We start from the raw sequence: 144,179 nt of genomic DNA on the forward strand, positions 1-144,179 counted from the left end.
ACTTGTTATATTTGATTAGGTATAATTATCTAATCCCAGAAACCTTAACACACTTTGATACCAATGTTGCCTGGAATTTTGGTAATAGAAAATAATCATATAACTTGGATTTAACCACACTGCAACAATACTATGTATTTTTCAGAACATAGCCAAAGGACTTTTATTTGTAAATAATTAGTTGAAACATATTGTACTTGAACTTTGATGAAAAAATAATGACAAATGAATGGGTCTCAGTAATATTAAAATGCAAATTGCCATTTATTTGTGATGAAACATTACTCCATGAATCACAATTTGTCATTAATTCTTACAACAATGACATTTCACCATTACTTTCTCATTATTTTTGTATTTCCACATGAATTATCCATTAAATATTGCATAATTTAGATTCTACAATTAATAGCATAAATATATATTAACAAAAGCCATTCTGATTCTCTACACAACACACAAATAAACCAAAATGTACAGTTTTATTCCTTCAGGCTTAGAATTACTTCCTTCCTTTTGCAATCTCTTACTTATGTTGAAGATTTTTTTTTCTTACTTTCTTTTAAATTTGCCCTGACATTTTTTTTTCTTACAGATCTTTAAAAATATTTTGTTATTTTTCATTAATCAAAATGAACTATCTCTTCCTCATTCTTCCTTCCAAAGTATATCACCTTTATTTTAAGCATTAAATTTCACCTGCTGGGTCTCCAGCCTTATCACACTACACATGCTGAAAAGTTTTGCTACCTTCTCCTCGTTTATTAATTTCCATATTTTTACCATCTCTATGTCTTGAAGTTGGACCTAATGCTGATCAAAATGACAGTGGTCTAAATGTATACCTGTGGATCTGGTACCATTTCGTAGCATATACTGCAGCACTTGAGCACTTGGGTCCAGATTGGGCAATAGCTTTCCCCCCTTCCCCACCAAGCCATCAGACTCTTGAATTCCCAGCACATTTGTGGATAAGGTATCATGGACTGTTACTGTATATGATTTAATATTTTAATGTGTTTAATTTCGTATCTCCACCAATCTTTTCATCTTGTTTTTGACCATTTCTAATTCCCTTATACCAGCACCAAAAATGATTTTATCTTAATTTTCTTGTCTCCTCTCCACTCAATCACAAATTCCCCTTCTGTATTTTATTTCCTTCCCTCCATTTCCCTACTTAAAACTTGTCCATTGTTAACACTTTCATGTTCTGATGAAAGATTTTCAACCTTCTTTTGTATGACAGATGTTGTCCGCATGCTAAATATTTTTCTTTTTAAAATATTTTTATTAATATTTTACAATAGTAAAGTTGAACAATAAAATTATTAAATGTGATACAAGATTAAGAAGATTAAAAAAAACAAAAACAATATTAAGTTTCAAAGCACAATCATGATAAATAAATAGAACAAAGGAAATAAATTTCAAAACTATTTCCCCTCAACAAGGTTGAAGATTAACATTCATAAATCAAAGTGTCACAAACCCTCAACACAATCCAAATTTTATCACTGGCACTAAATCTTAAGGTTATGGTAGTAGTCCATGAACGGGCCCCATATCATTTGGAATTTAATATTTGAATCATTGATTGCATATCTAATTTTTTTCAAATTTAATGTCCCTTAGCCATTGTGCATATGTAGATGGAGTATTATTTTTCCATTTAATCAAAGTTGCACATCTGGCCATGAACAAAGTAAAAGATAAAATGCAGCATTGAATTGAAGTTAGTAACACATCATCTTCTCGGAATGTTCCAAAAAGTTCAATTAAAGGGCTAGGTTCCTTTACATTTCTAAAATTTTGTGGTTTGGTTTCAGGTTTCCAATGTTGTCAGTATGTGAGTTTGGCTGGTTATGATGGTGGAGGTTGAATGATGGAACAGGTTCTATGATCTAAAGGTGTTTATCCTATTCCAGTGCTTTCATGTATCGATACATAGTGGTTATTTAGAATCATAGCCAGGCCTCTACCTGCACATGAAGATTCCTAGAATTGATGGTGTTAAGAGATTTGATTTGATTTTTTTTGATGCTCTAAGCACATTATTTTCACCCTGAAATTCTGTGTTTAGTATGAGGGTGTGGGAAACCATTACAATTGGCATTGTTTAAGACCTCATACAAATCAACCTCATGAAGAGCCAGATGGACAAATTAACTTACATTCACCAGCCAAGATGCTGACACTTCACAGCATTGATGGTAGTTTGGGAACTGGATCCATGTTTTGAAAGTCAGTAAGAATGAGTGAGCTTCAACCTGATCAGGTTAATTGATAGCCCCTGTCCTGGATCTCCCATGAATGACAACATCCCCCAATTCTCCTCTCAAGGAGTCAGAGTTGTAATAATGGTGTATACAATCCAGTGATCATTGGGGATCAGAAGTGGAGAGGGTGAGCAAATTTAAGTTATTTCGAGTCACTATCTCAGAGGATATTTCCTGGATCCAACACATTAATGGTATCACAAAGAAAGCATGTCCTCAGTGTCATGATAATGAATATGTATGAGATGTACCGGAAGTCACGTGGTATGAGAGAGAGATAAGAACACAAGCAAGAGAACAAAGGAAACGGGAGAATAAAGCCACTGGGAGAAGTTTACCTGATAAAACTTGTGTTTAATGTTTTATTAACTTCACATTTCGGGCCACAAATGTGACATTGGCGACGAGGATGGGATAAGCTTGAAGAAAATTAAAGACTAAACAGGATTACAGACAACTTCAAGGTGATAAGAATTTTCTCTGTCTCAGTACTTTTGGGGCTGGAATATTTCCTCATGGCTGGTGCAGACGGTGACTTTCTAACACATAGTGGAATTGCTCATTTTGACCCAATGGGTGATGCAAGTACTGTAAGTGTGAAGTGGAAGGCATGGCTGGAAGAATTTGAATCCTACGCCAACAGTCGTGGCCTATTTCTAGATACCGGTACAGTTGAACAAAAAGCACAGAGAAGGGCGTTACTTCTTTTCACTGCAGGACCCTCAGTTCGGGAAACATTTAAGACACTTTTGAATACTGGAAGAAAAGATGAGTACCGGAAAGTGGTAGATGCATTAAATGCACACTATGTAGTGACACCGAATGCTACATTTCAACGCCATTTGTTTCGGAGAACGAGACAAGAAGATGGCCAGACAATTGCTCAGTACGTGACGAGACTACGCCAGCTAGCTGTTGGATGCAATTACATGCCAGCTGATTTGGACAACCAATTATTGGATCAAGTCGTACAGCACTGCAGATCAGATAAACTCAGAAGACGTCTACTGGAAAGAGGGAGTGAGTTGGAACTCATCGATGCTTTAACCATTGCTGCTGCATTAGAGGCTGTTGAAGGACAATTTCATACCATGATCCTGAAAGACAACTTCAAGTCAGCAAATTAAGAGGCTCTCACATCGCCATAATCAGCCAAGATATACGTCGACACAGGATGTAGAGTGTTATCGATGTGGATACCGAAGTCACTTTGGAAAAGACCCATATTTCCCGGCCAAAGGCAAAGTTTGCAGAAAGTGTGGAGGTAAGGACCACTTGGCAAAGAAGTGCAAAAGCAAGTCCAATGCAGACCAGAAGAGGAAGAGTACAACTTCCAAAGGCAAAGACTGAGGGAAAGGAAAGTATCCTGGAAAGAAAGATACCATTCGCCAGATAGACGGTGACGATGATGATACCCAGGAGGAACAGAGTTGTTACCAATTTACGTTGAATGAAGTACATCTTGAGAAGGTCCCAGTAATCATTGGTGGAGTGACAGTGCAGGTCATTGTAGACTCAGGCAGTGACAGTAATGTGATTGATCGACATTTATGGGAGAAGTTGAAAAGGAAAAAGATCATCTGTACCTCAAAGAAGTGTTCCAAGAAACTGTATCCATACACAGCAACCAAGCAATTGCAGACCATTGGATGTTTTACTGCAATTGTTGAAGCTGGAGATAAGTACACGGAAGCAGAGTTTATGGTCATAGAAGAGAGGGGAGAACCATTGCTGAGTAGAAGCACAGCGCAAGACCTGGCAATACTTCATATTGGAGCTTGTGTCAATTCAATTCAGTCATACGAGGATATGAAGCAAGAATTCCCCGCAGTCTTCCAAGGAGTAGGAAAGCTGAAAGGTCGACAATTGAAGCTAGCGGTAGATGAAACGGTCAAACCCAAGGCACAACCAATGCGCCGAACTCCGTTTGGACTTCGTGGGAAAGTCGAAGCCAAAATTAAAGAATTCATCGAAGAAGACATTATTGAACCGGTGGAACATTCGACACAATGGGTCAGTCCCGTAGTAATTGTGCCCAAACCAAAGAGTGACATAAGACTATGTGTTGACATGAGAATGGCCAATGAAGCTATAATTAGAGAACGACACCCTATACCAACAGTGGAGGAAATACTTCAAGAACTAACTACCAGCAAGGTATTCTCAAAAATTGATCTGAAATGGGGCTATCATCAATTAGAGCTGGATCCAGGTTCCCGAGATGTGACAACATTTGTGATTCACTGTGGATTGTATCGTTACAAAAGACTATCATTTGGAATTAATGCATCTTCGGAGATCTACCAGTATGAAATCCATCGAGTGATTCAAGGTATTCCTGGAGTTGCCAACATTTCTGACGACATTATAGTCCATGCACCAACGAAGGAAGAGCATGACAAACGGTTGAGGCGTGTACTATCTAGACTACAGGAGGCAGGCCTTACCGTGAATGGAAACAAGTGCCAGTTCGGTGTGTCAGAAATGGACTTCATGGGACACAGACTTACACAGGAAGGACTAAACCCTGCAGAGGCCAAGGTGAAAGCTATTGAAGAGGCACGTGCACCTCAGAACGCAACAGAGGTGAGGAGTTTCCTGGGATTGGTCAATTTTTGCGCAAAGTTCATTCCTAATTTCGCTACAGTGGCAGAACCACTAAGGAAACTAACCAGGAAAGGTGTACCATTTCATCTTGGATCTGAGCAGAAGAAAGCATTCACAGCACTGAAGCAAAGCCTGACTCTTGGATATTACGATCCGGCGGCATCAACCAAAGTCATAGCGGATGCCAGCCCGGTTGGTTTAGGAGCCGTGTTGGTCCAGATGCATGATGGAGGACCAAGAATCATTGCCTATGCCAGCAGATCGTTATCAGATGTGGAAAGAAGATACTCTCAGACAGAGAAAGAAGCACTCAGACTTGTATGGGCCTGTGAGAGGTTCCATGCATATTTATACGGCATTGAATTTGAACTCATCACAGATCATAAGCCATTAGAGGTGATCTATGCACCTAGATCCAAACCATGTGCCAGAATAGAGAGATGACTACAACCATACAAATATAAAGTAATCCACATTGCAAGGAAAGCAAACATTGCAGATCCGCTGTCCAGATTGGTGAAGGATGGAGGTCCACATTCCAAGTCAGAATTGGGAGCCGAAACAGAGAGCTTTGTACGCTTCGTAGCTATTCAGTCGACACCGAAAGCTGTGACTATGAAGGAGGTCGAGAGAGAATCCAAACGTGATCCAGAACTCATGGAAGTAAGGGAATGCATACAGAGTGGACAATGGGACAAGTGTACTCACAAGGCTTACATTCCCATTAGAGACGAACTTTGTTGCATCGGACAGTGTATATTAAGAGGTTGCAGATTGGTGATTCCGCAAAGATTGAGACCGAAGATCGTATCCTTAGCGCATGAAGGACACCTAGGCATTGTTGGTACCAAGCAAAACCTCAGGACCATGGTATGGTTGCCAAGTTGTGATAAAGACGCAGAGAATTTTGTTAAAACTTGTCACGGATGTCAAATCACAAGTAGGAGTAATCCGCTAGAACCGATCCGGAGTACGCAACTTCCGACAGGACCATGGATCGACGTAGCTGTTGATTTTCTTGGACCTTTACCGACAGATGAATCAATTATGGTAGTGATAGATTACTACAGTAGATACTATGAGTACGTGGTGTTGAAGTCCACAACCACTGAAAAAACAATACAAGCATTAGCAGAGATATTCGCAAGATATAGATTACCTGTTACATTATACTCTGACAATGGTCCACAATTCATTTCAGAGACATTTACGGAATACATGAGGACCACAGGTATCCACCATCATAAAGTAACTCCGAAATGGCCGCAAGCCAACGAAGAAGTAGAGAGACAAAATCAGTCCATTGAAAAACGATTGAGGATTGCATACGCAGAAGGACAAAATTGGCGAGAAGCATTGCTATCTTATGTGGCTGTCTATCGAGCAACGCCTCATGCAACCACTGGAAAAAGTCCTGCAGAAGCATTTTTTGGGAGAAAAATCTGCACAAAAATGCCAGAAATAAAGGAAATCCGAGACGATCAGGAGATGAGGGACCACGATGCTGAAAAGAAAGGTGCAGCAAAGCTGTACACAGATTCGAAACGTGGAGCCAAGTACTCAAACATCATGCCAGGAGATAATGTTCTAGTGAGGCATGACACACCTTATTACCATCAACCCTATACTGTCGTATCCAGAAGTGGCAGTATGGTGACAGTCAAGTCTCCGACTGGAGTCCTGTATAAGAGAAATGTCTCAGGTGTAAAAAGGTACCAGTCCAGAGATGCATCGAGTGAAGAAGTTGAAAGGCCAATACGAGATGCTGAAACTGAGTGACCTGATGATGTTCCAGAGGCAGTTACCAGCACTCCTGATGAAGTGACTAGAGCGCCAGAAACACTCGAAGCCGTGGCGAGCAGTATTTCCGACTCTGAGAGTGAACAACCGAGAAGCGACGACAATATCGCAGGCAGGCCAAAACGAAACCGGAAAGCGCCCAAACGATATGAAGACTTTGTGCCATAGTTTTAATAAGAACTTTGGGACAGTATTTAATCTTATATCATAAAGTGCATGTATGAGTGCTGTAGGAAGTAAATTTTATGTAGTTGAGTTATAGTATTACCACTAGTTACGATGTTTGTATGTTTCCGAGGGATATTGATAAGTGAAGGTAAAGTTTATTTCTGATTAAAGGAGGGATGTCATGATAATGAATATGTATGAGATGTACCGGAAGTCACGTGGTATGAGAGAGAGAGATAAGAACACAAGCAAGAGAACAAAGGAAACGGGAGAATAAAGCCACTGGGAGAAGTTTACCTGATAAAACTTGTGTTTTTTGTTTTATTAACTTCACATTTCAGGCCACAAATGTGACACTCAAGAGTTTGTGGAGGTGTGGTATGACATTGGAAACCTCAGCAAATTTCTGTGGTGGTGTGATGATAAGTTTGTTAACTGGCTGCATCATGGTCTGGTGTGGGAACACCAATACCCCTGATTATAAAGCCCTTCAAAAGGGAGTGGACACAGTCCAGGATATCACAGGCAAAACCCTCCTCACTATTGAGATCATCTACAGGGTACGCTGACATCAGAGAGCTGCAGCAATCATCAAGGATCCATGCCACCCAGCACACGCTCGGATCTCGCTGTTGTCATCAGGAAAGGGGTACAGGTGTCACAAAACTCACACCACCAGGTTCAGGAATAGCTGCTGCCCCTCCACTATCAGACTCCTTTGACAACAAACTCAATCAGGGACTTATTTAAGGACTCTTACTTGTGCACTTTATTGATTTTTTTTGTTCTCTCTCTATTGCACATTCAGTTTGTTAATATTTATTATCAGTTGATAGTTCTTTATTTGTTTACATAAATATGGTGTGTAGTTTTTTTTTACATGACCAATAAGTGGCAAGTCTGCCTCACTTGCAGGAAAATTAATCTCAGAGCTGTATGTAATGTCATGTATGTACTCTGACAATAAATCTGAAATCTGAAGCTATTTCAGAGAGTTAAAGATGCTGTGAAACATCAGGAAGCATAGGTTTAAGAAGAACTCATCATTAATCCTGCCCACTGTGAATTAGTGCCCATCTCCAGGCCTATACTTGCAAACCCATCCATGGAACAAATTAACAAGGCACAATGAGCACCCAGCAGAAACTGTGGCCTTTGTCATCCATGCTATAAAGGCACAAGGATGGAGTTGAAGATTGTCACAAATATTTGGGATATAATGACTTTTCAGTAACCTCTCCTACATTGGATGACTAAGATTTGCTATTTGATTCTCAGTTATGGGGCTGTTTGCTTTACTCCTAAATTATTACATCTTATTGGCTGAGTTTTCATTTTCACTTAATTTTAGTATTGATTAGCTCATATTATCGGAGTTGCCTTTTCAAAATGCAAATTCAAATTACTGGATAATTTTGTTTCAAATAACTATCAGGATGTAGCTAAACTTTACTACATTTACATAACTATGGTGGAGAGGAGGGGTAGGGGGTTTCAAATCTGAGATTGGACGTAGGTTAGATTTAAGAATAACAAAGATTGCCAGGTACAAAAAGACTGAGATACAAAACAATTGTGGTAAAGGACTGAGACAGTAGCAGCCTCAACTATTTCAACTGAAATGTTTGTCCATCCAGAATGAAGGGAGCTAGGGAATAAAATAATGCAGTGATTTTCAAACACTAACAATGACTATAGTTTTCAAAGAAGTATCTGGTAGCTAAGGAGATTGGTAGATGCCAGATTAGTATTTCTACTGATTGCATGAGATTACATGTTGCATGATTGGCGAACCAACAGTATGGCATGCCAATTTTAAACTTTGTTATTTTTTTACCAATTTATGTTCATGCTTTTCTTTTGCTGGTTGCTTGAATTCTGGAAAACAGGGATTTTACCGTGGTATAATTTATCTCAAGTGATTCACCATTGAAACACATAATGGAAGAAACTTGGAAAGTGTAAAGTGAAAAGTAAAGGGAAAAACGGCATAAAATGTAGTAATAAAATGAAAATGTAAAGAGTGAAACAGAAACATAAAAACAGAACAATAGATATCAGAAATAAAATGAAGATTACATGTAATGCAAAACAGAATTGTAAAGAGAACAAATAAATCTTTTTATTTGTGCCTTCAATCATTACTATCTTTGGGGAAGAAGCTGAAATAGATGTGTGGAAATTTATTCTACAGTTTAGACAGATTGTGCCTTTTTTAAAAATTTCAGGTATTATTGATATCTGCCAGAGTATGTGAAAGGACTTTATTGTACTCTAAAATGTCACTAACAGAAGTAGGGGGCACTCATGGAAGTAGTCAAAATGCGAGCAGTGAATTGATGCAGCTATGTTTCAGGCAGTTATACTGAAACACGGAAGTCTGCTGACACCGTGAAAGAAGTAAAAACACACAGTAAATGCTGGAGGAACTCAGCTGGTCTCGCAGCATCAATAGGAAGTAAAGATAGATTACCAACATTTCAGGCCTGAGCCCTTCTTCAGGGTGCAAGGTAAAATTGGTCTTCACCTTTCCTCTTACCATATCCAATTAAACCCTTTTGTTTGTTGTTCTGGACTCCTCCTCCTCCTCCTCCTCCTCCTCCTCCTCCTCCTCCTCCTCCTCCTCCTCCTCCTCCTCCTCCTCCTCCTCACATTCTTCCACCTTTCTCTCTGACTTTATTGAGATACCTGCCTGCTGGTTGCTTATATTTTGAAGAAGGGGTCAGGCCCGAAACACCTGTAATTTATCTTTACCTCCTATGATTGCTGTGTTTCTCTAATTTTTATCGGGGTTTTTTTTTCAGGCAGTTGTAGCAGATTATAGCAGACATAAGAAATGTGCCCCTCATGTCCACAACAAATGTTTTATAAATAATATAATTTTGTGGTGTCCCACTTACCAGCAAGCAAACCAGCTCCCAAAATGACATGTGCTGTGGAAAACATGGGAAATTAACCTGCATCCAACAAAGGTTTTTTTTAAATCTGGGTTGATGGCATCACTGATGACATCACTTCCTGTCCATGTGACCAGAATCAGTGATGTATTTAAGAGCAGCATGCAAACCTGGAGGTGTCAGTCTTGCTCTATATCATTTTGACAATTTGTACACTGATATCTAAAGTAGTTCAGTATAGAATATTTTGCTACATTTTAGTCTAACATTGATTAATTTGGCCTGATTGCAATGGCATGGGCCAGTTACATGTCTGCAGTTATCTGAGCCAGGTCAAAAGGGATCATATCATAGATGCTCTCTGCCCTGAAACTTGATAGAAAGATGCCGATGGTAATTGTGCCTCCTGAGTATAGAGGCCCTGCCCCTTACTTAGAAGTCAATATTAGATCAGAGTTCTATTAGCTGTCCTACCTATCATTGATTTTAATGTTCAGAGAAATTTAAAGGTTAGTGTAATAGTGTAACACTGTGGTATTACAGCGCTAGTGACCTAGGTTCAAATCAGAGGTGTCTGTAAGGAGTTTGTGCGTTCTCCCTATGTCTGCATTGGTTTTTATTATGCTCTGAATGTTCAGTGCTTCAGAATATCCAGACCATATTCTGTAGCACTGAATATGCTCCAATTTCCTCCATACTTTCAAAATGTACGGGGATTGGAAGTGAATTGGTGTATTTGGGTGGCATAGGCTTGTGGGCCATAAGGACCTGTGACCATGCTGTATCTCTAAGCTACTTAAATTTAAATCATGTTATAACATTATTTTCAGAATAATAATTAAGTTATAAACAGACAAGAGATGTAATTTAGCAATGCTAAAATAAGATTTTAGCAATGCTAAAATAATTAAAATCCCTTCCCCTTTGCTCCAAATCCATGTCCTGAATTCATATTCAGGTCAATAGGATTTCAGACACTGTAGCAGATCTGGACTGGCCTCAAAACCAAATTATATTTTCCCCAGCAAGGAATTCTAGTAAAACAGATCCTTGGGGACCAGTGATGGGGTTGTTACCGGAAACTTGTTTATAAGTTCTCAACTTGCATTCACTAAGCTTCACTCAGGCAACTAAAAAAACAGATGAATAGCTAATAAGGAAACAAAATCTTCATACGAGACACAAGAGATAGCAGATATGAAGTATGGACCAAACGAAAATATGTTGGAGGTACTTAGTGGGTTGAGCAGCATGTTGGTTGGGGGTGGGGGGGAAGGAATTAGGAAAGGTTGATGAAAAGTCTCAACCTATTTCACCATCCCTTCACCACACTGATGCTGTTTGACCCATTGATTTCCTCCAGTGCATTTTTTTTCCTCTAAATAATCATGGTTATGCTTTCTTAGTCATATACATGAGTGCATAATATGGTTGTTAAAATATATATCATCTTTATTTCCATGTCCATCTGGCCATGCACTGGCATTGATGTGAATTAATCCAATTCATTTAAAATGGTAAATACAGATGTATTTTAAGTCATACAAGAGGACTAATTATGCATTTAAATAGCTTACTTACTGATATTTAAATGTTTAATATTAGCCTTAAACGCTAATTGTAGCCAGACATGCAATCAGCTGTATTAATTAATGATCCTAAATGTATGATTTTGGCTGAAATAATGAGAGAAATTCCTCTCTTTGAGAACCTTTGGTCACTTCTGCTGGATGTTACTGCAAACATAAAGAGTCGGGTCAATGGAACCAAAACTTTGCTCTTAAAGAGTTGCCTATTGAAACTGTTGGAAATTATAGCAAATAAGTTCATAGTTTTCAAATACCATGAAGGAATGTGTTCAATTGCAAACTTTGCTTTCAAATGTCATTCCCGTGCAATGAGGAGAATGATTATGAATTTTCCAGTCGGCAATCAGGGATACTGACCTGCTCATGGAAATTAAATCAGTATTGTGCCATGTTGTCACTTTTGCCCATAATCTGCAGCTTCGTGTAATTTGCAGCAAACCCACAGCAACAGTGATGTCATGAAGCTGATTGAATAGCGAATCAGATTAAAATATTCTCATAAGTACCCAATCAGGCAGTCAAAACCATTTGTTTTTGGTCATGCAGAAAAACTAATTGTGCATTTAAGTAGTTAACTCGTTGATACTTACAACCTCTTCTTCATCGACTACAGCTCAGCCTTTCACACCATCATGCCCTCAGTGCTGGTCAACAAGCTCCAAACTCTGGGTTTCTGCACCCCCTCTTCAAATAGATCTTTGACTTCCTCATCGGAAGACCACAGTCAGTAGGAATTGGAAACAGCATCTCCTCCTCACTGACAATCAACACTGGCACACCTCAAGGATGCATGCTTAGCCCACTGCTCTGGTCACTCTACAATCATGACTGTGTGGCTAGGCCCAATGCAAATACCATCTACAAATTTGCCAGTGACACCATGGTCATCAGCAAAATCATAGGCGACAATGAAGAAGCAAAGAGTAGGGAAATAGATCAGCTATTAAGTGGTGTCACAACAGAAAACATGCACTCGATGTTAGCAACACCAAGGAGCTGACTGTGGACTTCAGGAGCAAATCAAATCATGAACCAATCCTCGTAGAGGAGACAGCAGTGGAAAGGGTCACAAATTTCAAATTCCTGGGTGTCAGTATCTCTGAATCCTGGGGCCTCCATGTCGATGCAATCATGAAGATACACTTCATGAGGAGTTCGAGGAGATTTGGTAGGTCACCAATGACTCTCAAATTTCTACAGATGTACCGTGGAGAGGATTCTGCTATGGATGTGCCAATGCACAGGACAGAGAAAAAAAAACTCCAGAGAGTTGTTAACTCGGCCAGCATCATCACAGGCTATCTTCACTCCATTGAGGAAATATACAAGAGGTGGTGTCTTAAGAAAGCAGCCCCTATCCTCTGCTTCCATCAGGGAAAAGGTACAGGAGCCTGAGGACAAATACCCAAATGGCACAAAGACCATTTCTTCCATTCTGCCATCAAGATTTCTGAATGGACAATGAACCACAGACACTACTTCACTTTTTCCTATTTTTTGCACTATTTATTAATTATGAAATGTAATTTATAGCAATAATTGTATGTGATGCTGTTGCAAAACAACAAATTTTGAGACATGATCATGATAATAAATTCTGAGACTGATTCCAATTCTGATTCTTTTTAATTATTTTCTAAACATTTTATTGAAAGCAAAATAAAAAAAAAAGAAAGATATCAAGGTTGCTAGGGAGTCCTAATCAGGGTGACCCACAGTCACCAGGAGTGGGAGTGTTGCCATGGGAGCCATCCATTAACGAAAGGATTCACGAGATTGCCTTGTGACTTCAAGTCACAAGCTTGTGTAAATACTATAAATAGATATGCCATTTTGTGTAAATAGTCTATGTCTTGAAAATCGAAGTAAAGAGCACGGTGTTTTGGGAAAACTCTGTATCTGTTGTTTCATTACTCTGGGTAATCAAGAGTGGGAGTTTGGTTCCTCATTTAACATTTCTGGCCATGGTTACAATAAAGCTGGAAGCTGCCATTAGAAAATTGTAAAATAAAAATAAAATTAATTTTAAATTATAGACATGTCAATCCATATGCATATAATTAATTTCATGTTGAATTTATTGGTGGGAACACAAATAAATCTAATTGGAATTGAACCCAGGTGATTGTGAGTAAAAACACAATGCTGGAGAATCTCAGCAGGTCAAACGGTGTATGTTATATAGCAAAGATAAAGATATGTAACCAACATTTCATGCTTGAACCCTTCATCAGGTATGGAAAAATGATGGCAGGTGTCCAGACAAAAAGGTAAGGGAGGGAGGGATGGAGGAGGAGCATAGTCCCAAAGGCGGGAGGCAATAGGTGGAGAAGGGGGGAGGGCACAGTAGCAAGCACAGGAGGAGGGGTGGCCAGGTGAATAGAGAGAGAAGTGGGTGGAGAGATAAGGAAAAGAAGATGGGAGGAAAAGGAGGAAGAATGGAGAGTAGATTAACAGAAAATGGAGATGTTGATGTAAATGATATCCGGCTGGAGAGTGGCCAGATGGAAAATCAGGTGGTGTACCTCCAATTTATGAGTGGTGTTGATGGGATATTATGTGAGGCCATGTAGAGAAATGTGAGCATGGGAGTAGGACACAGAATTGAAATGGTTGGCCACTGGTGTGGTCAGAGCAAAGTTGCTCAGCAAAATGATTTCCCAGACTGCACCCAGTCTCTATGATGTACAGAGGGCCACGAAGGGAGCTCCAGTTGCAGTGGATCACTCCTGTGGATACACAAGTGAAGTGCTGCTTCACTTGAAAGGCCTGTTTGGGGGCCCCAAACTGTGGTGAGGGAGGAGGAGTGCGCACAATTGAGGCACTTCCTGCAGCCAGGGGGGAAGGTGCCTGGGGTCGATTGGTGGGAAGTGATGGGTGCATGAGGGAGTCATGGACTGAGTAGTCCCAATGGAAGGCAGAGAGAGGAGAAGAGGGGAAGATATATCTTGTTGTGGGATCACATTTTAAATATCGGAAATTCTGAAGGATAATATGTTGGATGCCGAGGATGGTGGGGTGATAGGTAGGGGCAAGAGGAATCTTGCACTTGTTGCATCTAGGGGCAGGGGCCAGGGCAGATGAGTGGGAAATAGGGGAGATGCAGGTGAGGGGAAGCCACATTTATGGAAGAAGACAAACAGTTTGGATGAAATGGACTGGAAGACCTCATCTCTGGAACAGATACAGTGAAGGCAGAGAAATCGTAAGAAGGGAACAGAATCCTTGCAGGTGACTGGGTGTGAGGAAGTGAAGTCATGGTAGTTATGGGAGTTGATGGGTTTGTAAAATATGTTGGTAGAAAGCTTGTCTCCTGAGATGAAGGCAGAAAGATCCAGAAAGGCGAGAGTGTTGTCGGAGATGGACCAAGTGAGCTTGAGATCAGGGTGGAAGTTGGCAGCAAAGTGAATGAAGGCAGCCTCAATTTAGTCATCAATATAGCAGAGGGAGAGTTGAGGGGCCTTTCCTGTGTAGGCGTGTTGCATGGTTGCTCCACAAAGTCACAAACAGGCAGGTGTAGCTGGAACCCATGTGGGTACCCATGGCCACTCCTTTGATTTGAAGGAAGTGAGATGAGTCAAAGGAGAAGTTGCTTGGAGTGAGGACAAGTTCTACCAAAGAAGAGGGTGGTTGTTGGGGGGGTGGGTGGGGATGACTGGGTGGATCTCTAGTACTTTGATACCTTCTATATGGGGGATGAAGGTGTAATGGGATTGGACATCTATAGTAAAAATTAGGCAATTAGTGCAGGGAATCTGAAGTCATTGAAGAGATGGAGGGCATGTGAGGTATCACGGGTATAGATGGGAGGGATTGGACCAGGGGAGAAAAGATAGAGTCAAGGTAAGACGAAACTAGCAGAAACAATGGGTCTACCCAGATGATTATTTTTAAGTGTCTTGAGTAAAATGCAGAACTGTGCAGTCCGGTTGCAGGCCATGGAAGGTGATGAGGATGGAGATACTGTGGGAGATGGTGGCCTAATGTGCTGTGGTGGTATCTTGTGAAAGAGGTAAGTAGGAGGAGGTGCCTGAGTGCTGTCATCTGGCAGGTAGAGATCCATGCGCCAGACCACAGCAGCAGGTGATTTTTAACTTTGTTAAACAAACTGTAAAAGACTAGATCTCTAACATTTAGATCAAAATATTTAGACACCAGCTACAACCTTGGGAAGGCCAATCCCAAAGCAAAGAGACAATTTTGACTAAGCTGGAGTCTCAAAAGAATGCTCAACAGGGCTTGCATGCCATTAAATCCTATAAGAAAAACAAGGTACCATTGACTGTGATACACCTCTTCCAGATGAGCTCAATATCTCTATGTTTACTTCAAAAGGAAAAAAAAAATGAAGAATCCTTAAAAGCCCCCACAGCCCCTGGTGAATCACTGCTCCCAGTTTCTGAGGTGGAAATGAACTTAACTTTCAGGAGGGTGATTCCTTAAAAAGCATCCAGCCAGTATAACTGGCCGTGTACTTAACATCTCCCCAAACAAATTGGCTGGATATTTTGCTGGCATTGTCAACCTATAACCATAGAATCAGAGAACAATTACAGCATAGAAGCAGGCCATTTGACCCCTCTAGACTGCTGAGCCATTTTTGAATTAGTCCCACTGACCTGCACCCAACCCATAGCCCTCCATACCTCTCTAATCCATGTACCTATCTAAATTCTTCTTAAATGTTAAAATAGAGCCCACATTTACCACTTCAGCTGGAGGCCTGTTCCTCCTAAACCTTTCCCCTTTAACTCATGTCCTCTGGTTTGTATCTCATCTACCCTCAGTGGAAAAAGCCTACGTACATTTACTCTGTCTTGCCCCCTTATTCTTCTGTGCTCCAGAGAATAAAGTCCTAAACTGTTTAACCTGTCCCTATAACTCAGTTCCTGAAGTCCAGGCAACATACTAGTAAATCTTCTCTGCACTCTTTCTATCTTATTGATATCTTTCCTGCAGTTAGGTGACCAGAACTGTACACAATACTCCAAATTTGCCCTCACCAACATCTTATACAACCTCACCATAACACCACAACTCCTTTACTCAATATTTTGATTTATGAAGGCCAATATACCAAAAGATCTCTTTACAACCTTCTCAAATGTGACACCACTTTCAGGGAATTATGTGTCTGTATTCCCTGATCCTTCTGTTCTGCCACACTCTTCAGTGCTTGACCATTTACCATGCATGTCCTTCTTGGTTTGTTCTTTCAAAATGCAACACCTCATACTTGTCTGCATTAAATTCCATCTGCCATTTTTCAGCCCATTTTACCAGTTGATCCAGATGCCTCTGCAAACTTTGAAAACCTTCTTCGCTGTCCACAACATTACCAATCTTAGTGTAATCTGCAAATTTGTTGATCCAATTTACCACATCATCCAGATCACTTATGTAGATGACCAACAGCATTGATACCAGTAATGGTCTCTGATGCACACCATTAGTCACAGGCCTCCAATCTGAGAACCAGTCATCCACCATTACTCTCTGTCTTCTCCCATCCAGCCATTGTTCAATCTAGTTCACTACTTCACTATGAATACCTAGCGTCTTAACCTTCCTGACAGACCCTTGTCAAAGGCTTTACTAAAGTTGAGGAAGACAACACCCACAACTTTTCTGATAACTTCCTCAAAATGTCCTTAAGATTAGTTAAACACAACCTACCATGCACAAAGCCATGTTAATTATCCCTAATCAGTTCATGGATATGCAAATAATTATATGTCTGATTTCTTAGAACACCTTCCAATAGTTTACCTGTGACTGATGTCAGGCTCACTGACCTATAATTTCCAGGGTTATTTTTAGAGCCTTTTTTAAACAATGTGATCTACCTTCCAATCCACTGGCACCACACCTGTGGCTAATGACATTTTAAATATTTCTGCCAGAGCCCCTGCAATTTCTGCATTAGCCTCCTTCAAAGTCCAAGGGAATATTTTATCATGCCCTGGGGATTTATCCACCCTTATTTGCTTTAAGACAGCAAGAACTTCCTCCTCTTTAATCTGTTTAGGTTTTATGACATAACTGCTTGTTATTGTTACTTCCCATGACTCTGTCCACTTCCCTCAGTGCATATTGATGAAAAAAAAACATTTAAGATCTCCCCCATCTCATTTGGTTCCATGCAAATCCAACAACCCTAATCTCCAACTTTGTCCTTTACTCTCCTTTTGCTTTATTTTACTTGTAGAAACTCTTAGGATTTTCCTTGACATTGTCTTCCAGCAATGGTCAAAAGTTCTCACCTGTTTCAAAAACACTTCTCTTATTCCAGTGCCCAAGAAGAACAGGTTTACGTACCTCAATGGCATTGACATCTATCATGATAAAAAGTGCTTTGAGAGCTTTGTTATGGACAGAGCTATCTTGTGAAGGACCTGGACCCTCTTCAATTCATCTATTGTCACAACAGATCAATGGCAGATGCCATCTTGCTGGTGCTCCACTCTGTATTAGATCACCAAGATCACAGGAACACCTAGGTCAGGCTCTTGTTCATTGACTATAGCTCAGTGTTCAAAATCATACCTGCAAAATCTAGGATTCAGTCCATCCCTCTGTAAATGGATTCTCAACTTCTTCATTGGCAGACCCCAATCAGTGCGAATTGACAACATAATCTCCTCCAAGCTGACCATCAACCAGGGCACCCAAGGTAGCTTCATCCTGTACATGAATGACAGCTTATCCAAGTTTGCTTCCAACTTTATCTACAAATTTGCTGATGCCACCATCCCGGAAGTTATGAATCAGAATATAGGATGGAAATAGAGAATCTGGTCGGGTGAAACCAGAACAACAATTTGTTCTCAATGTCACCAAGACCAAGCAGCATATTGATGATTTAAAGAAGGAGAGGACAAGGCATCATACATTTGTATGCATATATTGTATAGGTTGAAGGTGGTTAGAACCTTAAGGTTTCTGGGAGCCATAATCAGGAGACCTCTCCTGAACCCAACATATGAGACAAACATGAAGAAGGCACAGCAATGATTCTAAGGATTCTGAGGAGATTTCGCATGTCATCGAATATTCTGTGATGCAACCAAACCAGGTTGTGATGCAGCCTGTCAGTATACTTCACAGAAGTATACTGGCGGGCTGCCACACAATCTGGTTTTTGAATTTGAATGCTCGGGAAAGCAGTAGGCTGGAGAAGGTAACAAACATAGCCAGGTCCATCACAATCTCCAACCTTCCAACCATTGAAGACTTCTATGTGAGACGCTGGCTCAAGGAGGCACCCAAAATCATAAAGGACCTTCATTGTCAAGGTCACAACTTTTTCTCACTGCTCTCTTTGGATAGGAGATGCAGATGCCTGAAGACCAGCACCTCTAGGTACAAGAAGAGTTTCTTTCCACAGTTATCAGGATCTTGAATCTCCCTTGTTACACTGATCATGGACTATCTACGTTTTTACATCTTTTTTTTGCACCAGAACAACTCTGCAGCTGTAGATTTCAAGTATTTAATTTTTTTTAAAATTCAGTTCAGTACACAATTGTCATTTTGTGGTTGTTTTCTTTTATTAAGAACCTGCTCAGCTGCAGCATATGTACATTGAAAATCAATATACAAACTCACTGTCATCAGGAAACATAAAGAAGTTGCTGGTTAATTGAATGGATGAGGAGCCAGATCTGTAAGTGAAAATAAGTATATACAGATTTAGGGTGTCATGCACTTACCCTGAAAATCCAGAGCTCTGGGACATCAGAAAAGAAAAAGAGAAGAGATGGACGGTCGAATGGGTGGCAGTGACTGTTACCAGAGAGAAGGGATAACAGTCCCTTATGTTTTTACAAGCTGCTGTTTCAGAAAATGTTTGCCATTTTCCTGGAACACGTGCTGTGTAAAAAGGTCAGAATGGCGATTCCTGTTCCAATATTTTACCTCCTAGACCTCTAGTAAATTTCCCGAACACCTGCAGCTAAAGTTAACTGCAGACATTGCGTGAACAGGGGGCTAATGAATAGCACACATCGATGTCACGCGTTGCAAATCTTGCCTCTTTAATTGCCGCACTTCCGGTGTGCTGTCTAAACTCACGTTAGGAAACAGAGATCTCAAGTTTTGGTCCTTCATTTGCTGAGATGTTGGACATTCTTCAGACCAGTAAAATCCTCCTCTGGAAGAGGACTTGTTATTCTAGGAGGATCATGTGGTTTTGCAAATTCTATCTAAAACACATAATTGACCATCTAGGAAGTCAGTGTTGAAAAGTATGGGACTGAGTGGGGTGTTATGGCCTTTGAATTAATTATGCAAATGCTGGGTGGTAGAAGTGTTGTGTTTTGAATCTGAATATGAGATGCCCACACTTACAATTCATTCAGCTTGGTGTATTTTAATCACATACATTGTTGGTCATGTCCCCGTAAGGATTATTGTCTCAGCTGTTGGTGTTTAATTTTCCACAAAAATAAAGTCAGGCAGCACAGAATTTCTACAGGGAAGGAAGGAAAAAGTTTTCAGATTCTCCAGTTTAAATTCAAAACTGAATGCAAGAATGCCTTTGAAGATTCATATTCAACTGTTCAATAATTAAGGCTTGTTATTGGAAACAATTTTCTCAGTAACAAATCATGCCCTGAATATGTAATAAAGGCAGAGGTTAAAGTTGCTCCACAAAATGCCCCTCTAATCTATGGAAAATATCAAGTTCTGATTTGTAATGCATTAAGCATGTTATTTAAAAACAATCAAAACTGCCTAATAGCCCATAAATCACACCAATGCCAGTCACCAGTTCAATTGTTTTTCAATGACAGTAGATTGAAAATTTATTTAAATTGGGATTGTTAGTGAGTTCCATGGGATAAGTCTTATTCTTGCTGAAATAGTTTAAAACTAAGATCAAATTTGGAAGCAAAGTGTGGCGACAAGGTTAGTGCAGCAATTAGTGCAACGCTATTACAGTGCTGGCGACTGGGTTCAAATCCGGCGCTGTCTGTAAAGAGTTTGTTCATTCTCCTTGTGTCTGCATGTTCCTCCCATCTTTCAAAATGTATGGGGGTTGTAAGTTAATTGGGGAATTTGGGTAGCACATACTCATAGACTGGAAGGGCCTGTTGTCGTGCTGTATGTGTAAATTTAAAATAAAAACACTTTTCACATCATTCATGGGTTTGCTAACAGTACAAATCTAAACTGCAATGTAATAAGCTCCAGGAATACCTAGATGGATGTGCTCATTAATTCTTACTGAAACTACATTAGGACATTTGAACATCAGCATGTTCTACTGTGGAATAATAAAGTGGGAATCTGTATTTGGAATTGTCCAACTTGAAACAGGCTTGAATTGCGACAGAGTATAAAGAATATATAGATATGTTTTTGGAAGATAAATTGGGAAAGGTTTGTTAGAGTAGATTACATACAAACACTTTAAAACAGATCTTATTTGAAATCCTGGAGCTCTGCCCAATGTTAGACATATCGGGGCCTCACAGCTTTTACAAGAGCTTTGGAGAGTTCTCAAGAGACCACTAATGGATTGTTGTTTACAAAAGGCAAACGATGAAAGATCTTGCTGGAGCCGCCAATTGTCTGGAAGAGGACTTGTTATTCTAGGAGGATCATGTGGTTTTGCAAGCAGAGAGAGTCAAACAGGTTTTCCAGAGAGAGAAAGAGAGAGAGAGAGAGAGAGAGAGAGAGAGAGAGACTGAAAGAGAGAGAGACAGAGAGAGAGAGAGAGACAGACAGAGAGAGAGACAGACAGAGATCACTTGTACAGTGTTGCAGCCAGCAGACGCAGCTGGGACTGGAACAGGACAAGCTGGCAAGCTTATGGAAAGCCATATGTAAGATGGCCTTGTGGTTTATGCAAGAGGAGAGGATTGGCTGTCTAATGTTTCAGTTGGAATAAGCAAACAAAAAGGAACTCTGTGGTGACCTGAAAGAAAGAGGTTATCATCTGGAGAACTCTGAAGGGGCAAGTTTCATCAGCAAGACACTGGAGTGGCTGATGGATGTACATCACTTGTGGATGTCCTGGAACAACAAATCTCTCTCTGAAAACTGACAAGAACCTTTCTGAGCAGTAACCATTTACCTTTCAAGCACCAAAGCCTGGTGAACTTTATAAATGTTAAATTCTATGCACAGTGTTACAAGCCCAAAGGACCCTAATACCCAGCAGCAATAGATATTCACCATGATAAATGGTTACTTAAACAAAAGTTGTTTTTAATTTTCTTTAAACATGAAAACAGAATCAAACTTTAACTTATCTCTATTAACTTAACTAACCTTTGCCCCCTTCTAATTCTAAGCGCACGTGTATGTGTGCATAAATTTAAGAAAAGTTATTTTGTTCACAGTTCAATCTCACCTCATTCTTCCAAGTTCTCTGGTTGCAGGCAATTCTTATACTATGCACAGTATTTAACATGTATAACGTTCACCAGGCTTTGATGCTCAAAAGGTAAATGTTTACCGCTCAGGAAGGTTCTCATAGGGTTTGCAGAGAGAGATTTGTTGTTCCAGGATTTCCACAACTGAGGTACCACCATTAGCCACCTCAATGTCTCACTGATGAAACTTGCCCCATCAGGGTTCTCCAGATGATAACCTCTTTCTTTCAGTCTATCACAGATTTCCTTTCTGTTCCACTTATTCCAAGAGAAACATCAGACAGATAGCAGTTCCAGTCATGCGCCACTCTGAAGCTTTCTTCAGGCCCAACAAGCTTCCTGGCTTGCACTGTTCAGCTGCTTTCAGTGTCACACAGACACTAGCTGAGAGAGCTTGTTTCACCTCTCTCTCTCTCTCTCTCTCTCTATCTCTCTCTCTCTCTCTCTCTCTCTCTCTCTCTCCCCCTCTCTCTCTCTCTCTTCAAATGAGACTGCTAGAAAGCCCATGTGACTCTCTCACTTACCACAAAACCCCCACCTTCTCCAGCAAACAATAGGAGTTAGTCTTCTTGGTCAAGCTATTGCCTTTAGGTAAACCAAACCCAGGAGTGACCTTTCTGTGCATTCTGTCAAAACCTTTTCAAATAGCTTTTTAACAGCCAGAGCATCTCCTCTTTGTTGCTTTAATGGCATCATTTCAATAAGCACCTACTTATGAAATGTGCACAGCATTCTCCATAGTTTCTGTAAAGTCTACTGAATACGAATTCTTCAGTATTTCAAATAAGATCTGTTTTAAAATGTGTGTAACCTACTCTAATTTTACCAATTATCTCCCAAATATATATTCCATTACAACAGTATAAGAATTGTCTGCAACCTGTAAACTTGGAGGAATGAGAAGTGAGATTGGACTGTGAACCAAAGAACTTTCCTGAACTTACACACACATTACATACACGTGCGCTTAGAATTAGAAGGAGGTTAAGTTATGTTAAGTAAGTCAATAGAGATAAGTTAAAGTTTGATTCTATTTTTATGTTTAAAGATAATTAAAAGCAACTTTTGTTTAAGTAACCATTTTTCTTTGTAAATATCTATTGCTGCTGGGTTTATGGGTCCTCTGGGCTCATAACAGAATAATTGAGTATAATAAGCAGCAAATTGTCTTTCTAATCATGCTTCTTTCATGTGAGGGTGCACATTTCTTCCCCATCAACTTGCCATGCCATCTATTCCATTTTAAATGACCTTCAGTAATTAGCCCTTATCCTGAACAATTCCACTTCTCTCCATGCTATAGTTTAAGTTATTTGCCTGTGGGAAGAAGTGAGATATTTAGCATGAATGTAGGCTGTAATGTTAACATTCACATCAATGTATTTGTTCAACATTATTTCTGCATTTTTACAAAAAGGAACAAACCAATGCTTTGTTGCCATTTGCCTTAAGGGAACTAGAAAACAAAGGCTTTGAGATTCTCTTTTAGTCACATAAGATTACAGTTGTTTAGTTCATGTAATGTCACTGAGAAACTTGTTAAATTCAGTCAGATGATTCAATTATCAGTTACCCAAGGCAATGAGCCCACAGCAATTGGTCTCCCATCCACATGCAGTCCAGTCCATGGTCACATTTTATGTGGAATCTTACAGCGAGCATGATAAGAACATTGTCTATTATCTCCATAAAATTTTACTTTGGCAGAATTGATTATTATGTTCAGATATCCATTTCTAGCAGGACATATCGACCTTGAAGATAGTGAAATGCAAATTTACCAGAGGGATACATGGACTAAAAAGGACTAGTTATAAGAAAACAAGATCCTAAATGATGAGACAGAGTTGCATGAAGAGGTCTGCTATTCCCTTGAAAATGAAACTAAAACGTACTCTAAGTGAAGTGTTCAGGTTGAAATGGCCTGTTCTGTGCTGTAAGTGGTTATATGGTTATATGGAATAAAAGATTAATGGAGAGTAAATTAATCTCTGATTTGGGAACCAAGGACAAATTTAAAATAAGTTCGCAGAGACACTAGAGCAGTGGTTCCCAATATTTTTCTTCCCACTCACATACCACCTTGAGCAATCCCTAATCACAGAGCTCTGATGGCATAGGGATTACTTAAAGTGGTATATGTGAGTGGAAAAAAAAAGGTTGAGAATCACTGCACAAGAAGAATCCTTTCATGCAAACATCTATAGGAATCTGGAATAGTGGAAGCTAGGTCAATAGGTTGTTAAAGAATTTCCAAACTAATAGAATACCTAGAGCTTCAATTCCATTTGCTACTGCTGTGTGATGAACTTCACTTCTGGTTGGATAGAAGTGAATGGAAATAATTTTTTGGCAGTGAATACAACATGCAGCCACTAAAATAGAACCATAGAACACGATGCACAGCAACAATCCCTTTGGTCCATCAAATCCATGCTGAACCCTTGTTCTGCCTAGTGCCATTGACTTGCACCTGGGCCATTGCCCTCCATACACCTCCCATCCATGTATCTATCCAAATTTTTCTTAAATGTCAAAATCGAGCCTTGTTCACCACTTCAGCTGGTAGCTCGTTCCACACTCTTATCACACTCTGAGTGGTTCCCCTTAATGTTCTCTTTAAAAAAGTTCATCTTTCATTGTTAAACTATGTTCTCTCATTCTTGTTTTACTAACCTCAGTGGAAAATGCTTGCATTTACTCAATATACAGGTATACCTTAATATTTCTGCATATTACCCATTTACCTCTGACAACCAAAGGAATATTTCTCTGTCTGAGAGAGTTCATTTTTGTTGGGCAGGTATATTAATGATTATGGAACCAAAGCTTAAGGTACAAAAAGGAATTAAGATACAAACTAACCCATAATTTAATTGGATGGCAGAATAGGATAAATGAACTTCAGTGGCTCAGTCCTGTTCTTATGTTTAAGGTACCCTGACACTTTTCTTATATTTGAACCTTTGCTGATCAAGGTAGATTTGGAACAAATTTTGCAGCTGAAATCAAGTCTTGCATAGTGGAAATATTGAGTGGTTAAAAATGAAATGCCAACTTGTTGAAACTACAGAATTTCAGAAATACAAAACCGAAGCAAGATGTCATGCACACAAATAAAGGAATAATACACATGATCATAGTTATTTAGCTCTGAATGATGGAAAGTTAAACAGAGAATGAAGGAGGAAACATCAATGAACATTCAGATCCTTGATGAGGAAGACCTATATGTCAGAGAAAAAGTGAAGGCTGGGGTCTTCATCTAAGAGAACAAAATTATGATACATCATGGCCTTGTCCTGACATCCCCACAATCGTGGAGGCTACTTTACAGCCAATTTGATCCCCTGCTTACAATTTTAAGGAATAGCAGAATGCAATGGATACAATTACAGTGATGGGGATTGACATATTTCCATCAACACCCCGGAGACTAATGGTCAAGAACTAACTGTACCTTCAGCCAAGCTGTTTTAGTTCATCTACAAAACTAGTGTCGGTCCAACAATGCAGCAAATGATCCTGGTCATCTGTGCCCAGCAACAGCGGAACACATCTGAGCTGATTCTTTTTTCTGCCAATTGTTTGTGAAGGGATGTGTTGCCAGCTGTTGGACGCATTTACTAATAACTTGTTAACTGATAGTAATGTAGATCTCTTCAGGGCCATATGACTACATATATTTCATTGTAATTCAAGTGATTTAATCTGAAAACATTCAAATCTGGAATCATATATCTACTCGCACAACCACTACAATTCTATTTACCTAATGCATAAATAAATATATAATGAGAATATCTGAAGGCAGCTCTCCATCTGTGGAGTTACTTTGGCCTATGTGAAACATCTCCATTTTACTCCAGACTTTCTTCTAAAATTATCATTTACTCTGTGCTGCCCACTGCATTATCCAGATCTTTCCACTAGTTCCTTTGATGCTTTGTTTTCAGGAACGTATGTGTCAGCATGCCTTGCAATCCTCTCGACTACAAACTCCATGGCTTCTGGCCACCTGCCTCTCCATCATCACCTCTGGGTCATCCTTCACCCTCTCTTTAGGTAGTTCATTGACAGGTATTCATCCTCTCTGGTTCATCTCCACATCGAGTGGATCACCTTGTAGGGTGTCTGGATCATACCGCATGCTCCACTGTGCTCTCTGAATCCTACCCTGCCCACCTTACGTGGCTACGTCTCATTGCACTCTCAGTCACATCACAGATAAAATGCAGAATTCCAGATTTGAGCTGAGAGACTGTCGCTGACATCAAGGCAGCATCTTACTGAATGTGACATGAACCAGCTTTAGTAATAGTGGAAATCTGTGGGGAGATTGTTCTCCACTGGCTGGACTCATATCTATCACAAAGGATGAGAGCTATAATTATCTGAGACAAATCCTTCCTTCAGGAACTCAGCTCTGTTTGCCTTGCGAATTATTCAACATTTTGCATGATGATGGAACCCCTCAAAGGTCCAGCTCGAGATTTAGATACTGGAAATGGGAAACAAAACCAGAAATTACTGAAAATGCTCAACAGCATGGTTGCAACAGTGGAAGGGAAAAAAAAACAGTTTAATTTTAGATCTGGGGCTCTTGTTCAAACAATCCGTATTTCTTTAAAAATCACATGTGATTATGAAATGCTTTGTAATTAAGATTAAATGACTCTAGCAAAGAAAAATTGGTCTGATATTTTTTTATACTCTCATTGCTCAGTTTTTACACAGCCACTTTTCATTTACCTTTTAACAGATTTTTATAATGTTCCCATTCATTTTGCAAGATCATTTGCCTTTAGCTAATAATAACAGCCTTCTTTTCTCTGTGAAAAGTATTCATATACTGATATGCTCAATTCAAATTATCTTGTCACATGATTGAATAAAACTGTTCTTAGTTCTTTTAAGTGGGCTATAGAATTAAGATATTCATAGAATTTAAGAAACATCGTTGCAGATGGAGCCAGAATTACTGAATTGCAACACAAATGCTCCCAACAACAAAAATAACAGCAAACTGGAAAAGAGCAATCTTATTGTCACTCAAGCCCGCTATTGTTGGTTGGTAAAAAGCAACAAAAAACAGGCTGCACTTCAGAGTGAAAACAACTTTTACCGTGGCTACGGAATATAGATCATAGAACAGAATAATCTAACAATGGTATTGTGCTGACCTTCTCCAGCATTTTGTATTTTACTTCAACCACGGTGTCTATAGATTTACTTTGGAAACCTACTACTCATTATTCTAACCCTTCCCTCCTCACAGACCAGAGCCCTCCATTTTTCTTCTCTCCATGAGTCCATCTAAGAGCCTTTGTTACTGTTTGTCCCTTCACCACCATCCTCATCCACAAATTCTAGGCGCCCACTACACTCTGTGTCAAAAACCTATCTCCCCTAAACTTTCCTCCACTCACCTTAAATGGATGTATAGTATTCATTGTCATTTTCTAGTAAGCTTCCTTTGAATGCCACCTCCCCCCCACCATACATCTCTCAATTGTTAATTAAAAAGGACAAACTTGCCGTACTCCTGGTGTAGCCTCCCCAACATCCTGAATAGCCGTAGCAACCTTCCCAACTTTCATTCTCCAACCCCCCTGCAATAACCACTGATATTTGTTGCTCGCTTTGCCATTTAGCTTTCTGTATTTTATATATGAGGATTCCCATGCTTTTCTGTGTAACAGGAAACTTCAGTCTCCATCTGTTCTCTTTTCTTCCTCCCAAATGCATAACCTCATATACCCGTGATGAAATTTTCGACAACTTTCGCAACCTTTTGTTAAATTGAAGAATGATTGGATAAGTGCTCTTTTTTTTCTTGGCAGACGCTGCTGTTAGGAAGTGTTTTTGCTCTCAGTGAGTAACTACAGTACATTTGCCTGCTGGTTCCACCAACAGTGGTGGTACATTAGATTTAATGAACGTGTAGCAAGGACAATAAGGTTCATCTTGTATTCATATGTGTGAGTTCTTAAGATAACACATGGATGAAGGAAAAGGTTCTTTACTTTAAATTTGTTGTAAACAGCACATGAGGCAGGCCATGAGGCTGCAAGCCTCCATTACAGATCTGCATACTGTGTGTCAGCCCCCTGCTGGCAGCCATGTCTAATCAAACAGTAAGTCATTGCAAGTTGCTTGCAACCATGAACACTATCATTACAAAGCACGGCTGTTTTGTCCGAGATATCATCAAGCTAAGTGTTGTACTCCCTTGATTTATGTTGCATTTCAGTCCTATTGTGTCCTCCAAATAACTTGTTTTGCCATATACTGTATCCTTGCTTGATCAATAAATTTGTCTGCATTGTTTTCAACCCTTTATCTAAGCCATGAATAGTTAAGCCCCTAGCACTGCCCATTGTGCAATCCCATTTGTTAAATACAGCCCCTTTAAAATGACTCATATATCCCAACTCTTTACTTCCTGTTCAGACACTGCTGTATGATCCCTACTGCCATAAACTCTAATCTTGTGCAGAAATTTTCAATGTGGTACCTCATCAAATTACTTTGGAAATTCCCATATTTGGCAAATGCAGTTTCCCTTATTTATCAATCATGACTCCCCTTTCATTGTTTTTTTTTATGCAGTGAAACCTTTCCAGATTTAATGAGATCCATGCCAACTTATCCACTATCTCCCAAAATTTATTTTAAGATTCTTGGGTATGCACCATCAAGTCCAATGGAATTTCCAGCCTTTAATCCCATTAGTTAATTTATATATATATATATGTATTTTTAATTTAATTTAGAGATACAGAACAGTAACAGGCCCTTCAGTAACGTGTTGCCCAAATGCACTCGAGCAACCAATTAACTAATAACCCTGTGAAATTTGGAGGGTGGGAGGAAACTGGAGCACCCAAAGGAAACACATATCTTCTTCTTTGGCTTGGCTTCGCGGACGAAGATTTATGGAGGGGGTAAAAATGGAAACACATATAGATACAGAGAAAATATGCAAGCTTCTTATGGACAGACCTGAACATGGCTCACTGGCGCAGTAGTAGTATTCCACTAACCATGGTGCCCGTCCAGTTCATTATGTCACTTTCCTACCTCCTACTTATCTAAAAATGTCTTAGTTTCCCATCCTATGTCTTTGCAAACAAAATGTGTTGCAGGTTTAATGGAGATTAATTTTCGGGAAAAAAAATTGAAAGATTTACTTATGCTCAGCTGCACATCAGTGTTGAGTACTTGACAGAGATCTCATTCACTGATGTCAAACTGATATATCAGCTTGACTCCTTTTTGAATTAAATTGACATTCACTGGACTCTGTGGAAAAACTCTTCAAATAATGTTCACTGACAACATGTAGAAAATAATTTGAAAAAAAAAACAATTGCATGGAACTTATCGAGTAATGCATTCAAACCATTATTCAAAAGGTTACCATGAACTTTCCAAAAATATCTGTTTATAAATGTGCGTATTTTTTCCAACATAAACCTTTCAGGGAGAAGCAGGTCTTGTCTTTTCAATCAGTTTCTTTCTCTGGTGATACTGTGTCTTTAACAATGAATTTTAGATTCTTTTCGTGTCCTTCAGTTTTGGACAAAATACTTTGACATTACATTTGACTTTGATCCTCTGTGGCAGGGAATATTCAACAAATATGCATTGCATTGTTTTCATTACAAAATCTTGCAGAGAACTTTACATTGTGAGGACAGTATGCACAATGTTGTCAACAAGCAGAGAGCCATGTACCGTATTACAAAGAAGGTGAACTGCCACATTGACCACCGCCAGTGGGCCGATATCGCCTCAAACCGTGCATCTTGGCGCCTCACAGTTCGGCGGGCAGCAACCTCCTTTGATTATCACTCAATGAAATTCATGAAGAGAACATGTATGTATGGATGGTATTGTTCAACTTTAGAAATAATAAAAACCTTCTGATTGGTTTGATTAATCTGAAGTCAAAAATATGTTTCTCTTCTTATTCCTAGTGTTGAACTACTACCTAATTTCAAAATTGAGCAGACTAGGTTTAATTCCTAATATTGCTCAAATGTTCTGGACTTGTCAACCAAAAATTGTTTATCTATGCTGTCAGTTCCTCCCTACCTCAATCTTCTAAAAATTAACATACATTTTCCTCTAACAAGAGAGGAAAATAATGATGCTTGCTCTTGTTATCATGACCATCAGTGATTGGCAAAACATGAGATAATCCAAAAATCTCCCAGCCATTGGCAATGCATCTCTGTTCTCACTCCATAGTTGATGTTGTGATAGATTTCCTTGATAACCTATTTTGCAACGTGCAGGTATCTCTTTCATTGTCACATAAGGGAAAATTATCTGTCTTCTGAGGTCAGCTCACTGCGCACAATGTGAGAAAGATTTGAGGTCAACAACATGTCTTCAAAGGATTGTCATTGTAGTGAGTGACAAACCTCTTCACATCAAGCAGCATGTCTTAAAAATATCAGCCTTTTCTTTACTTTTAGCTATTTTTGAGAATCCTTCAATATTAAAAGGGGAAAATGGCCTGACACATCAGGAATCTCCCAAAGCATAACTCCTATAAGGCAGAGGGCAACAGAAATGGCTTCTACGTGACAAAACCATGGCTTTGATATTGCAGAGAAATAAAATGTTGCAGATCCTAGATATCTAAAATAAACAAAGCCATTTCTGGAAATACTCAACAAGTTGGGAAGCACCTATGGAAAGAGAAACAGATTTTATATTAGAGTGCACGGCTGACCTGTTGAGTATTTCCAGAATTATTTTTCATCCATAAATATGACTGCCATTTTGCATTCTACCCCACCGCATTCTTTCTCTGAAATCTCTCTCACATTGATCATAATCTCTCCTTTTTATTCACATAAACACAGAAACTCACATTATAAGCTCTTCCTGAAAATGACTTCCTAGTTTATCGATCTGTGTGACAAGTCTGAAATTTGCTATTCAGATGATATGTTGAGCAAGAAAGCAAGAAGAAAGAAAATCTATATCTGTCACATGTTTGTGAAATGGTCTTTTGTCTCTTCCCTCCAAACTTCCCTTCTGAAGCTCCCTCCACACCTCTACATAAGTATTAGTACCTTGCCTTCCTTGAATTGAACAAACCATTACATTGTTGAATCTTCTCCATAGATTGTCACCTTGTCATAGTGGAGAAGCTTGTGCGGTCCTGTGGTCCTGAGAGTGATGCCGTCTGGAGCTCTGCTCCTGGTAGGGTCACTTATGGTGGTAAGGATGAGGGGGAGGTCCCTGACAAAGAACAATCCAACCAAGTCCTCATAGATGGAACAGGCGGACGAAGTTACTCTGAACTCAAAGGCGTGAAGGCGACGAAGGCTGCAACAAATCCATCAGCTCCAATCATGGTTTTCATGCCATTAGAAATTAGATGATTTGTGAAGTATCATTTGGTTCTTGGAGTGCAGCATCAAGTACACGTTACACAAATACACATACAGGCGTCTTCGCTCTATGGATCAACGGAACGAAGCCCATCATCCTCAACTACGAGGGATAGCCATGAAGACATAGTTGAAATTCACTATGATCCTTGGTGTCATAATAAGTAATTGAATTTTAAATTGCTAGTTAAAATTAATAATGTGATAAACTATGGAAGAAAAATGAATTGAGAGGGAATGTTAATAACAACCTAATTAGAATTACATGGAGAACACAAAAATCAATCTGGACAATTTGCTCCATCTTGCCTCTATTGGTATACAGACGCCACAATGTCTCCTCCATTTCACTTGCCCTTTCAACATATAGAACTGAGAACAGTACAGCACAAGGATGGGCCCTTCAGCCCATAATGTCTGCACTGAACACGATGCCAATTCAACTAATTATTTTTCTGCCTGCGCATGAAAACTAGGATAAGATTGTTTGGTCATCTGGTTTATTGTTTTAGAGTTAAAGTATATTTATCAATAGTTAACTGTAAATGCACTTCTCTGACTCCATGTGTTTATCACCACACATTTTTGTGTATTATTAATTTAATTTTCCCATTTCCAAGAATCGTCTGGATTAGGATATCATTGTTAGTTTGATATGGTGGCTTAATTAATAGTGTTCCATGAGCAAAATGAAGTAAATTGTGTGTTTAAGGTATTGCACATGTTAAATGCAAATGAAGATGCAATCAATTTGTCTTTTGCCGCACATCTAATTATGCTCCTGGTTTAGCGCATGAGCTGGATTGTTGGCCTTTTAAGCACCAATTAATATAAATGATTGAAGTAAGATTAAAATTAATACTAATTAAATGAAAATCAATAAAGTTAATTGTTGGGAAATAACTCATGTTTGCCCTCAATTTAATGTTCACATGAAGGTGCAGTTGATGAAGCAGAAGTTCAGGGCAGTGCAGTGCTATTGCAAACAGATTCGGAAAGGAATGATTCATATGTTTCACCGCAGTAAACATGCTGAAAAATGGAAAGAAATCTCACTTTGTTCATCTTACTGAAGGGGAGATAATACTGAAGAGAAGTAAATGTGTCTTAGCTTTGGAAGATTACTTGCAACCACTTGCCACATTCAGAATCAGAACCTCCAAGATTTTAGACTTCCCATTTATTTCAAAGTAATACATGACACCACGTACAACTCTGAGATTCTTTTTTCCTGTGGGCGAAGCAGAATTACCACTTATTGGTCGTGCAAAAAAAAACTGTACTCAACATACACATGTAAACAAGTGTAGAAATGTAAACAAACAGACTGCAATACAGAGAGAATAAAATTAATAATGTGCAAAACTAAGAGTTCTTAAATGGGTCCCTAATTGAGTTTGTTGTTGAGGAGTCTGAAAGTGGAGGGGTAGCAGCTGTTCCTCAACATGGTTGTCTGAGTCTCGAGACATCTATACCCCTTTCATGATGGTAGCAGATAAAACAGAGCATGTGTCGGGTGATGTGGATCCTTGATGATTGCCTCTGATCTTCGACAGCAGCGTTCCCTGTAGATGTTCTCAATAGTGGGGAGGATTTTTCCTGTGTTGTACTGGGCTGTGTTTTCTACTTTTTGCAGGCCTTTACACTCAAGGGTACTCATGTCAGACCGGGATACACCTTTTGTACTCTAAAGTGCAAATAGAAGTGATTGACCTTTTATTTAATTATGAATTTTCTCAGGATTTGGACATAGCTGACAAGGTCAACATTTCTTGCCTATCCATAATTGTTCCAGATAAGGTAATGATGAGCTGCTCACTTGAGGTGCTGAAGTCACTCTGGTGAAGATGTGCCCATAGAACTTAGATTCAATAATGATGAAAGATCAGGGATATATTTCCAACTCAGGATAGCATGTGACATGATCCTTCTACTTGTCCCATGCATTTTCTTGATCAAGGCTGGATCACTGGATATGAGAGATGCTGACAGATTTGATTCTAGACACTGGAGTGATTTCCCCCTGTTATCCATTGATTTTGGTGTTACTAGAACTCGTTGGCGCTTCACTCCATCCAAATCCATCTTGATCTTGAAGCCAGTCACTCTCATTTCACCTCTGGAATTCAGCTCTTTGATTTATGTTTGGATCGAGGCACTGACAATGTCCAGAGCTGAGTGGTCTCTGCAATATCCAAAATAACATTGGTGTAAGTACTGATAACTTCCACTTGATAGCATTGTTGATGTCACCTTTTACACTAAGAATAGATTGATTATGCACAAATTATCCAGATTGGAGTTATCCTGTTTAAGAGGAATATTCCCATTGTTGGATTGATGAAAGTGTTATGACTACACTCAAACAGTGCAGTTCGAGGTACAGCTAGTTTTGCAGTTTATGTCTTCAGCTGCATGGGTAACTGGATTTCTGTTATTAGCCTCACCAACCTTGTTGCATCAGGGGCTGTACTTGTGAAATCAAGTCTTCAGCAAGGCAAAAGCAGCATTAGTTCAGTTCCGCAGGATTACAGATTCATTAATTTATTTGCAACAGCCTCATCATGTTGTGCTTCAGATTTGCCGAGTGCCATTTTAACAGCTGATCAGAAATAAATCTTAGCTGTCACTATTTTCTCACAGAGTGGAATCATCATTAGCTCCAACAGTCCTGTAGAGGGCTACTTGACCATTGCTTCTGTGCTGGCTATTTGAAGAGAAATACCATTCCCCTATTCAAACCTATACTTTTCCAGGATACATGCAATGAGCAAAAGAATATTGATTAAACGTTAAAGGCTGGTCTTCTGTATTCTATCAACTTCAATGACAACTAATGACTATTTTTAAAAAAATTTAGACATACAACACGGGAACAGGCCAAATCGGCCCTACAAGTCTGTTCTGCTCAATTTACACCCCATTAACTTGCGCGTTTTTGAATGGTGGGAGGAAACTGGAGCCCAGGAGAAAACCCACACAGACACGGGGAGAACATGCAAACTCCTTACAGACAGCATGGGATTCGAACCCAGGTCCAGTCCCGATTGCTGGGTGTCAGAAAGCAACTCTTCAAATGTAAAGTAAACATATTCATATCCAAATTACAAATTATTGTCCATTTTCTTTCCTGAGAAGGAGGCAATAAATCTGAGTGATCTGAGTGCTGGGCTACTTTATTATTTTCTTTTACTTTCACTGTAGATCATGGACTGGAATTTTTTTTTGGAAAAGTTTATTTAAAATTTTTGCAAAATACAAGCATACACAAACAACAAAAAACCCTCTAAATCACCACCCCCCCAACCCTCTATCCCACCCCTTACTATCCCTACCCCCCCCCCCAGAGCTCATCACACAAAAAGAAAAGTATTAAAACACACAAATAAAGTGGGTTAAATTACAATACATCATTTCAACGATTCAAGCTAAAATGATATATATTAAAATAACTATTTACTTAACATCTAAATTCATGCATTTCAAATATGGAGTCCACATTTTTTCAAAAAAGGAATAACTATTTCTCAAATTATATGTAATTTTCTCTAAACATAAGCACCGCTCTACACTTCCTAGCTACTGCCAAACTCAATCGAATAAACGCTATCCAAGATTTATCCAAACGTACTGCTAATGGATTCATATATCCTAATAAACACAGCCATGGATCCACATATAAATCTATTTGAAATAAATCTTGGTAAGATATATTTTCCCAAAAAGATTTAACCTTTGGATAATACCACACAGAATGTACAAAGGTACCTATCTGATCTCCACAGCTAAAACACAGAATCTCTTAAACCATACCTCTTTAACAAGGTATGGACTGGAATTTTTTGAGCCAAGTGTAACTTGCATTCACAATTTTAAAACCACAGTGCACTATTTTGAAAAAAGTATAGATGTTGCAACATATACCAATTATCTGTGGAAAATTAATAGACATCAAAATTTCTTGTTAAATTTTGGCCCTTAAGTTGACGAAATTGCACTATCGTGTGTTTACAGTGAAGAACAGTGGGGAAGATTTTAATTGAATTATTCATGGCCTATGACCATAGGTTCTCTGTGATACATGACTCACTGGCTTAATTGAGAACTGGTACAATTCACCATAAACAATGGCTGGCACCTTGGAGACTTCAAAATTGATCAGAAAGATTGGAGCCAGGAACAAAATTGCTAACAACTACACTTTTGAAACAATGGAACACATTTCAAACATGGAGTGAAATAACAAGGATGCTTAAATTAGCAATACATTTAAATTTATCATGGAATGGTGAAACAATTTTCAACACCATTCAGTAATTCAATTTTGACTAAAATATATGGTTCCTATAAACAGCACGGTGATCATAATTCACAATTAAATTGAACTGATTCAACCTGATGCAGTCAAGTCACCAAATGTGTCCTGCTTTCTTGTTATAATGATTTTAATGCAGATTAAACATGTTATTCACTGTTGGACATGAGAGTGGAGAGGCTTGGAGATTAGGTGACAATGGTTAGAAAGGCTAACTTGGTGCAAGGTACCAAGGATCTATACATCCCTGGAAAAATCCAATAATCCCACTCTTGTAGACAAGATCAGTGACTGTACCAACAAAATGCCATACTCTACCAAGATGTCCTCTCAATTCCTCCACCTCCATTGCATCTTCAGCTAGGATGACGACTTCCATGCCAGATCATCAGCGATGTCCTCCTTCTTCAAACAATGTGGCTTTCCCTCTACCATCATCAACTTGGCGCTCACCCACATATCCTCCATTACCTCCAAGCTTGACCTGGGCCCCTCGGCCATCACGCTCAACAAGGACAAGATTCCCCTTGTCTTCTCCTACCACCCCACCAGCCATTGCATCCAACACATCCTCCTCTATCATTTCTGCCACCTACTACATGATCCCACCACTAGACGCATATTCCTCTCTCCTCCCCTCTCTGCCTTTTGCAGGGACCACTCCTTCTGTGACTCTCTTGTGCACTCCTCCACCCCACAAATCCTTCCTTTAGTATCGAACCCTGTGACTACAGGGGATGTTCCACTTGCACCCATACCTCCTTCCTCAACATCATTCAGATTCCCAAACAGTCCTTCCAAGTGAAGCAATGTTTCACTTGTGTATCTGCAGGGGTCATCTACAGTATCCAGGGCTCCCGTTGTGGTCTCCTCTACATCGGTCGACTGGATGCAGACTAGGAGATCACTTTGTTGAGCCCCTTGGCTCTGTCTGTCACAATAGTATGGATTCCCAGTGGCACCCATTTCAATTCTCCCTCCCATTTGCTTGCTGACATGTCTATCAGACTGAGACCACCTGCAGATCAGAGGAACAACACCTCATTTTCTGACAGGGCACCCTCCAATTGGATGGCATTAATATTGACTTCTCTGACTTACATTAATGCCTCTCCCACTTCTTTCTCCTTTGTCTTCCCCAGCTCTGTCTGTCCTTCCTTCTCCCTTCGCTCAGAATCAATAAATTCCCACCTCTCTCCTTATAATATTCAATTAGCACCTTTTGTTGGTCTGGATTCCTCCCCCAGCCAGCATTGTCTGAATTCTGAGATTTCCTGCTTCTGGCTAATTCTACTTATTTGTTGAAGAATGGCTCAGGCCCAAAATGTCAGCAATATATCTTTACTTTTTATGGATGCTGAAAGACTAGTTGACTTCTTCAGCATTTCAGTGTGCTTTTACCACAATCACAGCATTTGCAAACTTTTGTCTTTCACTCAACATGTCCTGTCTCATGGCTCAGTACATCACATCCAATCAATAATTTCCATTCATCTGCACAAAGATCCACCCTTTAACCAGTCACTTGGTGAAAGCTTACCTCCAGTTTAATGGGCTCAGAGGAAAGGAATTAGGCCAAAGTTGAACTGTGGACTATTCCATGGATCAGATGGAGGCATCTGACAGCACGTGCTACTTGATGAGCTCTTTCTGCAGCTCAAACAGGATTACAGTGTGCTCCCAAAGCAAGGATCTGAGGTTCTGCAAAGATTCCCAGGTGGGAGTCTGTGGTTTTGTAAGGAAGCTTTAAGCACAACTTTGGATCTTTTCCGTTATCCATCTTTTAATATCTTCCCGTGACTGAACTCAGAATAGAGCTTATTTATTAGGAGCCTGGTATTAGCCACGTAAGTGATATGACCTGGGAATTGGATGTGGCTGAGGGAATCAATGCTGAGGATGTTGGTCTGTGGAAGGTCTCCTTCCACTGAATCTGGAGAGCTCTGGGGAGATGGGACTAGGGATATATCTCTGGGGCCCTGAGTTACCTGCTGCAATCAATCCAAGATCTCGAAGTATATTGGGAGGGTAAGGATCACTGGTGCCTTGTAGACAATATCAATCTTAATATGGTGAACTACACCTGACCCTGTATACTATCATTGTAAGCATCTCAGCCACATCTCGCAGCTTACTCCCACAGCCAACCTCACCACAGAGGAATCAATGACACAATTTATTCTCTCTCATGGAAAATGACCTACAACCAACGACAGCAGGAAGTAATTGGACTGAAACAAGAACATCTCTAGATATTGTGATTGTGTAGAAAAAAATGCTGCAGAAACTGAGCAGGTCACGAAGCATCCATAGAAGGCAAACATATATAACCAGCATTTCAGGCCTGGGCTCTTCCTCAAGATATGAGCAAAAAGGACATCACACCCTTACTAATAAGGCAGGGGGAGGAATGAAGAAAGGGAAGGTGGAGGAGAAGAGGCCAGTATACAAGAGGCCATAACTGGACATGGATAGGATGGGAGAGGAAAGGTGAGAATTGGTCAAGGCAGGGGTGGCCCAAAGGGAGAGGAAGTTACTGAAAGTGGAAAGGCACCAGGGTGCTGTCACCTCAAGAAGGAGATGGGTCTTGCTATTAACAGAAGACCCAATGCTGAGACAAAAGGCAGCAATCTGGCAAAGTCCATGGAATATGATATTTTCCTCAGACCTAATATAATTTCTCAAAATTTTTCATTGGTCATTGAAGCAGGTAGCTCTGGCTTCCCCCAGCAACATCACCCCTCAGCATTCACAAAGGGCCATATTCTTTTCAGTGCAAGAACAACATGAGATGACCAAGGCAGTTTATGCACACAGCCAGCAGTTCAAATGCTGAGGCTGCATCTACTTGAGACGACCATATTTGCACCTCACGTCGGCCAGGAAGGGACAAAAGATCACACAGTTGCCAGCCCTCCAAAATGCAAGGCTATGCAAAATGTTCAACGATAATTAAAAAAAAACATTGCAGATGTTGGAAATCGAAAATAGAGATGGAAATGCTGCAGAAACTCAGTACGTTCAGGACACTTGTGATGACGTGTATCAGTACGAGGGTGTTTACATTTTCTATAGATGCTCTCTGAACTGCTGAGTTTTCCCAGTATTTTCTGCTTTAATTACGTTAAAAAAAACATCACCCCACCATACTTTCGCATGTAAGCATTCACATTCCACAACGCGCAAAGCAGCTATTAAAATGTGGTGATTATATACAGGTAGATTACAGTCAGGGAGGCTAAATCACCTCATCATTATGTAGGAGGTGGAATTCTCTTTGAGACAGGAGGAGTCTCAAATAGTGAGGAAACCATAGAAGTGACACTTCTCATCTAATTGTTCCAACATCTCACTTTGTCTTCACCCTATAATCTCACCTGATGAACAAAATGTAAATGGTGCATGCACACATCTTTACTTTTTCCCAAAATTTCCCTCCCCACAACCTTATGCATGGCACTTGTCAAACAACCCAGAGCTGTTATCAGGCCAAGCTGTGTCAAAAGGGCAAGAATGCTGTGCAGATGAAGGCACAATGACATTCAATTTACCACTGTCAGCCACCTGCTCAGTTATTGATACTGCAGACAATACAAAGCTGAACCTAGAGGCAAATCTCCACATGATGAGGCACCTGGTATGATGGGCCTGGAGCCTGTTTGTACCTGAGGGGTGTGCGAGAGAATAATACAGTTGCCAAGTCCCAAGAGTGGTCAGGAAATGAGCTGATGGATATGTGCTGCTACACAATTATTCAATTGGACTGCAAGAAAGCCTGAGAACAATCTCAATGACCCATGAAGGAATCTAACATTGTCCTGGGGTTCATCTTCTCTAGCAGAGAAGTAATGAACCCATGAAGGAATCTAACATTATCCTGGGGTTCATCTTCTCTAGTAGAGAAGTAATGAGCCCTACTTGTGAATCCAAGCACGATTTAGTGCCTGATGGTGTCTGTTTCTCCCCTGAGCTTGCCACCATACAATCATGGATTTAATTACCAAACGTTTGGATGTCAGTAGAGCTAGTCAAGCCCCTGTCTCACAGCACCAGAGGCTCAGGTTCAATTCTGATCTCCAGTGGCATCTGCATGAAGTTTGTGCATTCTCCTGTGACTACCTGGACTTCTTCCGGGAGCTCTGCTTTCCTTCCACATCCCATATGAGGGTTGGAATGTTGATTGGCTACTTAACCATCCCCTTGAGTGCAGCCAAGTGTTCGATTCTGATGGGAGATGATGAGAATGTGCAAAGAATTTTCACATATGTGGGATAAGCATGAATGCATGTTTGATGGTTGTCATGGACTCAGTGACTTAAAGGGCCTGCTTCCATTCTATATCTCTCCATGTCTGTATGATATTTAGAGTGTAGAGAGCAGTGCGGGAATTGATCCTCCAACAGGATCCAAGCATTGGCATGTCAAGCAGATACTCTGTGCAATATGAATTTACCATTCTCTCTTCCAATGAAAGCATTCATATTCCCCACTCTTCTGCCAACCAACATTGTTGGCGTCACATGCAGACAGTAGAGGTGGGGGTTTGGCCTTTTATACCCAGCCATGTTCCAGTTCATTCTCCAAGGCTACATAAAACCTTCTCTAATTAAAGTGAGGGCTCTTCCAACTTATTTTACTGTGTCACTGGTGCAGCACCACACAGAAGTGTTGGAAAAAGCAAATTCATGTTCAGAATCAGAATTTATTGTCATCAACAAGTCATAATATTTGGTGTTTTGTGGCAGCGTCCTAGAGCAAACATTCATATTATAACCACCTTACAACATTACAATAAAAACAATGAAAATAACTGCATGAAGTGTAAGGCCGTGCCTTTGGTTCATTGATTATTCAGGAATCTGATGGCAGTGGGGAAAATGTTGTCCTTGTGCATTGAGTGCTCGTCTTTAGGCTCCTGAACCATTTTCCTGAAGTCAGCTGGCATGCCTGGGTGGTGCGGGTCTTTGAGGATAGAGGCTGCTTTTTTAAAGATGCCGCCTCATGTAGATGTCCTCGATGGAGTCAAGTCTGGTGCCTGTGATTTTTTTTTCCCAGGAAGAACAGGCAGCAAGGAGTAACCAGTTAATTTTTTTTATCTGTAACTTGCCAAATTTTAGATTTATTTTATTTGTTTAATTTTGATAAGATTTTATTTTGACTTTGTAACCAAACTGATTCCATGTTCTATGGTTCAGCATTGTATAACATCCTACGTGAATGATGAATGGGTCATTGGGACTACATTTATCAGCTGATAGCCATCTGATGTACCATAATAATGATCAGTCTGAACAGAAATAAATACTCTTGCAAATCCAAAACTTGTTAAAAGTCTGAAATAAAACACAAAATGGTAAAAGCACTGAGTGCATCTCAGGTCTGAAATATTAACTATTTTTACCTTTCCACGATGGTGAGTGTTTCCATCAATCTTCAATATTATTTAAGTACCGCTTCTCTTCTTCCATTTCCATCTCCTTGTCTTTATGCTGCTGTGCAATAGTTAACAGTACAGCAGATGAAAAATTGAGCTCTCAGCAGTGTGATTATAATCTTGAGGTACCTGCTGGTGATTTCTGATGCTTTTCCAGAACAATCCAGACAGAAAAACAAAGTTCGCTCAACAGATTAGTATTTGCTCATTCACATTTTATATGCTTTTTTATATATTTGTGGTGATCCATGTTGAACAACAATGTCTTCAGTAATCAGACTCTTTTACTCAGTAAGATGCAAGCTGACTTACTTCCTGATGTGCAGGAAACTGCATCAGATCAGTCAATAACAAATGGGGTATTTCCCTGAATCAGTCGATGTCATAGGGGTTGAAACTTGAAGCCTGGAAAAATTGTGATTGCCTTCCTTTTAGAGTTATATTGGCTTCTATATTTATGTAGATGATGATAATCCTGTGCATGTTTAGCTCTATCTGTTGCCCTCTGGCAGGTAAAATGAAATGAAGTAGGCCTTCATTGAAATAAGACTCTCAGAGATACCTTCGGCAATAGCAGATGACAATCTTTTTTGGGGGAATTTTACATCACCTTAACTTAAATTGTAATCTCCCTACAGGAGATGGATAATGTACCTTTGCTAATTCCCAAATCCATTATCACTTATGACATAGACAATGTTCCCCAGCTAAAATAGGTTGGGCTTCTATTTTGGATGTTTGTAAGAATGCTTCATGATTTATCCACTAGAAGACACACTTGAGCAAAATGAAAAGAGTTCCATGTTACAGCAAATGATCTTCATGGAAAAATGTGAGCCTGACCGAGACTCAGCTGGAGTCTCACAGTTGAAAGATTACAATTCTCTTTTAACACAGATTTTTTCTTGGCTTGGCTTCGCGGACGAAGATTTATGGAGGGGGTAAATGTCCACGTCAGCTGCAGGCTCGTTTGTGGCTGACAAGTCCGATGCGGGACAGGCAGACACGGTTGCAGCGGTTGCAGGGGAAAATTGGTGGGTTGGGGTTGGGTGTTGGGTTTTTCCTCCTTTGTCTTTTGTCAGTGAGGTGGGCTCTGCAGTCTTCTTCAAAGGAGGTTGCTGCCCGCTGAACTGTGAGGCGCCAAGATGCACGGTTTGAGGCGAGATCAGCCCACTGGCAGTGGTCAATGTGGCAGGCACCAAGAGATTTCTTTAGGCAGTCCTTGTACCTTTTCTTTGGTGCACCTCTGTCATGGTGGCCAGTGGAGAGCTCGCCATATAACACGATCTTGACCATTATCTGGATGATTTTTTTTAAGACTTAACGATGAACATGCTCAAACATTTACTGGGCACAATATAGTTTGATCTCAATTTATTCTCACATTTTGCAAATCTTCTCTTATTTTCCAAGCTTGTCAAATGGTAAGGTTGCTCTGCCTGTAACTTGGTTCAGGTAGGATACTTCCATGATACTTTTGGAGAATTACTTTCATGACATATATAAGAATGAAAGAACATAAATATAAGGAGTAGGCCATCTGGTCCTTTGGGTCTGCTCCACGATTCATCAAGATCACGGCTGGTCTTGTGCCTGAACTTGATTTACCTGCACTATCAGCTGAATCCTTAATTCCCTGAATATCCAGAAATTGATTAATCCCTCTTTCGAATGAACTCAAGAAGTTCCACAACCCCTTGGTTGTCGACCCGTCAGTTAGGAAAGCAACCTCCTGCATCTACTCTGTCAAGTGCTGTGAAAAGTTTGTGCATTTCAATGAGGTCATCTGAACTCCAAAAAATACAGGCTCTTTCACTTCAGTCTTGACTCACATAGGAAACCTGCCATCCCTGGAACCAGATTGATGAATATCTGTTGTGCTCCATCAATAGCAATTATATTCTGTTGTTACTGCTAGGTATGGATCTTTGAAGGAGTAAGTGTCAGTCTCTAGTGTAAAACAGTCATGTCGACACAGAATGAAAACATTTGATTCTATTTTTGGATGATTTGTGTGTACACATTGCATCTATGTAAACCTACTAATTATATGTGATATTTTTATAAGTATTCTCTGTACAGTTACAATGCTATGAATGTAATCTAAGTGAAAGCTTGATGGACTGCTGGACCAAAGCAAGAGGTTCAGTCTTTCAATGTGGTATATGTTATTATTAATCCTTAGTTATAAAATATATTATTTTTAGTAAATTTATTTTGTGGGTTTGGAAACAGGGGAAAGCCACACAGAGACATATCACACATTTGTGCTAACAGATATGAGAGGTTTTCTAGAGACAAAGTGTATCCTCATTCAAAGTTATGAAGCAGAAGTGAATTGTGCTATTGACTGTCCAAAAACAATAGATGTTGTAGAGCTCCTCGAAAGAACCAAAGACTTGTTGATCAAAACCAAGGCTTTTATTAGCAAAAGACAGGAGCTTTCACAGGTGGCCGACCAGTCCGGAATGATCCGACCTGGCTAGGTACACAACCCTTTAAGGCCCAGACAGTAGGCATGGCTAAGCTCTCAGCCAATCGCTATAAGCACAGTCATTACACTCTAGATACTGTAACTATATACATTGGTGATAGGTGTGTACTATCACAGATGTTTGTTCGGAAGCACCTGTGCAGACACAGCCATTTTGCTGGTTGATCTGAGCAGACAGTCCAGAATCATTTTCTCGTTAACTTTTGGAACAAAACCAATATTGATCAAAGCAAGACATGTGATAAAAGACATTTAAAAAGCTGCATTTTAAATATTCAAACAAATTCATCTGGACTCAGAAAATGCAGAGACATACTCAAGGAAAGGGTCTCCTTTAGTTTTCTCCTTATCATGGGAGATGCACAAAATCAGTGGCAGTGAAAGAGCCACTTCGCTGTCTCTTTGTCCAAAGAGGGCAGTTCTCTCATATCCATTTTTAAATGGTCACTTCATGTAACCCTAGCATGGGTTTGTTGAAATCAATGTGTAAAACAAGTTCTGAAACCTCCATGCAAGAGAGGGGGATTTGTGGAAAATCATTCATATGAAAAGACTCTGAAAGCAAGACTACAAAGAATTAGTGAGTTTGAGAACTTTTGAACAGCAGTTTTAAAGACCAGAGTTTCAACACAAAAGATTCCTGAGATTGAACTTTAAAATCATCTCTTCAGAATTATGCCTGAACTGTAATAGTCACACACACACACACACACACACACACACACACACACACACACACACACACACACGCATAGTGAGGTTACATTTAGATTTAAGTAAGACATTTTATATTATTAAAAATTATTGTTTTTAAAATGCGATTGTCTTGGTGAATTTCTATTGCTGCTAGTCTAGATCGTAACAAATTAAAAGACTAGAAACCAGCATACAAATGTTCATTGTATCTGATCCTTGAGAGCTGGGAGATTAGAGTGAATGGAGAATGGATGAATGACTGCATATGAACCATGGCGTTACTGAAGAGAACAAAGATCACCTGTCCTGTACTGCCCTTCATGCAAAATGTTGAGAGCATTACGGAATTCAGGTGAGTAGTGTAAAATAGTCACTTGCCCACTGGTAATTTTTACAGTGGGTCACGGTCAGTCTCACTCAGTTGTGTAAAATAAAGTTACTCTGACTAATATGGAAGGTTTTTTATTGTCTGAGATTCTCTCTTGCTTACTGATATTGCTCAAATAAAGGGAAAAGAATAACAGGAGAGAATAAGGTCCATTAAAGAGCAAAAATGTCATTAATGAATGGAGCCATGCAGGCAAATTAGTATTAGTATCCATTTACCATGGAGAAAAACATGGAGTCTAAGGAACTCAGGGTAGTAAATAATGATGTGTTGGATATAGTGCATGTTACAGAAAGTAGAATGCCTGAAGTCATAAATTCATGGGTGGATAGACCCCTGGGCCTTCATTCAAATATATGTTTTAAGAAATGTTTGATGAGCTGGGCGGGTAGCCAAATTGGGAGGTGGTATATTGCTTCCATTGTGTCCATTGAGTATTCAAATGATGAGATTTTCAATGCCTTGTAAAAGATCCTTCTCCATTTTGAGAGATCATGAGGCAAGAACCATCCCAGTCACATTTTCTGCTCCAATTCTCCATCTCCTCCCTTTCAGGCAGAATCTGAAATATGTAGCCACCAGATTCAGGGACCATTTCATTCCTACTATTGTCAGACTGTTGAACAGATCTCTCCTTAGCAAAATGTCATCACCCTTGCAGTTTATAAGTAAACTTTTACTCTTTTACACTTTTAATTTGTACTACCAGTTGCACTCAAGAATAGGTTGACTAGACTGAATAGCGCACAAAACAAAGGTTTTCACTGCAGCTCGGCACACAAGAAAATTTGTTGGTGAATATAACACAATGTTTCAAAGAAGTTTTGAAAATATCCTTAAATTGTTGTCCAATATTGATGTTCTTTTGTTGGAGGTTATTGCACTTTAAATGCTTCAGGAGATCAGCATTAAGTATAGAGGTTGGGTTCACTGCAGAGTTTTATAATGAGTTTTATGAAGTTTTGTCTCCTGTATTTATGGATGTGCTTAGACAGGCAACAGATCATTGCCAGATTGTTTTTCAAGAGTGTTAATTACAGTAATTCCAAAGAAAGACAGAAACCCTTTGAAAGTAGCTTCATATTGACCAATTTCTTTATTGAATGTAGATTATAAAAGAGTTGTATGTTGACAAGTATTTGAGGTGCCTCTGATGTGTACAGGAGGTTTTGAATCATTGCTTCCTGTTGTTCATGAGCTTTGTGCAAGGTTTGAAGTTTTAATATTAGATAACAATTGGATGTCATAGAGGACAATGAAGCATGTCATATTTTTTACATTTTTAATGGAATATTTATCACCCACCAGAAAAAAAGGGGACTTAGCCTAAGATCTAACATCACCTTTAACAATAATGCACCTGCTTCATCTTTCAGTAGAGTGATCACAAATGTACATTCAAGCTTCTTTTCCTTTTGTCCCTTTTCATTCCTTGGGCTATTTTCTGAATTATTATTAAATCCTCCTTTTGATCATCAATGAAAACAGTGAAATCTTATTCCCCAGATTGCTAACAACAAAGGAGTTCGCATAGATTTGCGACACCGAAATATGTCTTTTGACCTATTGAGTGTCTTTGCCAACCATCAAGCTCTCATTTTCACACTACTCTGGTTCCAACCCACTTAATTCTGCCCATACTCCCATAATCTCCCTCTAGATTTTACCACTACCTATACATTAGGGGCAGGTTACAATGGTCAGTTTTGGGATGTGGAGGAAACCCACATGGTCATGGGGAGAACATACAAAATCCATCCAGACAGTGCCAGAGGTTGGGATGGAATAAAATCACAACGTTTGGGAAACTCAGCTAGTTAAACAGTGTCCTTTATATCGCAAAGGTAAAAAGATATATAACTGACATTTAGGGCTTGTGCCTTTCATTAAGGTATGGAAAAATGTCAGCAGGTGTCCGAATAAAAGGGTAAGGGTGAAAGTGTGGTCACAAAGACAGGTGAAGGGAGAGAGATCACAGCAGCAAGCAAGGGAAGGAGTGATGGCTAGGTGAATAGAGAGGGAAGGGGATGGAGAGCAGGTTAGCTGACAAGTCACTGTTAATGCTATCCGGCTGGAAATCAGGTATGGTCCTCCAATTTTCGGTGGTCTTGGTGGGATTGTAGATGAGGCCATGGACAGATATGTGAGTATAGGAGTGTTACACGAATCTGAAATGGTTGGCCACTGGAAGGTCTCTGTCACTGGTGTGGACAGAGTGAAGTGCTCAGTGAGGTGAACCTGTGCCCAGACTCTTCAATGTAGAGAAGGCTACAAAGGGAACACCAGATGCAGTAAAGCAATCCTGGAGATATACAAGTCAAGTGTGGCTTCACTTGAAAGGCTTGCTTGGGGGCCTGGACTGTGTTGAAGAATGGAGCCTGGTTTATATAGCCGCACTGCTATGTCTCCCATCAAGGTAACAAATTTCACAAAGGTACCATTTTTGGAAAGGAACATGTAAACAATGCCTTCCATGATCTTAATGTCTTCAACAATTTCAATAAAATTCATGTTCAGCTTTACAATGGAAAATATGTACTCTATTGAAAAGTGTGTTGCTAAGATTTATTGTAACATGCTATTACTTGCTGATGGCTAACACTTAACTTATAAATGTACATTCAGCACTAAAAATAATGAATAAAGAAATATGGTGAATTATAATGTTGTTAACATATAACATATCTTCAGCACAAAATTAAATGTTTTACTTTGCTACCAGCAGCAATATAAATTCACCAAGAGACTGTTTTTTTTTTAAATTTTAAAACAATATATTTATTAATAACTGCTAAAGATATAACACTTTAATTAACTTAACCCCAACTATGCATGAATTTGCTTATGTGTGTGTATGTGTGTCGGCAGGATAATCACACTATTACAGCTTGGGCACAATTCTGAAAGTCAGCCCAAAGCTCAGTCTTAGAAATCCTGTGTTGAAACATAGACTCTTAAACTGATGCACAGAAGTTATTACAAAGGAGGTGGGAAAGACTGAGTGAAAACTCGTGAATCTTTGTCGAGTTGATGAGAAATATCCTTTCTGGTGAATGGTTGTCACAGCTCCCCTTTTCCTTGCATAGGGAAAACTAAATGTGTGACTTCCACTATGCTTCCAAAAGCTCCAGCATGGGTCAGTCAAAATGACCTTCCCTTTGGTCATGGTAGGGCTCAATAATTCCCCTTCAAAATGACCTTTCATTTGGTCATGGCGGAGTTCAATAATATCTCTGAGAGGGAGAATCAGCCAGATTGTCCATTTCACCCTATCACTCCAGCACTGTGTTTATGAGATGGCTATTGATCATAAAGAGTGTTCTCCCTTTAAATGTTTCTCTCATGTCTCTCTCCCCACCTGTCCCTGGATAAAGCAACAAATGTTCTCTCTCTTCCTCCAGAGGATCAACTTTGGGCACAGTCAGTACCTGACTGTGGCCATTCACTTCTCTCCACAGTTGTGAATGGACACAGCTGGTACTAGCCTTTAATTTGAGAGTCACTGAATGAAATGGGAGCTCATAATAACTTTCTAAGAAGATGTTTTGAAGTGCATTTTTTGTGTCAATGAGAGCATGAGAAAGGAGAAATACTTCTTGTAAGTAATGTAAACAAATATTATTGATCAGTCTTATAATTTATTTTAATGCCAATTAACTACTCTGAAGATGTGTTTTCTCTGCATTGAGTTAACTGAACAGGTGGTGTCAATACTACAATTATTAGTGAACTGGGTAAGGAAAATAGATATTATTTAACCTTGATTACTATCTGATGATTTCTATTGGACATTTTTTTTAATAGATGTTGAAAGAGAACAAGTTTGCATGTTTATGAAGATCTAATGAAGGGTCTGAAGTGCAAGTTGATGAAGTAGACAAAGACGATGTGGTCAAACAATAATCATGGCTTTTATTAGCAGAAACTCAAGGTACAATAATGAAAGACAATAGATGCATATACAGTTATATCCAAGGGGAGTGTCCTTAACAGTAGAGATAATGCACAGCCAATGTTAGTACAGCAAGGCTCGCCAGAGGGGAGACAGGCAGCTCGGCAGACATTCACCACAGGGTCATTAGACCACTATTAGTGAGGATTGGTAAAAACATTTCCTCCACCATCTTTGTGAGTACTGGAGCACCACAAGATTGCATTTTTAGCCCCCTGCTCTAATCACTTTACATCTGCTCTTTGGCTCAGTACAACAACACCACCATTTACAAATTTGCTGACAAAATGGATTTTATGAAGAAGGGAAATGAGTCAGCAGGGAGATTAAAAACTTGGCTGAATGGTGTACTAACAACAATCTCACAATCAAATACACCAAGATCATGGAGTTGATTGTGGACTGTAGAAAGGGAAAACTGGGGCTGTATGATCCAGTGATCACTGCAGGATCAGAGGTAGAGAAAACATTGATTAACTTCTACAGCTGTGGAGTGGAAAGTATGCTGACTGGCTACATCATGGCCTGGCATGAGGGCACCAAGAAAGAGCAGAGAGTCCTGTTAAAGGTAGTGGACACAGCACTATACATCACAGGAAAAACTCTCCCCACCATCAAGAAAATCTACAAGGAAAACTGTAATTGGAGAACAGCAGTGATCATCATTGATTCATGGCATCCAGGACATGCTCCGTTTATACTGTTGCTATCAGGAAAGAGATATAGGTGCTACAACATTACCAGGTTCAGGAATAACTGTTGCTCCTACACAATCAGACTCCTAAACAAGAAACTCATTCAAAGACTCATTTTAGAACTCTCAATTTGCACATTATTTATTATTGAATATTTATTCTCTATATTGCACCGTCAGTTTATTTACATTTCTTTATTTGTTTACATTTCTCTCTTTTGTATCTCTCTTCTTGGGGGCAGTTTTTTGCACTACCAATAAATAGAGATCTTGCCTTGCCTGCAGGAAAAAGAAACAATAAATCTGAATTTATAATTTTGAACTTTAAAGAACAGCAACTTGGATAAGTACCTTCAGTAGTGGTATCCATAGAGTTATTGCCACAAATAAGAGCAATTCAAATTCTTAGAGAATGAATGATTGACATTATGACCATTCAAGGAATTCCTAATGATTCCATGTATTGTGCCATTATCTGACCAGGAAATGTACTTCTTGTTAAAACTCCTGCAAATTATCCTTTTGGTAATGAAATGTTCCATAAGATAGGTCCATGGTAAGTTCAGCAAAACAGAATCCACTACTTTTACAAAAAGAAAATGGGATTGAGGATGGTGGTGCTGTGTGTGATGGAGGTGAGCACTGAGTTGAGGTAGAAAATCAGGGTGAAGATGGATTGGGAGGTGGTAGTTGTGTGGAAGGTATTACATGGGGATTGGGCAAGGGAAGGTATGGAGGATAGAGTTTGTGGTCGAGACGGTTGGGCGACAGGTCTGTGATGGAGGTGGTGATCAGTGAGGTAGGGCACGAGCTGGGTTGGGATTGTATAGGGAGTGGGTGTGGGGTGAAGGGTATCAGTTGGACACACATGAGAGACTGCAAATCTGGAGCAAAAAGCACTGAGTAACTCCATGGTTCGAGCAGCATCAGTGGGAGAAAAAGGATGGTCAATATTTTAGGTCAGTACCTCTCTTGATGTGATAGTGTTGATTGGTGTTCACGTGGGTTAGGAGATGGAGAGTATTTAATTCACTGGCTTGGAATAACCAGGTGCAACAGAGTCGTAATTCATATGTCATTGAATAATTGGACAGAAGTACATGTGATCCCTTTCATTATAATCAGTAAACTTTGAATGGTGTCTTAAAAGTTTTAAATGAGTGTCTGAATTTCTTGAAGCCCCCAAAGCTTTTTCTTTTCATAACTCACATTCATCAATTTGTTAAATGATTATTAGGTCAACTCATTAACCTCTTACCTGTTAGCCTGTGCCCTTACCCCGTTCCTCTCTCCTCTCCCCTTCCCCACCATTTTATTCAGGCACCTGGCTATTTTATTCTTAATGAAGGGCCCAGGCTTATCCTTTTGTTATCCAAAGGATTATCTAACAGATCGGTCAGGAAATTGCTCTGAACAAAGGATAATCCATGTGCTTTCTCTAGAGGGTCATGTGACCAGGCAGGTCAGAAGTCATTTCCCCATATCAAAGTCAGCCCATCCACAAATGAAGGCACACCACACAAATTGCTCTCTTGCATACCCACATGGAGCAGCTCTTTCTCTTTATCCCCTGATAACGAACCCTAGCTCTACTCCAGGTTGTGACCCATGGGTGACATTGGAGTGCCAATTGTAGGCATGTGACAGTTCAGGTGGGGGGGGGGGAGTTATTGTGGTGATTACCTAGAAAGGACAGTTGTTCCTTATTTTTGTTATCAGTGTGATTAGATTCTGTAGTTAAATGGGATACCGTCCCTGTGGGTGATGGTTGTTTCAAAAACAGGAGTTGAATTATCAGTGATTAACCAGTGTCTGATGTGCATAAATTGTATGTAGTTCTTTAGCTGTGTGTGTGTGTGTGAGAGAGAGAGAGAGAGAGAGAGAGAGTGAGAGAGAGAGTGAGTGAGTGAGTGATCCCTGTTGCGATTTCACCTGCATGTATATCAAGATCTTTGTTATGAACTCTGTTCAGACTTGTCACTTCTTTGACCCTCTAAATATAGTGTTCTCCTCATCACACCATTACTTCCCATCGATGCTACATGACCAGTTGAGTTTCTCCAGTACTTTTGTAAATTTTACTATAATCCAAGCATCTGCAGACTTTCCCTGTTTAACTCATGAATGATCCATGGGAATATAGGAGTGATTACTGTCGATTGTCTCTGTAGTTCTTTGTATCACAGAATGAGGTGATGTGTTTGGTACTGGGCAGAGACTGGAGCCTGTTATCCACTGATTGGTTGCTTTGGAGGTTAAAATAATTTAAAATGTTGACTGTAAGGTGTTTCTTGCCATGAAAGATGTCTACATTGAACATGGTGTCAAATTAAATTAAACTCTTGTTGCCTGCAAAAATATACAACATTACAACCCTCCATATTTGTGTATTTCTCAGGCAGTGTCTTAAATACTGCTATCATAGGTGCCTCCTCCACGCCTGCAAACTGGGGAAAAAAAATCCTGTAAAGCAGTCGCTAAATCTGCTTACTATGTGCAGGAGGCTCTATTGTAAACACTAAATGCCATATATTAATTTGAAAGAAGTGCAAGGAAGTTGCTGCTTCACCTGGAAAGAGTGCCTGAATCTCCAGAAGGCAGGAAGGGAGAATGTAAAAGGCCAGGTGTATCATCTCCTGTCATTCTATGGGAGAGTTTTAAATTTAAATTTAGACATAGAGCACAGTAAAAGGCCATTTCAGCCCATGAGTCAGTCCCTGTTGCCCAATTTACACCAAATTAACCTACACCCCCAATACATTTCAAACAGTGCAAGGAAACCGGAAAACCCGTGCAGACATGGGGAGAACATATAAACTCCTTGCAGACATTGCGGGATTCGAACCCCGCTCCCGATTGCTGGTGCCGTAAAGGCATTGCGCTCCCGCTACGCCAACCCTGCCACCCTCATTGTGAGAAGGGGAATATGAGTTGGTGGAGATATAGAAGTGTAAAGGAGAATCACTGAAGGAACAAAAGAGCAAAAGCTGAGTAGATAAGATGGTTCAGGTGGCAGAATTATTTTTGAAATGCAATAAATAATAGAGGATAAATGATCGAATCTGGAGTCTGTTGGGGTGGAAGTTGAGGATTGCTGTCCTCTTTTGAGTGAGAAGAGAGCGGGTGAGAGTAGAACTAAGGAAAATGGAGCAGACACAGTTAAGATCCTTATCAATTGATCACTGACATACTCCCCAGCTGGACAGAGTTTGAGATGGGAAGGAGAGAGTTGGAGATGGATAAGATGAATGTATGATTGGGGTGGAAGTTGTCAGCAATGACATCTCTTGAGTTGTATATGATAGCAAGGAGTAGCACTGGCACATCCATTAACGTTACCATAGAAGATCACAGGCTTAGGCCCTGTGTAGGACTGGAGAAGGATTGTTTCGGTGGGCTGAATTCTATTATTATTTCAGGGGGAAAACAAAATAGTCTTTCTCTTCAATTAAAGCATTATGACTTTTTTTAATAAAAAGGACGATCACAAGCCACAGACCACCACAATGTAATATATATAATCACACAGCAGATGACTAATCAGGGAGATGTCCTGGTTAAGAAACATCGCTGCTGATATCCAGGGTGTATTTTGCACGAGTGGTTTCGCCATTAAAACTCGTACATTTTCTTTATTATTCTTTCACTTGCAAAGGAACAAACTGCTTCTATTAAGTTATAGCATCAAAATACTATCCTGTACTTGCACTGAACAAACTTCTCTTGCATAAATATGTAAACCTTAATGCATTTTACTTTATTTTCCGTCCCTTTAAACCATCGCTGCATCTGCAGTTCCTCCCCCTCCAAAGGGCCACTCGGAAGACTAACAATAACATTACATACAATTAACACCCCCCTCGCACAAGTTTATAGATAAAGTCTTTGCTCTTGCTAAGCAGAGATAAGGTGATACTTTACAAGAGTCACCTTAACAGCGAGCAGCATCAACCAGCTTGTCGTCCTGGATGATGCAATTGTGATGGTACAGATTCTATCACCAATGTGTATAGGTACAGATGGTAGTGTAGGATGACTGTGATTGGCTGAGAGTGTACTGGCAGGTCTTAAAGGATTGCTCCTAGCCAGACCAGGTCATTCTGACTGTTTGACCTACGTGTGATATGCTCCAGTCTTTTAGTTAATAAAAGCCTTGGTTTGGATCAACAAGTCTTTGGTTCTTTCGACGCGCTCTACAATTTCATTAACTAAAAAGTTTTGAAGGGATGGAGCGTATGCTATGGCTGGAATGCCTCTCCTTTGACCCACAGTCAGCTACAGCCTCGAATGACTTTAAGCACTGGGTGAGATGCTTCGAAACATACTTACAGCTCTCTGACCCTGCCGTGATAGAGGACAGCCATCAACTACTAATATTGATTGGCTGAGAACGTAGCCACACCTACTGGCAGGTCTTAAAGGATTGCTCCTAGCCAGACCAGGCCATTCTGGACTGGTTGACCTACATGCGATATGCTCCAATAAAAGTCTTGGTTTGGATCAACAAGTATTTGGTTCTTTCGACGCACTCTACAGCCATTGCTGTTTCACACAACTTCATTCAAACAGCTTCTATAAGCAAAGAACGACTAAGGGTCTATGTGTTACTTCAGGGAACATTTACCGTTTTAAACTTGCATATTTTTACCTATTATTTTAAGCTTATTTATTTTTAATTTATTTTTCTTTTTTTGTTGGTTGCTTGAAGCAGCTGTTTGAGTGAATTCCAGATACCAGGGATTTCACTGTAATTGGTAATCTGATTAAATAGCACAGCCTTGGTTTCTTCCTAGTCCTAAATGCTTGATCACTGTGGTGAACATATGGTATTTACTGTTGAGATTCAATTTGACAGCATTGAATCAGCTTTGCACTCAGATTGATGACACAATCTGTCTGGTCTGCATTACTTCACAGGTGAGAACCTTATGTATTACTGTGCCCATCCCACAAAAAGGCAGTCAATACGCCTCATGCTATAAATGTGTGCAGGGGCATGAATATGATGAGGTGAACATATTCAAACATGGAACCTGATCCCAAATATCAAAATTTTGCTACACGTGGCAAATATTATGTCAAATTATTTCTTCCAACTTAAATGCACCACTTAAATTTTTATCAATTAATAACACTGGACAATGAAGGTTTTGCTTTCTGGACACTTTTGGGTGTATTTTATAGATTTTGGCCAGCTATTCATTAAAATCACTTTAAAAAGTTCCTATCCAGTACTGTTTTTTTCCAATATAACCCATTTTTGTGATTTAATGTCATATTTTAAGTCTACTTCAAGTATACAAAACCATGAAGATTAACATGTCATTGAAAATTCATTTTCTGCATTCGCACTTGGACTTTTTCCCTGCTGATCTTGGGACAGGTTACACCAGGATATTGCAACCATGGAAAAGCAGTACAGGTGGACCCCTACTTACGATGGGGTTCGATTCCATGACTCGCATCATAAGGTGAAATTATCATAAGGCAGGATCTACCAGTATAGGTATCTCTCTGCTATGCTCCTGCCTGGAGGCTGACACCGGCCTCCCGCTGGGAGCGAGGACATCAGCCTTAGTGAGGCCAACATCCCTGTTCCTGCCAGGAGCCCGAGATGATGCCTGGTAACAAGGGGCAGTGGTGTCACCTGGCAACCTATGTCGTGATTTGAAACACATGCTCAGATTGCCATTGTTCTCTCTCCCTCCCCAGTGTCAGCAATCTGCGCATGTGTTTAAAATCACCTTTTTAAAAAAAGGGCAATGGGTCTGACAAAGTACATTTCCTTGACATCTCTACATGAGGAGCACCAAAACGATGACATTTAGGGGGTGGTGGCGGTGGGAAGTGATCGACATATGCTGATTAGACAGAGAAGGAAAAGCAACCATGTTGATGCAGGTCGACCCCGACTTCCCTTTATTCCAAATGGATTCTGGTCATCACAACTTTAAAATATCGTAAGTCGGAACTTCGTCAGTTGGAGTCTGTCTGTATCAATGCCGGCCGAATATTGTTGGACACTGACACAAAAGGCATCGGATGCTGCGTGCAATTGAAAATCAGTGGCCAAACATTTTTTAGGTCAGTTGAACTAACGCAATGCATCAGCATCATTATGCGATTAGACAGGCTACATGTTAATTTGATGTTTCTTCAACTTCCTACGTCAATGGTTCTCAACTTTTTTTTCCCACTCACATAGCACCTTAAGTAATTCTTTGCTAACCACAGAGCACCATTTTCCGTAGGTGCTCTGTGGTTTAGTAAGAGATCACTTAAGGTCGTATGTGAGTGGGGAAAAAAATCAGTTTGAGAAGCAATAATTTATGTAATACAACAAATTTGAAATTTTTTTTTGTTCAACTTGAAGTTGTCTATCATAATCTCCACTTTTTTTTCTCAGGATGCAAACTTTTGAAATTTTTTTTATGTCGATGGTAATGATAATGGAAATCTATTAGCCACTGCTCGATACTCACTAATGTCCCATAATTTGCCGACAATCATACATTTTGAAATTCTGGACTCCAAACCGTTTATGTAAATAGTGCACTGCAGCAAACTTTCGCCAGCTTGAATAATTATCTCTATGTGCTCGCCTCTGGTTTTTTTTGTTACGTTATCAACTTGCTCTTCTCCTGGCCTTTAGCTTTAGTCCGCTGCAATGGTGACAATTACAGTTGAATTTTGGACAATTTGGAATGTATTGACCTGTTAGAGACTTGATTGAAACTGACAGAATTCTCTTGCTGACAGAGAGAAAGGAGACTCTTTCTCATTGGTTCTGCTTGGCTTGAAGCCAAGCTCCTTGGGACGGAAGGGACAGTGTTGTTAATGATCTTGGTATTTTAATACTGTGTGCCATAGAATCCCACAAGATCTGACAGTTTCAAAAGAAGTAATTTGCTTTTAGTGCCTTGATGGATACAAACCTATATTTAGATGAACAAAATGCTTTTGTGTACAGCTGGGTTATTAAGACAAGTTGAGCTATGTTATTTGGGCTATTTTCTGTGACTGCTGCAAATGAAATAAATGGATAAAGTCAGAGAAAGACTGACGATGCCACTATCTGCAGAACAGCTTGAATCATCTAATCGCCAGCTTCTTTCTTGACTGGTTCATCCTTGATGTCCCTGCACTGTAAACTTGCAGGTTGATCTAGGTTACCAACTTTTTGGAGATTTAAAAAAAAAGATCACAAAGGGCAAGACATTCAAAGGGCTTCTTTATTTCCTCAGCATAATGCTCCTCCCAAAATTCCCCACAAATACCTACACCCTATGTTGTTAGAGTTTTGCAAATAACATAATGGTTCAAAACAAGTGAGCGTCTATTCAATGACAGTTGTTTGCTAAGTACGTAGAGCATTTGTGTATCCTGTAGCAGCAGCCAGGGGGTGGGGTGGGGCTTCACTTTCGAATCGTCTCTGTAATGCCGGCTGACCACAAGTCCCGGGGGCCCATGCTGGTCCCCCTTCCATCTCGGGGATGAAGCCTGTGGGCTGAGAAATGCGTCGGGAGCATAATGATGCCACTTCCAGTTTCAGAGTGGCCGAACTAGAAATGACTTAAAAGTGGTCTAAAAAAAGGGATTAAAGCAGTTCTTTGCTGATTACAACATGTTTTCTTTTTCCATCTGCCTTAAAAGGAGCCACATACGCCCTACATTTGAAGAATGGCCAGAATTTCCTAACAGTCTTCAGTCAATGCTGATTTCACAGCATGGCTCTCAAATTGGACCTCTGATTGTTTAGCTCAGTGGTTTTCAAACTGTCCCCCTAGGCTCATATTCCACCTTAAGCAATCCCTGTGCCATAAGTGCTCTATGATTAGTAAGAGATTGCTTAAAGAGGTATGTGAATGGAAAAAAAGTGTGAAATCAAGTTTTAATCATGCCTAATTGACTCATTATGTCCTTTATTTCATCACTCCAAAGGAAATGGGCCCATGACAATTTTTCTGAAGCAAAATATTTCAGTAACAATTGGGTCTAGAGCGGTGGTTCTCAACCTTCCCTTCCCACACACATACCACCTTAACCAATCCCTTACTGATCTCAGGGCATTTATGGCATAGGGATTGCTTAAGGTGGAATGTGAGTTTAAAGGTGGCAGTTTGAAACCATTAGTAGCAGATGTGGAATATTAAGTAAAGTTTGAGGAGATAGCACTGAGCAGTAAAAAAGAAAGCCAACATCTAGTTAAGAGATCTTTTAAATTATTTATGGAAGGGCTTTTGCAGAAAAGAGGGAGTGCCTTTCTTGTAACCTTTACCAACATGTTATTTGTCCCAGGTGTGTTTGCAGTGATGACAATTCTTTTGGAAATTCAGATTAATAGAGATAATGTTATGAAGACTCACCAAGCAGGACAATCTGACAGAAGAGAGAAAAAGAACAGTGAGGTGAAAGGGTATCAGCAAGAGGCCTCATCTTCAAAGGGAATAAGGAGCGATTCCTCAGCCTTATGCAGCTGTGGAAGTGAGGTTGTTAGGTATATTTAAGGCAGACATTGACAGGTCTTTGATTAGCCAGGCACCAAAGTTGACAGGGAGCAAGCCAGGTTTGCAAGGCTGAGTGGGTGGAGGGATCAACTCATGGTTAGAATGGTGAAGCAGACTTGATGGGCCAATGGGCCCACTTCTGTTCCTATATCTTGTGATTGTGCAGTGAGCGGGAAGCAATGTTTGACATAACTTTCATTTGGGAAGTAGGTCTTGCCAGATAAAGTCACATGCTGCATTCAGAGTTAGTGTTGTCGAGCAGGTCATGTTAGCCATCAAATTTAATGCTTTCATTTATATTGGAATCTTAGTTTGTTTGTCATCGGAAAATGCGAGAGTGGGACATGGAACAAGAAGAGGAGTGTTTAAAGAAAACTGGGAATCTTAGGAGTTTGTTTAAATTTCTGCATGGGCTAATAAACTCTAGCCAATAAAGGGAAGGGGAGCTTAAGTGTAGTGACAAGTGCAAGGGTGGTGTGCAGGGGCAGACGCAGAAGTTGAGGTAAAGACAACCCTGTCAAGGAGCAAAAGGATTTAGCAAGGAGGCACAGATAAGGACAGGTTTATCTAACATTTACTCTATTTCATAGACAGTGGGAATGACAGCCAGGGTAGGGATATGCTCCTTTTGCAGAATGTGGATAATCAGTATCCCTGATGACTTCATTTGTGAAAAGTACATCAAACTATAGCTCCTTACAAACATTGTTATGGAATTGGAGTTGGAGTTGTCTGAACTCCAGATCATTCGGGATGCTGAGGGAGTGATAGACAGGTGTTACAGGGACACAATCACACTTAGGAGGAAGGTAGCTGGGTGACAGTCAGGAGAGGGAAAGGGAATAGGCAGGCAGTGCAGGGCACCCTGTGGCCTTCCCCCTCAATAACATATATTATTCTGGATACTGTCAAGAGGATGACCAATCAGACTGCCATCAGGCCCTGTAGCTAAGAAAAGGAAGAAGGAGAAGAGGCAAGGTGCAATGATGGGGGATTCAATAGTGAGGGGGACCGATAAATAGTTTTAGGGCCCAGGATATATCAGATCAAGTTCACGGTTTTCAGATGTCAGATGGCATACACAGCAGCTTCATGTCATGATCCATGTCGGGACCAATGATGTGGGTAGGAAGGGTCGTAAGATTCTGCACAGAGAATTTCAGGAGTGAGATGTGATGTTGAAAGACAGGACTTTCAGGGCAGTGATCTCAGGATTACTACCTTTACCATGTGCCAGTGAGGTTAGATATGGGAGGATGATACAGATAACACATTGCTAAAGAGATAGCACTTCTTATATCTGAATCACTGAACCTTTCAGATAAGGTTGGATGGTTTGCATCTGAACTTGCGGGGGATGAATATCCTGACAGGAATCTTTTGCTAGTGCTGCTCTGAGAGATTTAAAATAGATTTTCAGGAGGATGGGAACCAGTGTGCCAGAGCAGATAGTGGAGCGAAGGAAGAAAAAGATGATGTGAAGACTGCAATAAAGACAGACATCAAAGGGTTGTGGATAATGGAAATAATGTTCTCCGGTGCATCTATTCAATGCAAAGAGCATTGTAAGAAAGACAGGCAAGCTTAGAATGTGCATTGGCATGTGGAATTATGACATTGTTGGCATTAATGAAACTGGATTTCGGGAGGGGCAGGACTGGCAGCTCGAGGTTAGAGTTGCGATAGAGTGGGAGGGATGAATGGGAGAGGAGTAGCATTGCTCATCAGGGAAAATATTACATTTGTGCTTAGGACAGACTAGAAGGCTTGTCAACTGAAGCTATAAGGGTGGAGCTGAGGAATGGGAAATGTATGACCACATTAATAGACTTGTATTAGAGACCACCCAATTTTCAGCGAGAATTAGAGGTGAAAATTTGCAGAGAGAGAGCAGATAGCTTCAGGAAATTTAAAGTTGTGATCATAGGTGATTTCAAATTTCCACACATTGACTGGGGCTCCCATACTGAAAAAGGGGCTGGATGGCTTGGAGTTTGCCAAATGTGTTCAGGTAGTTTTGAAAATCAGTATATAGTGATTGGTTGACCGTTTTGAGTTCTGTGTGCCCAATAGAGATGCCGAACTGTGAGGCGCCAAGATGCACGGTTGGAGGTGATATCAGCCCACTGGCAGTGGTCAATGTGGCAGGCACCAAGAGATTTCTTTAAGCAGTCCTTGTACCTCTTCTTTGGTGCACCTCTGTCTCGGAGGCCAGTGGAGAGCTTGCCATAGAACACGATCTTGGGAAGGCGATGATCCTCCATTCTGGAGACGTGACCCACCCAGCGCATTTGGGTCTTCAGCAGCATGGATTCAATGCTTGCGGACTCTGCCAGCTCGAGTACTTCGATGTTGGTGATGAAGTCATTCCAATGAATGTTGAGGATGGAGCAGAGACAGCGCTGATGGAAGCATTCTAGGAGCCGTATTTGATGCCGGTAGAGGACCCATGATTCGGAGCCGAACAGGAGCGTGGGTATGGCAACGGCTCTGTACACGCTGATCTTTGTGTGTTTCTTCAGGTGGTTGTTTTTCCGGACTCTTTTGTGTAGTCTTCCAAAGGCACTATTTGCCTTGGCTAGTCTGTTGTCTATCTCTTTGTCGATCCTTGCCAACCATGCATCTTGGTGCCTCACAGTTCGGCAGGCAGCAACCTCCTTTGAAGAAGACCGCAGAGCCCACCTCACTGACAAAAGACAAAGGAGGAAAAACCCAACACCCAACCCCAACCAACCAATTTTCCCTTGCAACCGCTGCAACCATGCCTGCCTGTCCCACATCGGACTTGTCAGTCACCAACGAGCCTGCAGCAGACGTTGACATACCCCACCATAAATCTTCATCTGCGAAGCCAAGCCAAAGAAGAAGAAGAAGAAGAAGAAAGATATAGTGATTTTAACTAGAGAAAGTGCAATTTGGGAACAAGACAGGACAAGTGTCAAAAGTGTGTGTGGAGACACTTTGGGTCCAATAATAATATTGCCGTTAGTTTCAAGATAATTATGGATAAGTAGAGGGATGGTTCTCAGGTTGAAATCTAAATCGGAGAAAGGCCAATTTTAAAGAAAACTGTTTTTGATTAAACTCAATAACAATATTTTAAAAGTCAAGAAAAGATCTAGACCGCGTGGATTGGGGTAGGTTGTTTTCTGGCAAGGATATGTTCGGTGTGGAAGGCTTTCAAAGGTGAAATTTGGAGAGTACAGAGTTTGTATGTTCACATAAGCATTGAAGGTAAAATTAACAGAGATAAGGATCCTTGGTTTTCAGGAATATTGGGGATCTGGTTAAGAAGAAGAGAGATATATATCAGGTATAGGCAAGAAGGAGTAATGGGGTACATGACAGTTATAAAGAACGGAAGGAACAAATTAAGAGGGAAATCAGGAGGGCTAAAAGGATACATGAGGCTGCTTTGACAGAAAAGTGACGGAAAATCCTGAGGATTTCTACAGGTACATTAAGAATGTACCTGTAGTAAGAGACAAAGGTTAGTAAGAGACAAAATTGGTCCCCTCGACGATCACAGTGGTCGGCTATGTACAGAGCCAGAAGAGATGGGAATCTTAGATTTTTTAACATCTAGAGACTAGTATAGAGTCTTGGGATGCGAGACAAATGATCAGTAAGATCACAGAACCTTTACAGATTAAAGTGGAGAAGATGCTTGCTGTCTTAAAGCAAATAAAGGTGGAAAAATCCCTGGGGCCTGACAAGGTATTCCCTCAGATGTTGAGGGAGGGTAGTACAAAAATTGCATGGGCCCTGGCAGATGTATTTAAAACATCCTTAGCTGCATATTAAGTGCTGTGGGATTGGAGGGTATCTTGTATTGTTCCATTTTTTTAAATAACCTAGGAAATTATAGGCTGGCGAGCTTGTCATCAGTACTGTAGTAAGTAAATTATTGGAAGGTGTTCTAAGACATTTGGATAGTTATGAAATAATTAGGAATAGTCAGGAAATTGTTAGGGGTAGTCATGGCTTTGTTCATGGAAGGTTGTGTTTAACAAACGAAATAGAGTTTTTCAAGGAGTTATCAGGAATATTGTCTGTGGACTTTAGTAAGGCCTTTGATAAAGTCCCACATGGGAGAATGGTTTGATAGGACAATATGCTCAGTATTTATGATGAGCTAGTAAACTAGATTTGATATTGACTTTATGAGAGAGGCCAGAAAGTAGTGGTACATGATTGCCTCTCTGACTGAAGGCCTGTGACAATTGGTGTGCCTCAAAGACAGTGCTGTGTCCACTGGTGTTTGTCATCTATATCAATGTTTTAGATCAGTGGTTCCCAACCTTTTACTTTTCACTCACATACCACTTTCCTATGCCATAAGTGCTCTGTGATTAGTAAGGGATTGCTTAAGGTGGTATGTGAGTAGGAAGGGAAGGTTGAGAATCACTGCTCTAGACCCAATTGTTACTGAAATATTTTGCTTGAGAAAAATTGTCATTGGCCCATTTCCTTTGGAGTTATGAGACTGTGCACATAACGAGTCAATTAGGTACGATTAAAACAGTGGTTTTCAAACTATTTCTTTCCACCCACATCCCACCTTAAGCAATCCTTTATTAATCACAGAACACTTATGGCAGAGGGAATACTTAAAGTGGGATGTGATTGGAAAGAAAAAGGTTGGTAGCCACTGTTTTAGATGATAATGTGGTGAAATAGATCAACAAATGTACAGTGACCAGTGAGGAGGGCTTTCAAACCTTGCAGATGGATCTGATCCAGCAGCAAAAATGGGCTGCAAATTGGCAGATGGGATTTAATCCAGATAAGTCTGACGAGTTGCATTTTGGAAGGACAAACCAAGGTAGGACCTACATAGGTAGGGCATCATGAAGTGTGGAAGAATAAAGGGATCTGGGGATCCAGATGCATATTTCCCTGAAAGTGGTGTCACAGGTACGTTTGGTCTCCAATCTTCAAAGATCTAACCTGGGTCCTCTATATTGGATGCAATCACGAAGAAGGTTTGCCAGCAGCTATACTTTGCGAGGTGTTTAAAGAGGACATGCCCTCTTCTCGCTGCTACCATCAGAAATCTGGTGCAGGAGCCTGAAGACAAACACTCAAGGACACAAAATAGATTCAACCCCCTCTGCCATCAAATTGCTGAACGGACAATGAACCACAAACAGTGGTTCACTTTCTTTTTTTTTCCACTAATTTATATATATTTTCAAATGTTTATAACAATTTAGACCTGTAATGCTATCGCAAAATAACAATTTTTTTTGGATATGTTTGTGAAAATAAATTCTGATTCTGGCACATTGGATTTCATAAATATGAGTTGACGAATTGAGGTGTTTTGGAAAGTTTTATAAAGCATTGGTGAAGCCACATTTGGAGTACTGTATTGTGTTCACTTTTGATTACCTAACTACAGGAAAGATGTCAATAAAAATGGAAGCGTACAGAGAAGATTTACTAAGATATTGCTGGCACTTGAGTAACTGAGCTGCACGGTAAGATTAAGCAGGTTAGGACCTTATTCCTTTGAGCATAAAAGAAGGATGGGAAACTTGACAGAGGTATACAAAATTACAAAATTATGTTGTGTAAATGCACTTTTTCCTCTCAGGTTAAATGAGATACAAACCAGAGGGCATGAGTTAAGGAGGAGGCGGGGGGGGGGGGTCGAGTTTAGGAGGAATATTAAGGAGAATTGTGTGGAAGTGCTGAATGTGGCCTTAATTTTAACATTTAAGAAAAATTTGGATAGGTACATGGAAGGGAGGTTTATGGAGGGATGAGGAATTGGTGCAGGTCGTTGGGACTAAGCCGAATAGTCCGTCACAGATTAGAAAGGCCAATGGGCCTGTTTTATTTGATGTACTGTACTGCGGTTCTATGTTCTATGGTTCTACATCTGAAATAATATGCTGAATATCACCTTATTAGGGAGTTCACACATTCTCTGCATGGCAACTGAGCAGAATCCAATGCGGCTTGTAGCAGAGTATCAAGTTTGGACTTCAATCCCAAGAAAGACAACTTGAATCCCATGCCTACAAATGGGGAGTATAGATTCAAGTTGATTTGGAATGAAAAGTTCATATTGATAATAATGATAAAGATTGTTATGGAATTATACCTCAATTATTAACATCATTCCGATCAGGAAATCTGCCTACTGGTTCAGAACTCCTGGACAAACCATAGTGACTTATCCCAATTCCCTATTTGTCAACAGTTCTCATCTTACTTTCCACTTGTGTATCCCCTATCTTGCAACAAAATTGAAAGCCAACAGCATCCACATATCAACTCGACAGTCTAGACATTTCTATCCAGTAAGATGAACAGTCTTCAACAAATTACTCTTGCCTACACTGTAGTGCCCGTCTTCTACTTGTCTTTTATCTTTCTTGCTGATTCCGTTTATTTCTATAGTTGCGCTGGGTCATCTTGGATCTGACCCATGAATGGTCATGGAATGCAAGGCTATATTTCATAGTCCCCTTGTTCACGATAAATAGCTTTAGGCTAGACTAAATGGAAAGGCAGCAAGGCTGGTGTTGTTAGCGTTGTTACGTCATTTAGTCCTGTAAGACTGGGCTAAATTGCATTACAGGAATTACATGACTCCCACCATTCCAGAGGACAGCAGATAAGTGTTCCATAGAACATTACCATCACTTCACCTGCCTTCTCCAGCTAGGTTATCTCAGCAATCCTTGTAGTTTATTGGACACCAGATGGCTAGTAATGTGGTATCCTCATGCTCTATTGACATAAGACCATGGCTAAGGGACAGAATTAGACCATTCAGCCCATCAATTCATCTGCCACTTGAATTATTGCCTACGTATTTCCCTTTCAACCCCATTTTCCTGCTTCCTTCCCATAACATTTGACTCCCTAACTAATTATGAAAGTATCAACCTCTGCTCTAAATCTACCCAATGACGAAGAAATTTCTTCTATGTTCGAAAGGGAAGTCCTTTTAAGCTGAAGCTATGCCCATGGGTCCTAGACTAGTGGTTTTCAAACTTTTTCTTTCCACTCACCTAGGCCATAGGTGCTCTATGATTAGTAAGAGATTATTTAAGGTGGTATGTGAGTGGAAAGAAAAAGTTTGAAAACCATTGCCTTAGACTTATCCACTTGTGGAAACATCTTCCATTGCATGGCAGAAACTTTAACTTTCACTGCACCATTCTGCTTATATTACAGAGGCCATCAAACACTACATGAAGATTCATTCCACGAGTGGGATGAATTTGGTGTCAGTTTCATGCTAACCTGTGAAAAGTAACCTTTGCAAAGTGGAGCTGGGCTGTTTGATATTGAATCATAGAGCCAGAGAAACATAGATCAGTGCAGCCCAGAAACAAGCCCCTTTAGCCCTTCTAGTCTGTGCCAAACCATTTTTCTGCCTAGTCCCACTGATCTCCATACCTCTCCCATCCTTGTACCTGTCCAAATTCTTCTTAGATATTAAAATTAAACCCACATTCATCACTTCAGCTGGCAGCTCAATCCACACCACTCTCTGTGTGAAGAAGTTCCCCTTTATGTTCCCCCTAAACTTTTCCCTTTCAGCTTTAACTCACATCCACTGGTTTATATCTCACCATCCTCAGTCGAAAAAGCCTTTCTATATTTTCTCTGTTAATCCCACTCATAATTTTAAATACCTTTATCAAATCTCCCCTCATTCTTCTATGCTCCAGGGAATAAAGTCCTCACCAGTTTAACCTTGCCCTTAAACTCAGTTCCTGAAGTCTGGTCAACATTGTAGTAAATCTTCACTGCACTCCTTCTATCTTATTAATATAATTCCTCTAGTTTTGTGACCAAACCTGCACAAAATACTCCAAATTTAGCCTTATACAATTTTACCATAATATCTCAGCTCCTGTACTCAGTACTTTTATAAAGGCCAATTCCAAAAGCTCTCTTTACAACCCTATATGCATGTGTCACCACTTTTAGGGAATTATGTATCTGTATTCCCAGGAAATATCATGTCAGGCACTGGGGATTTATCTACTCTCATTTACTTGAAGATAGCAAGCACCTCCTCCTCTTTAATCTGTACAGATTCCATGACTTCACTGATTGATTTCCTGACTTCCCGTGACTTCATGCCAGTTTCCTGAGTGAATACAGCTGCAAAAAGCCCATTTAAGATCTCCCCCATCTCTTTTAGCTACATACATAGCCAACCACTCTCATCTTTGAGGGGACTAATTTTGTCCCTTACTATCCTTTTGCTCTTAATATACCTGTAGGAACCCTTAGGATTTTCCTTCACATTGTCTGCCAAAGCAACCTCATTTATTCTTTTAGCCTTTGTGGTTTCTTTCTTGAGGTTTTTGCATGGATTTTTTAATATTCCTCAAGGAACTCATTTGCCTATACCTGTTATAGAACTCTCTTCTTCCAAACCAGATCCCTAATATCCTTCGATCACCAAGATTCCTTTTGCCTGCTAACTTTGCCTTTAATTCTGACAGGAACATACAAACACTGTACTCTCAAAATTTCATCTTCCACTTATGTCGCACATTCTTGCCCAAAAACAACTTATCCAAAGCCACACATTCTAGATCCTTTCTTATTTCCTCAAAATTAGCCTTTCTCCAATTTAGAATCTCAACCCTAGGCCCAGACATATTCTTTTTAAATTAAATTTAAATTTATTTATTTTTAAATTTAGACATGACATGATAACAGGCCATTTCAGCCCATGAGTCTGTGCAGCCCAATTCCACCCAGTTAACATTTCAAACAATGGGAAGAAACTGGAGCCCCCAGCAAAAATCCATGCAGACATGGGAGAATATACAAACTTCTTGCAAGTTCGAACCCCAGTTGCAATAGCTGGTGCTGTAAAGGTGTGGCGCTAATCACTCCACCAGTCATGGCACCCATAATTAACTTGAACCTTATGGCATTATGATCAATGGACCCAAAATGTTCCCGACACATACTTCTGTCACCAATTATGTCTTGTTCCCTAATAGAAGATCCAATATTGTACTCTCTCTCATTTTAGCTCTATATATTTATTGAGAAAACTTTCCTGAACACCTTTGACAGACTCCAAGTCATCCAGTCCTTTTACAGTATGGGAGTATGAGAGTCCCAGTCAATAATATGGAAAGTTAAATGTCTTTCTCTGATATTCTTTTCTGCTGACTGTACCACAGTGAATTCCAAGATTCAAGATTCCTTTATCATCATGTAATAAAACAGGTGTAATATTATATGGAATTGGTTTTACAGAAATTGCCAGTAGCCTCTGACAGGCAGAAAAAGAGAAACAAAAGACAATCTCCCCAGCACTCCCACAGCCTCTGCCACTGCCACCACACAGACTTCAGTCCAAACCATCAGCAACCTGAGCTCCAGATCCAAACCTTTAACACAATCAGGAAGTCTTCAGCACCCTCGACAGCTTCTTGCATCTTGGTTCTGATACCTGGTATCCCCTTCAGCCAGTCATGAGCCATTCTCCAGCAGTGCAAAACCTGTGCAGTGCAGCCTGTGTGGGTCCTCACCTTGACATCAAAAGCCCGCCGCCTGTGTGCTCTTCAGTTGTAAAGCACCTCCTTGGTCCTCGGTCCACTATCATGGTAACTGTCCCATAGAGTTATCTACTCTGCTTTTACCTCTCAAAGAGAGGGTGTTCTCCGTGTTTTCTGGTGCACTGCAATAACTGGTTCAATAACTGGCCTAAGGTGCAAGTTGAAAACTGTAGCTATGGTGTACTATGGGTGTGGACCATTTGATAGGTAAGTGATGAATGGAAGCTTTGTGCATGGTACATTTGATGGGAGATGGCATTCTTTGATCTTGTCCATGCGTGAGATTATTTCCATTTGTCCTACTTGTAGTCTCTTTCCATTGTCATGTCAGCAAGTGTCTGCAAGATTCTGTTGTTCCTTACAAAGGATCTTTGCATCTTCACCCTCTACACATGAAAATCTGGCCTTGCCTGTATTCTGCACTGGCTTCCACCAGTCTGTAAAGATTGCCAGTTCTTCCTTCACCTATTCTGTTCTTACTTTTCTCTCTAACCCTCCACTCCTTATAATCTCCTGCCCAATCTGTCTCTCCACCTCTCCCACATTCTATCCAATACCCTATCACCTATTAGCTCCTCCCCAACATCTCCCCACCCCCTCATCACCCTCCCTTGACCTAGTTATCATTCTTTCCTACTTTACTCTCAATAAAGCGTCTTCACCTGAAACATTGAATGATTATTTCTGTGTAAGGGTGCTCCTTGGCCCAGTGAGTTCCATTAGTTTCTCTTTGTTCACACAAGATTGCAGAATCTGTGAGGACTTCTGGAAAGACATTCCCTCTCTGTTCCAATTACAATTCACTTTCTCCTTAGAAGATGCAGGATGGTTTTAATTCACATTTTGAATTTGAACTATGTCCTCTCAAAATTGGTCTTCGAAAGATGCACAAAGGCATTCAAAAGCATGACAACTCTGTATTGATTAGCATGAGGAGACAGCTCAAATTAGGTGTGTGTTCTACTCGTGGATTTAATGGTCTAGTTTGATTGTGCAAAGCTACACATATTTTCCACCTACATGTAGCAGAGCCCTCCCACCCTCCCCCCCCCCCCCTAAATCTATTACACTAGCTCCATGAGAAGCATGTGCTAAAAGCCAAACATCTACATTTATCAAACAACAGGAGGTAGAAAATATAGAGGACATGTTATCAAAATCAGTTAGTGATTGAATTTATTGATCAGCATCAGTAGTCCTGGTGAAATATAAATTGAGATTTTGGAGAGGAGATCAATATTGTGTGTCAGACATGACAGGGGTAAGGAAGGGATGAATTTGATTCTTTCCTGATTTGTTTTAGTATAGATATTGATTTATTTTTTAAAAACCCAGATTTTACCTATATTCTCCCTTCCAGAAATTTTCCTTTGAAGATCAACATCAATCCATTTTCTCAAGCAGCATTCTGTAGTTTTGATGATTATATCAGGGAAAAAAAACACAAGACATCAAAATACTGGTGTAGATTTTTGCTTGTTGCCTCAGTATAAAATCAACCCTGTTATTCTTCCCAGGTCAATAATAACAAAATTCCACTGCCTGCTCCACCATGTTTATTTCTTCTGTTCTTTTTGGTTAGTTACATGGCTAATACTGACCATTCCATTCCTACCTTGATGAAGGGCTCAAGTCAGAAATGTTGGTCATGTATCTTTATCTTTGCAATACAGTATAAAGTACACTGACCTGCTAAATTTCTCCAGCATTGTGTTTTTACTTCAATAACGGTGTCTGCAGACTCCTATGTTTTATTACTGTTCATTCCATGCAAGGTCATCATATCCTGTGTGAGATCCAAGTCATCCTGCAGAATTAGGCAGGTTTTGTGTTCCTGAACATATGGAAAGGATTTTCAGTAGTAAGCACTCCCCAGAAAAGGGGAATAGCAGTACAGTGGATGTAGGAAGTGTTAGTTGGTGGAGTGAATTCAAAGCAAGAGGAGATTGTGGTTAGGTAGAGGATTCAGAGTGGTCAGATTTAGGGGAAGTCAATGTCAGGGATAAAGATAATGAGAGCAGAGAGAGGATCTGAGAGGGTAGGATTCAGGGGTTAATAAAATTGAGTGTGTCGAGAGAATCCAAAGAGAGGTAAAGACAATTGAGAGGATAAAACAATAGAGAGGATATGGATGGAGATAATTTGGGATGAGGTAATTGAGGATAGAATGGTAGACAGGCCTGGGAGAGAGAGTATTGGAGATAGATAGGGAATTTTAAATGGACTATGTTAAGGAAATGAATCTGATTATTGGGTAAATATGATTGGGGTGGGATGGATTATGGAAAGTGCATTGGGTATGTGGAGAGAATTGGGAGATGTAAGAAGGACCTGGTGTTAGAGGATTGTGGGCATGGAGAGAATTGGAGGTTGGAAGAGGATAGAGATGAGGGAGAAGAGCATCAAGGATGATAATTTGCTTTGTGTGGATGATATCTGTGTTTTGCGATTGGTTACAGGGAGAATATTTCCAGGATTATGGGTTGCCTTTCAAGGAGAGAATGAGACAAGAGTAAAGGTAATGCCTATCAGGAAGATTATGAATTCAGCATCAGGGATAGGAATTGACAGAGGAGAGAATAAGTTAGGGTAGGAGTTTTGCTCAAGGAGGCAATTAAAAGTGATCATCTCATAAAGAAGAATATTCTTAGGGGAAATTGAATGTATCAGCCTCCCAGCACTAAACCAATTAAAGTCAATCTCCTATTAGTCACAGGAAGTACAGTTATGTTCCGCATAAGATCTGTTCGGGAAACGTCCATCTGCTTATAGATCTGTGGTCCCATAATTATTCAGTTACCGCAAGCAATTTAGAAATATCAATCACTAGCTGTAGGAAATTGTATACTGGATACTGGAAACAAATCCCACTGCCCCACTCTCTCCCCATAATCCTGTGTTAGTCCCCACACTGATCTCACTGCCCCACTCCCTTCCCACACCCCCATGTTGGTCCCTTACCTGATCCCACTGCCACACTCTCTCCCCAAAGCTCTATGTCAGTCCTCACACTGATATCACTGCCCCGCTCCCCTCCCCACACCCCCATGTTGGTCCCTTAACTGATCCCATTGCCACACTCTCTCCCCAAAGCTCTATGTCAGTCCCCACACTGATGCTACTGCCCCGTACTCTCCCCACAGCCCTGTGTAGGTCCCCACACTGATCCCACTGTCCCACTATCTGAGGAGAAGAATATAATTTGGTACCTCAGGTCTGCACTGCCATTCAATAAGACCCTAGCCCAGTGGTTCTCAACCTTTTTCTTTCCACTCAGCTACCACTATAAGTGTTCTCTATGCCATAGGTATTCTGTGATTATTAAACAATTGCTTAAAGTGGTAGGTGGGTGGAAAGAAAAAGTTTGAAATCCAATTTTAATCATACTTAATTGACTTGTTATCTCTACAGTTTCATAACTCCAAAGGAAATGGGCCAATGAGAAATTTTCTCAAGCAAAACTTTTCAGTAACAATTGGGTCTAGAGCAGTGATTCTCAACCTTCCCTTCCCATTCACATACCACCTTAAGCAATCCCTTACTAATCACAGAGCACCGATGGCATAGGAATTATTTAAAGTGGTATGTGAGTGGAAATAAAAAGGTTGAGAACCACTGTCCTAGCTGATCCAAACATCTGCTGGAACCCATTTTCCTAACTGATTGGTTTCTTCTGGAGCCAGCATATTGAAGTAACCATGAAAAAGGAACACCAATTCCTCTGTCTTCTGAGAAGTTGAAGAAGATCTGGCATGTCATTGAATACTCTATCAAACTTCAACGGATATACAGTGGAATGTATACTGACTGCTTGCATCACAGCCTGGTTTGGTAAGCCCAGGACAGCAGGCTCTGACCTCCCATCCATTGAAGTCATCTATGTGAGGTACTGTCTCAAGAAGGCAGTCAGCATCATTGCTGCTACCTTTGGATAGAAGGTACAGATGTCTAAAGACCATTACCTTGAAGGTCAAGAACTATTTCTTTCCAATAACTATCAGACTTTTGTACCTCCTCTGCTCTGACACCACAAGAGTCCTGTCGACACAAATGTAACACATCTCTTTTCTTTCACTATGGTAACTGTGAATATTTAGTATCCATCTGTTGTATTTATTTTGTCTCTTTTGATTTAATGTTTACTGTTGTAATTTTTCATTAAATATCTGTTTGGCTACAGCAAGTAAGAATGTTGGTACATTGTATGATTAATATGACAAATGACTCATTCTTATTATCATTCTGAAGACTATGGTAAAGGTGATCTTCATTTCTTTGTTTTATGTTCTATGATTTAGAATAACCCAACCGGATTTTGCCATAACTTATTTATATAATTGTTAATTAATAGTAAAATGTTTTATACAATATTTCTACAATAATCTATATAGACATGCTCGGAAAACTCTTACAGGTTACTTCCACATCTGGAATAGTTGTGTGGGAATATGTACAATATGTCCACCAGCTAATTTCCTGCATTGTTATCAACTCCAGGACAATGGACGAGATACTGTCTTTATGTTCACTGAACCTAAATTCTCAAAATGAATTTCTTCAGAAGTATCGCTTGTAATTCCTTTTAATTTTGCAACCCTAAGATGCATTTTAGGTAATTTTGGGTTAATAGAGAGTCCTTGTACCTCTTCTTTGGAGCCCCTCTGTCATGATGGCCAGTGTGGAGTCGCCATGAAGCATCATCTTGGGCAGGCATTTGTGATGGATGTGGCTAAATGTCTTCAAATGTGTTTAAATCATCCCATCGACTAACAGTATACCCTTAAATTTCCCTCAAAATCAAACCTTTCTCTATGGGCCTTGCCATTTCAATTGTGATTGGAAAATCACCTTCTAACTCCCTCAGAGCAAAAGATTTGTACAATGTCTAATAGAGAAGAAAACCTGTTCCTTGAATAATAATTATGTGGAGATTAGGTCGCCGTATAAGACGTACAAATGAGAAGTATTTTGGCAAGAGAAGATTATTTTAATCTAAAGATATCAAAAGTAACTGGAAGCTATTTAGAATAAGAAATCAAAAATGGGGTGAAACAATAATATTATATTGAATATATAGAACATTGGAACTGGCCCTTCAGCCCATCATGCCTGTGCCATCTGTGATGCTAACTTATATATCAGCACATGGTCTATATCAATCCATTCCCTGCTTGTTAAAATGCTTCTTAAATGCTGGCATCATATTTCTTTCACTATTAATCTGGCAGTACTTTCCAGGAACCCAAACTGTGTGTGAAATGAAAACTAATCACTCCACCAGTCGTGCCACCCATAATTAACTTGAACCTTATGGCATTATGATCAATGGACCCAAAATGTTTCCCGACACGTACTTCTGTCACTTATTATGTCTTGTTCCCTAATAGAAGATCCAATATTGTACTCTCTCTCATTTTACCTCTATATTCTTTTCTTTGACTCGGCTTCACGGGCAAAGATTTATGGAGGGTTAACCCTAATGCACGTCTGCTGCAGGCTCGTTGGTGACTGACAAGTCCGATGCGGGACAGGCAGACACGGTTGCAGCGGTTGCAAGGGAAAATTGGTTGGTTGGGGTTGGGTGTTAGGTTTTTCCTCCTTTGTCTTTTGTCAGTGAGGTGGGCTCTGCGATCTTCTTCAAAGGAGATTGCTGCCCGCCGAACTGTGAGGCGCCAAGATGCACGGTTGGAGGCGATATCAGCCCACTGGCGGTGGTCAATGTGGCAGGCACCAAGAGATTTCTTTAAACAGTCCTTGTACTTCTTCTTTGGTGCACCTCTGTCTCGGTGGCCAGTGGAGAGCTCGCCATAGAATACAATCTTGGGAAGGCAATGGTCCTCCATTCTGGAGACGTGACCCACCCAGTGCAGTTGGATTCGATGCTTGCAAACTCTGCCAGCTCGAGTACTTCGATGTTGGTGATGAAGTCATTCCAATGAATGTTGAGAATGGAGTGGAGACAGCGCTGATGGAAGCGTTCTAGGAGCCGTAGGTGATGCCGGTAGAGGACCCATGATTTGGAGCCAAACAGAAGCGTGGGTATGACAATGGCTCTGTACATGCTGATCTTTGTGTGTTTCTTCAGGTGGTTGTTTTTCCAGACTCTTTTGTGTAGTCTTCCAAAGGCGCTATTTGCCTTGGCGAGTCTGTTGTCTATCTCATTGTCGATCCTTGCATCTGATGAAATGGTGCAGCCGAGATAGGTAAACTGGTTGACCGTTTTGAGTTTTGTGTGCCCGATGGAGATGTGGGGGGGCTGGTAGTCATGGTGGGGAGCTGGCTGATGGAGGACCTCAGTTTTCTTCAGGCTGACTTCCAGGCCAAACATTTTGGCAGTTTCCGCAAAACAGGATGTCATGAGCTGGAGAGCTGGCTCTGAATGGGCAACTAAAGCGGCATCATCTGCAAAGAGTAGTTCACGGACAAGTTGCTCTTGTGTCTTGGTGTGAGCTTGCAGGCACCTCAGATTGAAGAGACTGCCATCCATGCGGATCTCGTTCAGAGTTTAATACACACCTCAAAAACCAATAGTCTAAACATTAACAACTGTGAACTCCATTGCAGAGTTCTCTCCAGTCTTAAAAATAAAATTTCTACTAGAACTTTTCTTTCTCATCCTCAACCAATGCTGCATCCCTTTTACTCGGTCGCGGCAGGAGTAAACGCACGCAGGCCGATTCCAGGGCGCACCACTCCATAACTATATATTTATTGAGAAAATATCACCTATCAGTTTAAAATTGGAGCATCACGATAATTATTACATTAACTTATTTTGTTCATGACATCAAATTCTACAATTAAAATAATTAAACAATTAAATCATAACTCATATTGTGTCCAAAATCAATACTGAATACAAAACTTATACAAATAATACACGTAAAATTCCCTTATAGAAGATATTTGATTATGTTGTTCTGTGATGTGATCCATAATCTGTAGTTAAACCCCTCTTTAATTGTTAGTCTGAAAACATGCTAACTCTTATTCCAATCTACCCTTCTCATAATCTATATACTTTGCTCTGGTCACCTCTCAGTTTCCAATGTTCCAGAGAAACCAAACCAAATGTGTTCATTTTCTTCTTTTAGCTAAAACACTGCATCCTGCTGAACCTCTACTGCACCCTCCCCAAAGAATTCCACTGCAGTAATATGGCATCCAGATCCGTGCATGTACAGTAGTCCATTTATGGCCTAACCAAAATTCTAAACTCTTGTAACATGACTTTCCCAACCTTTACCATCAATTGCCTGACCTATGAATGCAAATTTAGAATATAGAATGCTACAGAATAATACAGGCCCTTTGGCCCTCAATGTTGGGCCGACCCAAATATTCCTTTAAAAAAGTACTAAACCCTCCCTACCCCCAACCCTCTTTTTTTCATCCATGTGCCTGTCTGAGAGTCCCTTAAATGCCTCTAATGTTTCAGCCTCCACCACCACACTGGCAAGGCATTCTAAACACCCACAACTCTCTGTGTGTATATAAAAAAAAAAAAAAAAAAATTACCCCTGATGTCTCCCCTAAACTTCCCTCCCTTAACTTTGTACATATGTCCTCTGGTGTTTGCTGATCCTGCCCTGGGAAACAGATGCTTGTCTCTTCACCCTATCTATGCCTCTCATAATCTTGTAGTCCTCTATCAAGTCTCCTCTCATCCTTCTATGCTCCAAAGTGAAAAGTCCTAGTTCTGCTCAGCTTGCCTCATAAGACTTGTTTTTCTATCCAGGAAATGTCCTGGTAAATCTCCTCTGCACTCTCTTCATAGCTTCCACATCCTTCCTATAATGAAGTGATCAAAACTGTACACAATACTCTAATTGTGGACTTATCAGAGATTTGTAGAGTTGCAACATGACCTCTCTATTTCTGAACTCAATCCCTCTATTAATGAACTCCAGCATCCCATCGACCTTCTAAACTATCATATTAATCTGTGCAGCAGCCTTGAGGGATGTATAGATTTGAAACCCAAATTCCCTCTGTTCATCCATACTCTTAAGTAACTGACCATTAACCCTGTACTCAGCCTTCTGGTTAGTCCATCCAAAATACATTACCTCAGAGTTATCTGGATTGAGCTCCATTTGCCACTTTTCTGCCCAACTCTGCATCCTGCCTATATCCTCTTGTAGCCTTTGACAACCTACAGCTCCATCTACAACTCCTCTAGCCATAATGGCACCCACAAACTTACTGACTCATCCTTCTGCCTCTTCATCCAGGTCATTTATAAAAATCACAAAGAGCAGATGTTCAAGAACAGATCTTTCCAGTACTCAATTAGTCATCAACCTCCTGGCAGAATCATTTCCTTCCACTACTACTCTCTGCTTTCTTCCTGAAAGCCAATCTTTTATCCATTCAGCTAAGGTTCCACTGATTCCATGCCTCATGACTTTCTAGATGAGTCTCTCGTGGGGGACCTTGTCAAATGTCTTGCTAAAATCCATGAAGACAACATCTACCATCCTACCCTCATCAATTTATTTTGTTACCTCCTCTAAATACTCAATTAAGCTTGTGAAGCATGGCCTTCCCTTCACAAAGCCATGCTGACTATCCTTGAGTAGACTGTATTCTTCCAAATGCTCATAGATTCTATCTCTAAGAATCCTTTCCAATAATTTACACACCACTGATGTAACACTCACCAGTCTATAATTCTCAGAATTCACCCAATTAACATTTTTTAAACATTCCAATCCTTCAGCACCTCCCCTGCAGCCAGAGGATTCAAAGATCAAAGCTATTTCCCCAGTTATCTCTTCACGTACTTCCCACAGCAACCTGGGGTGCATCGCTTCCGGTCCTGGGGATTTATCAATCTTGATGTTTTTTAAGAAGATCTAATACTTCCTCTTTCTTAATCTCCACATTGTCCAGCACACAGGCCTGGTCTATTTCGACCTCACCTTGATCAAGGTCCTTTTCTCTTGTGAATACTGAAGCAAAATATTCATTTAGGACCTCCCCAACCTCCTCCGCTTCCAGGCACATTTCGCTACCTTTATCCCTTTGTGGCCCACCTTCATTCTCGTCAATCTTCTGTTCTTCACATACACATAAAATACCTTGGAGTTCTCCATGCTAATCCTACAGGCCAAAGCCTTCTCATGCCCACTTCGAGCTCTCCTAAGCCCTTTCTTAAGCTCCTTCCTGGCTACCATATATTTCTCATGAGCCCTTCCTGTTTCCAGCTTCCTATATCTAATATATGCATCCTTCTTCTCTTGACTAATTGCCACACCTGTTTCATTAGCCACTGTTCCCCTTTCCTACCATTTTTTTCCTTGTCCCAATAGGACAAACTTATCCTCAACTCATCTCAAGTGGTCCCTAAACTCCCTTCATGTTACTTCGGTGCTTTCACCCTTGAATATCTGTTTCCAATTTACTTTTACAACTTCCTGTCTCATCCCTTCATAATTAGCCCTGACATTATACATCTTTTTTTTTCCTACTTATCTACTGATGTTGTCTGAAAGGAACTATTCCATGCCTTGGAATATTAATGCCTTTTTAGATTGTTGCATAGTTTATGGACTGGCAGATAAATTAATTCACTTAAGCTCTTGAGCTCACAAATCCTTACATTTGAATGTGCATGAAATATTGCTGGGCTATTGGAAATGCCATTAAAGAATGTCAGGAAAATGCTTCAAGTAGAGGTAACAACTGAATGAAAGTGACACACTGTGCTGTCCTGATTAGAAACCTCAGCGTGTTTGACTGAGTTCAAAAATTGGCTCTTTTATTGAATTGCAATTGGCAGCCAACACTCAGAGCAGAAACAAAGTCCAAGGCTTCAAACCCATGATTTAAGCCCCAGATATGACATGTTTAATCAATTGTTTTGGTTGCCATGATGTTTGGCAATTTAACTCGATTACATTTTCGTTTATCTTCATGTTATTTCATATTTACTTTTGATATAGTAGACCACTCAGCCCATCAAGTCCAGACTATCTCTCAGAACAATTCCGTCAATTCCCCTTCTCACTTTTCTGTTCTGCAGTTTAATCTCTTTCTCAAGCCCATGTGAACATTAACACAACCTCTGCCCAGTTCTCCCAACATCCATTTACATCAGAGATAATTTACAGTTTCTAAATGACCGAATAACTCGTACATCTTTGGGATGTGGAAACAAGTCTGAGCACCCAGAATAAACCCATGCAGTTAGTAGAAGCATAATCATCCCACAAAGAGCACTAGGGGTCCATTTGAACCACTTTCTCCATCTGACTTGGCACTTGTAATTAAATGTGTACCAGACTGAATGTATTATTATAGTTCATCTCATATGATATTGGGAAGTTACTTTCTGGGTGGAGAGAGATGAACAATTAGATGCAGTTGTGTGCATAAATATGTACTCTTTCTTTGTATGTGGTCTCACTGTGTTTCTATTTTATAGGAGATCATGTGGTGTGGCAAGGCAACAAGGTCCCTAACTGGATTGAATGAGCAGTCCATAGTGAGAGCTTGATTAATCCCCATAAGTTCATTTAAATTTAGACATACTGCATGGTAACCGGCCCTTTCATCCCACAAGTCCAAGCTGCCCAACTTACACCCAATTAACCTACACCCCTGGTACGTTTTGAATGGTGGGAGGAAACCGGAGGCACCGAGGAAAACTCACGCAGACACGGGGAGAATGAAAGAAACTCCTTACAGACAGTGTGAGGTTCGAACCCAGGTCCTGATTGCTGGCGCTGTAAAGGCATTGCACTAACCAGTACACCAACAGTGCCGGCCCCTTTAAATATAGGTTAAAGGATTTGCCTCAAAATAAAAAGACTGCTCTATTTGAGAACATATACTCTGCCTTAATGCATTTGTGAAGACATAGAAGTGGCATTTCAGTTAGGTCACCTTTCATTTAAGTTCCAACTCTCTCGCAAATCTCTGCTCGCAACTTTCAACAGTGAGGTGGTGTGGCCATTGTGTTGGGTGGAAGTTAAGTCTCCTCAGAGCACTGCATATAATAGATTGGGGATAGTGTGGTGCAATATGTTTGCACCATACCCAAAAGAGCAGCATAATGCAGATGAAAATCATATTAATGACAAATAATCTGCTTGTTTCTATGATGACGAAGATGGATATTTAGAGTGTGAGGAAATTTCTATATCCTAGCATTTTTCCCAGTTGTTCAGCTTTCCCAAGCATAATGATAATATAGTGTGATTTTCAGCCACATTATTCACTGGCAGAAAAACAAGGGCCTCAACATTTCTCAATATTTCAACTGAGCATTACTTGAAAGGGCATTGGCATCTCTGCTGTAGTCTTAAGCAGAGTGATGCATAACTCTTCCAGGCAATTCCCCAGTCAATTGACACATGGGGCATTTATTGAACAAGCTGGCAGAGGAAATTGTAGAGATGGTTACAATTACTACATTTAAAAGATGTTAATGCAGCTCGTTCCGTATACTTAAAAAAAATCCAGAGGGAAGTAATGGAAATGGGGACAAATCTTACATTTAAAATCCATTTAGACAAACACATGGATAGGACAGATTAAGAGGGATATAGGATGAATAAGGCAAATGGAAACTGCATGATTGGCAATGGCAAGAAGGGCCAAGGGTCTATTTCTGTGCTGTAGACCTTTAAGACTATAATGCAGAAGAATTCCTGGAATGAAGGGATTAACGTATGAGAAATATTTGTGGCTCTTGGAGTGTAAACATTGGAATTCAGAAGAATGAGGGCGGACCTCATAGAAGCATGTTGAATGATGCAAGGCCTGGACAGAGTAGATGTGGCAAAGTTGTTTCTTACAGTAGGGGATCCAGGATAAGAGGATACAACTTCAGGATTGAAGGATTTAAAGCTGCAGATGAATTTCTTTGGAGTACCTCTGGCATTTGCTACCATAGGCAGCTATGGAGGCCAGGTCGTTGCGTTTATTTATGGCTGACATTGATAGGTATCAATATAGTCATGGTAGCAAAGGTTATGGGGAAAAGGCAGAGGAGTGAGACTGACTAGGAGAATGGATCAATTCTTGATGGAATGGGAGAGCATACTTGATGGGCTGAATTGCCTACTTCTGCTGTTGTACCTTACAGTCTTATGGTTGCCTTTGATCAGTACTAACTGATCTCTCTCTCTCTCTCTCTCTGTAACTCTATACAGTATTCTTACTGCTATACTGGATTGATTGCAAACCAACCATCCTCACTCTATCTCAGTTCATGTGACTTGAACATGAAATGGCCAGGAACACAGATAGGGAAGGATTTGAAGGATATTGGACTAGAGAGGATAAGTGGGAATAGATCAGACTTGGTCACCACAGATGAGTTGGGCAGAAGAGTCTGCTGTCCAGCCGTGCAGCTCCAGATGTCTGCGACTCTGACACCAAATGGAAACCAGGGCACCACATCACCAGGTGGAATCACCCATCAAAATTATTAACTGTAAAGAATCTGGCAACAAAAGTGGTCCACAGTCCTTAGCTCAGAAAAGAAAACTGAAGAATTCATCTGAAAGTAGAGAGCGAACACATTGTAGGAAATTGCCATGGAGCTGTCAATAAGGGCATGATTGTCTTTAATGAATGCCTTCAGTTTGGTAGTCAAATACCCTTTCTAAGTATAAATGAAAATGTTGTATTTATAAAAAAAATTCTATATTTCTGACCTTTCCACTAAGGCAACCCTTTGACTTCTGCAATACATCAATAAGGAGCTAAGTATCAGGTGTGTTAAATCTCAGCTGCAACAGCCTGTAAAGGTACTAAGATTAGGTTTCTAAAGCAGGGATGACCCTGATAAATGTGAGAAAAGTCCAAGTACTTGTGACACAAGTGCTCATGCAGATCTCAGTCAAATTCAGGAACTTTGCCTCAGGGTCCTTGTAGACAACCAGTGCTGAAATATGCTACATATAGATTTTGCTGTTCACTGGGGCATTGCTGGAGTTAAATACAAACAAGCTCCACAGGCAACATAGAAAATCTTCTGGTTTTGATAAACATAGCTTCAGCATTTGTCCCTGGAAGGGGAATCTAGCTGAAGTCCAGGGCTCCCAAAAGAGCAGGCATACAGAGAGGGGGCTCATGCTTTTATAGAAAGCTTCTTTCCCTGACATCCTTTGGCACAAGGTGGTCATTTGTTATATTTATAAGCATGTGTCTGTTCTTCTACCCTCCTATGCCCTTCTGGCTTGCATTAAATTTCTCATCAACACTCCCCAGTGGTACATCTATTCACTGTGTTTTGGGGTAAGGAACATAGGAACATAGGAAGTAGGAAGAGGAGTAGGCCAAAAATGGCCCATTGAGCCTGGTCCGCCATTCATTACAATCATGGCTGATCTAATTTATGATCTAACTCCCCATATCCCCTAATTCCTCGATCATGTAAAAACTTATCTTACCAAATTTTAAATATGTTTAATGAAGCAGCCTCAACCACTTCCCTGGTTAGAGAATTCCAAACATTCACCACTCTCTGGGAAAAACTATTTTTTCCTCATCTCTGTCCCAAATCTACTCCCCCGAATCTTGAGACTGTGTCCTCTCATTTTAGTTTCCCCAGCCAGCTCAAAAAACCTTCCTACATCTATCCTATCCATACCCTTCATAATCCTATATGTTTCTATAAGATCTCCTCTCATTCTTCTGAACTCGAGCAAATACAATCCTAGACAATTGAATCTTTCATCATAAGTCAACCCCTTCATCCCAGGGATCAACCTAGTAAACCTCCTCTGGACCGTCTCCAAAGCCAGTATATCCTTCCTCAAATATGGAGACCAGAAATGGACACAGCACTCCAGGTGCGGTCTCACCAGTACCTTATACAGTTGCAACATTACCTCCCTACTCCTGAATTCAATTCCTCTAGCGACGAAGGCCAACATTCCATTTGCCTTCTTAATAACCCGCTGCACCTGCAACCTAACTTTTTGCGATTCATACGCAAGCACTCCCAAGTCCCTCTCAACAACAGCATGCTGTAGTTTTTCACCCTTTAAGGGCTACTTCCTGAAATCAGATCTTTGAGGAAAGATGTTACACAAAATAGGTAATCAAGCTCCCATTGCACTCTCTAGCCGGTGTAGGATCTGCTACTTTCCACGTTGATTGTAAATTATTTAGATGATGGAATTGATGGCCTTGTGGCCAAGATTGCGGAGGATGCGAGGATATGTTTAGGGGCAGGTAGTGTTGAGGAACCAGGGTTTCTGCAGAAGGACAGGAACAGGTTAGGAAAATGGGCAAAGAAGTGGCCGACAGAATATAGCATAGAGAAGTGCATGGTCATGCCCTTTGCCACCCATCCATTCCCTCACTAATTCCATGCTCTTCAACCAACAATTCCCATGGATCCTTCCCCCACCCCATTCCCCTCTTTGGATCCATCTGATCATGTCAGTCCTTCCCTAATGGATCTTCCTCAATAGCTCTTAACATACCACTGTTGTCACCTTCACTCCCTATCAGATTCCAGCACCGGAAGCCCACCCTACGCTGCCCTGTGTGGATCATCTTACATCTGAATACATTTTTTTTCCTCATACCTATCTCTCCCTTTGTCTGGCACCTGCCAATCAACCATCTCTGTCCATCATCTTTCACACCTCCCCCTATGGGCCCATCCATTCCCTCCTACCCTGTTCACCTCCACTCTGCACAGATAAAGAGTTCCACTGCAAAACGTTGACTATTCTTTTTTCTCCAACAGATCCTGCTGAGTTCTCCCATCAGATTGCTTGTTATGCCAGTACCTTCATGTCAAATTCTCTTCTATCATCTAAATCATCACACTGTCCTATAATTTGATTTTCCTCTACATTAAAAAAAAATCCCCCCCAACTTTGCTCTTTCTCCAACTTTTTTCTTATTTTACAGCCCAATCCACAATCAGGTCCCTTAGAGGGAAATTGATCTCACGCCAACTTTGATGAAAACTGTTTAAATACTCAGTGTATAACATTTCTTCTTCTTTACTTTGGCTTGGCTTCGCGGACGAAGATTTATGAAGGGGTAATGTCCATGTCAGCTGCAGGCTCGTTTGTGGCTGACAAGTCCGATGCGGGACAGGCAGACACGGTTGCAGCGGTTGCAAGGGAAAATTGGTTGGTTGGGGTTGGGTGTTGGGTTTTTCCTCCTTGGTCTTTTGTCAGTGAGGTGGGCTCTGCGATCTTCTTCAAAGGAGGTTGCTGCCCGCCGAACTGTGAGGCGCCAAGATGCACGGTTTGAGGCGATATCAGCCCACTGGCGGTGGTCAATGTGGCAGAAACCAAGAGATTTCTTTAGGCAGTCCTTGTACCTCTTCTTTGGTGCACCTCTGTCACGGTGGCCAGTGGAGAGCTCTCCATAGAACACGATCTTGGGAAGGCGATGGTCCTCCATTCTGGAGACGTGACCTACCCAGCGCAGTTTGATCTTCAGCAGCATGGATTCGATGCTGTCGGCCTCTGCCATCTCGAGAACTTTGATGTTAGGGATGAAGTCGCTCCAATGAATGTTGAGGAAAAAATAGACTGGTATAAATCAGCATGGCTGTTTAGTATTATTATTTTATTGATTTTTTTAAAATTCCACACTTTAATTTATTATTATTTGTAATAAATGGCATCACCTTGCTGATAATGTCACATGATCTATTTAATATGGAAAATCTCATTGGTCGGCTGAAGAAACTGATGATTAAAATAAATGAGCCTGTTTATAAACAAAATTACATTAAAAATAGAATATTTGGAAATAAATGAAATCATGAAAATATTCAATTAACCATGATCTAATATTTATGCCATCTAATGAAGGCTCTGGAAAGGGACAGAGCAACGACTATAATTAACAACACCATAATGAACAGGTTGTGCACACCAGAGCAAAATGTGATGCAAGTTAAATGAACATTAAGTGTTAGAAAGACCTTCCACGCTAGAATATGAAATTCCTGTCGCAGAATTTACTAATGATAACTTCAGTGTGTGGTTAGCTATCTTCACTTTTAAGTGCTCCCATCAATTACTCTGAAACAACACATGTCACATTCTATACTTTGAAATAATTTCTCTTTCTGAAGTCGTTACATTTCGACGTGTACTAATTGTCAATGCTGGAAAATGACACTCAAATGGTGCAAAACAAAACCTTTATAATTCCTTCAAACCATATCAATAAAAGGCACCTATTGAATTTGGAAATATATTGCCCATTATGCAGATTACGAATGTAGAATCAGATTCAGTGCTCCTGAAATAGTCCCAATGGAGCAAGAGAGAGATTTGTTGCATGATTATTTTCTGCAATAATAATAAAAACATTAGATGCCATTGAGGAAATCTGAAAAAGAAATTGATGAAACACGAAAGTCTGCAGACACTTTCCAATGTGAGCACAAAGTAATGCCTCAGAAATCTTGTCAGTAAAATTATTTCTACTCACAGAACTTAGGTTGCTCTCATGACACTATTAATATTCAGTTTAAAATAAAACTATGTAAAATATCGATCAAAATTTAAATCATTTTACCATAAATGCCAGACATATCATTTAAATCAAGCAAGCAATATTTGATTGGCCTTGGCTAAAATAATAATTCACAATTCTCATACAAAATACTTCAGTTAAAAATGGATGGATTCAGCATGCTACCCCATGTGATGTTTCTTTTATTGTAATAAAGAAATTTAGGTTCTTTTAAAATAACTATATTAGCTACAGAACTCATTCAAGATCATGTGGAAGCATCCATCTTGAATCCAATTGAGCTGCCATAAGCTAGACTCCCTCTTGTTGTCAGGAGGATCACTAGCTCTCAATCATGACTCCCAACACATTAACATTGGCATGAGATATGATATCTAACATAACTGGGTGATTTTATATTGCATTCTAATGATTTTTTTTGTTAAATCAATTTTATTGTCATGTCCATTAAGGAGATTGAGGTTGCTTTGCAGAAGACCAGTATCCATCTCATAGATAGTACAACAAATAAAATATAGCCTCTCCCCAACTTACAACCTATGCAATCTATGACCATCCATACATAAGACCAAAAAAAAATACTGTATAAATTAACATACAGAGAGAGAGAGCAGTTGATATGGAGTAGAAACAAAATAATTTTACTGTTTGGGGTTCAGCCAGGAGTCTGATATCAACAGGAAAGAAACTGTCCTTGGATCTGATGGTATGTGATCTCATACCTTTGAATCTTTTTCCTGATGTGGGGGTGGGGAAGTGGTGAAGAGAGTGTGACCAGTCTTTAAGTATGTAGGCAACTTTTCCAGAGCAGTGAGAGTTATAGATGACGTTGCTGGAAGGGAAGGGGGTGGGGAGGGGGGGTAGGTGAAAGGGTCTGAGACACATTCATAACCTCCTGCATTTTCTTTCAGAGCAGTTCCAGTGATGCACCCTGATAGGATGTTTTTACTTCTGTAAATGATGCAGATGACATACCAAATAGCCAAATTAGCTGAAGGTTTTGTTAGGTCCTGCTATATCTATGCAAATGTGATCTTGTGGAGATAATTAAAGACTAAGCAACATAAAAGGCTCAATTTATGAGATACATTTGCTCCATCAAAATGTTGGTACATGATTTATTTTCTTAATCTCATGCTAGCTAAGGAACTTCTTGCTTTAGAAATAAACAATATTTTGGATAATTACATACTTATTCTTCATAATATTCTGAGAGGTACTAATGTTGAGACAATCTCTTTAACAAAAGGACATTAATGATCTTTTACAATCTTTTCAGTGTTAAATCTATTGATCCGTGTATAAACCAGTCATCAATGTTTTATAAATAGTAGACTGAGTTTCTATGAGCAACTAATAGCTTGAACATAATTCATTTTTTTTCTTTTTTTAACACAATAATTTCAAGCCATATCCAGTGCAACTCACTAAAATGGAACAAAACTCCTGGATTCCATTATCATTTAGCATTCAGTGGATTTACTGTATGATCACAAATTAATATTTTGATTACATCACTTGAAATCACCACAGATATCTTCCTCATGTGCAACACATTTTCTGTTTCCAGCACACTGTTTTAAGCAGGCCTGGTATTTGCTTCAAACAAAATTGACCATGTTGCCAAGACTTTTCTTTTATATCCTTTTCATTTATCCCTGGCAAGGCATGGACTTTGGTCACCTTCAGTTTTTTTGATTCAGTTTGCTATATCTATTTTGACCATTTCAGAGAAAAATAAGAATCACCTGATGTAGAACCAGTCCAAACTTTGCAAAGGTGGTGAATCTCTCTCTTTGAATACAACCGAACAACTACATCAGACTCAAAACATTCTCCCATACACACATTGGGAGATTGTTTCCCTGAGCACCTTCACTCTGTCCGCACCAGTGACAGAGACCTCCCAGTAGCCAACCATTTCAGTTCTGTGTCACACTCACATACTCACGTCTGTCCATGGCTTTATGTACCATCCCATTAAGACCGCCCGCAAATTGGAGGAACAGCATCTGATTTTCCAATGGGCACTCTCCAGACAGATGGCATTAACGTAAACTTTTCCAGTTTATGCTAACCTGCTCTCCTCTTCTCCCCCCCCTCCACTTCTCTTACCCTTTCCAGCTCTCATCTCCCCATTCCTCTATATTTACCTAGCCATCCTTGCTGCTGTTCCCTCCTTCCCTTCTCCACTTATCACCTCCTCCTTAGGAAACACACCTCCCCCCCCCACTCTTTTGTTCAGATGCCTGTCAACATTTTTCTATACCTTGATGAAGGGTTCAAGGCTGAAACAATGGTTATCTATCTGTACCTTTGCTATATAAAGAACACTGATTGACCTGCTGAGTTTCTCCAGCATTGTGTTTTTACTTCAACCACACTGTCTACAGATTTTCATGTTTTACTTCCCAAACTCACATGGGCTTATGTACAAGACCACATGTAAATTGGAGGAAAAACATTTGATTTACTGTCTGGGCACTCTCCACTCAGATGGAATTAATATTGATTTCCCTAGTTTCTGCTCACCTATTCTCCATCTTGTTCCCTTCCCTTCCCCATGTCTTCTTTCCCTCAGCTCTCCACCCCCTTCCCTTTCTACTCACCCAGCCATCCCTCCTCCCACTGCTTGCTACTGTGCCCTCCCTCCCTTCTCCATCTATTACCTCCTGCCTTTAGGAAATGATCCTCTCCCCAACCTTCCCCCCACCCCACCCACCTTTTAATTCAGACACGTGCTGACATTTTCCCACACCTCGACCAAGGGCTCAGGCCCAAAATATTGGCTATGTATCTATCTATGCTATATAAAGTGCACTGTTTGCCTCTGAGCTCCTCCACCATTGTGGTTTTCCCCAAAATATTAACACTTCTTTTCAATCTATGTATGCTGCCTGACCCAGTGAGTCCTTCCTGCTTCTCTTGCTGTAATGATCCAATATGTTCATGGTTATTTCTTCCTGACACTTGAGTTTTAAAAGTATTTTTAAAAAGATTATTTCAAATTCTCAAAAAGACATAGAAAAACACCCACACATGGATACATGCACTTTGGCCCATTGAGACCACACTGACTACCAATCACTCATTTACAATAATCTCTCATCTTTTCTTTTGCTTTCTCTACATTCTTAACCACTCACTCCTGTTTCTAACACTCACCTACAAACTAGTGACAGTTTACAGTGGTCAGTTTACCCACCAACCCTACATTGTTCGAGGGAATATGCCATGCTATTCAGTTATATATAGATGGTCCTTCAGTACGAAGAAGACATGCTGTTGTGAGGTTCATCTGTGAACACGAAAGTGACTCTGCAGTCCCAGTCTGGAAGTGCAAAGTCTAACACAATGGGGGCACTGGAAGTCTGTTGGTGCAATAACTGTGGTTGCTGGTCTTCAACACTGTTTACGACCTTCCGCCACTTTTTGCCAATGCCTGTCTGGTGTCGGCTTAATCGCACAGGGCTCACCAACGGGACCTGTCAGCAGCTGCAATTTTTTTGTTCTCTTGGCTGGATGCCACAGTAGCATAGGGTTTCCTTCACAGTCTCTTTAAACTATTTGCATGGATGACCTTGAGGTCTTCTTCCAGTCTTCAATTCACTATGGAGCAGCTAGCAAGAGATGCAGTGGTCGTCCATTCTGGTGACTTGATATAGTCAGTAAAATAGATGAAAACCCTATGCTTCCGGTAACCATTTCCCATTCGATGGTCATGTGAAAGGAAACCAGACCTGCTGAGTGACTGTGCAGTTCAGGGCAACTGTGCATACTTCCTTCAGATAGTACTCGAGATCAGCAAGGAACATGGGTTTCTGCATAGCTATGATGTAGAGATTTGAACTCCTCTCCTGTGCATTACAGATCTGCTAACATGATCACTGCTCTGCCTATCAAATGCACCATGAACTGAGAACAACAGAAGGATTATTAAACAACTTGTGCACCAAAACATACAAAACCATACTGGAGGTTTAGGTCAATCAGGTGTAATTGGCTGGCATGGGGTCATGGAGTGAAATGGCCCATTACCATGCTCTATGTCTAAATTTATTTATTTTTTAATTAAAAGAACCAAAAAATGTAGACATTCCATTTTCTCTGTAAAATACATACTTTGACTCATGCTGTATAGAAGGTCTATCCACTGAATCCAAAGTCACAAGGATATGATATTTGAATCTCAATGATATAATGAGAAATGCAAATGTGAGGTTTTCTGCCGCGCATGGCCATCATTCCAATTCCTTAGCTACTCTAAGCCAGATATGTCCTGTTCTTGAGTGTTGTAATGGAGCAGGCGCTAAGTTATCAAAAATGGCCAATGAGATATTGTACAACTGAAGCAGTGATTTGCCTTAGCAAACACAGACTTAGACAATTACATTACAGTAGGATGATGTTTGGACCATATGGAATGAATGAGGACACCAATAGCATCTAGATCAACAGTGCTGCATCAGTTCGTACCTGCCACCCAACCACTTCCCAGGAACCATCCAGCCATGTCGTTGAAATCAATACCACCTTCAGTACAATCATCTCTTCTGTGCTGTTTGAGATCATGGCCATGTATCCTGCAGTTTCTATGTGTAGAAGTGCCATGATACAGAGAACCGCAATGTAATTTTTTAAAGGGTACTGGACACTGAAGGGTTTTCACTTGCTTTTCAATACTGTGATGCTGTGCATAACATACACTGCAGAGAGCTCAGTTCCAAGCATTGATTAGGTAACCTGCAGGTGAGAGTAGATGCCGTGGCATAATTACACGCTTGATGAATCAGCATAATGACAAACGGTTGCAAAAACTGTCAGGAAGCATGGAGAGAGTCCAGGACAAGTGTGCTATACAAAGACTAACCTTTCCACCTTAGAAATGAAATCTAGTACATGAATACACTGTGGACCAACCATGATGCAGTACCTAATGGTTAATAGAATCACAGAGATACAGCATGAAAACAGGCCTCTCAGCCCACTGTGCTCACACTCTCCATCAACCTTCCACTGCTATGTTAGTCCTAACCCAACTCATCTTATTCTCCCCTCATTCCCATCAACTATCAGCCCAATTTTACCAGTCACCTGACAGCAGCAGCAATTTACAGTGGCCCGTTAACACATTTTTATGGGACATGGGAGGAAGTTAAGAGTCAATGCTGGAAACTTGCACAGAAAAAGGAAGAACATAGAAAAAGAATTCCACTCCACACAGACAGCAGCAGAGGAGAGAATTGAATCCAGGCCACAGGAGCATAGACCAGCATCTCTACTAGACTGCACCAATATCAGGAGAAACTCAGACTGCTGCCTTGTAGGTTCAGTTTGGATATGGATCGACTTCCGATGACTGAGTTCAGTTTTATTGTGTTTCCCCACACCTTATGTTCAAAAATGTGAAAATGGAATGTTTAATTAAAGTGGAGTAAGACCCAGGGATGAGGCAGAATAAGACAGAGTGCTCCAATGTCAACATGTGGAAATGTTGGAAGTGGCATTTAGGATCGCCTGAAGGAGGTTGTAATCGATTTAGCTGTGCAATGATGTGTTTATTTGAAAGAGTGACACATCAAAAGGTCACATCCCTTAACTAAATTGCACAACTGTCACTGTTAATGAGTTCACAGAAATAGATTTTATATCTGGTATCACAATATTACTTCACGTATAAAATAATAGTTGCTACTGTTAAAAAAAATGCATGCTTAGTCTGTGTACATATACAGTACACGTAATAAGCTTAATGAATATTTTACTACTAATCTATTTCATTGTGTCTATTAAATATATTGCAAAATTATGCTGATCAATTGTTAGAAACATTAATATAAAAACAATGTATCATTTTATGAGAGATTGCTATTCAGCAATCAACAAGAATGAAGTTTTGTGATAACATTTTCAAAAATGAAAGGTGAGTCTACAAGATATTATGATAGTTTGGGAGAGGGACGCCAGTTTAATTAACACCTCTAAAATGTAGATTATTAACAGCCTTTAATTCAGACCAGAATACAATCTTCTCCTTTTGATGCTAAGGACAGTTACACTATTTGATGTAGCATTTTGATTAAATAAATCAGCCAATCAAATCATTGACCATTTAAAAACTAAAAATAATGGGGAGGGGGGTGAATCTCAACCCATGTAACAATTAGCAATTTAAGTATCAATTCCAAAACAGATGTTTATGGCAATCCCAAGGAGAGATCAGTAATGAGTTTTTTTTAGAAAGAAACTAATGTATCAAATATGCATATAGAGAGAGGTAGGTTTTACTGGTAGGCAATTCCTAGTGAACAAATTTATAATGTATTAATAACATTTCTCAATAATTTCCAACAACTTCTTTTAAAAAGAATAATATAATAGAAATTAAGATGTCAATAAATATAAGGGCTTCATGAAGTCATTTCTTTGATTGCGATTTCCTCTACCATCGCTATTTGAAGTGCAACTATTTCTTGCACATACGTTACTGACAGAAATCGAAGCATAAGAAGGGTAAAATCACAGGGAGATGGCAATTTCAATCGACTGATTGAAAATGCTTTTGTCTACTCAATGGGTTGGTAAACTCAGAATCTATTTCTGGAAGCAGAGCTACGTACATTGACAGCAAACTGGTTCCAGAAATCCAGTCCATATGATAAATGTGGTCTGCAAGAAATAAAGTTTGAAAGCAATGCTTCCTTGAACATAATTCATCAGAATGCACACACAAATAACATTATGTTTCCAAAATGAAGCACTTTTATTGTTAAAATACATCACATTACCCAAACTGAAACCCTGAGAGAGTTGTTTCACTACAACCCAAAAGAAATACAGAGATGTAAAGCAATTTTCCTTAATGGTGCAACACTACACTGCTAATAAAATAAGGATGTATTTGAGTGTTTCTATTGTGTGTCAGTTCTCATGGTCTATCTGTGGCATATCGTTGTTAAGTGTGTGCAAGGGCATTCTAGAAGAGAAACTCCATCTTCCACACTTTTGTAAAAGCTGTTTCCTGCTGCTCTGTATGCAGGTGATATGAAGGAAATTGGATCAATCACTTACTTAAGGAACTGTGCCTGCTGGTTTGGGATGGCTCAATGAAAGAAAATGGAGAAGCAAGAGAATTTAATGAAAATTAATGAAACACTTGTTGAAGGCATTTTCTACAAAAGAGAATAAACAGGATTTTTTTGTACTGTATGGAGGTTTGGCAGATTATATTGACATCTACTTATATTTATTCCCGCATTAATTTGTCGGCAATGAACGTGATATTCCATAATCTGTGGAGCTCTGGTCACTCAATTATAGGAAGGATTTCAATAAGATGGAAGAGCTGCAGAGGATACCCATCAGGATAACACCAGGATGAGAGGACTTGAATTATAAGGAGATTTTGGATAAGCTGTGCCTTTATTTCCTTGAGTGTACTTGTAGTAGCAGAGTGATGACTTCTTAGGTATTCGTAGCATCATGAGGGGCATGACTGAAGTGAATGTTTGTGGTCTGTTTCCCAGGGTAGATTATTCTAGAAGCAAAGAATATAATTTTAAGATGAGAGGAGAGAGATTTCAGAGTTTTTTTTTCATTTACCAATATGTTTTTTTTGGATGCTCCATTTGCTTCCCAAAGAAGTAGAATAAAATGCACCAGGTGGGTGACAGGAAAATCAAATGGTGGGGCAGAGGAGGGGATGGAAGAAGGAGGTTTTAGTGAGCTTGTCAGAAAGATTGCGGTACAGGAAAATCACTAAGGTCATGAGACTGATGTGAATGCTTTGAAAACCAGTGTAGATTTCATAAAGTAATAGTCCTCAGTGTGTGTTGTAGGGAATATGAAAGCTGCTTTTTGGACTGATGCATGCAAATATTAAATGAGAGAATGGACGAGTTTTTCCAAGGTGATGCTTCTTGATAGTCCTTGCTGATAACATCTGTGGATAGGCTCGAATTATCCCTGAGGATATATTAATAAAATGTCACTTAGCTGTGTGAATAACATTATCTTAAGCCGTTGTATCAGGAGAATATGGGCTCAAATTCCATTCAATAAATTTGATCTCAATTCAGATGTTAGTAGGTGTAATGCCCCTGACAGGTTATTTAACCCAAATGAGAAAATAAGATGAGGCAATTCTTGGATAAACTTTAAAAAGTGTTTAGTTTCAATACCTGAAGCAGAGAATAAGGCACGTTGCCAGCCTCTCACAGCAATCCTCAAGATCAATCATTAAAACTGGTATCGTGGATAAGTTTCTCATTTCAGAAATCATTTAATTATTATTGCCACTATTGATTCCTGTAATGCCTGGGCAATCTTCAAAGTTAATCATATACCTGGCATTAGAAGTTATCCAGAATTGTTATTGTAGAAAACTCCTCACAAATTGCCTCCAGAAATTATTTACATTCTAACCATCCCAATTCTTCAACATAGTTCATTCCTGTGATTGGAGGTGAGCCAAGGTCAAGGTCATCCTCATAGAATCACGGAAAGTTATAGGACAGAATGAGGTGATTCATCCTATTGAATCTACAGCATATGTTTTTGTACAGCAATCCAGTCAGTCTTACTCCTCCACTCATCCCATTGTGCTCTGCAATTTTTTTCTCATTTAATTCTTTTTTGCATTTCACAATTGAATCAGTATGCTTCACTGCCTTGAATGTTATTTACCATAACCATTTGTTGTGTGAAAATATCTTTCCCTTGAATTAATACTGAATCACTAAATCTCTGCCCTATGATCTTTAAACCTTCTGTTTATGGGAGTAACACCTCGCTTTCTCAATCTACGTATTCTATCATTTCTATCTTCTACAGCTGTTATATTTCTACCCTTTGCTACTTGCTCTTGTGTTGGCATTTTCCAAATTGTTATAATATATGATAATTTCCCATTATTTCAGTTTTTCCAGCATATAAAACTGGCAGAGTGGTTTATCATAAATGGCTGCAAGAAAATATCAATGGACTGGTTGGTTGAGGGAAAAAAATGATATTCAATTCAGAGAAGAATAAGAAGGACAGGATATAACAAGTGGGAGGACATAAAATTAGTGCTTGAATACTAAGAGGTTTTGAGAACTGGCGGGAATTTCAAGGAACAACCACAGTGCCATGAAGGTTGCGGGGCAAGGTGTTTAGGAAGACAAATGAGATACTGTACATTTGTATCAGCGAAGGCAAATAGTTCATGAAGACCTCTATTAAATACCAATTTGGTCATAGTGTGTCAAGTTTTAGTCGCCCACCACAGGACCATATAATAACATTTGAGGATGTGCAAAAGACATTTCTATAATTCTTTATTTAGACTTTATTTCGATGTGCTAATTTATATTGTTCCTGAAACATTTCTAATTATATGCCTTATGTTGTTGCCAGACTGAATAGCTGGTAGATACCCATTTTATCTCTTTTTCTTTATTTAAATAATGCTATCACAAGAGTAATTGCTAAGTCACTTTGTACTATGGAAGAATTTTAAAATATAGAAAGATGCTGCCAAGCTTAACTGAAGTTATTCAGATTCTCTGTAGATGCACTGGTCATTTTTACCAATACTTCAGCACAGTACTGAAAAAATCCCCTTTGCATTGGGGAGATGTGGCTAAAATTCAATTTACAATATACCATATTTTCACTCATATAATGCACGCATGCATATAACGTGCAGAAAATCATAAATTGTGTAAAGATATTTTCGTATAACATGCACAAGCATATAACGAATGGGTGTATTATTCTAAATTCTGACTGGCAAAAGCAATTTGCATTTAAATGGAACATGAGACAATGCACATACCAGAATCTGCCACAGTTATTTCCCCACATTTAACACTCAATCAATTTCCCCCAGAGGTGTCAATCACCCATTATATAGACGATATCCTGCTCCAACACATCAACAAGCTTTGGAGAGGAATCAAGTATAAATTAATCAAAGACAGGCTTCAGAGTTTAATTCTTATGTTGTCTGAAATCTGAGGCACTTTATATGTTAATCTCCTCCTTCGGGATGGGTCTGGGCAATTAACATTGATAAGGTGCAGTGCCCTAGCCAGAATGTCCTTACTTATGGGAACACCATGGCATTCAGCACAAAGAGCAGAGAGAAATGTGCGTGTTCATTCAATTCTGCTATTATATTCTCACACTCACTAATATTCCCACACTTGTCAGTTCGACTTCCCACACCCACTGTTAATTGTGCGTATTTTATCAGCATAAAATATTCTCATATAGCATGCACTTGCATATAACACGTGAGGGGGTACCTGGTATGTAAAATGCACATATAAAATGTGTAAAAATACAGTAATTAAGAACCTATATAAAACATGACTGATACTACAAATGGAGTACTCTGTGCAGTTTTGGACTTCAAGTTAGAAGATACTTTGGCAAGAAATTAAGAACAATATGGTATTTAAACAATGATCAGATCACCAAAAACAGATCCCCCATGTCTGCCCACAGATAAACAAGGGATATCTATCATGTACATTGGAACAGCAGGCAAATGTAATGCGTTGTTCAAAGCAAGATTTCTTTAGCACAAATGTTCTAATAGATTTGTGAATCTCATTCTTTCTTCACACAGTGAAGCCAAGAAGATGGAACTGCCTACATAGAGAATGATTCCATTTAGTTGAGTGGAGCGGTGATTTGTAACTTTAACCTAACTTTTTGAGCAAGGCAGAATCACTTCATCCTGGAATACTACTCCACCTGCTGGGTGTACTACATAGCAGGATACCAGTGAGTTCTTAATGCCAGAAGGCAAGCCTGCTCTGGGCCTCTCCTCAACAATTCACATGGCCCAAGGTACTCAGGATTTAGCCTTGAGAAGTGGGCAACTTAAAAAAAAGCACACACTTTATAATTCAATGAAATATACAACAACCTAACACTATTTCAATGACATCTCAAACTTATTCTATCCTTCTTGCAAGCCATATGTACATCAAATATTCATACACTCAGCTCCCTCATTTATAGGTATCATTTATATCTGTAAGTTCTATGCTAATCATTCTGGCAATTCATCCATACTAATGGCATGAAAGGTGGTGGAAAAAATTGCAAGTCTTGGCTGTGAGGGAGACAGGTGATAAAAAGCCACAGCTGAATTCATCCTAATTGTCCAAAGCTCCGTCAATTTAGACATTGTTATCTTTAGACTAGAAACTTGCATCTATAATTCATCTAGCTAAGAAAATTGAAACAGATAAACAATGAAATCATGATCTCTCATCCATAGCATTTAGATAAAATGGTAATTAATGCCATATTGATTAATGATGTAGACAATTTTGAACTAAAAAAAAGGTAAAGAAATTTGGGGATTTTTAAGCATGAGTCAATGCTCAGTGAACATAATTGAACTTTTTAGAGAATAATGGATGAGAGAATACATGCATATGCAGTTTACATAAAGTTTTAGATAGCATGTCAATAGATTTCACTTTGAAATATAGATCAAACAAAAAATCATGGAAATCAAGGCAAATTATATAGTAGGAAGTAGCATCAACAATAATTCTTTGGATTTATATATCAACTATAATATCATTAAATAATGTAAGGTGTTTCACAGAAGCAGTTTCAACAATTTGACATCATCAGATATCGAGATACACATCCAGAATATTTGTCTGAGAAATTGGTTTTAACGAGTAATTAGGGATGCAATAAGAATTAGGCAAGTTTAAGGAGGGGACACAAAACCTCACAGATAAGCCCACAGTGTTGATGTGATTGCAGTCAGGATTCTAAAGAAGTCTAGTGGAGGAGTAAAAAGATTCAAAATTTTTGAGAGTGCAGAATTATGAGGCATTTGCTCAGACCAATGGATGATAAGGTTCCTGATTAGTGAATGATGAAATGGATTCAAATAATTAAATGCTAATTCTACACCATATAGCTATGAGTTGTATTCTCTGAAAATTGACTTAACATCAGTTTTAAATTTATTTGCAGTTTCAGTTAATATCCTTATTTCATATTTTACATGAGATCATTTTCTGTCTTCATGCTTTTCCGTATCTTTATTGAGTCACCTCTTAGCCATTTTCATTCAAGGCAACAAAATATCCCAGTGCTGTAATGAAGCCTTCTATTTTGACAGTGGTAGGAATACAATTACATCCTTCTATTGTTCTAATTTTAACACTTTGCCTGATTATATTTATATAATGATTTTTAATCTCTCAATAGGGGAGATTGGTCATTGAACATGCAGTGCAATAACACGTTACTGTGGTGCATTGAAGTCAGTGAAAGCAAGTTTTGGTAATAGAGAACAATATATGGTATAATATCATGGATTTATCATATATAGAAAACAAGCTTCTACCCCTCTTAACATCTTTGTTTTGGAAGTAGAGAACAATATATGGTATAATATCATGGATTTATCATATATAGAAGACAAGCTTCTACCCCTCTTAACATCTTAAAAGTCACACACTTAAAAAAGTAAGTCAAAAATATCTCCCACTGTTGCATCGGCCCTTCATTAGAAATGTATCATCATCTGAACATCATTTATCTTTACTCATTTTCTTGTTACCTGGCGTTAATGACTCCCAAAGCCATTGATGCGTCAAGTTTGTGTCATCGACAGGAGTATGCATTTTTGGTCATCACCATCACCCATTGGATGCATGAGAAAATTTTATAAATGATTAGATTAGAATTACAGTACAACTCCAATTATCTAAAATGGTCGGGACCGGGCCTATTTCGTATAAATGATATTTTCCGATAAATGGTCATTTTTTAAAAACAGCCCAGTAGTGACAGCAAATCCATTGTAACAGTGTTTTAGCAACAACAAACAACAAGGCAAGGCTTTTTAAGCATGAAATAATGTTTAATTCTCACCCATTTTGAACCTGTGATGTCAGTTCAGCTCCAAATATTCTTCGGATAACTGAGGATTTCTGATCGTTTCAGATATCCTTATTTATCTGAAACTTTTTGGAGGCAAAATTACATCACTTTTAGATCCAAAAACTTTGGATAACCTGATATTGAATAATCATAGTTGTACTTTATTGATAGAGAGAGAGTTACATGTCAGTCTCTTAACTCCCATGCACAATTTTATTAACTGGCAACCTATACAAGTCATCAAAATCCATAGCTGTTTCATGTACATTGTTCTATTCTCCATCTCTGATATATCTGCTCTGATGCTAAGACTTTCTACAGAGGGGTTTTCAAAGTGCCTTTTTTTAAAAAAGAAGTCAGTGTCTTCCCCTCTGCCATCTCTGGCAGTCCTCTCAACTGCATCACTTCTATCTCCCACACTTCTGGTCTCAATCTGTCCCCTCCCATCAAGAACAAGGATAGGCTTTCCCTTCTCTTCATCTTCCATCTTATCTGGCTTCACATTCAATGGATTACCTTCCCTAGTTTCTGCCAAATCCAGTGGTGGCACACCACCTGAAATATCCTCTCATCTTATTTTATCAAAAATCGTGGCTTCCCCTCTACTACCATCAACTCAGCCCTCACCCTCATATCCTCCATGACCTGCACATCTGCACTGGCCCTCTCCATCCCCATGTGTAACAAGAACTGGATTCCCCTTTCTCACCTACCACCCCAAGACCCTCTACATCCAACATATCCTTCACCATTTCCACCACCTGCTGCGTGATCTCACCAGCAGACACATCTTTCCCTCTTGACCCCCTTTGCATTCTGCAGTGACCACTCCCTCCATGACTCTCTTGTCTACTCCTCTCTTCCCACCAATCACCCCCTTGGCATCTACCACTGGAACCACAAGAAATGCTACCTTTGCAGCCACACCTCCTACCTCTCCACCATTTAGGGCCCCAAAGAGTTATTTCAAGTAAAACAACACTTGTGAATCTGCAAGGGTCATCCAGTACTCCCGTTATGGTGTGCTGAACATTGGTGAGACTGGACACAGACTGGGAGATTGCTTCTTTGAGGGCTTTCACTCTATCTGTTGCAATAGTGGGAATCTCCCAGCTGCAAACCATTTTAATTCCCTTCTCCATTCCCATGATGACAAGGTATCCATGATCCCATGCACTGCCTGAATGAGATCATCCACAAATTGGAGGAACAACACTACACTCTAAACAAATGGTATCAACATCTACTTCTCTGATTTCTGTTAGCATCTCCACCCCCTTTCTCTCTCCTGCCCCTATCACTCTGTCTCCTTTCCTCCAGCTCTGAATTAGCAGAGCCACCTCCTCCCCTGATCAATTCTCACCGTTGCTCTTCTGACTGTCCATGTCCAGTTACTTCATTTTGCCTGTCGGCCTGCTTTCCTCTGCATGACCTTTCTTCCCTTCTCCCCAGCCTTCTAATTTAGGCATCTGCCTGCTTTTTGCTCATACCTTAAAGAAGGGCTCAGGCCTGAAATATTGGTTATATGTCTTTGCCCCCTATGGATGCTGTGAGACTTGCAGAGTTCCACTGCATGCTTGTGCCTTTAACAACAATCACAGCATCTGTAGAATTTCATGCTTCAGCCCATCTTCCCTTCCTGATTGTTTAGTGTGTTTCAAAGGGACCATTCCCTTCACAGCTTCTTGGTTCATGCTCACATTTTCCTCAGCTTCTCATGACAAATGTGAACACCTGCCCTATGGCGAGTCCCATAAATCTGGGACCAAAGCTCTCCTTTACGATGAAGCAAAAATTCACTTGCTATTTCTAAGATCTCGCAATGTTGCTGGACTCACAAATGAGTACAGAGACAAATGATTTAGGATTGGCATGAGGAAAAGTTCTTCATTCAAAAATTGGTGAGTCTATGACATTTCCTTTTTTTTAAAACTTTATTCGTTCAAAAAACAAATAGTACATAACATATACAATTAACCATAAACATGAACGTTATTTTTTATATATAGGAAAAAAGAAAAAAAAAGAAAAGAAAAGAAAAGACCCCCCCCCCGCCCCACTTCAGCCAACTCTCCTAAGGAGAGCCATAAAGAAAGAAAAAATAAAAAATATTAAGAATATTTTCCATTATTAAACAATATTTCATCTCATTATGCCATCTATTAATATCAATCATATTTGTATTTTTCCACATACTAGCAATACATTTTTTCGCTACAGATAAGGCTAAATATACAAAAGCAAGTTGAAACTTATCTAATACCAAACCTTTCAGAGGTTGCAAACTACCCAATAAAAATACTGTCAGATCTAAAAGTATTTTAATCTTATACAGGTATTCTAAAAACAATTGAATTTTCTTCCAAAAAGATTGTATATGTATACATGACCAAACAGTATGAAGAAAAGTTCCAACCGTATCACCACATCTAAAACATAAATCTAATTCATGAAAACCATACTTTTTAAATTTTTTAGGTGTTAAGTATAATTGATGTAAAAAAAATTATAATTAATCATTGCATAATGTGCATTTATCAATCTAGTTACACCATCATAACAGGTATCTAACCAATCATCCTTGGAAAAAAATAAAACCAGTATCCGCTTCCCATTTACTTTTAGATCTATCCCAACCCTTTTTATCCATATCATCCTGTAATATTTGATACATAGATGAAATATAACCCTTCTCTGCTACCTTCATAAGAAAAATCTCAAATTTAGTCATTTCATGTAAAATCATATCTCTACCAAATGTACATTTTACCAAAGATCAAATATAATAATAGAGAAACAAAGAGTTCTTATCAATACCAAAACTGTCCCTCATCTGATTAAAAGATAAAAATTTACCCTCTTTAAAACAATCTCCCAAATTTTTCACACCTTTAAATCTCCAATGCAATAAACTTCGATTATGTACTGAAAAAGAAATAAGTTGATTATTATACAATGGAGTCAAAGCCGATAATTCACCCCTAGAGCCTATCATTTTATTTTTATTTATCCATAACTTCATTAGATGTTTTAGTACAGGCACATTATATTGCTGTAACAAATTTATATTCCACCTAAATAAAAATTGATGCATTTCAAATTCAGAAATATTTGCCATCTCAATTTTGGCCCAAATCCATCAATGAACTAATAAATTTAAGTTGGGCTACTTCATAATAATTTTGAAAACATGGTAAATGTAATCCCCCTAACTCATATTTCCAAGTTAATTTATTCAAAGCTACTCTCAAAAATGTACCTCTCCATAAAAACTCCCTAACCATTTTATTCAAATCTCAAAAAAAAAATTATCAAGTAAATACGGAATAGATTGAAACAAATATTGCATATGTGGAAAAATATTCATCTTAATTATATTTATCCTACCCAATAAATTAATAGGTAAATCTTTCCATTTAATCAAATCAGTTTTAATTTTTTTAATTAACAGAACATAATTTAATTTATATAAAGTTTGATAATTAACATGCAAAATTATACCCAAATATTTAATTCAATCAGTCCATTCCAAATTAATAATATTCTTATAAACTGAATAATCTCCTTCACTTACTGATAATATTTCACTTTTTTCCCAATTAACTTTATATCCAGAAAGACATCCATATTGTATTAAACACTCATTCAAGTGCAAAAGTGACTGAGCTGGGTTTGTTAAACACACCAATACATAATCAGCAAATAAATTAATTTTATACTCCTCATCTAAAACTTTCATACCTTGTATCTGTGTATTTTGTCTTATCAGTTGTGCTAAAGTTTCGATCACTAACACAAACAAAGCCGGTGATAAAGGACAACCTTGACGAGTTGATCAAGATAATTTAAAAGGTTGCAAAATCAAGCCATTCATCAATACTCTAGCTACCAGCTTACTATATAAAGCCTTAATCCAACCAATAAAGAAAGGACCAAACTTAAATTTCTCCAGAACTTTAAACAAAAAATTCCACTCAACTCTATCAAATGCTTTTTCTGCATCTAAAGATATCACCATCGGGTGATCTGAAGATTGTTGAAATCTATTAATCAAACTAATGACATGCAGAATATTATCTGAAGCATATCTATTCTTTATAAAAGCTGTTTGATCCATATGAATCAACTTTGGTAAAAATTTAGCCAATCTATTCGCTAATATTTTAGCTATTATTTTATAATCTACATTTAACAACGAAATTGGTCTATATGAAGACACTTTCAAAGGAACTCTATCTTTTTTTGTAATTACTGTAATTAAAGCACTAGAACAAGACTCAGGTAATTCATAATGTTCTCCAACTTGACGTAATACATCCCTATTCTTTGGCTTGGCTTCGCGGACGAAGATTTATGGAGGGGGTAAAAAGTCCACGTCAGCTGTAGGCTCGTTTGTGGCTGACAAGTCCGATGCGGGACAGGCAGACACGGTTGCAGCGGTTGCAGGGAAAAATTGGTTGGTTGGGGTTGGGTGTTGGGTTTTTCCTCCTTTGCCTTTTGTCAGTGAGGTGGGCTCCCTAAACACTAGAGAAATCATCATAAAAAATTTTACAAAATTCAACCAAAAATCCATCATCACCAGGCGATTTACCATTCGGCATTTCCATCATAACCATTTTAATTTCCGAATCAGTAAATGGTTCTTCTAACTCCTGTATATCTGCATCCTCTACTATCGGTAAATTCAACTGTGATAAAAAAAGATCAATCGATCCAGTTTCTTGTTTTTCTTCAGATGTATATAACTTTTTATAAAATGAACAAAATTCATCATTAATCTCACTAGGTTTATAAGTAATAAGAGAATTCCGTGTAACAGCATTAATGGTCCTCGAAACCTGTATTTTCTTTAATTACCACATCAATACCTTATGTGCTTTCTCTCCCCATTCATAATACCATTGTTTAGTCCTATTAATCACACATTCAAATTGATAAGATTGCAAAGTATTATATTCCAATTTCAACCTAGATAATTCTATTTTCTGATTGTCTGTAGCATCTTTCTAAAATTTATTTTCTAACTCATCAATCTGTTTCTCTAATTCAAGACTCTGATTTAATCGATTCTTTTTTTATTTTAGAAGTATAACTAATTATTTGTCCTCTCAAATAAGCTTTCATAGCATCCCATAAGAGAAACTTACTTTGAACAGAAATAGAATTTTCTTTAAAAAAATTAATTTGTTTTTTCAAAAAATCAATAAATTCCATATTTTTTAACATTATATTAAACCTCCAACAATAGGCCACTTTAATTTTCTCAGAAGTTGCATATGTAAAATATAACAAAGAATGATCTGAAATCACCCTACTTTTATATTCCGCTTGTTGTATTTTCCCTTGTAAATGTGCCGATACTAAAAAGAAGTCAATCCTTGAAAACAATTCATGTCTAGATGAATAAAAGGAGAAATCTTTCTCTGTCGGATTAATTCGTCTCCAAATATCTACTAAATTAAGATCTTTCATCAACGCTTGAACCTGAACTGCCATCTTAGATTTCTTAACTTTCTTCAGAGATTTATCTAATAAAGTTTCCAAAACACAATTAAAATCACCACCAACTAAAATATTATCATTAGCCTGACCCAAACATAAAAATGCATCTGAAATAAATATTTCATCATCTACATTTGGGGCATAAATATTAAGGACCATCGCCTTCCCAAGATCGTGTTATATGGCGAGCTCTCCACTGGCCATCGTGTCAGAGGTGCACCAAAAAGAGGTACAAAGACAGCCTAAAGAAATCTCTTGGTGCCTGCCACAATGACCACCGCCAGTGGGCTGATATCACCTCAAACCGTGCATCTTGGCGCCTCACAGTTCGGCGGGCAGCAACCTCCCTTGAAGAAGACCGCAGAGCCCACCTCACTGACAAAAGACAAAGGAAGAAAAATCCAAAACCCAACCCCAACCAACAAATTTTCCCCTGCAATCGCTGCAACCGTGTCTGCCTGTCCCGCATCGGTCTTGTCAGCCACAAACGAGCCTGCAGCTGACGTGGACATTTACCCCTCCATAAATCTTCATCCGCGAAGCCAAGCCAAAGAAAAAAAGAAAGAAATGAAGAAGAATATACATGCCCAACCCAGTCCCTTTGTAATTTCATACTTTCCTTCACATTCAAATGTGTTTCTTGTAAAAAAGCAATATCAATTTTCATTTTCTTAATACATGTCAAGACTCGCTTACACTTAATCGGACTGTTTAATCCTCGAACATTAAAAGTAGCAAACCTCAACTTTGACATACTTACTATTATTACTAAATACCAATAATATCTTTATATAAAAACTCAAGTCAACATATATAGGCCCTCCAATAGAAAAAAAATCACAAATTAAAAATTAACTAAAATGAAAATAAAAAAATAATAAAGAAAAAAAAGAAAATCCCCCCCCCCCAAAAAAAAACTACCAAAAGGTAGTAATCCTCTAAGCAAAAATTGGGTGTGGGTCATCCACCAGTGGCTGAAGACTAGTAAAGAACTTAGAGCAAATCTCTCCCTTCCCAGCCAAACAATGAATAACATCAAAATATCATATTAACAAAAAACAAATAGAGTAAGAATAAGAAAATCCTTCTGTTCATCCAAGAGATTCCAATCTCGGAAATCCCATTTCAGTAGAAGTTGGACTCTTTCCATTCCCGTTTTTCCCATTTCTGCCATTTCTTCTGTTTCCAGAACAACCAGATTTTTCTTTAGAAGACAATGGTGAACTACGTCTTTGTCCTCTTATATCTGGGAATGAATCAGCAAAAATAATTGCTTCACGATCATTCTCAAAAAACCGAAATTGATGGTCTCCATAAAACACCTTCAGCACTGCCGGGTAGCAAAAAGTAGACTTATAACCTTTACACCACAAAACTTCTTTAACTGGATTAAATAGACGTCGACATTGAATGACCTCTTGACTCAAGTCAGGATTAAAAAAAACTCTGCTATTCTGAATCAATAATGGAGTTCGTCGTTGTCTCACATTTTGCACTGCTAGTCTGGACTCCCAGCGACGGCACCCCGACTTCCTCAGGGTGTCACTGCTGGTCTCCCCCCGCATATCGTTGTTTTTTCACAAAATCACGGAGGAAAGCGATATCTTCAGGTTGAAATGCTTCCTGATGCATTTCCCACAATGGAGCCATCTTCCTGCATGCTCCCTCAGTTAAAATCGAAAGGCTTTCAGAATCAGGATCCACTTCTTTGGAACACGCACCTTCTTCCAGAGAACAGGTAATTCCAGTGCCATCCTTCATTTGGTGAGTAGTAGACATTTTTTTTTCAGCTCCCACAGACAGTCTTTGAGGTTTAGAGAGTGCAGAAGTTAAATCTGAGGCTGTATCAAGTCATCTAGGCCCCAAATCTTCAGCACTTCAAAAATGAAACTTCTTCTGCACTTGAGGTTTAATCTTTTTACCATTAATGGCCATAATAGTTCCTTAATACTTTAAACTAAAATTTAAAAAGTTTAAACTTGAAAACAAAAGGTTAAAAACAGGTACTTAAAAGTCTGGCCAGAGAGGTCGAGATTACATGTTTAGACTCTACGCCATCTTGCTATGACATTTCCTACCACGGAAGGCTGTAGAGGCCAATTTACTGAATATTTAACCGTTGGCGACAGATACATTTCTAATTGCTAATGCCAACAATTGGGAAGGGGAGAGAGCAGGAATATGGTATTAAGAAGTGTAGAGCGTGTCGAAAGAACCAAAGACTTGTTGATCCAAACCAAGGCTTTTATTAACTGGAAGACTGGAGCATATCACAAGTAGGTCGACCAGTCCAGAATGACCTGGTCTGGCAAGGAGCAACCCTTTAAGACCTGCCAGGAGGTGTGGCTACACTCTCAGCCAATCAGACTACAATCTGTACATATGTACATATACACATTGGTGATAGAATCTGTACTATCACAAGAAGTAACCATGATCATAATAAATTGTGAGCAGGTTCTAAGTGCCAAATGGCCAGCTATTGGCCCTATTTCCCCTCCAACCTTTTATTCAGGTGCACACCTGTTTTTCCCATTGATTTCTCCAATTTCTGTTAACCGTCTTCCCTGAGTCCCTCTGTTTCTATATCCATCTTTCTCTTTTCCTCCTCCTTCTCTTCCCTCACCTATCAAAGAGCTACCCTCCCACCTGTATCCACCTATGGGCTCTTCTTGCCTGCGCTCCTCCCTCACACATCTCCTCTCTTCCTCCGTTTTCCTTTGTATTCAGGAAAAGTTCTCCATAACTGTTACCAGGCTGGTATTGAATGCTACCCATGAGCTGCAGACATATAACACCTACAGGTCAAGATTCAACATCAATGAAAAATGTCTGCACAGACTATCAATGGGATGATTTCATACATTGGCTTTACCTCTGCTGTGTTTACTTCGATTCACTTTTATCACTTGGTACTCCATGGCAATCATTCCAAACAAAATGAACTCTTATTGCTGAGTCAGATGGTTGAAGAATGCCCAAGAGTAGGTCTCATACACAGCGCCCCTTTCCTTTATAGAATTTCAGCAAATACCAAGCAAGGTCAGTTGAAAAGGAGTTACTTCTCATTGTCATATGCTCATGCAGGTAAACTGCAATGAGAAGGATGTTTATTGATGTTACTGTTTCACATTTCAAATAATGGCATATAAAATGAATTATAATTATGTCATAACTATAATTCTTCTGGAACCTGGATGGAAGTTCATTGTAGCAGAAAATCCAGACACAGCTAATTGAAATAATGCAAATGAAATAAGGGTAAAAATTCTACCAGCGAGGAAAGCATCAGGTGATCTCTGTGCTTCTGCTTTGTAAAGTGAAGAGCATGAAATTCTCTTCTTAAACCATTTCATCGAATAGATGTATAAAATGAATAGAGTTTGAGGCAGAAAAAAATCTCTGTATTTTTGGAATAAGGTGCTCCAACTAACTAGAAAAAGAAGAAAATGGCATTATGCATTTTCTGAATTGTGAACCATTAAATCAATTAGCAAAGAAAATAAAGCCTGGTTTTGAAGAGCACCTCCAAAACTTCCAAGGTTTGAGCAAGGTCTATTGATAGTGTTGTGCCAGCAAAATGAGTTCAGATGAATAACAAAACAAATACCTTTGCTCAGAGGTCCCATCACTCGGTACCTCCTCCCCTCCCTCCCTCCCTCCCATCAATTACTCTGTCCCTCCTTCCCGTCACTCGCTCTCTCTCCCACAGAGCTTTAGGGGAGTACTGGGCCCCGATGATCAGGCTTTGCTCGACGAGAGCGGGTGATGGGAGGGAGCGAGCAACGGGACCCCCGAGCAAATTGAGTGAGGTGTAGGGGCAGATGGCAGTGAGCAAGAGGCTCAGGCCTGAGCCTCTCGCTCACTGCCATCCGCCCCTGCACCTCATTCAATCTGTTCGCTAGCTGTGCTCGTCAAACAAAGCCTGATCATCAGGGCACAGTGAGTGAGAGTGAGTGACAGGAGGGAGGAAGCAAGCAATGGGAGGGAGAAGGAGAGAGAGAGAGAGAGAGAGAGAGAGAGAGAGTGCTGGCAGGCAGGAAGGAGAGAGACAGGGAGCCTTCTTACCAGGGGAAGTGCATGACGGTGACTCCGGAGAGCACAGGTGAGTAGTTTGAGCGCTTTCCTCCTGTCATCATCTTGTAAAATAGAGGCACCAAAATGTCACCTTTGTATATAGGACTTGGGGTGGTTTTTGAGGCAGTTTTTTGGGGAAAAAGTGGGGTCCTATTCTCTGTCAAATGCGGTAAGTAAAATCAAGTGAACATAGAGGATCTGCAGATGATGGAAACCTCAGCAAGCAATTAAAAGCTGAGGGTACTCAACATGTCAGGCAGCATCCATGGAGAGAAATAGACAGTCGCTGTTTCAAGGTGGGATCATTTTTCAAGACCAGAGATTAAAATTAATCCAGATAGATGCATGAGAATGGTCTAGCTAGCATAAGAGCAACATGTCCTTTGACCGAGAGCAAAATCACTGATGCTCACCTTCTGGGATAATTGCCTTCAAATACCAACCTATCTGATCAACCATCAAACAAAAAAAAATGACTTTGACTGCAAGGTACAAACACTGCAGCAGCCAAATACGAGAATAAAAAAAAACCATAAAATGCTGTTTCTGAGTGAGGAAGTGCCAACATCTGTCATTTGTCAAAATGTGAAGAGGATGCAAAAGGCCATTATCGATTTTCATTGCATGCTGTCAGTTGGAATGTAGTTGGGAAAGCCAATCTGCTTTTCATGTCTTTATGACAATGGACTATTTTAATTTTAACATATTCTACGATTTCATTTCTTGCCATCATCTTCCTAGCAAACGCTTATGATAAAATACTGTCCAAGCAACACAAAATAAATGGCTTTTTTTTTCTCTCTCCTGGGGCTGTAAGACCAGATGCAGTGAAGAATCTTTCCATATAAAGTCCTCAACCTCTGACAGTGTGATCAATCTCCTACTCTACCTTTCAATTCAGGAGCCCAGCAATTATTACCTGGAATACAGATATCATGGACTAGGAATTAATGCAACGTGGAACACAGAACACAGCGCAGTTGAGTGGAGGCATTAATAAAAAGTTAGGTCCTGCTGCAGAGCAAAGGCTCACAATACCCTAAGTTTTACACGGGTATTCTAATCATGAAAATATTATGAACACAGCCCCATGGGCACTCACAGTGGCCCGATTTCATCTCTGGTACTAGTTTCAGGAGAACTGGAGATGCATTAATCAAGAAAGATCTTCTGCATACAATTCAGAATTCCTCTTATTCTTTCCCTTTACACCCTAACATTTTGGTAGATTCTGTTAATTGAGAACTCTCATCTTCACAATTTTGTAATTTTATTTTATATATTTCTGTAAATTTCCCATAACATTGTTCCTCTAGCTCCTTCCCACTGTTGAGTTCTCTATGGTATGCACCTAAGAGAATAACAGCATCTATGTTTCTTTCTAACCAAAGAGGCTCTTTCATTGGCCTCCTACATGTAATTGGATTCAGTAACTATTCAGCAAAGAACCTGAACAAATAACACATTGCACAGCACCAAAGTTATTTTGCTTCTTTGCCAAAAAAGATAAACATTTGGTCATCAACACCTGCAGATTGGAGGGGAGGACAGTTTACCTGGGAGGGATTGTTTGATCTGTTCTCTCTTACCCCAAAACATTTTTTTTTTGGTTTATGTAATACGGATGTTTTTACTGAAGCATTGAGAAGCAGCTGCAATATATAATTTGGAAAAAAAATATGTCAAGTTCAGATCCAGCGCAGCAGGACTTGAACAGATTTTTTTTCTGTTTTGCAAATGGAAAAAAAATACAGATGGTCAGATGTTTATCCTTTATTCTAAATATGATGCCCAATGTTGACTCTTGTTTGACTCCTGGACCAGAACAACTGCTCTATTTTTGTATGGTAATATCATCTGAATTAATTGGAGGAGCACATCTTTTGCTTTTCCATTTGAAAAGAGAGAAGACCCAGGAAAGCTTTCTCCCTTTTGTTTTTGATGAAGGATGATCGATGCAATTTTGTGAAGCTATACTTCTGCTTGGTATTTGCAAGATGGGACTGTTCATTGCATCGCTCTATCATATCTCAACCTCAGAATCAGAATTTATAGTCATGAGCATGTCACAAAATTTGTTGCTTTGTGGTAGCATCACAATGCAAACACTGATATAAACCCCAGTACAAAATAAATAAAGAATGTGCAAGGAAAAGAAAAATTCAAAGTAAGGTAGTGTTTGTGGTTCATTAATCCTTCAGGAATCAGATGGCAGAGAAGACGCTAATTTTTAGACTCCTGTAGTTTTTTACTTATGGTAGCAGAGTGAAGAGGGCATGCCCTGGGTAGTGGGAATCCTTGAGGACAGAGGCTGCTTTCTTAAGACACTACATCTTGTAAATGTCCTCAATGGAGGGAAGACTGGTATCTGCGATGTTGCAGGCCGAGTTAACAACCCTCTGGTGTTCTTTTTTATTGTACTGAGTGTTGGCACCTCCATACCGGACAGTGATGCAGCCATCCAGAATGCTCTCCCTGGTACACCTATAGAAGTTTTCAAGAATTTTCAGTGACATACCAACATAGGCGATACACCTACAGTATCCATTTATCAAATGAGGGAGGATACATCCTCATCAAATCCTTCTGTTATAATTTCAAAAATAAAATGTCCAGTTACAAAGAAGAAATATTTTATTTCAAAAATGGTACATGATGGTAATTTGTATAATGCCATAAACTATAATATTGAGTAATGACTGAGCATGTGCACTTGATAGGCTAGAGATCTACATTGTAACTATGATTGTATATACATATCTTCAACTTCCATGAATACTTCAGGAAAGATGTTTTGTTTGCTACCATCACTGCCATACACCCTATTTAATACACCCTTCCTCATGTATTCAAACAAGTTAGAGGAGCCTTTATACCAGCACAATTAAAACAAGAATGAGAAGCATAAGTGAATCTATTCAGAGACATCAAGTGCTTGTGGATCTCATTGCTTCCCCTACAGCTTCCTGTGCCCAGTGCCAGATTAACACAACTGGAGGCCCTGGACTAGGAGACCTTGGGAAGCCCAAACTCAATAGCATCTGATCATGAGAAACAAAACCTCAGTTGCTTCTCATCTACTCAATGAAATTAGAACATTGCTGAAATGTTAGCATTGATAAAAAATATTGTTTATAAATTTATAACATTTAATAAGTTTACAAAAGTATGGAATTAATGAAGATATTCACACAGAACATTCGAGCTATATTTCAAAATTACACTATGTACAAAGTCAGAACAGTTTCAAGCTTTTTTGGATGCAAACATCAATTATGTCATTAAAATCAGTAAGACACAATTCATCATTTTCTATGTAGAGAATGCTCAGATCAGACAACCGATTTTGGGACATTGTTGACTGTAGATAATTCTTAATCCTTTTTAGTTTAGAAAATAATCTTCTGCCAGTACAGTTAGTAACCATTAAACACAGGAACAATCTGAAAATTGTTTCCACATTTGGAAAAGGTGTCCAAATTTTCTTCCAGAATATTATTTGATACATACCTTAGTAGCTGATTTTCTTTCTCAGGGTGATGTTGTTTGATGTACGGGGTGAAGTGCAAGGTCAACATCTTGTATCAACATCTTGACATCATTGTGAATCTCTTCGTTAGATGCTTGCAGGTTCACCAAAAATGAAAAACTGCCAGCTACAGTCCTATACACGGTTGCCCTTCTGTCCAGATTGGCTTCAAGACCTTCCATGACAGGGATAACTGAATTTACCCTGAACCTGTCTCTTGGATAAAGTTCATCTAAGGCTTCGGGTGCTTCCCCATCATTGATTTGTTTTTTTTGTACTTTTCCTTCTTTTGACAGTTTTGGGCTCTACAGCGTCTACACCCTCCAGCTGAAAGCCCAACCCAGATGGGCTGGACAGGTGGTCAGAATGCCAGACAGCCAATTTCCTAAGCAGCTGCTGTATGGAGAATTGTGTCAGGGCAAGCACTCAGTCGGGGGGGCAGAAGAAATGTTATAAAGACTGCCTCAAAGCATCCTTCAAAGGCCTGGGAGTCAACATCAACATGTGGGAGACCCTTGCCCTTGACCGTCCAACTTGGCACAGCAAGATCACCAAAGGAGCCCGTGCAGCTGAAGTCAGGCGCATGATCGAGGCACGACGAAAGCATGCTGTGTGCAAGGCCCGAGCAGCATCCACTGCCACGACAGCACCCACCCACTTGTGTCCCACATGTGAGTGAGTCTTCAGGGCCCGGATTGGCCTCACCAGTCACTTCCAGACTCACAGCCACCAATCTCAAATTCGACTTTGAAGCCATGGTCATCTTTGACTACGAAGGATGAACAAAAACAACAACTTTCTACATTCAGCAATTTTTTTTCTTGTTGTTCAGTTAAATCAAAATTAGCACAAGTGCTTGATACAAACTGCAATAGCGAGCTGTAAATATTTGCATATGAAATTTATGAACTTTGGAAGGCCTTGTTAACTTTATGAAATTGGTCTAATAAAATTATCCAAAGGTGAAGCATGAAAATGAATTCAAATTCTTCTATTTTCTGCAGAGGATTTTCAGCCTGTCATATAGTATCTTCTTATTCAGTTTCATCACAGTAAATATGACTGAGGGCTTCAACAACATTGCATAACTTTCACTAATATCTGCAGTACCTTTGGCATGAGCCTCCCATCTTGTGTCTGATAAATGTTTAGTGTGACAGATTATGTTATATATTACATTGAATGTAGATATGTTTTAAAGGAGATACTAAGATAGGTGGAATAGTGGATAATGAAGAAGGTTTTCAAGGATTGCAGAGGGATTTGGGCTGCTTAGAAAAGTGGGCTGAAAAATGGCAGATGGAATTTAATGCTGATAAGTGTGAGGTGCTTCATTTTGGTAAGAAGAATCAGAATAGGACATATGTGGTAAATGGGAGAGCATTGAGGAATACAGAAGAGCAGAAAGATTTAGGAGTAACGGTACATCATTCCCTGAAGGTAGAAACTCACGTGAATAGGGTGGTGAAGAAGGCTTTTAGTATGCTGGCCTTTATCAATCATTGCATGGAATATAGGAGTTGGGAGGTGATGTTGAGATTGTATAAGACGTTGGTGCGGCCTAATTTGGAGTTCTGTGTGCAGTTCTGGTCGCCTAATTATAGGAAGGATATAAACAGAGTGGAGAGAGTGCAGAGAAGGTTTAGCAGAATGTTGCCTGGGTTTAAGCATCTGGAGTATGGGGAGAGATTTGACAGATTGGGTCTTTATTCTTTGGAGCGTAGAAGGTTGAGAGGGGATTTGATAGAAGTATTTAAGTTAATGAAAGGGATAGACAGAATGGATGTGGATAGACTATTTCCGTTAAGAGGAGGAAAGATTAAAACAAGAGGACATGAGTTAAGAATTAAGGGGCAGAGGTTTAGAGGTAACATGAGGGGGAACTTCTTTACTCAGAGAGTGGTAGCTGTGTGGAATCATCTTCCGGGAGAAATAGTGGCGGCGGAGTCAATTGTATTATTTAAGAAAAGGTTGGACAGGTATATGGATGAGAAGAAGATGGAGGGTTATGGGCATTGTGCAGGGAGGTGGGACTAGAAAGGGGTGTTTGGTTCGGTGCGAACTAGAAGGGCCTAATGGCCTGTTTCCGTGCTGTAATTGTTACGTTATGTTATGTTATGTTAAATTGTGGGTTTTTTTAGTGTAGGTCACAAACAAACACTTCACTACAGATCTCATTTAAAATGCCAGAGCTCTGCTCAAGTCACACAGTCCAGGCTCCCAGTGCCTTTATAAAGTCAATGGAAACAGCTTTGCTGAAGGACTTCACAAGTAGGTGTTTATTGGACCTGCTGTGGAGTAATGTATTATTGTTTTGGAAAGCAACAGATGAATGAACTCAGAAGATCGGGTCAGGTGCTGCAGTCTGAGTGCAGTTTGCTGTTCTAAAAGTGTCATGTGGTTTTCTCTGAGGGAGAGGGGAGAGAGAGAGAGGGAGGGAGGGAGAGAGAGAGAGAGAGAGAATTCAGGTCTGCAGTTCAGCAGCAGCAGCTGGAACTGGAACGGGACAAGCTGGCAAGCTTGTGGAAAAACCCCATTTTGAAGACAGGTTGTGAGGGCTTAGTTCAAAGCGCTTGTTGTCCATACAAGCGGAGATGGCTGGCTGTATAATGCTTCACTTGAAATAAAGGAAACAGAAAAGGAACTCTGTGGTGACCTAAAAGAAAGTGGTTATCTCTCTGGAAAACTCTGATGGGGCAAGTTTCTTCATCAAGACACTGAAGTGACTGATTAGAATGAATCAGTTTGTGTCCAATGAGCAACACATCTCTCTCTGAAAACCGACAAGAACCTTCCTGAGCAGTAACCATTTACCTTTCAAGCACCAAAGCCTGGTGAAGATTCATAAATGTTAAATTCTATGCAGTATAAGAATTGCCTGATACCAATTAACTTGGAGGAATGAAAAGTGAGATTGGACTGCGAATTAAAGAACTTTTCTGAACATAAACACATTACATACACGAGCACTTATAATTAGAAGTGGGTTAATAGTAATAATAATGTTAAAGTTTAATCCAGTTTTCATGTTTAAAGAAAATTAAAAGAAACCTCTGTTTAAGCAATCACTTATCTTGGTGAATTTCTATTGCTGCTGGGTTTAGGGGTCCTCTGGGGCCGTAACATTAAGACCTTTTCACTCTGGAGGCAAGAATTTTTTTACCTTTGCTCATCTTTTTGTAGAAGCTGAGACAGGATCAACGCCAGAACAAATGTTAGAGGGGTCCATCAGCGTGTTATAGGGGTGGCGACCCTGAACTGAGAAAAAAAACAATAGAGCTCATTTATTGTGCCAAAAAAAATTCACTGCATCCAAGTATGAGTCAACTGTAGTTCATCCAACTAGATTTAAGGAACATCCAGCGCATGGTATAAACTTTGCAAACATGTTCCTTTCCAGATTTTTTGTGGAACACCATTATACTTTCCAGCCACATTGGCTGCATTGTCATATGACTGTCCTCTACATTTACTGAAATCAATTTCAAGTCCACTGAAGTAGTTCAATATCAGCTCATCCATACTTTCACCGGTGTGATCTTTCAGTTCGAAAAACCTCAGAAAGCATTCAACTGGTAATCCGTCACTAGGAGAAATGTATCTATCAGAAGATGGAACTACTGAAATAACTTGCCTATTTGATGTTGCTCAGTATTGCTTCTCAAACTTTATTACCTCTTCACATAGAGTTTTGGATAAGTACAATGGCTGACCAGAGCCTTTACTTCCATTTTGATTTATATGAGCATGCAGGAAGAGATCAAATTTGGCAATTAATTCAAGCAATCCAAAGATGTTACCATTGTTTGATGAACTAAATGCCTAGCCACGTTCTGCCAAAAGGGAAATCACTGCAATAACTCAAGTATGTGCCTCCAGTAATCCTGCTCTGCTTTGATTTCATCTTCGCATTTTGATATGAGTGTTTGTCCATCCTTTCTTTTATGTATGTTAGCATGGAGTTCATATGATTTTTAGAAATTTTGTGGTTTTGAACAAGGTAAGTGTGATACCAATCATTGAATCCTGTAGAAGCCAAAGCTGTAGTTGAGGTAGTTTGGTTAGAGAAAAGTTTGCACACAAAACAGTTGACTTTTCTTTTGGTGGGAGAATACATGAGCTATTCTCGAGGATATGTTTCTGCATTTACTTTGGTGGAATGGAATAAATTCTTTGAGCAGAACTGGACTTGGTTTTTGTATGTTCGCTTTGAATTGGTCAAGGTCCATCCCAAGGCTGACATTCCGACTTCTCAATCCAGAATGATATTTCCTTGTTGTTCATTGCGGTCCATAAATCTACATCATTATTGTCTCTGAAATCACTAATAGCATGAACATTTGGTATTTTTGTGTCTGCAATGCTAGGGTTTTCACTGACTCATTTGCTTTGTTTTCCATTTTTAAGATGGTAATGACCTTGAACTATCTCGTGGGATGTTCCTTCAGCGCCTTGTGTTAATTCTTTGGCTGTGGTCCTGTCACTTCATTATCACTTTCTCCAGAAGTTTCTGTACTTGTAGTGATAGTTACTAGGGGTTTACAAACTGTGGCTGCTCGAGGCCCATGTTTCCTACCTGTGTAGTGGGCCCCTGCAGCCACTTACACACAGGACTCTAAATTGGCCAGTCAAATAGTGACTGGCCAATTTAAGAGCAATCCTGCCCCTCTGGTGAAGCAGGTGCCTGATGCGTCACGCACCCGCCGGAAATCATTGGTATCCCTGCCGGAAGTTGCTAAAACTGATCTATATTCACTTTATGAACACATACTTATTATCACAGCAATCTAACCTGAGCTGCTCACTCATCACACTCGAACCTCCTGCAAACATGCATGCAAGCATACGCGCACACATGCACTGATGTCATCTTCCACTCGGGCAGCCATCCCTTTCGATTACAAATTGAGTAGCAGCAGCTACACAGTATGTCTAAATGGGTCAGCAATCCACCTCTGAGGTGTTTTGCCCACCTGTGCAGCTTTTGTTTAAAGTCTACCCACCAATTGGCCTGCACATGGGTAGATAGCCTGCCAAATTGACAAGTTAGACTCATGTTTCAATCCAGTTTGCACACCCTAATTGATAACAGTTCTCCTTGAAGTTCTTGTGAGGCTGTGTTCTGCATATAAACTGCTTGTTCTTCAGACTGCTCAGTGTAGTCTACTTGATTTTCTTCTGTTAGTAAACACAAATGTTCTGTATCTGAGGGATTATGTAGGGCTGTTTCTGTACGAAGCCAAATGATGTGATGGGCTCTAAACACTCCTGTATTTCCTTCTGTTCCTTTTGTTGCTTTCATTTACTAGCACCACTTTGATACCATTTACTCAGTATTATTTTTGCAAAAAAGTCAAAATTAAATATTATTGCAATTCACAATGATATAAAAGAGTCCTCACTTGTTCTCAAAATGCATGCTATTTATGACAGACAGTAATCTCGGAGCTCTCGCTAGCGTGCGCAATTGTGGGAATCGTGAAAAGAATTCAGAATTCCCGTAAGTTGAAAATCGGCCATGCGGGAAAATCTCGCGTGAAAACTTGTGCAAATGTTATACATTAATGGTTAATGTTACTACACAACTGGGCCTAGATAGTAAAATCAAGGGTGAGTGCGTTCGGCACTCCCATCAATGTGTTCCTGAATTTTGGATATGCGTTATTTTGACCTACACGTTATTTTGACCTACATGCACCCCTGATTTTTATTGCTACAAATGAAATAAAATTAATGGTAATTATTTTTTAGCAGGAGACCAAGGCCTCCTAGATGATGACACCCTGAACTGCAACCATCTCAGCCCATATGTCAATCCAGAACTGCCTTTGCCCTCATAACCCCTGCAATTATGTGGTGTCCTGCCTTGTTCAGTAAGATTGAACCATCTAAGTCACCTTTCTTGGTGCCTTGCTCAAAACCCAAAGCCAAGTAGGAAGCTACCCTGCTTGTAGCATGATTCACCATACATGGTTCCCTGAAGTGACTTGGCAGCAGCAAGGGGCCAGTGATTTCTGAGCTGGCGCCTGGCCTCCTACCCTGTAGGATTCTATTCACTGGGTTCTCCTGCTTCCTCAGAGCCTGCAACCATCAAAGTCTAGTCTGCCGAATGAGGCCACTATCATCTTTGGTGATAGCTGCGCTCTACAAACAATTTAAACCAATATAAGACCATTGCACAGGACAGCCAGGACGTAACACCCTGCAGAGGAGTGATGACAGATCATGGTCCTGCTACCTCCTTCTCCCAGATCCACACAAGCAATGGCATTGCTATTACATTGCTATCACAATGGAGGCTCAAAGAGGTCATGGATCAGGGCATGGAGCAGAGCACAGCTTTAGTGCTACAAAAACCTAATTATTTTAAGAATGTTTGAAACAATTGCTGCCTAATATTTCTCTGCAGTATCAGACAGATGTTTTTGCTGTAAGAAGGAAACGGGAACAACAGTACATGCAATTTGGGCATGTGAGAAAGTGGAAAAGTTTTGGGAAGATCTAAACCAGGTATTAAATAAAATCACAAAAAATAACATACCAAAAAATCCAGAGATCTTTCTTCTAAGTAATATAAGAAGTAAAGAACTTGGACTCGATTTGGATGGAGCACAAAAAAGATTTATTATGATAGCCTTAGCTGTAGAAAAAAAATATATTATGTCAACCTGGAAATTGGAAGATAGCCTGAGAATACAGCAATGGTACATAGAAATGAATAAATGTATTCCATTGGAAAAAAAATAACATATAATTTAAGAAATAACATTACGGTATTCGAACAAATTTGGGAACCGTACATGGAACACAACAGAGAAGTCCTACCGCGGACCTCCACCGCCTAAAATGACAGAAGGAGAAGACAAAATGAACTGACCCAGTATGTAAAAGTGGAAGACACAAATTTCTTGTTTATTTTCATTGTGTGATGTCATTCTTTAATGGGTTTAATGTATCATATAGGTTGAACGTTGAGTGGGTGGGGAGGGGGGTGAAGGAGGGAGGGGGAAAAGGTGAGAAAATGACACTGTGTATATTCAAGAGGGAAATGTTTGTGTGTATTTTGGTCAGTATGGTTCATAGTGTGAAAAATAAAATATTTTTAAAAAACACACTTTCCAGGTCAACATTTCTTTTCCAATGAATAATTACACTCATTTGCCACTTTCTGCTCAACTAACTTGATTGTCTCCTCATTCCAGCAAGCAGAAGCCTCCTTTTCATCATTAACCGCATAGTCAGATTTTATATTGTCAGAAAACTTCCTTCTCATGCCCCATTATTTAGGTCTAGTTCACTAATATAGCAATACAAGTTAATTAATAATAAACAAACAAAGAAAAATAATTAAATGGCGTGTATGGTTCACTTGCAAATTGGGATTTTACAAAAACATGCAATGTGATTTCAACAATGATTACATAACCCTTTCCAAACATATAAGCCTTTAGAGTGATATAACTAATAAAGGTGATTGTAATTTAGTGGTAAGATTTGTCAGGGTTGTATAAATCTGACTCCAAGCCCGTTTATTGCTATTTTTGGAATGAATGGACCAATGGACTTAATTTTGACTCCATCTCAATCCCACATAATTGCTTTTGCTTCTCTGATTGCTAGGAGACTCATTCTGCTGCAGTGGAAAGATGTTGTTCCTCTCTCTCTCTCTCACTCTCTTTCTCGAGAAAATTAGGTGTTCAACTACATAAATTCCTTTTTCTCTTTCTTTGGGGTTTTCTTTTCAATTATTTTTAAAATTTATAGTTTGATTATTTTTGGTCTTTATTTGTCTTTCTTCTTCCTTTCCTTTTTCATTTTTTCTGAACCTATTAGTATCAAAATCAATACAGTGAAACCTCATTAGAATGCAATTTGTTAATCCGCAGAATTGCTTATCACACGGGTGTCTATGGATCCCAAACAATGATTTTAGGATGCCAGGCTAACAACCACAAACTCAAAAATGGACACTTCTGACTCTTTTACAAGATGTGTATGTTAATATGTGGAGTTTAAAGGCCTTAAAGGTCTTATTATAGGGTTTGAGTCACAGTATTCTGTTTTCCTGCTTCCTGAACCATGGCATAGATCCATCTGTTCCGCGACTCGGCTATAACGCAGTATGAAATCTTGAACCCCAACTAACACGTTCTAATGAGATTTAACTGTAGTTGACACCTGACTTTCCAATAATCGCTCATATAAAAGGTTGGGCTTTGAAGTTAGATTAGTTATAGATTTTCTTTTAGTTTTTCTTAGTAACATGGATTATATGTACCTTGTTTACCATTGTTTACAATCTGTAATTTTATTTTACTTTACTTAAGCATTATTTCATATGTATCTAGGTACCTGATATTATTTTTCTCAAAAAAACAATAAAGAGATTGGAAAAGAAAAAAAAATGTCAAGTTTGCAACCAAAATAACATTGACAGAATACAACAGGAGAAAGAAACTGTCACACACAATCGTTGTCTACCGTTGTTCAGATTTGGCTGGAGGCCTGTTTGATGATTGATGAAAAGGTTAATGTCAGTCATGTCTTGGTTAGGATAGCAACAGAGGTTATATTAGCCTAGATATGACAGCTAGCAATATCACCATTTACCATTACAAATGCATCCCTCTGTAAACATTGTTCTCCTGCAAAAATGAAGAGGCTTTTGATTAATCTTTTGGACCCTGGCCATTTTTAACCTTTCATAATATACACCGTACTCCAAAATGTGTCCATGGATAAACTTCTACAGTGCGAACACCAGTAATAATCAGCTGGTGGTTCAGTATAAAACATGGAGTAAATGCACTTCTTGTTAGTCCCACAAAGCCAGGACACAGAGTCTAAAGGGTTAAGTTAGTGAATAGATGTAAAAGTGAAATAAGAATCCATTTGCTAATGTTGTCCATGGTAATTCCTAGGATACAATTGCTAAAGCTCAGTAAGAATTTAACTCTCCATAAATTACAGGATCAGTCATGTAAGCCTTTCAAATGGTACATGTCCAATTCCTGTTCTATCGCCAGCAGTATCCAATTGTAGCTCTATCATTTGTGATCAAGCACCACTGGACATTGATCAGACATAATCATCAATCAGGGACTAACAGCATCAGCATCAATAGGAACTTGATGGTACTCTCCTCTTGGACCAGCAAATGGGAAGATTTATGCTGCGATGCGGGGTGGGGGGGGGGGTGTCACTTCACCTCTCCCACCTTCCTCAGCACTTTGTACCAGACTAAAGAAGGAAGGTGAGAAAAATACATCAGCCCCGAAGGTGAGAGAAAAACTTTTCATTGTGGGACAACATGCCCAGGATTCATTTAAAAATTCATAGGTCCCCATCATGAGCTGATTCTCCTCTCCAGTGAAGCAACCCCCCAGCCCCCACCACTGCCAACCCCAAGTTACATGCACACTGGGCCCTGCTGCCACCTGCATAGAAATAGTTGAAAAACAGAGTCGGTGCAATTTGCCAAGAGATTTTTCCATCATGAAAAAAAACATTGAATGAAGCTAGGTTGCTGCGCTTCAATCGAAAACAAATTAAGCCAATACATTAAAAAGCACATAATTGGGCAATTTATTCCACAGCACATCATGTTGCATCAAAGGGCATCTTGAAGTAAGAAAACCCATGTTCCACAACATTCTCAAGAAGTCCTAAAAATTGACCTCAATGTTGTGCTTCAGCCCATCCCATGAAAGTGGACTCGCTTTTCTGCCTCTCTAATTATTCATCCTACCACCACTGGTTCACTTTGACTGCACTGATCCAGCCTCCCAAACATTTTACTCCTTTACCAACAAGGAGGATAAATAACGGTATCTACATGGGAATATTGGTGCCAGCAGTGTACTGACAATAACCACACCAGCAGTGCGAGTATAAGACAGCTTTAATAAACTAATATATACACTAAGAGGTCTTGCCTCTCTGCAAGATGAACCTGGAAGGCTGGACTCTAGCTCTGGGCTGCTTTATATACAAGGTCACTGGGATGACCCCTGGTGACCTAGTGGTGTAATTACATATCACCACAAGCAGATTCACTGCCCTTTCACACACTGTAATTTGGAAATATGTCAAGTACCTCCATCAAAAGTGGGCCTCAATTCTGGCAATTCCAACCTCACTGCACCAGGGGAGTACCTTCACCAGTAGTTCTAACAGATGGCTTCCCAATACTTTTGCAAGGGGATATAGAGGTGGATATTAAATACTGGTCATGCCACCAAGGCACCAATTCTGTTGCACGGAAGTACAGTCATTATTGTCTTTTGTTACTTCTTGTTACCATACACCAGTGACATAAAAAAATAAACTGAATGTCCTTCACAATACTAAATGTTCTTAATTCCAAGAGGTGAGCCAAATTAGTGTCCACATCAGAGAAGTAAATAAAAAGAACCATCTCAGCACGCTCAAGTGAATTTCAAAGCTCTTTTCTTTATTTTTATGACCTTTATAAACTTTCAATGTGGAACAGTGGCTGAACTGTATACAAGGACAGAGGTGTGGATATATACTTAATTGTGGCCTTCACAGCTCTCCAGATCACAGATGTTTGAGGGCTGCTCAGATTTAAATGTGGTAGAAGATCATTGTATCTTTTACAATTTACAGAATATGCTACATTAATATGTCCATATGCACTGACAACATGTCAATGTATAGTCATGTGTGGATGACAATGCAGTATTTAGATGGATAAGGGTACTTCTGTGCTAAACTATATTATCACAGACATTTCAATTATGTGCAAACCACTCTAGGAAGATTTTAACTGCACAGTAATGAACAGGAATGAATAGGATTTCTCAGAGATCTATTAGGGATTTCATATTTGTGACTCACACCAACATTTATCTTTGAAATAATTTTAATATAATAAATATTTTAATACTTTTCAGTTACTAATCACTGTTGCCATTGAGTCACACACTGAGACATTAGGGGAAGTGACCAGAGCATGGGAAAATAGATCAACTTTATAGTAAGACAACAGAGAGAGGTGAAAGCAAACATGTCGATCTTAAAGTCAAGATTTTGGTAGAGTTGGAGCCGCTGTATTTTTGTGACTGGAGGATGCTTAGGGACTCTAATAATCACCTCAGCGGAATCACCTAAAAAATAAAAGCGCTGGCTTTTTTTTACAGTTTAACATCAAGCAACATGTATCATATGTAAAACAATATCGTGTTTCAAATTCCCTCTAGCATTGCAGTTGAACATTGTTTAGTTTGTCACTGACAAGGATGAATGTGATCTGGTATGAATGAAATGGTGCCCTGGAGACAGCCATGGATCTAGGTTTTACCTTTGAATATTTCTTACATTTTAAGTTTTCCCCCCCCTCCTTTAAGGGGTGTATTATATATGTGTAGATGTGAGAACACCAATCCTGAAGACCACCGCACTATCAGGCATGAGTCAGTGTTCCTCCAGACTTCCTGCAATGAGTCGCTGATTGATGTTATTTCGACAGAATTAGTAAAAAACATGATGTGAGAGAAACTCAGCAGGTCAAACAGTGAACATTATATAGAAAAGGTAAAGATGCGTAACAAACGTTTTGGGCTTGAACCCTTCATCAAAGTATGAGCAAATTGTCGGCAGGTGCCCGAAAAATATAGTGGGAGGGAGATGCAAGGGAGGAGCACAGCTCCTCAGGCAGAGGTTCCCTACCAGCAACCCCCCCACCCCCCTCAAAATCTGGCACCGACACTGCACATGTGACAAAGACGGTCTGTCAACTATCAGGCAAAAGAAAGCAACTTTTCATTTTCTCACTGTCTCCGTTGTCTGCCTGTTTATTTGGATACCTTGTCTCTGTTGGCGAGTTGTTGAATTTCATTGGCATGGAAATATTCCTTGTTCAGTTTCAATTTATCCATTTATTGATTGTATTTCCTTTCACGGTTTGCAGGAACATTAGGTTATCTTATGCTTGAGCTTAAAGAACAAAAACAAGGAAGGTTTAAAAGTGAATATACTGAATTGAACAAAAGGTAGCAGCAAAAATATACATGGCAGTAAGCATTTTGAAACGCTGTCTGTCAACAAATGTTATGTTACACACGTATGGCTCAATCTGAACCCTTTCTTAACGCCCTTATTTGGAGTATAATTATCCTCTAAAGTATTTGGGAGAAAAAAAAGAACCAAGTTTAAATAGTCTTTAATATCATTTGATTGGAGGTTGGCCAGTGGAAGATGAGGTGCTGTTCCTTTGATTTACAGGCGACCTTTTTCAGAACTGTTGTGGTTTGCGATTCTACCTCTCTCACCCAACTTCTAAAAAAATCATTTACTATGACACAGCATTTAAGACACAAACTTGTTATTTACTCCATGCTGGTATTTGTAGCCCATTGGAGCAGCCTCCAACCATGCTTGTTTTCACATTACACATCCTTCTATAGTTCTCTTTCTCGCAGCCTATCTCACTTCCCCTTAAAATCATTCATTGAATAGCACAGCACAGGAACAGCCTTTTCAACCCAACATGTCTGTGCCAAACCAAATGAAAGATCTGTGGCTTAAACAAAACATAAATCCCTCCATCCTCTTCAGACACATTTGGCCACCTAGAAGCCTCTTAAATGTTCTTATTGTACCTGCTCCAATCATTGCTCTGAGCAGACTGTTGCAGGCACCTGTCATGATAATGAATATGTATGAGATGTACCGGAAGTCACGTGGTATGAGAGAGAGATAAGAGCACAAGCAGGAGAACAAAGGAAACTGGAAAATAAAGACACTGAGAAGTTTACCTGATAAAACTTGTGTTTGATGTTTTATTAACTTCACATTACGGGCCACAAATGTGACATTGGCGACGAGGATGAAAGAAGCTTGAAGAAAATTAAAGACTAAAGAAGATTACAGAGGATTACAGACAACTTCAAAGTGATAAGAATTTTCTCTTTGACTCAATACTTTTGGGGCTGGAATATTTCCTCATGGCTGGTGCAAACGGTGACTTTCTAACACATAGTGGAATTGCTCATTTTGACCCAACGGGTGATGCAAGCGCTGTAAGTGTGAAGTGGAAGGCATGGCTGGAAGAATTTGAATCCTACGCCGACAGTCGTGGCCTATTTCTAGATACCGGTACGGTTGAACAAAAAGCGCAGAGGAGGGCGTTACTTCTTTTCACTGCTGGTCCCGCAGTTCGGGAAACATTTAAGACACTTTTGAATACTGGAAGAAAGGATGAGTACCGGAAAGCGGTAGATGCATTAAATGCACACTATGTAGTGACACCGAATGCTACATTTCAACGCCATTTGTTTCGGAAAACGAGACAAGAAGATGGCCAGACAATTGCTCAGTACGTGACGAGACTACGCCAGCTAGCTGTTGGATGCAATTACATGCCAGCTGATTTGGACAACCAATTATTGGATCAAGTCGTACAGCACTGTAGATCAGATAAACTCAGAAGGCGTCTACTGGAAAGAGGGAGTGAGTTGGAACTCACCGATGCTTTAGCCATTGCTGCTGCATTAGAGGCTGTTGAAGGGCAATTTCATACCATGACCCTGAAAGACAACTCAAGCCAGCAAATTAAGAGGCTCTCACATCGCCATAACCAGCCAAGATATACATCGACACATGACGTGGAGTGTTATCGATGTGGAAACCGAGGTCACTTTGGAAAAGACCCATATTGCCCGGCCAAAGGCAAAATTTGCAGAAAGTGTGGAGGTAAGGACCACTTGGCAAAGAAGTGCAAAAGCAAGTCCAATGCAGACCAGAAGAGGAAGAGTGCAACTTCCAAAGGCAAAGCCTGGGGGAAAGGAAAGTATGCTGGAAAGAAAGATACCATTTGCCAGATAGACGGTGACGATGATGATACCCAGGAGGGACAGAGTTGTTACCAATTTACGTTGAATGAAGTACATCATGAGAAGGTCCCAGTGATAATTGGTGGAGTGACAGTGCAGGTCATTGTAGACTCAGGCAGTGACAGTAATGTGATTGATCGACATTTATGGGAGAAGTTGAAAAGGAAAAAGATCATCTGTACCTCAAAGAAGTGTTTCAAGAAACTGTATCCATACACAGCAACCAAGCCATTGCAGACCATTGGATGTTTTACTGCAACTGTTGAAGCTGGAGATAAGTACACCGAAGCAGAGTTTATGGTCATAGAAGAGAGGGGAGAACCATTGCTGAGTAGAAGCACAGCGCAAGACCTGGCAATACTTCATATTGGAGCTGTGTCAATTCAATTCAGTCATACGAGGATATGAAGCAAGAATTCCCCGCAGTCTTCCAAGGAGTAGGAAAGCTGAAAGGTCAACAATTGAAGCTAGCGGTAGATGAAACGGTCAAACCCAAGACACAACCAATGCGCCGAACTCCGTTTGGACTTCGTGGGAAAGTTGAAGCCAAAATTAAAGAATTGATCGAACAAGACATTATTGAACCGGTGGAACATTCAACACAATGGGTCAGTCCCGTAGTGATTGTGCCCAAACCAAAGGGTGACATAAGACTATGTGTTGACATGAGAATGGCCAATGAAGCTATAATTAGAGAACGACACCCTATACCAACAGTGGAGGAAATACTTCAAGAACTAACTACCAGCAAGTTATTCTCAAAAATTGATCTGAAATGGGGCTATCATCAATTAGAGCTGGATCCAGGTTCCCGAGATGTAACAACATTTGTGACTCACTGTGGATTGTATCGTTACAAGAGACTATCATTTGGAATTAATGCAGCTTCGGAGATCTACCAGTATGAAATCCATCGAGTGATTCAAGGCATTCCTGGAGTTGCCAACATTTCTGACGACATCATAGTCCATGCACCAACGAAGGAAGAGCATGACCAACGGTTGAGGCGTGTACTATCTAGACTACAGGAGGTAGGCCTTACCGTGAATGGAAACAAGTGCCAGTTCGGTGTGTCAGAAATGGACTTCATGGGACACAGACTTACACGGGAAGAACTAAACCCTGCAGAGGCCAAAGTGAAAGCTATTGCAGAGGCACGTGCACCTCAGAACGCAACAGAGGTGAGGAGTTTCCTGGGATTGGTCAATTTTTGCGCAAAGTTCATTCCTAATTTCGCTACAGTGGCAGAATCACTAAGGAAACTAACCAGGAAAGGTGTACCATTTCATTTTGGATCTGAGCAGAAGAAAGCGTTCACAGCGCTGAAGCAAAGCCTGACAGATGCAAAAACTCTTGGATGTTACGATCCGGCGGCATCAACCAAAGTCATAGCGGATGCCAGCCCGGTTGGTTTAGGAGCCGTGTTGGTCCAGATGCATGATGGAGGACCAAGAATCATTGCCTATGCCAGCAGATCGTTATCAGATGTGGAAAGAAGATACTCTCAGACAGAGAAAGAAGCACTCGGACTTGTATGGGCCTGTGAGAGGTTCCATGCATATTTATACGGCATTGAATTTGAACTCATCACAGATCATAAGCCATTAGAGGTGATCTATGCACCTAGATCCAAACCATGTGCCAGAATAGAGAGATGGGTACTCAGACTACAACCCTACAAATATAAAGTAATCCACATTGCAGGGAAAACAAACATTGGAGATCCGCTGTCCAGATTGGTGAAGGATGGTGGTCCACAATCCAAGTCAGAATTGGGAACAGAAACAGAGAGCTTTGTACGCTTCGTAGCTATTCATTCGACACTGAAAGCTGTGACTACGAAGGAGGTCGAGAGAGAATCCAAACGTGATCCAGAACACATGGAAGTAAGAGAATGCATACAGAGTGGACAATGGGACAAGTGTACTCACAAGGCTTACATTCCCATTAGAGACGAACTTTGTTGCATCGGACAGTGTGTATTAAGAGGTTGCAGATTGGTGATACCACAAAGATTGAGACCGAAGATCGTATCCTTAGCGCATGAAGGACACCTAGGTATTGTTGGTACCAAGCAAAACCTCAGGACCAAGGTATGGTGGCCAGATTGTGATAAGGACGCAGAGAAATTTGTTAAAACTAGTCACGGATGTCAAATCACAAGTAGGAGTAATCCGCCAGAACCGATCCGGAGTACGCAACTCCCGACAGGACCATGGATCGACGTAGCTGTTGATTTTCTTGGACCTTTACCGACGGGTGAATCAATTATGGTAGTGATAGATTACTACAGCAGATACTATGAGTACGTGGTGTTGAAGTCCACAACCACTGAAAAAACAATACAAGCATTAGCAGAGATATTCGCAAGATATGGATTACCTGTTACATTATACTCTGACAATGGTCCACAATTCATTTCAGAGACATTTGCGGAATACATGAGGACCACAGGTATCCACCATCATAAAGTAACTCCGAAATGGCCGCAAGCCAACGGAGAAGTAGAGAGACAAAATCAGTCCATTGAAAAACGATTGAGGATTGCACACGCTGAAGTACAAAATTGGCGAGAAGCATTGCTATCTTATGTGGCTGTCTATCGAGCAACGCCTCATGCAACCACTGGAAAAAGTCCTGCAGAAGAATTTTTTGGGAGAAAAATCCGCACAAAAATGCCAGAAATAAAGGAAATCCGAGACGACCAGGAGATGAGGGACCACGATGCTGAAAAGAAAGGTGCAGCAAAGCTGTACACAGATTCGAAACGTGGAGCGAAGTACTCAGACATCATGCCAGGAGATAATTTTCTAGTGAAGCATGAAACTGGTGGTAAGCTAGACACACCTTATTACCATCAACCCTATACTGTCGTATCCAGAAGTGGCAGTATGGTGACAGTCCTGTATAAGAGAAATGTATCAGGTGTAAAAAGGTACCAGTCCAGAGATACATCGAGCGAAGAGGTTGAAAGGCCAATATGAGATGCTGAAACTGAGAGACCTAATGATGTTCCAGAGGCAGTTACCAGCACTCCTGATGAAGTGACTAGAGCGCCAGAAACACCCGAAGCCGTGGCGAGCAGTATTTCCGATGCTGAGAGTGAACAACCGAGAAGCGACGACAATATCGTAGGCAGGCCAAAACGAAACCGGAAAGTGCCCAAACGATACGAAGACTTTGTGCCATAGTTTTAATAAGAACTTTGGGACTGTATTTAATCTTATATCATAAAGTGCATGTATGAGTGCTGTAGGAAGTAAATTTTATGTAGTTGAGTTATAATATTACCATTAGTTACGATGTTTGTAGGTTTCCGAGGGATATTGGTAAGTGAAGGTAAAGTTTATTTCTGATTAAAGGAGGGATGTCATGATAATGAATATGTATGAGATGTACCGGAAGTCACGTGGTATGAGAGAGAGAGATAAGAGCACAAGCAGGAGAACAAAGGAAACTGGAAAATAAAGACACTGAGAAGTTTACCTGATAAAACTTGTGTTTGATGTTTTATTAACTTCACATTTCGGGCCACAAATGTGACAGCACCTACTACTCTCAACATAAAAATATTTGTCCTTCACATCTTCCTTAAACTTCTTCCCCTGTATTTTCTCTACTGTGAGCCTGGCAATTCATCTCAACTCTTCATATTTTAAAACTCTTTATCCAGAAAATTTCTTACTCAATTTATTTGTGATCATTTCATAATGTTGACTTTAAATTCTCTACAATTTTAATTGTTTTCCATACACCATCCTGATTTTATTGTCCACTGACAAGTGCATCTGTAGCTAATCTCCTGAGATAAAAGCCCTATCTAGCCTGACTAAATGTTATGCAATAAGTTTGCAGAATGGTAAGCAATTAACCAGGATGCAAAGAGACATTCCGTGAAGAGACATTCCTACTCCAGGTAATTAACATGAAATTTCTCACTTATTCCAGAAGGATTCCAGCATCTCTGATTCAAAAGGCCATTTCATGCCAGGCCTCCACCTGGAGGCCAGCTACAAGCACGAAAGGAAAACATAAAGCTTACCTTTCATACAGCAGCCCTAAAAGACTGCTCCAGTGCCGCATTCATGTTGAGTGGTGCCTCGTCGCGCCCTCCAGATCCAATGGAGGTGGGACGACTGGTGTTGCCAACGTGACGTCATTCAAGCGCGCCGGCACAGAAAGGGCCCTATACTGGATGGCGGCCCTGAAACAGGCAAAACAGATGCTTGTGATATTTTCAGTCAGTCTTAGTATCTAGGCAGAGATCCAGCATGCCCTCAGTGCATGTTGTCAGTGTTTTAAAACTCCTGCTCTTGCGTCTCAGGCTGACGACATCACTGCGACATCATCAGCTCGCCCCTAACTAGCCACAACAGAGGCAGCGAAGCACTGCCCTCCCCCAATCATCCTTCCCTGAGAAGGGTTGCATTCAGTGCCTCGGAGTTGGCCATGGCACCTTCAGAATGGTAAGTCTCCAGACATAAGGGCGGAGAGCTTATGCCCGTGCTTGAAAGGGCCTAAAGTCTGCTTACTTTGTTATTTGAAAAGAGTTCTAATCTTCTGAAAGCAATAAAATGACTTTTATTTAAATGGGAAAAAAATTGATCTATCAATGGTGCTTCCTTTAACATGATGAAGCAATGTATGAAAAATGGGCCCTAATAAATCAATTTTTTATGCTTAAAAAATATTTTTACATGTATTTTAATAACTGCTAATTATTAACCTGCTTTTGTCAATAACATGTTTTATCTTCAAATAGTGTCAAGTAAAAAAAATTAATATGGGATCAGTGGGAATGAAACAGCACTTAAAATGCTCTAAATATGCACATACAACAGTAGGACAACAAAGGATTAAGTCATTTACAAGGAGATAGCAGTCTCCCTCTTTCTCTCCAAGGTGGGGGTCTGGGCAAGAAAGTATAAGTGAAGCGAACAGAACTTGTAGATTTTCCCCCTGTTGCGATCAGCCCATGTTTGTTTTTTTAATCAATTGTTCATGTCTGTATTTTTTTTCCATGCTATAAATTGTGAACTTGTCTTTTCTCATGCTTGCAAATATTTTTATAGTAACTACCAGTTTTTAAATCTGAAATGAGAATTCAGTTTCACATTCTGTAGTTGGTGCTGCTCTGTTCCCATTTGTGGACATTAATTATCCCTTTTAATTTTTATTTACCGTAAATGTTGATCACAATTTAAAAAGCAGGTAACGACATCTGTTATGACACTTGGAAGCCTCCACTTACCATCTTCTAGCTTGATATGCAGCTCATCCAAATGGCTAGTTTCTGTAACTCTTAAAGAAAAGTTTAATGACAGAATCTTTCAAAATATATACTGCATGGGAGGGGGGTGGTGATAAGGCGAGAGCTGCCAATTATTATTAGGTTTGCTGTGGTTATCAAGTAAGGTCAGGGATGTACCAGACATGTAGCGGGGAACCCAGCTTCATTATTTTATTTCTCACCTCCTGCTGCTGCCGCCCAGCACAGTTTGGTTGGACGCCTGCTTTGCGGGACCACCACATTGTTGTCTTTAGTTGGACAATCCTTATGCCAATATCCTCTCCCCACCCCCCCCCCCAACACTGAAAGAAGCTATCATTTGGTTTAATCTGAGGTGGGCCATTAATCCTTCTCCTTTTCACTTCTTTGCTTAGGGAACATTCTCATTGTTTTGACTGTCACCCCATTCCAGTCCTTCTCTCTCTCTCTCTCTCTCTCTTTCTCTTTTTGTTTTCCTTCTGAGTGTGGTGGGGCTGTTGGGTGGAGGGCACGTCCATAGATGGGGTGATTATGCCTGACAAGTGGTCCTTAGGTGTACTCTTCTTATGGGGCTTTAATTATCTGGCATTTATGGTGTTTCTCCTTGCCTTTCCTCTCCTGCTGTTTGTCATGCCATTCTGACTGTAAAACCTGCCAGGTTTTCTGGTCCCCATTCTGAGCGCTTACTAGTATTCTCCTGCAGCTCACATTCTCTCTCCATCTCTTATTTTTCTCATCATTCCACTTCTTGTGGACTTACTCAAACCATTCCCTTATCTTTTTTTCCCCATTTCCACATTAATTCTTCTGCCTCGGCTAAAATGCTTTTATTCCACATTCTTCCTGCTGGCCAAGCTTCATCTCCCAATCTTTTGCTTAATGCAGCTGAGCGGAGATGGTACTGTTTACCATGCAGCGGGGTGCCCTTCTGTTATCCATAGCTGGTTCCATATCTCTATTTATTATACGTGCTCTCTGAGTAAAACTGCCAAATGTCCCCCCACTTAGCAGGTCATTTTTATCCAGGCTACTAATTCACCTGATACTGAAATCAGAAATCCTTGTATATTTTTATCCAGGCTAACAAGTTAACCTGATGCCAAAAGAATAAAATTTTAATCCAAGTCAACACCATAACCTGTGGCCAAAATCAGATATCTGTCTGAAGGCCATTTCATGCAGTGAAAAAGCCCGAGTGTAAAGTTAGAGATTCTCCACCCTTAAGTCAGGAGACATCTCTATGAATATGCCGTGGCTGGCTCCAAGGCACCAAATGCAATCCCTTTCGGGAAAGAATCATTAGCAGAGCGCTGCATTCTTCCGCCTTGCATGAATGTAATGCATGTGGCTGGCTAGGGATGAGCTGATGACTTCACGATAATACTGTCAGCAGTGACCCATCTCCCCACTCTCTCCTAGCCACTCATGCTTCTCCCTCCATGACCCCCCTCAGGGCACTGGGGGCCTGCGGGGGCAATCAGGGCAGTGGCAGCCCTGCTGGCTGCTCCAGCACTTTACCAAGCCTCTTCAGCCTTCGGGGCTCAAAACACGGCAGAGCAATGGGTATCTTCCCTATCCATAATTCCCCATGCAGCTGGAACCATTCTCGGAAGCATAGAGAGGTTCCAACTACAAGGGGGATTATGAGTAGGGAAGATGGCCATTGCTCTGCCGCATATTTATGATGCGTGGTGCTACAGCACCAGTCGCCCCACCTCCATTGGCTCCAGGGGGTGAACAAGGCTCTGCTCAACATGAAAAGGCAAGAACAGCCTTTTAAATTTGCTGCATGAAATGTAAGTTTATATTTTTCCCTCTGCACTTATAGCCGACCTCCAGGTGATGAAAGGGCCTTGAGTACCCTTTCACAATCCCCAGTCTCTGAGAGTTAACGAAACACAACCCTTCACAATTCCTTTTACAATTCTTCTTACCTTGAACTCTGTCTTGGGTTCTCTGCTTAGTTCCGTCTCTCAGCAGGGAACCAGATCAACCTCGTATGTGGCACCACAATGCTCCTCAGGAAGTGTGAAGGAATTTGGGGTCAAGGGTCCCAAAAGTGCACTTCCACTCCATCCAAAGTTCCATGGTGATCTTCCCAGTGAGAGGATGCTGACTGCACCAATGTAATAATCATACTGCCTGTGAAAGTACAAAAATACACAGCAGAACCAAAAAATACTGTGACAGATTTTATTCGAGAGTCACGCCAACGGGAATGAGTAGTATTAATGTCAGGTAGCCAGTGCTACCCTAGTTAATGCCAGAACTTCATTCGAAGTTTACAGTGGGAAGGTACAATATTTAAGGGATATTCTTACATACAAATTTGATAGGCATCTCTTTGAACTTGTCTGAGGTACATTGTTTCATGTCTTAGCTTAACACATCTCAGGATGTACTTTCTTAAGAAATAGAAATGGTTGAACTTCAAACATGTCAACTCGAATAGATTTCATTTCTTACATACAAATAAGTTGCTCTCTGGGAGGTTCAGTCCTAATCCACTTCTGTATGTTTTTAATTAACATGTAAATTATCAGTCCAACAATAAAATCAAACTATTTAATATTTACATGGGGGAAGGAAGCTTCAAGAATGAGGTTGGATCAGAACAGATTTTTGCTTAGCAAGTGCCATCCCTATGGTTATGGACAGCCACTGCGGGGTTTGACAGATACTGTAATCACCTGCTAGGAGCCTGGGAAATTATTGATAAGTGGAAACCGCTTGCAGTGCGATCGCTACTACGCATTAACAATGCAGATCTGTGAATGGCCCTTCATGTCGTGCCAGTTTCAGGTAGAATCGGTGGGCCATTAACACCTTTGTAAGCTGTTCAGAAGACATCTTAGTGTGCTTTTGATTTGTCAGCCAAAAATCAGTTTAGTTTGGAGCCTTTGGATGATGGCTTTGAATAATTAATTTAAATGTGAATTTAGCTTGTCTGGGGGAAACAAAAACACCAGTGTCTGCTTTGAGTGAACAGGTGTTTTTTTTTCCAAATGCAGGTTTTAAAGCTTGGGATTCTGTATTTAATAAAAACAAAATCAGTGGTGCTTTTTCTCATAACTGTTATATCTGGACATCATAAAAATGCAAACTTTAACAATGTGAGGTAAATTCATACTCAGATCACGGAAAAGGAGATATTAATACATTTCAATACTAAGTCCATTGTTATGTGCCAATATTGATTTGAATTTGTTTTGAAACCTCCATAAATGGCCATTAATATCTCCATGGCATTGCAATGCTCTCATGTGGGGTTGTTAATATTCCAGTGGAATATTTCAAGCATGCTATGTCAGTCCACAAAAATATTTTGCAAAGCCGCAAAATCATCAATATGAAATTCTTTAAAATTCAGAATTGATTTGCTTAATTAATTTATCACTATCTTAGATGTCGAGAAAGCCGTTAGCTGTTCACTTTTTTTAATTTCCCTGATTACAGAGCAGAATATTCAATTTACATTTCTAGGAAGTTCAAAATGGAAGATTAAATCTTAAAATGTCCAATTAATGCTTGAGAATTCAGCCAGAGAATTTCCAATATTTATGCCAGAATGAATAACACATTTCTTGATTCAATTGTAATGTCTGAGTCTTCCAGGTCAAAGAAGAAATGAAGATGTTAATAATAAGAAAGACTTTCTGAAAATGGATCAATCCTAAATACTTGTTCTTAATAATCAAAATGACAAAAGGAAGTGGGAAACTGAAATAGATTTAGATTTATCCCCTTGCATTATTTGGGATTTAAACTGGCATTGTCCAGCATTGAACATAGAGCATTGTAGTACAGTGCAGGCCCGTTGACCCACGATGTTGTGCCGACCTCTAGATATGTAAAAAAAAACTAAACAGGCCCTACCTCATAATCCTCTATTTTTCTTTTATCCATGTGCATGTTCAAGAACCCAATCACTCCAGCTTCCATCACAACCCCTAGCAATGCAGACAAGGCACCCACAAATCTTTGTGTAAAAACACATATCCCTGATGTCTCCCCTAAACCTTCCTCTCTTCACTTTGTACAGATGTCCTCTGGTGTTTGCTACTCCTGGAAAAATAAATTGCTGGCTGACCACCTTATCTATACCTCTCAGAATTTTGTAGACCTCTATTAAGTCACCTCTCATCCATCTTCGCTCCAGAGAGAAAAGTCCTAGCCTTGCTAATCTTTCCAATCCAGTCAATATCCTGGTAAATCTCTTCTTCACCATCTCCATTGCTTTCCACGTCCTTCCGGTAATGAACTGAACACAATATTCTAAGTGTGATCTCACAAGAGATTTAGAGAGCTGTAAAATCACCTCATGACTCCTGAACTCAATCCCAAAACTAATGAAGCCCAGGCCTTCTAAACTGTCCTACAACCTGCATGGCAACCTTGAGAGATCCATGGAGTTAGACCCCAAAGTCTTTCTGTTCTTCCACACTGTTAAGGGTTTGCTCAATCCATTTGGAAGTTTTTAAACTAGCTTTGCAGGGGGAGGGAAATGAAAATGAGAGCAAAGAGAATAGGATAGCAGCGAGACAGGGAGTTACAACAGAGGTGGAATTTAATAGTGAAGAGGTGGTCAATAATGACATAAAGGAAAGGCAGGTGAGCAGACAGGAGAAAGAGATGCTCAAAAAGAATACAGCACAAAAAAAATTGATAACAGGCTTAGGGCACTATACTTTAATGCACGTAGCATCAGAAACAAAGTAGACCTGGTCGCTCAGATTCAACTGAAAAGGTATGACATTGTGGCCATTACTGAAACATGGCTCAATGAGTCGTGAGATTGGGGGCTCAATATCGGAGTCTATAGGAAGGATAGGCAGGAGGGTAGAGGTAGAGGGGGGGGATTCTGATGATAAGTAATGACATTAAATCATTAGAAAGAAAGGACATAGGGTCTAAGGCAGTAGAATCAGTATGGGTTGAATTAATAAATGCCAAGGACAAAAATATTATATTGGCAGTTATATACAGGCCCCCAAACACCAGCCGGGAGGTAGACTATGAGATACAGGCAGAAATTCAAAGGGCATGTTGCAAAGATAATATCAAAATAATTGTGGGAGATTTTAACATGGCAGGGGATTGGGAAAAATAGACATTTACTAAATCGCAGGACAGTGAGTTTGTAGAGAACCTAAGAGATGGATTTTTTTGAACGGCTTGTTGAGAAGCCCACCAGGGGATCCGCCATTCTTGATTGGGTCATGTGCACGTTAGGGAGTTAAAGGTCAAAATCAATTTCAAATTTGAAAAGGAAAAATTGTTATCAGATGTATCAATTTTTCAGTGGAATAAAGGAAACTATGGTGTTATGAGGAAAGAACTAGTTCAGGTCGACTGGAAAAGCAAACTAGTCAGAAGAACAGAGCAGGAGTGGAAGATATTTTTACAAATAATAAAAGGAATGCAGTATAGATATATTCCAAGGAAAGGGAAATTAGTCAAAGGAAAGATGGTACCAATGTGGATAATGTAAGAAATAAAGATCCAGATAAAAGCTAAGGGGAGGGCAGACAAGGAAGCTAAAACTGTGTACAGTTTTGGGCCACCTATCTTTGAAAAGATGTGATGTTGCTGGAGAGGGTGCAGAGGAGATTTAGTAGGATGATTCCTGGAATGCAGGGGCTGGCATATGGGGACCATTTGACAGTTCTTGTGTGGTATTCATTGGAGTATAGGAGAATGTTGGGGGGGCAATCTTATAGAGACATTTCAAATATTGAAAGATTTTAATAGAGTGAATGCAGATAAGATGTTTCCCTTGATGGGTGAATCGAGGACAAGGGGTCATAGTCTTAAAATTAGTTGTCAAATTAGAAGAGAGAGGAGGAAGAACTTCTTTATTCAGAGGGTCATAGATCTGTGGAACTCAATGCCACACAAAGCAGTGGAGGCCAGATCACTGGAAATGTATTTAGACAGGAAATGGACAAGTATCTCATTAGTAAGGGTATCAAGGGATATGGGGAAAAGGCTGGAAATTTGAACTAAGTGTGAGCATAATTCAGCTTAGTATAGAGTCACAGAACAGACTTGATGGGCCTAATGCCCTGATTCTGCTCCTTTAACATGAAGGTGAACATGTGAACTACTAACTATGTATTCTGCCTTCAAGTTTTGACCTTCCAAAGTACATGTTCTCTCACTAGTCCAGATCGAACTGCATCTTCCACTTTTCCTCCCAACCCTGCATCCTCTCTATATCCTGTTATAACCTATGACATCCTTCAACAGTATCAACAATTCCTCCAACCTTCATATCATAAACAAAATTGCTGATCCATTCCATTACATCTTCGTCCAGGTCATTTATAAAAATCACGAAGATCAGAGGTCCCAGAACAGAACCTTGTAGAAGTCCACTTGTTAGTGACCTCCAGTGAGAATACTTTCTGTCCAATATCACTCTCTTCATTCTGCAGGCAAGCCAATTTTTAATCCACACAAGCAAGGCTCCATGGATCCCAAGCCTCATAACTTTCTGTTTAATGCCTTACCAAAATCTATATTCACCACATCTACTGCCCTAACTTCAAATACTTTTGTTACCTCTCAAAAACCTCAATTAGGCTTGTGAGGCATGCTTTCGCATCACAAAACAATGCTGACTATCCCTGAGAAGACCGTAATTCTCTAAATGCTCATAAATCCTGTCCTTAAGAATCCTCTCCAATAGTTTAGCCACCACTGATGTAAGACCCTCTATAATTCCCAGGATTTTCCTATTACCTTTTTTAATCAAAGGGACCACATTTGCCATTCTCCAATCCTCCAGTACCTCTCCTGTGGCCAAGGAGGAAGCAAAAGCCATTGCCGGATCCCAGAAATTTCTTCCCTCCTTTCCCATAGCAATCTGGGGTATATCTTGATGGTCCTGGGGACTGATCAATCCAAATGTTTTTAAGAAGATCTAGCAATTATTCTTACTTATAATCCAGTGCATAATCTTATTCTACTCTGACCTCACCTTGACCAAGGTCCTTTTCTCTGGTCAATAGTGAAGCAAAGTATTCATTTAGCACCTCCCCAACCTCTTCCACCTCCAGACAGATTTTGCTCCCTTTATTCTTAAACGGCCCTCCCTTCACTCTCACCATCCTTTTGTTCTTCGCTTGTGCATAGAACACCTTAACGTTTTCTTATATCCTACTTGAAAAGCCTTTACATACCACCATCTAAATCCTTTCTTAAGTTAATTCTTGGCAACCATATAGTTCTCATGAGCCCTTCCTGTTTTTTGCTTCCTTCTTCCTTTCAACCAGCTGCCTCATCTGTTTTGTTACCTTTTCCTTCCATATTTTCTCTGCCTCTGCATGACAAATTTATCCAGAACCATGCACAAGTAGACCTTTAACATCCTCCACATTCATTTAGTGCTGTTCCCAATTTACTCTCCCTTATTCCATCATAATTATCCTTTCCTCAATTAAACCCTTTATCATTTGTCTGTTTTTAACCTTGAGCATAGAGAGTTGAGAAAACTATCACCTAAATGCTTCCCCACCAAAAAGTCTGTCATCTGATCAGGTTCATTACCCAGTACTAGATCTTTTTTAGTTGGCTGGTCCACATACTGTATCAGGAATCCTTCTTGGACATACCTGATAAATACTGCCCCATTTTGCCTCTTGCAGACAAGAGGTGCAGTCAATATTTGGGAAGTTGAAGTCACCCTGTAATTTCTGGACCATTCCAAAATCTGCCTATTTATCTGTTCCTCAGTATCCTGGGGCTATTTGATGGCATATTGACTACTCCCAATACAGCGATTGCTCCCTTCCTATTTCTGACATCCACCTGCACTGACCCAGTAAACACTCCCTCCACAGCATCCTCCATTTCTGTTGCTGCAGTACTATCTCTGACCAGTAATACTAATCTCCTCCCTCTTCTACCTCCCATCTTATTGCCTTTAAAGCATCTAAACGCCGGTAACTGAATCAGCTAATCCTGCCATTGCATCATTCAAATCTCTGTAATGGCCATAACATTGTAATTCTTTTCCTGCAGATCCATGCTCGAAGTTCATCTCCTTTATTCCTAATACTCCTTGCATTGATATAGACACATTTCAAACAATCCAACTGACTACATTTATGCTTCCTATCCTTGCCTCATAAACCCACAACACATTGCATCATCCTTTCCACATTCTGCCCTAAGCCCTCACATTCTGGTTCCCAAGCTCCTGCCTACAAGTCTCTCTTTTTTTTTACTGTTATCCCCAAAACCTTTGAGAGTAATGTCAGGCTGCCTCTAATTATGGTCTATATTCTGCTACTCTAAGTTATGGTCAATTTTCACATTTGCGGCAACCTCTATGTTTTCGACTAGAAACCGATTTATTAATTCCTATGTTAAAAATGATGATGTTAAAGTATTAGTATATTCATTATTAATGACATAATCAGAATGTTTTAGGACGTGAGGATGATTAGTCATAGATACAAGATGAAAGTGACAGCAGTGTGTTTTGCAATATAAATGATATATTGTGCAATTATGAGAAAAGCTTGCACAATAAGGTCTTTTATAGAGGATTTTAAATAATGATGTTATTGCATAGTCAATTAGTAAAGCTACACAGTATTATAATCATGTTCTAGTTTAGTTTCTCTTCGGTATTTTTGATTTCAATTCTTAGAATTCTATTTCAACATAAAACTTTGGAAATTTATGATCTCCAAACTTTGCTTTCTTTGGTAGCACCACAAATTTGCATTAAATTACACAATTATCTTAAAAAAAAAATCAATTGTATAATCTTTCATATGATCTGTGTTGCCTTTTCAAAAATCTTAACAGATTTTTCTGAAGACCAAGTGGGAAAATGCTAGATGTAGCATGTGGCCAACCTGCTTTATTGGTACTGTATTGGTTGGTTTGGTAGCTTCATGTTTGGCATCAGTGCTCCTACATTAGGAGGGAAGGGAAAATTCATCCCCTGTTCCTGTTCCTGATAATGCCACAATTACCTCTTATGGATGTTACGAGCAAAATTGGAATTGTGTGATACCCTCTTTTAATAATTATGATTCAATTGGCTGAAACATGCAGAGGAAAAATACATTCATTGTAGGATGGCACAATGTTTGAAAGCTTTTTAGACAGGCATCTTTTTCATAGTTATTATTGAGTAGTCCTCCATTAATAAGAACCAACGTGACTAGAGAGCAATATCACTGGAGAACAATATTTTTTCCAAAAGATTTTCTTCCTGAAAAAGAATTGAGGATTATGACAGGAAAATTCAAGCTGTATTATGTAAGAAGTTGGAGAAACATTAAATTATCTTTCATTAAATTTAACGTGTTGAGTCAGGCTGACTACACATGTTGCACAACAAGTGTGAAGAGCCCAAGATTTGTCTTGGTCACCAATTTTACAACTGAAGTAGAGCTCATGGGCTTTTTTAATAAGAGCAGTCAGGCTGCATCAATGAGCATTTAGTGTATTTTCATCACAAATGCAACAGAATGTATCACAGCTGTTGTGACATTGACAAGACATTTCTGCTGTACTGAATCTTCTTGAAGATAATAAATCCTATTAAGTACACTCACTGTGCTATTGCCTGGAGAACATGTGCATAAACATGCATTCAAGCTACTCTATAATCAATGTATTGCCCAGCATCTTTATATGTGAGCTGCTTTTATACCCTGTCTGCATCTATCCTGACTAAGCATGCTCAGGCCTAAGACAATATATTGCAGAGCAGCTCCACTGTGTGCATGCCCAGGCATGCTTGGAATGTCCAAAACAGCTTGCTTTGTGGGGAATATATTAGTAGACAAAATATGATAGAAAATCAGGGAAAAAAATTGGTTATATCTAAAAAATGGCACATGATAGAATAAAAACCTTTAACATGATTTTCATACAAATTGCAGGGAAGGGCCCACCTCACTGACAAAAGACAAAGGATGAAAAACCCAACACCCAACTCCAACCAACCAATTTTCCCCTGCAACCACTGCAACCGTGCCTGCCTGTCCCGCATCGGACTTGTCAGCAACAAACGAGCCTGCAGCAGATGTGGGCATTACCCCTCCATAAATCTTCGTCCGCGAAGCCAAGCCAAAGAAGAAAGAAGCAGGGAAGGGGTGCTGAGATCAAAGTCACATAACTTGGGGATTAGTTTGTTTGAAACTATTGTAAGTGTAGCTGTTTCAACAAATAGTAATCTGACAACACACAGAATGATTAAAGGAGTCAAAGGCATATATAAAAAATCAAGTAAACTATTGTATTCACAGGAGCATGTTGCAGATTGTTAATCAGCGCCATTCAATAGAGTTTGCTCTGTCCTTTATAATAAGTGCTTTTCTTATTCATGAATTTAACTTAGTTTATTTTTTTTTGCTCTACTTGTTGAAATGAATGCACAACACAGGTTGCTTTGAAATGGTTTCAGCTCATCTTGAGTTGAATTTGCATCACTCTATCAAGTGTGATTGAAGTTGACAAAAAAACATCTGGTTCCAGCACGTACTTATAAGGAATTTATTATACCTTTGTACATAAGGATGATACTTCAGCACTTGACAAACATCGAGAAAATAAAGAAGTGAATCAGGTCCAGAATAAACAAGGATGCATCCCAATGGCCAAAGTTTTCATGTGGTAGCTTGTTCATATACAGGATCATCAGGTCAGACACTATTTAATATCACTTATTAAAACAGAAATGTAATATTACATGAAATTGCTTTTATTCTGCCATAAGGCAGACAAAGATTCACTTTTAGCATTAGCATTGCTTGGTGTCCCTCACAGTCAGAGAAAGAGAAGCAGAAGTGTCCATGGATATGCCTCCAGCACTCCTGTAGCCTCGCGGTCACACAAGATATATTAGTTCAAACCATCGGCAACCCCAGCCTAGATATAAACATCTGAGATGATGAGGAGGCCTTCAGCGCCAAGGGCACTTCGGGAGACATCCTAGCCCTCAGCACTGGTTCTCATGAGTCAGTCTCCAGCAGCCCATTGTCTATGCATCGCTCAGCCACAGAGCTCCTTGCTATCTGCCCTTGGGATCACCATCCTTCGGGTCATCTTTGCTTGTCCTTCTCAATGGAGGGTGGTATCCCCGTTTATTGTGCCACGTGCTATCCACTGCTCCCTGGAGTCTGCAAATCCCCGTGGCTTCTGCTGAACACAGGCCACGCTCTCTTTGGCTCAGAATCCACAGTGGCACAATTTTAAATAAGACACGGTCGGTTCCTTTAACAGACCATTTAAAGTCTGTACAGAGCCGTCAGTAGTCAGACTGGATGGTAGAACCTCACGGGAGACTGGTGTGTCTCCCCAGATCCACATCAGCTCCAGAAGCACCATTGGTTCTCATACTAAAGTGACTATCAATTGAAGATGGGCAATAAATATTGGCCTTGTCAGTAATATGCAGGTGCAAAAAATGTAAAAAGCATCTGTGTTGTTAGGCTCCACATGGAGCTGTTTGATCCTCAAAAGGCTTCTTGCACGCACTTCTAATAGGAGCCCAGCCTCCAGTGTTTCAGTGTGCCATTGGGATGTATTGTACAGTTAGCCATCTGCCCTCCCAAACCAGCTCGAACAGCTAGTTGCCAATGGATCAAGCTCGTTCCAACACCCTTACAATGGGAGTGAGCTGCCCTAAAGTTTGAACTGATGTGAATATTTTAGCCAAGAGTAGTAAAACTGCAGGTGCTGAAAAGTTGAAGAAGAAATAGCAGAAAAGGCTGTAAGTGCTCACCACCACATTGGATGTATTGAGAACATCCTGAGCAACTGCATCACCGCCCGGTTTGGAAGCTGCACCACCTTGGACCGCAAGACCCTGCAGAGGGTAGTGAAGTCAGTGGAAAGGACCACTGGGGGCTCTCTTCCTACCATGAAGGACATCTACAACACTCAATGCAGGTGAAAGGCAATGAACATAAACCTTCTGCCATCTGGTAGGAGGTACCATAACACTCGGGTCCTTACATCCATAGTGGGAAACAGCTTTTTCCCCCAAGCCATCAGGCTCTTGAATTCCAAGAGCAGATGTGGATAGTGTACCATGGAATTTTACTGCATACGTCTTAATATTTTAGTATTTATATGTGTTTAACTTCTATTCACATTTATGTCCGAGGTGATACAGCTTCCAAACCAGGTGGTGATGCGGTTGGACAGGAAGTTCTCAATAAATCCTCTATAGGATTTAGTGAGGATGGAGGGTGAGAGATGAACTTTCCTCAATCTTTCCAGGAAGTAGAGGCACTGCTGAGCTTTCTTGGCTATTGAGCTGGTGTTAAGAGACCAAGTGAAATTCTCTGCCAAGTGCACTCCAAGGAACTTGATACTCTTGACGAACTCAATGGTGGAGCTGTCAATGGTCAGTGGAGCATGGTTCCTCCCCCCCCACCCCCCCCCCCACTGCCCCAGGCCCTCCTGAATTTGGCAACCATCTTTTTTTGTTTTATTAACGTTCAGATACAGGTTGTAGGTTCTGCATCGATCCATTAGCGACTGCACCTCATCTCTGTATGCTGACTTCTCATTCTTACTAATAAGGCCAACCACAGTCATGTTGTCAGCGAACTTGATGATGTGGTTCAAGCTGTGTTTAGCTGTACAGTTGTGGGTCAGCAGAATGAATGATCTGCAGAGTATTTGATGATTCATAGAGTCAGAGAGCCATAGAGCAACTCATCCATCTCAATGAAGGTGCCAACATGAGCCTGTCCCATTAGGCAACATTTGGCCCATATACTGACCCTCTAAACCTGTACTATCCATTTATTTATCCAAACATCTTTTAAATATTGTAATGCACCTGCTTCCTCTGGCAGCTTGATCTAGATTCAAGATTCAATTTACACAAAATAACTAAAATCTTTCCTCAGTTTGCCCTGCAAAGACAATCAAAGAGTCACCAACTAACACACACCATGAATAAAAACAAGAAAGATAGCCCTTTAGAGAATTCCAATGGCTGTAGATCTGGTCTCCAGTGCAGTGGCCTCCGGCACCCCTGTAATCTCCATAGCAATACACCCCATTATTCCTCAGTCAACTGAGTTCAAGCTCTCCTCCCTGGTTCTGAAACTACAAAGCATTCAGAAGACATTTTTCAGGATACCTTTACACTTTCAAGAGTGCTGGAGACAATTCCTAGTTCTAAGAAGTTGATCACCAACAGCCTGCAGCCTCGTGTGAGGCTTTTGGCAGTTGAACCCAAGCTGGAGCTGCCATGGTGACTGCATCAAGCTGAGGGAACTCCTTGCAGTAACCTGGTGGGAGCAACAGAAGCCTCCCCAGACATGTTCCTATGGCTTGCCCTAGCTGTCCTTGTCTGTACCAGTGGTCTTTCTTCTCTGTTGGGTTCTCTTCAAACTCCTCCTTCTTCTAGGTCCTTTAAAGCAGTGGTTCTCAACCTTTGTCATTCCATTCACATATCACTTTAAGTAATCCTTATGCCATCAGTGCTCTGTGATTAGTAAGGGATTGCTTAAGGTGGTATGTGAGTGGGAAGATTGAGGATCACTGCTCTAGACCCAATTGTTTCTGAAATATCTTGCTTGAGAAAAATTGTCACTGGCCCATTTCCTTTGGAGTGATGAAACCGTGCACATAACGAGTCAATTAGGTACAATTAAAACAGTGGTTTTCAAACTTTTTCTTTCTATTCTTGTACCCTCTTAAGCAATCCCTTACTAATGACAGAGCATAAGGATTACTTAAAGTGGTATGTGAGTGGAAAGAAAAAGGTTGAGAATCACTGCTTTAAAGTCACATTCAAGTTCAAGGTCATTATCATCTGACTGCATCTATGCAACCTGATGAAATACCATTTCTCCTGACCACGGTGCACACACATACACACACAATACACAGTACACGACATATACATACATAAAAATATCATTTAAAATAAATATATAAAAATATCTTGTAATGATTTACTCAGTTAGGATACTGCTCATCAATCTCATACCCTGAGGGAAGAAGCTATTTCCCAACCTGGCCGTCCCGATTTTGAGACTCCTAAACCTCCTTCTTGCTGGTAGTGGGTCAAAAACACTCCCAGTAAATGTTATCAATAGAGGAAAGGGAGAATCCAGTCATCTTCTTGGCTGTTTTGATGACCTGTGAATTAATTTCTAGTCCAATGCTTTGCAGCTAACCTACCACACAATGATACAGCCAGATAGGACAATCTCAAATGTGCTCCTGTAAAAAGTTGTCAAGATTAGGGCCAGTAGCCTTGCTTCCCCTCAACTTCCTTAAAAAGTGTAGGCGCTGCTGTGCCTTCCTGACCAATGAGAGAAGATATTGTAGGTCCATGATAGGCCCACCTTTATGTGCACAACAATGAACTTTGTGCTCTCCATTATGCAACCATTGATATGTAGCGGAGACTGGTCGATCTTTGAATTCATGGTCCACATTCATCAATATTCATAACTTACAGTTCCAATTCTACATATTTCACAACCTCAAAAGGTACAAGAATGGATTACTTCTGAAATGCTGTTAGCTGCAATCAAGATGCAAACTAGCCTTTCAGGTCCCCTTTAAATCTTTTCCTCTCACCTTACATCTATGCTCTCTAGACTTAGATTCTGCCGCCCTGGGAAAAATATTGTGATTTTTCACCTCATCTAGTTCTGCATGCTTTTATTAATCTCTTTCACCCTTCAATCTTATTCACTTCAAGGAAATCAGTCCCAGACTTCTCAGTCTCCTTTTATAACTCAAGCCCTCCTATTCCAGCAACACTCTTTTCTGCACCCTTTCAAGCTTAATAGCATCCTTCCTGAGAAATGCAAAAAATAATCCAAATGCAGTCTCACCAGCTGTAACACGATGTTTCAACTCTTCTACTCGATGCCCCATCTAATGAAGACAAGTCTGTCACCTTGTCTACTGATGCTGCCACTTTCAGGGGTACTCTTTGTTCTACAGCACTTCCCAGGGCCCTACCATTCGGTGTCCCAGTTTAACTTGCCAAAATACAATTCGTCGCAATCATCTAAGTTACATTTTTGTTTGCCTTTTGCCCACTTTCCTAGTTGACCTCGATCCTGTTGCAGCGTTCGACAATCTTCTTCAATGTCTACTGCTCCAGCAATTTTGATGTCAACCACAAAATTGCTAAGCATGCCATCCACATTCACATTCAAATCATCAATTCCCAGCACTTCTTTCTTTTATTTTAACCCTGTATGTAGACTTATATCTATTAGAATAGTTCTCATAAGGTTATCGAACCATACAGCTCAAAAACAAGTCTTCAAACTATGTAATCTATGTCAATCATCAAACACCTGTTTGCACTAATCCAACACTGATCCCATTTTATTTCCCAACATTCCCATCAGCTACTACTCAATTCTGTCTCTCAC

Source organism: Narcine bancroftii, chromosome 6, assembly GCF_036971445.1.
Source record: "Narcine bancroftii isolate sNarBan1 chromosome 6, sNarBan1.hap1, whole genome shotgun sequence".
Taxonomy (NCBI): domain Eukaryota; kingdom Metazoa; phylum Chordata; class Chondrichthyes; order Torpediniformes; family Narcinidae; genus Narcine; species Narcine bancroftii.